This window comes from Lytechinus variegatus, chromosome 2, assembly GCF_018143015.1.
Source record: "Lytechinus variegatus isolate NC3 chromosome 2, Lvar_3.0, whole genome shotgun sequence".
Lineage (NCBI taxonomy): Eukaryota > Metazoa > Echinodermata > Echinoidea > Temnopleuroida > Toxopneustidae > Lytechinus > Lytechinus variegatus.
The window spans coordinates 34406948-34551126 of NC_054741.1; the positions used below are offsets into that span (position 1 = coordinate 34406948).

At 36.5% G+C, this 144179-nt stretch overlaps 7 protein-coding genes across 11 annotated transcripts in view; 4 read left to right on the forward strand and 3 right to left on the reverse strand.

Annotated features, from left to right (window-relative positions):
- LOC121407928 (uncharacterized aarF domain-containing protein kinase 5-like) overlaps positions 1-4493 on the forward strand; it is a 15870-nt gene extending 11377 nt beyond the window's left edge. The window contains exons 11-15 of one of the 2 annotated variants that reach the window (XM_041599179.1): positions 260-351; positions 873-1092; positions 2013-2087; positions 2294-2389; positions 3576-4493. In XM_041599179.1, the coding sequence (XP_041455113.1) occupies positions 260-351; positions 873-1092; positions 2013-2087; positions 2294-2389; positions 3576-3729 (637 nt within the window). In that variant the 3' untranslated portion in view covers positions 3730-4493. The remainder of the gene's footprint in view (positions 1-259; positions 352-872; positions 1093-2012; positions 2088-2293; positions 2390-3575) is intronic. The other variant, XM_041599177.1, reaches the window with a different exon arrangement.
- Positions 4494-11723: 7230 nt separating this feature from the next.
- On the reverse strand, positions 11724-63659 carry LOC121407929 (Fanconi anemia group A protein homolog). The gene is made up of 37 exons (XM_041599180.1): positions 63540-63659; positions 50506-50639; positions 50172-50298; positions 49236-49405; positions 48547-48639; positions 47114-47318; positions 46080-46153; positions 45131-45164; positions 43755-43913; positions 42738-42880; positions 41441-41516; positions 40256-40389; positions 38821-38925; positions 37245-37340; positions 36287-36352; positions 35901-35989; positions 35244-35304; positions 33254-33303; positions 32425-32501; positions 32073-32200; positions 30982-31122; positions 29988-30179; positions 28438-28551; positions 27070-27146; positions 25977-26067; positions 25201-25359; positions 23963-24036; positions 22085-22331; positions 21381-21568; positions 18935-19040; positions 18090-18152; positions 16997-17083; positions 15659-16021; positions 14654-14786; positions 13938-14007; positions 12640-12808; positions 11724-12288 (listed from the first exon to the last, which is right to left on the reverse strand). The coding sequence occupies exons 1-37, from the start codon at positions 63592-63594 to the stop codon at positions 12121-12123; spliced, it is 4518 nt and encodes a 1505-aa protein (XP_041455114.1). The 5' UTR covers positions 63595-63659; the 3' UTR covers positions 11724-12120.
- Positions 63660-67060: 3401 nt separating this feature from the next.
- On the forward strand, positions 67061-72379 carry LOC121409757. Its single transcript, XM_041601662.1, has one exon. The coding sequence runs from the start codon at positions 67061-67063 to the stop codon at positions 72377-72379; it is 5319 nt and encodes a 1772-aa protein (XP_041457596.1).
- A 2109-nt stretch (positions 72380-74488) lies between these two features.
- Positions 74489-81943, forward strand: LOC121407930. The gene is made up of 2 exons (XM_041599181.1): positions 74489-80898; positions 81793-81943. Exon 1 carries the CDS (start codon positions 74607-74609, stop codon positions 79923-79925), a length of 5319 nt encoding a protein of 1772 aa, XP_041455115.1. The 5' UTR covers positions 74489-74606; the 3' UTR covers positions 79926-80898; positions 81793-81943.
- A 2543-nt stretch (positions 81944-84486) lies between these two features.
- On the reverse strand, positions 84487-89086 carry LOC121409758 (uncharacterized protein K02A2.6-like). Its single transcript, XM_041601663.1, has one exon. It carries the CDS (start codon positions 88399-88401, stop codon positions 84487-84489), a length of 3915 nt encoding a protein of 1304 aa, XP_041457597.1. The 5' UTR covers positions 88402-89086.
- A 21070-nt stretch (positions 89087-110156) lies between these two features.
- Positions 110157-136947, forward strand: LOC121407931 (centrosomal protein of 72 kDa-like). Of its 3 annotated transcripts, XM_041599183.1 has the most exons (15): positions 110159-110291; positions 117016-117181; positions 118539-118693; positions 118988-119049; positions 119767-119866; positions 120262-120387; positions 121105-121206; positions 122264-123004; positions 124481-124666; positions 125620-125720; positions 126710-126827; positions 128044-128261; positions 128846-128960; positions 132336-132435; positions 132924-136947. In XM_041599183.1, the coding sequence occupies exons 1-15, from the start codon at positions 110228-110230 to the stop codon at positions 133225-133227; spliced, it is 2658 nt and encodes an 885-aa protein (XP_041455117.1). In that variant the 5' UTR covers positions 110159-110227; the 3' UTR covers positions 133228-136947. The 3 variants fall into 3 exon arrangements, with proteins under 3 accessions (XP_041455116.1, XP_041455117.1, XP_041455118.1); XM_041599182.1 differs by having other exon boundaries at positions 110157-110291; positions 122264-124666; XM_041599184.1 differs by lacking the exon at positions 122264-123004 and having other exon boundaries at positions 110161-110291.
- A 2679-nt stretch (positions 136948-139626) lies between these two features.
- Positions 139627-144179, reverse strand: part of LOC121407932 (tubulin polymerization-promoting protein family member 2-like) — a 7155-nt gene continuing 2602 nt past the window's right edge. Inside the window, exons 2-4 of one of the 2 annotated variants that reach the window (XM_041599186.1) lie at positions 141526-141726; positions 141130-141292; positions 139627-140678 (exon numbers count right to left, since the gene is read on the reverse strand). In XM_041599186.1, the coding sequence (XP_041455120.1) occupies positions 140496-140678; positions 141130-141292; positions 141526-141710 (531 nt within the window). In that variant the 5' untranslated portion in view covers positions 141711-141726 and the 3' untranslated portion in view covers positions 139627-140495. The remainder of the gene's footprint in view (positions 140679-141129; positions 141293-141525; positions 141727-144179) is intronic. The other variant, XM_041599185.1, reaches the window with a different exon arrangement.

Genomic DNA, 144179 nt, shown 5'->3' on the forward strand with positions numbered 1-144179 from the left:
AGAGCTTCTGCTTTCCGTTGAATGCAGTCAATTTGGAATTTGCCACTGTGCTGCACTGAGAATGAGCAGGCACTGGAGTAAGAAATCCCCCCCCCTAAAATAGAGGGTCTTTGAAATGTGGACAAAAATAGGAATTTCTTTGGCTTTCTAAATTGGTGATACTCTGGATCAGATATATAGATTGAAAGTGAATGCCCTCCCGGATATCGGTATGGCATGAAGGTAAAATTGTCATTCTCTTTCTTTTCATTTAATCTAGGATCCGTATTGCCTTCGGCCAGTATTGGAGAGCCATCATTTTGAAGAATGAACAAGCCATGATTCAACATGCTAATGAGTTAGGCATTGAAGGTAGGAAATATCAAGAGTCCAGTCAGTGACACAAAGATTTGAGATGGATTGCAAATATGAAAGAAGAGTTCTAATTGGTTCCTGGGCAGTATTTGAACAAAAATGCGCATGCAACAATGTTCTTGATTGGCCATTGTCATGCAGCGATTGATTGCAAATCTCTATGTTACATGAGACCTACATCAAGGAGATTATTCTTCATTCTTTCTTTGATATGAGTTGGCAGTGACCATGAATTTCCATGTCTCACTTCCATCCTACACAACCCCACTGCAATTACAAACGTCATTTGTAGTATCAATCTATTAATCTAAACAGGAGTTTGAGCAGAGTCCAATAGAATGACCTGTCATGTGTTTATGTGTGTGCCAAATGATTCTGAGAGAAATATGTGATTTCTGAGAAAAGGACAAAATAAGCATGGCGCCTGCATGATGCCTAACACACTGAAATTCTGCACTGAGCTGGATGTATCACATGTCATGTTAATATGCAGAATGTACCTGTATATTTTCTCATAGAATACCTGTTATTTGCCATGATGCTGATTCAACGACCCCTCAACATGAAAGCCAAGCGAGGTAGTCACCTGACCTTCAATCTGTCCAATGAGGAGCTCCGTAAGCTTCAGCGTGAGATCAGGAATGAGATGCACAATCTTGAAGATAAGATGGAAGAGTTTCAGGAGAGAATGAATGAATTCATGGAAAGCTTCCCTAATTGTCTCTATCTCATATTTAGGTATTACTCCATTATTACTGCTACATCTTACTAAAATGATAATGAAAGATATTATATGCATGTATAGAATTTTGCAAGGAAATGTAGTTAATTTCAAAGTCACTTTTGTCTCGCCTGCATAGCAGAGCGAGACTATTAATAGGCGCCGCTTTTCTGGCGGTGGCATCTTCAACATGAAAGGTTAAGTTTTTGAAATGTCATATTATATTAGAAAGTATATGGACATAGTTCATGAAACTTAGAAGGGTAATCAAGTACATGTATTACTGAGCATCCTGCCTGAGTTTCAGGTAACATAACCAAGGTCAAAGGTCATTTGGGGTCAAAGGACTTAGATCATGTTGGGGGAATCGACATCAAAATCTTAACCCAGGTTAAGTTTTTGAAATTTCTTCATGATGTTATTAAAGTTTTTGGATCTAATTCATGAAACAAGGGAAAAAGGTAATCAAGTATCATTTATTTTTTTTGCACAAGTCTTATGTCACAATATCAAAGTCTAAGGTCATTTATAGTAAATGAATATAGTGCTTTATAATCGTTATGAGTGGTGTTTTTTGTGAATAATTATTCGATATTTGTTTTCAAAGTCAGCACTGCTGCTATATTGAATCGTGTAATGCAGGCGAGACTGCCAGAGGCATTCCACTTTTTATAGATAATGATTGTAAGAATTGAGGGTGAGGGGTAGGAGAAAGAGTAGTAGGAGGAAGGATAATAAGAGAACGCTGGGGCAAAAAATAAAGTCTTAAGAGAAAGGAGGGGAAGAGAAGAAGACAAAGAGAAAAAGAAAGGGAAGAAAAAGAATGAGGAAGGGCTAAAAGCTAATCTACCATGCTTATTCTGATAAAGTGGTATACATCCAATATTTGCTATAAGATGTTAATGCTTTGAATATACTCTTTCTACGTTTCTTGTAGGAATATGAACACAGTGAGATACATTGACAGAGCTTTGGGCACTCCTGTGGACTATCTACTCACTATGGGAAGATGGTAGGTTAATAGAGTTGGAACATTGGGATTTTGTCACAAATATTCTTGTTGTTGGGTCACGTCCTGTTTATTATGCATTTATAGTCGTCTTGATGAAAGTGTATTTACTTTCATACATTGACATTTCATTTATGAGAAATTGTCTTTCCTCCATACTTTATTTCATTATTATTTCTTTTATACCTCTTTTATTATCTTCCTACCAGTGCTGCAGGCGGCTCTGTATTCCTACCTCAGGACAGATCTTTAAAGGGTCGTCTACATGCTTTCTGGCAGCGTTTTGTCTATGACTTCACTCTCAGGTATGTTAACCATGAACTTGTGTCTAAATGAGCTGACAAGTTATATTTACTTCCCTTCTCCTCCTCTTTATAAGCCAGTCCGTAGTTCCTTTCTGCGCATGATCAAAAGATTCTACGCATGATCAGAAGAAGGTCATTTGTACTAAAGTGACATGGTGCTTTAAAATCTAATGAGATAAGCACCAACTTTGATGTCTTGATTATTCATATATTCTTTTGATTTGTCGTTTTCATTTACATCCACAAAAACAACAATGCTTCCACGAACGACTGGTATTTCACAGTTTGTCAAGTACATTGTGCAACATGCTAAGATATGCATTCAAAGTAGGAATGCAACAAATACCTTCATTAAGTGTTCATTGGTGTGCTATTCTAGTCACCTGGTCTATTCAATTTCTTCATCCTGCTATGTAAGGCAAGCTTGCATAATATCTTGCTTTGAAATCTGCCTATCATGATGAAAGAAATGAAAGGTCATTTGACCAAAATTGCCCATGAAGTAATTACGAACTGGTCTATTCCTTCTTTGTCATTTCACCCCTTTCTCCTCTTGTTCTTCCTTTTTGTGTCTTCTCCTCCTCCCCCTTCTTCATCTTCTGTTCCTTATTCTGCTCCTTTTCTAACTCTTTTTGCTCAGTACTACATAATTGCCTCACCTTTTCCCTAGTTTATCATATTTTTATCGCCTGCATAGCAGAGCGAAACTATAGGCGCCGCTTTTCCGGCGACGAAGGCGTCATCAACATTGAAATCTTAAACAAGGTTAAGTTTTGGAAATGTCATAACTTAGAATATGGTCAGAATTTTATTATCATATGAATGTTTTCTTTTGTGAATAATTATTCAATAGCTGTTTTCAAGGTCAGCACTGCTGCTATATCGAATCGCGTAATGCAAGCGAGACTGCCAGAGGCATTCCACTTGTTTGTTCTTGTTATCATTCAAACTATTAATAGCCCAGGTTGACTTCCTCTAATTTAACTATCCTGTAGTGACTATTCCATCAGTGTTCATCTGAACTGTTACTTGTACATCCGTCCATTGGGGTCAAATTATCAATTTTGAGAGCTGTGCAGAAAATAAAAATACAAGTTCTGTTCTAAATGCGAAAATATGATATTGTATAAATACAAGTAGTCCTTGTCATCACCATCACCAATTCTGCGTTCCTTTGCTTTTACAGGTCGGATCAACTAATCCATAGGGTTAGCATGGCTTTCTTCTCCCTCATGGTCAGATTAGGATGGGTGTCTTTCAAACCCCCTGGTAAAAGTACAAATGCTGGTGATATCTTTGGCAGTCTGATGCCACCTAGGGCCAAACCATCGACTTCATAATAAATCAACACCAATCTGACCGACTGTTCAACTCAACTGGCATTTGCTCAAGGATGTTGGCTACCTTCCTGTGAATGTGTTTGATTAAGGTTGGACAGATAAAAAGTGAAGTCTTCCAGAGTTGACATTCCATTAAGCCTTGCTCGCACCTTTGCATTTTGGGCTTGCATTCAGCTGTGCATTGCCTGAACACAAACAAATGCAAACGCAATAAAACGAACAAATATGAGGTCAATACGCATTCTTACGCAGCGGCCTTGCATTCTAGCTTGGTAGTTTGAAATTTTTCGAAGAGCCACTACCATACGCAGCCAAAACTTATTTTAGCAAATATATGAGTGGCAACGAGCAAATGCAATCAAGGATGCACAAGAATGAACTACAGAAAGCGGCTCACGTAGACATTAATGCAATGTTAGTGTTCGATTTACTTGAAATATCCTTGCTTTTACTCTGTGTGCAACTTTGCATGAGATCCGACAAGTTCATAAGCAAAAGTGTGATTGCAACCAAATATTTTGCTGGGAATATGCTGCGTTAGGTTGCATATTGCTTTTTCAGGCTAACGCAGCGATATGCAGCTTCAAGCACAGAGGTGTGAGTCAGACTTCAGTCGAATGAGCGACCATTAGAGTTTTTCATACAAATTTCTCTATTCCCAACAGGTTGGGATTCACCAGGGGCTTGATGCGTAAAACTTATTATAAACCTCCCTTGAAGATGCCAAAGAACCCTTTTCTTTGATTTGTCAAATGTGGGGTCATGTGTTTGACCATGCCTGCAAAACAAGAAACTATAAATGTGGTCACTAAGGGCAATGACCTTCATTTATTCTGCCCGTTATTCCTGATCGCCCCATAGCAACGGGCATAATTAAATTTAAATCTTGACCTTGCCTTACAGATTTCTGCCATTCAAGCTTTTCCCCTGAAGGAGACACCGTACACCATTATGGTTTATTGGTGACTGTCACCCAGGCTTATATCAAACTGAAATATTGATATAAGGTTATGATTTTTCAGGATCTTTCCTCATATCTATCTGTTATACATCAACTCTACTTTCATCTGTAATTATGTAGATGTTAAGAAAAGTAACAGTGTAAATTCATGGTATTTTCATAGTATGCATTTTCATGATCTACCATGAAAACTATTTTCTTGTGGTTTTACTACCATTATACCTCAAAAATTGTACTTTTTTGCAAGGGGGTTTTCTTTATTTTATTTTTCGTTTATCTCTCTCTAACTTTGGGCCTTGGATGGAAATTGCATTACATGTATTTCTTTTTTAATTCATGTACAGTATATGTTTATTGAAATCAATACAATAGAGATCAAGAAGCTTTTTGAAACATGATGCAATATGAAGTGAGACAGCCATGTCCTATATTCTTTCATTGTGTCTTCGTATGGTCTCTTTTATCAAAGTGTGTGATTTTTTTAAAATCTTAAATTATTGTATTTCATAAAATGCTAATACCAATAACGTTTTGAATATCTTCCAATCAGTGATCATTAGCTATGAATATGTTGAGAGAGAAATGTATCAATTGTGAAATGTTTAATAATGTAAAATGATCATTAGAATTACAGTAATCATTTGTCAGTGTATATTTACATGAAGTCATTATTTCATGTATTTATTTTGTATTTTCTGAGTGGCATTAATGAGTCTTCAGGTTTTTAGAAAGCTGCAAACAGTATGTACTGTATTATTTCATCATTATTATATTTAAGTGGTAGAAGCCACTGAAATCACGCCCTTGATTGGCTTTTAAAAATATGCATTGGTTATTTATCACAAATGTTATGAAAAGGTTCTAGAATCCTTCTAATTTTACATTTCAGCAAGTTGATATAGACTCAATGTCGGTTTCCAAATTTAAATGGCAACATGGATCATGATCGAAAAAGTGATTACAAACGCAGATATGTTGAGAAACAAAGGGTGTGTTCAATGTCCACTATTCCCGGTCATAAAAGAAAACGTCTTTCAAATCACGAATTCAGAGGAAAATTTAAACGTTGAAAAAGATGCGTTTGGAAACGCGATCAGCTCAAATTTAGGACCTTGAGCATCGCGAATGCGACATTAAACACAATTGTGTTTTGAAATCCCTTTAAATTTGCTCTCGCAGTGGAAGCCTATACACAAACAGGTGCCAGAACTGACCTTTCTTGTGATGGGTCAAGCTGAGCACTTAAAGCTGCGCTAACGAAAGCAGGAAATTTAAAGACGATCAACATATAAACAGCTTTATGTTTTTGACACTGAATGGTGCACCACTTACCATATTTGTGTTGGGTGTTTTGGAATTGAGTTTTCAATCACGATTCATGTTGCTGTTTAAGTTTGAAAATCGACTTTGAACACACCCTAATACACCTACATGTAGTCACGTTAGCCATATTTCAATTATTTGACCATTCAACCAACCTGCATGATTGATACTGAATCTAGAGAGCAAGTTTTTGTGGAGCTGCAGGTTATCATTTTTGCGGTTATGGTTATCATAAGAAATACTCTGATGCAGAAGACTACACACCGTGGCTGGCAAAGCAGCCACTGCCTAGACACTCTGGTCTTGCATTAGTTCTTTTTGTACTTTGATGAATGTCCGTTGGCATTTTTTTTTGGGTAATGAAAAATATGCTGCGATTAAAAAAAAAAGGAACTTACGCAAGACTGGAGTGTATAGGCGAAGCAGCCACTGTACGTAGATTTCTGCATCACAATGTTGTTTACGTTTAGCGTAATAGCATCAGACTCGTAGAGGAGAAGACCAAAGCTGCAGCCTCCACCTGCATGTAGATAATAGACTACTGTGGAGCCTGAAATGACCTTTATGGGTAGTTTGCCAAAGAGACAAACTCGATCACTTTGTAGAGAGGACTTGTTGCAGAAACTCCTAAAAGGGTTCGCGCCCTTTTTTCCAATTCCATCGCTTGTAGTTTGCAAATTGGGTGATGTACAATCAGTCGATTTGAAATGCATTAATAGGCATATCTTGGACCTGTATGTGGTTCTACCTTGTATACCTCACATGTATTCATAAAGAAAATTGGGGGGTTGTCAGATTTGTAGAAATGTTTCTCAAAAGTATATATGTATTAATCATGGCAAGAGGAGATTTTTTTTAATGTTCAATTTGTCGAATCAACGCTTAGAGGCTTTTAATCCAAGCTATGCATTAGATGTATGTAAATTGAGATATATATGAAATCAAAATATGTGATTCATGCACACAAATTAAAACAATATATTTGCAATATGTGGAATAAAAGAAAACAATTAGATTTTATGAAATAATTCCTGTCCAGTCTGTGCTTCTTTTAGTGCCATTTTCTTTCTTCATCATACAATTCGGTTTGGTTCTATTTACCATATAAAAATCAAAACAATGTAGTGTAGAAAATGGAAAATAAATGTAAATACTGATGTAATAAAAGACTTAAAAAATATAGATTGATTACTCTAATCAGAGCCATTGATATAATGGCTCTGTTCTTCCTAGAGGTCCAAATAATGGTCCCTAGATTAAGAAAAGTGAATATGTGGAATTCAAGAAGATCATTGAATTCATGGATGACATTTTCAGGCTCCCCTCCCCCCCCATCCCCCGAGAGAAAAATACAGTGTAGATCAAAATCAAAGCAAAATGCAATGGAACAAAACTGTGCCAATGAAAAATAAATTCAAACCTATTTAGTGTTTTGCATGTGTTGGTTTAGGTGACCAAGATTATTCTGCATGGAAACTTGGGTTTTTCCAAGGTTTTCACTATTTGCAATTTTTTATCATGTTTCGTATTACATGTCATCGAAGAACTTGAAATGTAATGTCACTTTATGTGGAAAAAATAAAAGAACGCGGAATTGCACTTTTAGAAAACTGGGTTCCCTAATGCAGTTAATGGCGAGTTTTTGCGATAGCAACAGGGACGGGTTCTACCACATGATAAATCTATGAAAATACCTGTAAAATCACAATCAACAGATACAAGAGCTCTTTGTCGAATATTGGTGAACCGGTACGGTTGCTCTGATGAAAAATTACAAATGTGTCATTTAATACTAAATAGGTTCATTATTGCGGATTGAAATAATCGCTAGAGGGTATTCATTTGTCTCGCAATCTACTATGGTCAACAAGGAAATTCGTGATCACTCTCGCAAAAAGTGTTCACTGGCTTTCTAGGAAATTCGTGATCACTCTCGCAAAAAGTGTTCACTAGCTTACAAGTTCACGAGCTTTCGAGTGCCGCTGCAACTCTTTATCAAATGTGTCATTTGTCGAGAGTCCAGTACTGACAGAACAGAAACGTCGTTGGCGCTAGTAACAGAGGACCTGTTACAACTGGTAATGTGACAGCGATGCCTAATGTTACAACAATGCATTACTTACACATTGAAACAACTGTTATGACTTCACAATCCGACAGATGTGACTGGGCTTACTGTTAGCGCTCTGTTAGGCTAATGACGTTTCTGTGCGGCTGGCACAGGACTATACTGCTGTTTCGATTGATCCATTTTCAACAAAGGCTGCTTTGTCGTGTGATGCTTTTGACAATACGGTATATTCTTAATGTTCCGAGAAGTGTCTGTGTAGTGGTTGAAATAACTCCCTTTTATCTAGCATTAATCATCATCATCATCACCATCACCACCATCATCGCCATCATCACCATCGCCATCATCATCACCACAATAACCATAATGACCATCATCATCATCACCACAATAACCATAATGACCATCATCATCAGTATCATTATCATCATTATCAACAACAAGAACCATCATCAGTATCATCATCACCACAATAACCATAATGACCATCATCATCAGTATCATTATCATCATTATCAACAACAAGAACCATCATCAGTATCATCATCACCACAATAACCATAATGACCATCATCATCAGTATCATTATCATCATTATCAACAACAAGAACCATCATCAGTATCATCATCACCACAATAACCATAATGACCATCATCATCAGTATCATTATCATCATTATCAACAACAAGAACCATCATCAGTATCATCATCACCACAATAACCATAATGACCATCATCATCACCATCATCATTATCACAATAACCACAATGACCATCATCATCATCACCACAATAACCATAATGACCATCATCAGTATCATCATTATTAATGGAACATCACTTTCTTCCCCTCCTTCTCACCATCACTATCAAAATTATCACTTCATCTTGAATAATTACCAGTATAACACTATAAGAGCAGATAAAAACACTCAAAAGGTAACCCATTACTGTTGACAACTGAAATTTTTACTGTACCAAATTTTGAGGGCAGAAAATATCAAAGATATTTCAATTACCATAATCAACTACTATGATGAACATGTGTACTGAAAGATTATAGCACACACTCTGCAAAAATGTGATTAAATAGCAAGTACACTTTTTCTCAAAAGTTTGTAAACCCTACCGCAGAATGCACCTTTGCATGCTAAGTGTAGGATGTAGACAACAACACTACAATGTTCAGCTAGCTCACAGAAACAAGTTTTATTAAATGTAATATTTCATCACCAGATTTCACAATTAAATATGTAACACATGGCAGAACTTTTTTTCTGGTTCACTTTTGAGCACCACTGTACATAGGGCTTAACACATGGAAAAAAAGACTCCAAGATGAAAAACAAGAAACATGATGGCTCCTGCTACTAATCTATTCGCCGACTCAAGCCAGTCTTCTCTCACCTACTCAAGTTTTTTACTACTCAGCTTTCCACTCCTGGTTTACAGTCCTTTTAAGGACTACACTCACTTACAAAAGAATACTCTATACTTTCTAATCTGCACTTTCTCGTCTTTCCAATTCACCTCCATTTCTATCCACTTTTCTTATCTCAGTCTATGCAGGACTTTTCACATTGTGTACCACAAACCTCTTCCGCTATTGTTCATACCACCATGCAAACCTTCAAACATCATTAACGGGAGCGTTTCATGAAAGGATTTTATCCGACAAGTCCTGTTTTATCCGACAATTACCATAGTAAGAGTACCTGTTAGCCAATCAGAATCAGGGAAAGTTGTCAGATCTGACAACTTGTCGGACAAAAATGTTGAAGAAACGCTCCCCAGGTGTGTTCTGATTGTCCAAAATATTTGATTTAATATAATCATCTTTTAGGCACAGGGATAGGGACTTCTTCATCTTTCAAAGAAATTTGCTAGGAAATCCCTATCCATTACTCATTTAAAGTTTATCCATGAAACAAGTGAACTGCCTAATTTTTGCTTCGAATTCATCATTCCACATATCATGAAATGTACCTTTAGTCTCTTTAGAATATCTGACTTTCAGCATTTTAGAGTGTTCACTTCATGTCTATGGTGGTCACAATGTAGGGGATATCAACTGGTGTGTTGGCTCAGTTGGTAGAGTGTCCGTCTCACAACCGGGAGGTCGGGGGTTCAAACCCCGGATGCGTCAGACCAAAAGATGTTAAAAGATGGGAATTGCTGTTACCCTGTTTGACGTTCAAAGAATAAAGGGATAGAGCCTCGTCGATCTGGCGCTGCACAGCGGCTGCCAGGCCCACGATCAACTGAGCAAAGCAAATTTCTGGAGTATTTCATTTTTATTTCGAACAATAAAATACGGATTTTAATCTTTTTCATTTTCATCATCTACATGTAAGCATTACTTTCTTGATAGTACCATGAAGACTTGCCCTAACAGGGCCCTGGGAATGATATTTAAATAGGGGGTGCTAGGGGTTTTGTTCAGAAAACAAAATGACAAGCAAAAAAAAAAGGATTTCACTTCATATGGGGATTTTGGTAAGGAACTAAAAAATTGAAAGATTTGGGAACAATAAGATTTCCATGGGGTGCTGCCTATGTTATATAACATATGCAGAAATATATTCATAAATATCAACATAGTCCAAATCATTCACAATCAAAGGATCTTCTCTCTGAAATACAAGTAAAATCACATGTTAGACTTTTGGTGATAGAGCTTTTGGGAAAATGGCACCAAAATCGTGGAACAACCTACCTCATAGTATTAGATCAATAACAGATTTCAACAGATTCAAATCTGTGTACAAAACATACCTTTTTAAGAAGCACATGTATTAGGCCTATTCAAAACAATATTTCTTCCATTCGCATAGAGACTATTTACATGGTATCATGCATCTCTAAGAACTGCTTATTATTATCATTATGCAGCACCCCTGAAAAACAAATCTTGGATGCTTTAGCACCCCTGCTTCCCAGGGCCATGTGACCGAATTATTTCCCCCCAGGATGCTAGAGAACATCATCACCAGAGCATTGTCTCATTTTGTCCTGGTACATCATTTAAAGGACAAGTCCACCCCAACAAAAACTTGATTTGAATAAAAGAGAAAAATTCAACAAGCATAACACTGAAAATTTCATCAAAATCGGATGTAAAATAAGAAAGTTATGACATTTCAAAGTTTCGCTTCATTTCACAAAAACAGTTATATGAACGAGCCAGCTACATCCAAATGAGAGAGTCGATGATGTCATTCACTCACTATTTCTTTTGTTTTTATTGTTTGAAATATGAAATATTTTGATTTTCTGTCATTGTCATGTGAAATGAAGTTTCATTCCTCCCTGAACACGTGGAATTCCATTATTTTAACATTTTGTGCTTCAGGCAAGGAGGTCCTAATCGTCAAATTCGTAAAATTTGAAATATTGTATAATTCAAACAATAAAAAACAAAAGAAATAGTGAGTGAGTGACATCATCGACTCTCTCATTTGGATGTAACTGGCTCGTTCATATAACTATTTTGTTGAAAATAAGCGAAACTTTGAAATGTCATAACTTTCTTATTTTACATCCGATTTTGATGAAATTTTCAGCATTGTGCTTGTCTGATTTTTCTCTACTGATTCAAATCAACATTTTTCTGATGTGGACTTGACCTTTAACTTTGCTTCAATGCATACTGGCACTATCACATCACATCCCTGATTCATCTTGGGGTTTCCTGCGGGACATGCTGAGGTCCAAATTTGCTGAAAACTGTCCTCGATAATCGGCATCCATGCTCATCACCACTCGCATGAAGCCATAACCTCAGCCCCAATTCTTCCCAGGTTTACTACGGAGCATCCCGAGGTCCAAGAGTGAAGGAACTTGGGAAGATCTTCACAGAATCACTTGACAATCTTCACCTCCTGCTCAAGGTATAACCTCTAACAGGTGCCTAAAGTTTATCATCGCACGAAGCCTTAACCTTGGCTCTTATTCTTCTCATGCTCACTACGGAACATCCCGAGGTCCAAGAATGAAAGAACTTAAGATGATCTTGACAGAATCACTTGATAACCTTCACCTCCTGTCCAGGGTATATCGTCTTACAGCTGCCTGGAGTTCATCATCGCATGAAGCCATAACCTCGGCCCTGATGCTTCTCAGGTTTGTCACGGGACATACTGAGATGCAAGACTGCAGAAATCTAGAGCATGCCAACATCAGATCGCTGGACAAAACCTCATCCTGTATGCAAACAAACAATCAAATAGACAAACTTACAGTTAAATAGTTTCTATTCATTAAATAACATTTTGGGGAAAATATTTCGAATTTGAATTACCTCTAAGGATCTTACAATTTCGGTAACTTTTCCAACATGGTAAGTACCATAGTACAGGTCTCGACAGCTATTATAATAGTGACTATCAACTAACCAACTTGCCAAAGGCAAATATTAATCGAAAATTTGCCCAACAAAATTAGGCAAGTGTTCATTTTTCAAATAAAATATAAAAATGACATTACCCTTAATAAACATAAATGTTTAAAAACATGTAAATTTATTAAGAATCAAGTTTTATTCATCTGACATACCTTGTCTGGTTTGAAGCTTCTTCTGAGACCCCTGGTTGGTTGAAGGGGCTCCCCTCCAGATCGGCAGTATAGCTCACTCAGTGCATTATGGGTCTCAAGCAAGACTTCTATTAACCGAGGATGCTGGGATAGCAATGACTGCATCTCACTTCGAATTGGAAGGAAACTCCTGTGTCGAAAGAACCAAGCAGGATTCAGCATGAAGATATTAACCCCAACTTTCCTCTTACAACTTCTAGCCCACATTCCTTCCACCAAAGCCACTGTGCTCAGGCTATCTACATCCGTTAGTCTTTGCGATTGGGAGCGTTAATAAGAGTTGTGATTGATCCGATCAATCACAACGATGGACGGCCAGAAATGTCAACATCTAAAATGCAAATTTGTTAAAAATATTCTATAGATATGTTTATTCATATACTCATCATTCTATAGAAGATTGAGTGTGATTCTCTTTGTTTACAATGGAGATTGTGCAAATTACCTGTAGAAAAAAAATTATGGTAAAGATGGATTTCCATACAGTTGAGATTGATTTGATCAATCGTAACTCTTGGTAAGACGGGGCCCAGAAATAATTTTTTGTTGATTCCAAAAATATCAGTCTTATTGACCATCCTCAAAACAGTTTAAAGGACAAGTCCACCCCAACAAAAACTTGATTTGAATAAAAAGAGAAAAATTCAACAAGCATAATGTAAAATAAGGAAGTTATGGCATTTTAAAGTTTCGCTTATTTTCAAAATAGTTATATGAACGAGCCAGTTACATCCAAATGAGAGAGTTGATGACATCACTCACTCACTATTTCTTTTGTATTTTATTATATGAAATATGAAATATTTTTATTTTCTCGTCATTGTCATGTGAAATGAAGTTTCATTCCTCCCTGAATACGTGGAATTCCATTATTTTAACATTTTGTGCTTCAGGCAAGAAGGTCCTAATCGTCAAATTCGTAAAAATTGAAATATTGTATAATTCAAACAATAAAAAACAAAAGAAATAGTGAGTGAGTGATGTCATCGACTCTCTCATTTGGATGTAACTGGCTCGTTCATATAACTATTTTGTTGGAAATAAGCGAAACTTTGAAATGTCATAACTTTCTTATTTTACATCCGATTTTGATGAAATTTTCAGCATTGTGCTTGTCTGATTTTTCTCTATTGATTCAAATCAACATTTTTCTGAGGTGGACTTGACCTTTAAGGAATTTGGCATATTTTTCAGCCTGACCATTTTATCCAACTGTTTCTCAACTCTGCATCTGATAACAATTTCAATGTATTTCTCACCTCATTATAATGAGAGGATAGAGTTGGACTACCGAACTTGAGACTAAACTGTGCTGCAAAACTGACGAACCTGTGTTTTAAAAATTAAAAACAGACACGTTAGAGATAAGAATAGTTTTGCTTTCATATATAGTATGATTAATACTGTGGCAGGAATTTCGTACACAATTTACAGAGAAACTGGATTTGAACTAATACCAGATATCATGAGAACATTTTTTTTTCTTTCTCAAAACTATATTAAAATATAAGTAGATTAAACAATAACTTCAACACATGCTTGCAAATATACACTTCAAGTTCCTGTTTTTATTTATAAATATGATTAGCCTATTATAGACTGACTGGCTGATTAACTATAATATGTATTTCCCATGACCCCAGCCAAAACACAATTTATATGCAGGTTCAGTATTCACCTGTTTGACAAAACCTTAGGAAGTTAAGAATATATGAAAATTCAGAGTAATTTTTTTCATATTTACATCGTCACTGTACATTGAATCAAAGAACAGCATAATATACAATAAAATTTAACATAAATAATTGACATTATAATATGAGAAAGAATATTAGATACATATTCAATAGTAATCAAACATAAGGCCTAATTTAACTTTTCAATCTTCTTTTTGCAATTTTTCCAAAAAATACACATGTATTATTTGCTCTCCATTTTATTTCTTCTAAGAATATTTGAGAGTAATCTTACTTACTGTGTACAAGTTGGATCAAACGAGGTACATGTTGGGTAATGAGCACAGAGCACCCTTTTTGTTGACTTTTCCTCCCACTCATTATGTTAAAAGCCTCCTCTGCAATCGCACATTCTAACAAACCCACACAAACCTACCAAGAAAACATATTAACACAAATAAAGTACATAATTAACATTTCTTCTTTTCCCAAGAATGATTAATATCAATATTCCAGAATAATGATCAAGAATTACTTACATTTATCATGTAAATGGGCTACTTTACAGTTGATACACATATGTGATTTTTTTAAATAAGAAAATGGGCATATTTGCCACTTCTGTCTGAATTACTATGAATTATAGATGGCAGAAATGTCATACACAAAGGATAATTCCATTATAGAACCATTAACTTCGTTAGTGAAGAAAAGGAAGATACCTTGTCAAAATGTAACAAATTTTCTTGAATTAGAATGCAGACAAAAATAAATAAGGGTTGTAAAGATAACAATTTTGCTTTCCAAATTTGATTAGCATTTTTGGTGATAAGAGAAAAGTTCTCAACTTTGTTCTGTACAGTCTTATGTAAAAAAAAATCTGCTACACAATTGATTTTTTGTGAAAAATTATTACGTCATTCCTACGTTATGGAATTGCCTACATGTAAAAACCTTATTGATCACCACCACCATCATTAATATCTTATCAGTTTGTCTATTAAATCGATAGTCCACACATTTTTGCTGTAACAAACAGAAAGCTTACTGAGAAGCAATGCAGAGTTTGAATGCAGCCCCATCTACATTCCATAAAACAATCATTTCATACATCTGACCCACCTTTTTTCCATTCTTTATTTTTATGAACTCAGTGCTAAAGCAATAATAATTTGACAGCATTATAATCTTTCACTTGATCTTGAAAACAGAGATAAATCACTTCAGGAATTCCCACATAGGTGTTGGATGTACACATAGTACTTCATGAAATTGCCCAAATGTAAAACACCACATCATCTCACCTGTTGGTCATGCTGATTATCTCTACTCATCGTCTGTATTACAGCGGTCAAGGCTCTACTATCATCCAAACTGCACCTTCTTCTCACTGCCTCATATAAAACTAGAGAAAACAGCCATGGAGGGGTCTCCGTGGAAACACTGCATCCTGAACTAGCTGCATTGCCCACAGACAATGACCTCCATGACGATGTTGATGCTGTCTTTGATGATGCTGATATTGCTGCCGATGAGGGAGAGCCAGAGGTATGGCCTGTGAGGTTGTCTGCAGCTGTATATAGATCCTGGATGTTCCGGAAGATGGAGGGAATAGGTCCCTGTCTGTAGGCTTGCAAGATGAAGGGCCTGATTCTTCTCCAATGAACCTACATGTAAAAATAGAATATTCATTCAATATGATTTTTTAAATCAAAATCAGTATTTTATACTTTCACGATTTGTATTTATTTCCTTCGCATTGTTTCTAACTAAGTATTGCTGTATTTATGCCTTTCATTTTTATCTGTAAAAAAATTCATATAAATACGAACATGGTGAATCTTGAAATATAATAAAATTATTATTATCATATTATCATCAATGGAATGCCTCTGGCAGTCTCATTTGCATTAGGGATTGAATATAACAGCAGTATTGACTTTAAAAACAGATGAAATTACTACTTTATCACAAAAGCACCATTCATTTGATAAAAAATACCAAGTTCACTGACCATTAAAGACCTTTGACCACATCATGGGATTACTCATGAAATGAGTTCTTAATCTCCATTGCATTATGTGGCATCTTACCAAAGGTCAGAGGCTCTGGAGACCAAACTTAACTTGGATGCACGTTAAGAGGAGGGAAGGGTATTTTCAAAGTGGTTTCGCAGGAGATTTTAGAAGCTGTCAAGAGAAACTGCATTTGCTATTTGATTAGGAAGTTTCCATTCAGGGACAGAACGTTGGACAAAGCCAAATTTGTCAATATTAATTACCTCTTGGTCTGAAAGCACTATTTTTTTTTCTAGTGACAGAGGTGCTTGAGGTAAAGAAATTGCCTTGGGGTATTATTGAAACAGGGGCGGATCCAGGATTTCCCAAAGGGGGGGGCATATTTCTGTGAGGAAAAATTTGACAAGTAAAAAAAAAAAAGTCTTCACTTTCAAAAAGAGGGGGGGGCACACTTCTGTTTTAATGGCATTTACAAATTTTAATTTTGCTTCTCAAAGGGAGGGGAGAGGGGAGCACGGACCGGCTGTGCCCCCCCCCCCTGGATCCACCACTGTATGGAAATATAGCATAGCATAAAGGTAAGGTGCATAAGACATGGGTACACAGTTGTTTTCTATCACTTACTGCAGTAGATCCCAAGAGGAGAGGTGTGGATAGGAGAAAAGGCTGCAGGAAGGAATTCCCGCTACTCTGGCAACACGTCACTAGTCCCTGAAACCAATGATAATATCAGACTTACAAAGTGAAAATGTCCATCATAGGTATGGGATTAGAAAACTCACCATTAAGGATTAAATAAATAATTTTGTGGAAGTGACATTTTTATGGGATTTCAGGATTGAAGGCCAGTATGATTCAACCAATTTAAACAGTATCAGCTAGAGACCTAAACTACTCACATACAGCCTGAATTTCTACCCAGGATGCAACATAGATATCTGGTAGTCTTATCATCATCATCATCATCACCATCATCATCATTATCATCATCATTATCATAATCATCATTGTTATTATTTGTTTGGCTTCACCTATGCCTGGGAGGAGAAAAGTGAACTGAATCTTTAATGACCCACAGGTCTCTCCTCCTGATGTAACTGATGGAGGGGTTAGGAGAGATGCAGGTGGACTACTACACCAGGGTTTTTCCCTGCTCTTATACAAATAGTGCAGTTTGCTCTTAAAATACAAAGGTGGGGACTCTGTATAGTTTGTGATTATATATTTACCTGTTAGATTGATTAATTATTTTCTGCCCATGTTCACAACATTCATATACCGAAATATTTGCAAAGACACAAAATACTTATATACTGATTTAAAGCACCCTGGCTTGTTTTTCAATTAAGATTGACTAGCAATCATGGTTTTTAAACCAGTTTTCACAATATACTTCCAATTCTTTTTAAGAAGTATATGCACTGAGACTATGAATAATATGCATGGGTCTTTGGCAGAATATTCACAATGCCCGAAAGTGCCTTGTTCAGTTACCCTTTCACAGATTTGTGAAAAATCCTCTTGCAATTTCACATTGTAAAGTCTCACCAAAAAAAAAAAATGACCAGCAAAATATGGTGTATGCAGTACATGTAACTTTTTTGTATAGAAAACTGAATTCATAATCTACCCCTAAATGATGAAATACTTTAAAATTATACATGGTTTGCAACAGAATTCAAGACACAATTGTATGATTTAGTTTTCAGCATGTTACCTTGACAAGATGAGCAGATAGAAGATAGGACAAGCTGCCCCATGTTTCCATACAATGATTTCTCTGCAAAGATAGACAAAGACAATCACGTTATCCAACATAAGACACGTGCAGTTATTGAAGATAGAAGAGAAACAAAGTGGAGATAAGATGAACATTGATGTAAGAAGCTATTTTATAACTCACTCTTTTCAAGTTTTGATTCATGCATTCCTTTAAATGAGATCTTTCTTCAGCACCAGAACAGTTGCAAGTTTCTATTTTGCAATACTTACAACAACATCCTGGAGAATTTTTGTCATCATGTATGATAAATGTATTTTATGTATGTAGATTTACTTTCTTTTTTTTCTTCTTTTAGATTGTTCTTTGGGCCTGATGTTACCATCATAAAATGATGAAAAGTGGCCCATGACTGCCACGTAATAAACCATAATTAAATTAAAAGTACAAGGTTTTACATCAAGCTAATTAAATATGTGTTAACACTATTTTTTTATCTGTCCATGTTGGGAGCTATTAAAGGGAATGATGAATTCCACACCCGAGCCGTCCATGGTATATATGAAGATTGATGAAAAGAAGTGTTTCGTTTTAGGACAGTGACTCTGTAAGGGTGGGCAGCTGCAGTAGAGCGCATCAAACGGACATTTAGGGCCATGGGGGGGGGGGAGAATTCCAGACAACTCAAAGAGATGGTTTATCTGACAATGAGAAATGTGATTGCATAAAAATACCAGTGAAAAGATTTTAAATGTGGACAAAAATTGAATTGAATTATGACAATATATATTCCATGCACTTCAGAAACATCATCGGAGAAAAAGAGACCACTTTACACTTACCAGTTTTGTCCCAATAAAATGAGAGAGCGCCTCAAGGTCCTTCTGCCTGGGACTTGACTCAGGGTGAGAGGTAAAGAGAAGGTATGGTGGCAAGCAGCAAGTAATCCTGGAGGAAAAAAAGAAACAATTAAAAAGCAAAGAATACGACAGAAAAATTCAATAGTTAACTGTCTCTTGATCTAATCTTGCTTGCCAACACATGACTTGTTACCAGTAACAGTAAAGAAGACACCTTGGGTTTTTCATAAAGCTGTTTGTAAGTTGAGTGACTTTATGAAGGACTGATGTTTTTTCTTTTTGTTATGGTAAATCAGCGCGCGTTACTGGCACTGGTCCAACGGTCCAAGACCAGTAACTCTTAAGAAATAGCCAGATTTACTGGTCTGACATGACCAGTAACAAATATATCAAACTATAGATGATATTTTCTCTTCAGTAAATAATACAAATGGCTTTGGCATCTTAAAAAATGACTTTCCAAAATTGAGAAATGGTTCTCATGAATTATACTGTGCTTGTGTATGCGTGTACTCTTTGTTAGTATGCTTTTTTTTGGGGGGGAGGGCATTAAAAGACAGCAAAATAAACAAGTCTTTTTTATGTTTTTCTTAATTTTGGGGACCAGTAATTTTAGGTTCGGACCAGTAAAAAATTGAAAAACTGGGTATCTACTGGTCCAACATTAACAGGTTGGACCAGTAGAAAAAAGGGTTAGTGTAGATCACTGGACACACCAGATTTTCATCAGTAAAAGATTGTACAATTTAGCTTATGCTGCTATCATTCTTGAATTAAAAAAAAAAATACCATTATCATTATAATAATTCATAGGTGTTGATTTAATTCTGAAGAGAAGTCACCAGTCGTTGTAAAATCGTTTGTAACTTATGTACAGCTTATGAAACACCCTCCCAAGTCCTGTCACACAAAGTTAGCGATGAATTGTATGCTTGATTTTCACCTACATTGTAGCCAATGCAATTAATTATGATAAAAAAAATGTTTTACGAAGACTGCTAAGATTTGTATTACGGGCCCCTGATCTGTCAAAAAAAACTAAGTGGTCTCAATGTACCTCTCATCTCATTGAAGTTCATTGGCTGCTTGTTTGTGACAGATAGCATTATCGACAGTGGCATAATGAGCCAAATTTTTTTAAAAGGCTAGATATCGTGTATCACGTAAATATTATATTAAAAGTTGCGAGCAAGCGAAAGATAAAGCAAACAAGTGGAATGCCTCTGGCCGTCTCACCTGCATCACGTGGTTCAATATAGCAGCAGTGCTGACTTTGAATACTACTCTAACTCGCACAAGATGTTCAGTGATACATGGTTACTCTTATGTCCACTTTTTATGAACTAGACCAATAAACTTACAGAGATATGATGGTTATTCAACAAAAAACCCCAACATGGCCAAAGTTCATTGACCTTACATGACCTTTGACCTTGATCATGTGACCTGAAACTCGAACAGGATGTTCAGTGATACTTGATTACTCTTATGTACAAGTTTCATGAATCAGATCCATAAACTTTCAAAGTTATGATGGTAATTCAACAGATATCCCCAATTTGGCCAAAGTTCATTGACCCTAAATGACCTTTGACCTTGGTCATGTGACATGAACCTCATGTAGGATGTTCAGTGATACTTGATTAACCTTATGTCCAAGTTTCATGAACTAGGTCCATATATTTTCTAAGTTATGATGACATTTCAACAACTTAACCTCGGGTTAAGATTTCGATGTTGATTCCTCCAACATGGTCTAAGTTTATTGACCCTAAATGACCTTTGACCTTGGTCATGTGACATGAAACTCTAATAGGATGTTCAGTAATACTTGATTAACCTTATGGCCAAGTTTTATTAACCAGGTCCATATACTTTCTAAGTTATGACGTCATTTCAAAACTTTAACCTCAGGTTAAGATTTGATGTTGACGCCGCCGCCGCCGTCGGAAAAGCGGCGCCTATAGTCTCACTTTGCTTCGCAGGTGAGACAAAAATCCATATTTTTATTTTTAAAATGCAATTTTGTGATAGATTTGGACATATTATTAAGAAACATTTGAACACACGACCCTCTGATTACAAGGTGAGAGTCAGAACCACTACACCACGGCACTTCCACAATAAAAACATTCTAATATAATGCAAGATTAATGGAATGATAGTATGACTAATTAGGTAGCCATGCAACAGTCGGGATGATATACAGCACATAGAAACGTATTCATTTGATGTGCCACAGTAATGTTGCTTTTAATACTATTAGTAACATTACAACAGCAACTGACACCTAATTGTTTAACCATCGTTTCATTTCCTGTAAAAAAGACATATTTTCATTCTCATACCCATTTCATAAATTCTACATTGCTTATGCACTTTAACAACTGGTAATGGGCCAAATGTTATTATCCAAATCAATATTAACCTCATAAATGCTTGAATTTCAATTGCTTCTGTTGGAAAACAAGAGTGAGAAGGTGCTTCATCAGGATTCGTCTTCATCTTGGCTTCACGTTGATAAAACTTTCTCAGCAACCACGGATCATGTGACTTCTCTACATCACCTGACATCTGACTGTCCACCTGACCGACATCAACCAATGAAATAAGCTCCTGGGAAGTGAATAATAAAAATAATAATGATAATAATAACAATAATAATGATATTGATATTAATAATAATAGAAAAGTTTTTTGTAAACAATGAGAGTATTACCATATTGATTAATGTCCATACTTCACTCCCTGGCTTTCTAACGTCTTTAAAAAAATATAACACTTCTCCCCTTACCCCCTGGAAAAGTTCTTTGTGTGACCCTGGGTGCTGCCAAAATTTTGTGACATGAGCCCCCCCTTTACACTAAAAGGTGAGCCCCCTGGGATGTTTGCCCCCCCCCCCCACCCTCATGAAGTGCATCTGGGGAGTGTTTCATCAACAATTTTGTCTGACGAGTTGTTAGATCTGACAGCCTTCTTTAGTTTTGACTAGCCGAGAAGCACAGTTACCACGGTAACTGTCTGATAAAATGAAACTTGTCGGATAAAACATCCGACGATTCTCTTCATGAGACACTCCCAAGATGCACCTGACGACATTGCAACATATTTCCAATTTCTAGACAGTTTTACCTGTAATGACTGTAGCAGTTCTCTCCAAGTCGAATGTCCACCATGACATCTATGATGATGATGACCATCCACGTCCTTGCTGTCATCCACTCCATCAGTCACTCTCTGGTGGTCACTGTGGGTCTCATAGTCCATCAGTCCATTGATGAGGGTCTGGACGGCTGGATCGTGACCCCCTTCACAACCCCCCTGGGCCTCGGGGAGGGGTAAGAAGTAACAGAGGATGGCCCACTGGTGGTAGTCATGTCTGTGTAAAACATATCACAATACAGGTGAATCTGCCTAAGTCTTGGGCTAACCAAATTCTTTGTCAATCAGTTTATTTCACAAATTCAATTGCATACATGGCAACTAAATGGCTGAAATTCTAGCATGCTTACAATAATTGTCCAGCAAATTGCAATTCAAATTAGAAGACGGTAGACTACAGAAGCATGATACCATTATACATGTACACATACAAACATTATCAGGGAAATAATTACAAGGCAAAAGCAATTTTGTGTCTCGCCCACTTATAAGAAAATAACCAGAAATATCGTGATTTGCGAGGGCACGCAAGAAAATTATATCGAAACTTCATTGTGAAATGACTGGGATGGAATAACACTTGTCATAAGAGCCTTGCACATAAACTTTAATGTTGACTTGAAAATGACCTTTGACCTTACCATGTGACCTCCGACTGCAGCATAACATGCAGGTCCCCCAAGTCCATCTACCATCCAAGTTTGGTTGAAAAGTGACTTACGGTTGCAGAGTTAGGTGTCATAAGAGAGTCTTGCATGTAAACTTTAACGTTGACCTGAAGTGACCTTTGACCATACCATGTGACCTCTGACTGCAGCATAACATGCATGTCCCCAAGTCTATCCAACATTCAAGTTTGGTTGAAGTGCAACTTACGGTTGCGGAGTTAGGTGTCATAAGAGAGTCTTGCATGTAAACTTTAACGTTGACCTCAAAATGACCTTTGACCTTACCATGTGACCTCCGACTGCAGCATAACATGCAGGTCCCCCAAGTCCATCTACCATCCAAGTTTGGTTGAAAAGCGACATACGGTTGCGGAGTTAGGTGTCATAAGAGAGTCTTGCATGTAAACTTTAACGTTGACCTGAAAATGACCTTTGACCTTACCATATGACCTCAGACTGCAGCATAACATGCAGGTCCCCCAAGTCCATCTACCATCCAAGTTTGGTTGAAAAGCGACATACGGTTGCAGAGTTAGGTGTCATAAGAGAGTCTTGCATGTAAACTTTAACGTTGACCTGAAAATGACCTTTGACCTTACCATGTGAACTCAGACTGCAGCATAACATGCAGGTCCCCAAGTCCATATACCATCCAAGTTTGGTTGAAAAGCGATTTACGGTTGTGGAGTTTATGTCATTGCAAGTTTGTGATGGACGGACGACAGACGACGGACGACAATTGGATCCCTAAGTCTCGCCTTCACCTCTGGTGGCGAGACAAAAATTGCATATAATATTTGTTAAACATTACCAACCTTTAAAGTTAACACATTAATAAAAAACATCATAATGGAAAACGCATAAATTACATTTAAATAATTAGGTAAAGAGTAAAGGTGAAAGACTAGTAAAAAGTATTGCATGGACAGACATAATGAGAATGAAATTAATACAAAAAATTAGATTAATAAAACTTTTTCTTTTAAATCAAATGTAATTCTTTTATATCTGTCAATCTTTCTGTTGTTTCATCCCCTCTCTCTCTCTTCTATGTGTTTTCAAATACTTCATTCTCTTTTCCCCTCTCTAGTTGAATACATAAATAAATAAATTTGATAAATTTTAATTTAGTGGATATGTATAATACCTATCATGTCTTTTTGAGAAGGGGAATGTTTACCTCTCTAAATCCATCAACATATCTTCATGTGGGCTAATCTCCAGCTCGTAAGAAATCCACTGAGAAAAAGAAAGCTGTATTTGAAAAAAGGTTGAAATATGTTTAAAATCATTGGTATTAGTTTTTCTCTTAAGTCAATCAAAAAAATAAATATCATGAATATGAACAAAAGGAATATTATATTTCAAACAACTTACTCATCTGTGAAGATCAGTTGTCTTTTTATTGTGAGAAAAAGTGAAGAGACTTGCATCTCACAGGATCAATAAATTAAATATTTTAGATAAACAATATAGACAAGTTCAAGTGAAAAGTGCAAATAACAATGTTACAAATTGTTCTTTGCATGTGTGCAATAATTATGGAAAGGTTTCTGGATTACTCACTTCAATTCAACATTCAAGGGCAAAAAAAAATGGGTTTGTATATCATATATATAAAGGTTACCATATAACACTAGCTTTGGTTTAGTTTAAAATGTTCCTTAACAATGCCAAGTATACAATGTAATCATAGGGAGAGAGATGCCTAATTTAAAATCAATTCCTGATGAATTTGTACATAGGTCCTTTTTCCATGTTCATTTACCTTCAATTATGATTCATACATAAAAAATAAGAAAGACATAACAGACATCCTACTGCAGCATTTGAACATTATAACACAAATTAATGAACAAATAAGACAAGGAAACAATCTAACGCCAAATGTATTGTTAAGAATTTATGAGTAAATAAAAATGATTTGATGGTTGTAACAGATTCAAAGTACTCGCAAGAATTCACCAAGTGTGATGTTTTTTTCTATTCAATACCAGATATTTGAAATAGCCAGAATCCTCTATAAAAATCTAAATGGATTTTATTTATTTTTTGTTCATACCAAATAAACTGAGGTAATTTATCAAAGTAAGCAACATTTATAACATCACTGGGGCATAGTGGTCTAGTGGTTATGACTTTTGCCTTTCAATCTGAGGGACGTGGGTTTGATTCCCAGCCATGGCGTGTTTTCCTTCAGCAGGAAATTTACCACCATTATGCTACAATCAACCCAGGTGAGGTGACTGGGTACTCAATAGGAAGATATTCCTTGAATGCTTCAGCACCTTTATGGCAGCACAGCCAAATCTGGGGGTAATGATACCAGCGCTTTGTATCCTCAGGCAAAAAGTGCTTTATAAATCCAGATATTATTATTATTATTATTAAACATACTTATTTATACCTCAAGCATACCTTGGATTCTGGAAGCATCTTACTGAACGCAGGCGATGACATTATTGTTCTTCCGACGGCAAGTAACGTATCATCCTGCAATGCATCATGGGAGTTATCTTGCATGTTGCAATCCTCTGTTCTCGTCTCTGGACACAGTCTTGGGATGAGGAAACAAAACTGAAAGAAAAAAGACAACGTACATTGAGTCAATTTTCAAATTTCAATCTGTTCTCAAGACCTACCACATGTAGCTATTTAAAAAAATAATGAAAATCTTTTGCAGTTGAACATAGGTACCCTTTGGTAAGGCATTAATCCTCATTACCAGGTCTCTCGGAGAAGACCATGAGTTGTTGGTCCTCTGGTTGCTTGCATAAAAGCATTCATGCTTTCTTAGCAATCAGGTAAAAAACTCACCACCACCATAATTGCTGTAATTTAAATGTTTCGGTCATTTCCATGAAACAGTCCACCATTTTGCAAATCCAAACCCTGTTTATCAAAATATTTATGACACTTCATGAACAGCTCAAGCTATGATGATTTGATTAGCATTACAACTTTACATTTTAACTACGGAAGATTCTAATTCGTCATGAGGACCAATTAGGAGGTCTGTCATCATTTTTTTCAAGCAATATAGAGTTACATAGTCATGTAATATGAAACAAATATTATCATCATTACACTATTTTACTATTCTGTGCATTATCAATCATGAAATATTTTGAGAATATTGAAATAATAAAACTACTCTTACAATCCCCTGAATAAAATCAAATTGATGAGCATACCTTTTCTATAACGAGGAGAGGTAGTTTGGTTTCAACCTTCGTCTCTTTGGCAGACATACAGAGCGAGAGGTGGAGTAGCGATGATGTCAATCTGGAAGGGATGAAATTAAACATGGTCCATGTTGTTTTAGTGAGTAGGCGAAAAATAACGAATTCGCCACCAAAAAGCCCTGAAAAATAATGGCCAGAATTCTCAAAGGTGGTTTTTAAAACCATCGGTTGAACCCATGGTTAATGCAGATTTCCTGTATAAATTATGCTTATCTACCACGTCTATTGAAAAATGTCCAATGTTGATGCGCGCTTTTGTCACAGTGCGCCAAATTGACACCAGTAGCCGTGATTATCCATGCTATTTTATTCGTGAGTCCACCGTTTTGAATTAATGAGTCCCACTCTTCAAATAGTGGACTCATGAATAAAATACCGTACTTAACCATGGCAACAGGCATCAATTTCGGGCACTGTGACAAAAGCGTGCATCAGCATTAGACATTTGTTTTATACATGCGGTAAATAAGCATAATTTATACAGGAAATCTGCATAAACCATGGGTTCAACCGATGGTTTTATAAACCACCTTCGTGAATTCGGGCCAAAGAGTCCCTGAATTCCCAGAGTTTAATATAAACTGTATTCCCGAAAAGTTTTCCAGTGAGTCTCACTGACTAATTAAGCCTCAACCAATCAGACGCAAGGTTCTCCAGTGGCTTGTTACCCGTGTCTGTGAAAACCGCTGCTCCTCTGAACCCTGGTTTAACCTGACAAGGGGGATATTCCCTTGTCATTCCCAAGGGATGGATATCTCCCATGTCGCTATAATGTTGTAGTCCTTAAAATCTATCTGTTCTACATGCATAGAAATATACATTCAAAAATAGGTCAAAATACAATGATTGAAATTCTTTTGCAATCAGAGAAAAAGGCATGTGTTTTACAAAATGTTACATCAATAGAGAACTTTTAATAATTATATTATGTGCAATACATATTTCATATGCTAATACGATATGATATATCAAATGCGGATTTAATAAAAAAATACCCCTTTACAGCATTTAATGAATATAGATATATCCTTTATTAACTGACCTTGCAGCTGATAACATTTGTTGTGATGTACTGAGAGATAATTCAGAGCTGAGGGCTTCTAAAAGACTACAAGGCTTCTGCAAAAAAAAGTATAACATAAGAACCAGGAAAAAGCTTGAGTTTAGAAATTAGAACTATTGAGTCAATTTTCAACTTTAATTCTGTTCTAAAGACCTACTACAAGTACCTTTTTTCAAAATGATGATAATATTCTTCAGTTGAACATAATTGCTGAAATTTGTAGGCCTGGGAGTAAAACTCAAACAATCGATGCATTTGATCAGTTTAATGACAATCAGCAACTGAATACTACCTTTTACATTAATCAAATGATCACCAAATGTTGTCACTGTTTCCAGACATTTGATTAACAAAAATACATGGTTATAATCTTTGGCAAAAAAAGGTGAAAGATGACAATTTAAATTTATGCTAAAATTTAATAAATTCCAAAAATTGTAACTCTTTCAAGACATGAGAATGAATGCCGCCCTAGTATCCATGCTTCATTCAGCTGTGTTAATGTCCATGTCATAGACGCTATAGAAGGACACTCGACTGAGTCAGCCAGCTCATTATGTGTGACCACTGGTAGGTCATGTAAATAGGTCAAGTTTTTGTGATTTCTGATAATCCAGGAATCCGGATTGTCCAAACAATTTGATTGTTTAATTACCCTGGTGAACAATTGTATAGCAAAAAAAGAGCATTCATCCCAGTCCCAACTTCTAATTTGTATACCGGCATAAAACATATCGCAAGTCTACCCTGCTTTTTATGCACTAATTATGTACCTCATCAAAAGTCACAGCCACATCTTTCCCACATTAAACCACCGACCAGCTTTCAAAATCTACATTTCACAGACAAATTAACGGGAAATACGGGAAAACAGCTATGATTAAAGACACAACACCTCCTTGCGGGATTTCTGTTAATAGACAGGACACATGGGTGACGCATGGGTGTTTCATAAAGCTGTTCGTAAGTTATGAGTGACTTAACAAAACACTGGTGATCCTTTCATATGCGCTACATTAACATCAAGGAAAAATTGGTGTACATCATTTACCACAAGAAAGGATCACCAGTCGGTTGTAAAGTCGCTCGTGACTTACAAACAACTTTATGAAACACCCACCGTGGAGCTGTTTCATAAAGCTGTTGATAAGTTACGAGTCACTTTAAGAATGACTGGTGATCCTTTATTACGCGCTAAACTGTCGCCAATGAATATACCATTTACCACAAGGATCACTCTTAAAGTCGCTCTTAACTTACAAATGCTTTATGAAACACCCACGAGGTACCTCATAATTATCATCACCGTAATAGAAGGAAATGTCAAGTTAATATGAAAGTACCTACTTTGGTATTGGATGAAGCGATTGCCCTGACAGATGGGAACTTAGATCTCATTGTATGTGTGTATAACAGGAAACAAGCAGCACCAACGATGACATCATCAGGCTTGTACTGCATCTAAACACAGATCAAGAATCAATGGTTGTTTTACTTCATATTAGATAGCCAAGACAGATAGCCGAGCGCGATTGGTCCATTACGCGTCACGTGATATGATCAAAATCAATGTATTTTCCCAGCCGGTCCACCTTCGATGAATATATTGACCAACCGGTCCATGAATATATTTTTCTACGTGTATGGCGCCCTCTTGTGGATTAGATGTTACCATGCATTATCGGCCTGCCTTGGGTCCTGGACCTGGTCTGGGCTCGAACTTGGATTTAGATCTAGGGCTAGGCCTAAACAAAGTTGATTTGAATAGAAAAGGATTAGAATAACGTTACTTATAGATCAAGATCTAACGTTAGATCTATACCAGTTCAATCAATCACTGTGAATATCTGCACGCATCGTTAGGCCTAACTTTATCTTCATCATTAGAGGCTATCTAATATAACAGATATTGACTGATGGGATGTGTAAAAAAAGCATTCTTTGGACCACCTAAAGGATTAATATTTTCCCTCGTGATCATATTTTCCCTCAGCGCTGCGCACTTCGGGAAAATATAACCCCTCGGGAAAATACAAATCCGGCGGTCCAAAGAATGTTTGTATTACACACCCCATCAGTCAATATCTGTATAATATTTTATAAAATATTTCTTGTTTGTTAAAACATAGAATTCAAAACATGTTATGAAAGAGCACATCACGTGTTACCATCCATCATTTTTGTATCATTACTACATCACAAAGTCATTCATTCCTACGAATACAGCATATGACATTACTGACATGATATATGAATAAATCATACTACCATAAGTTCACATTTAGAAGGAAAAGGGTCGATATAAAAAGTATGCTAATAAAATAAAAAACAAAACAACCAAACTAACAGATGTGAAAGAAGTAGTAAAAAAATGACTTATTGAGGATAACAGCTTTTTAACATAAACATAACATTAATAATTGCAGTAGGCAATAATTTCAAGAAAAATTCTTGAAAATCACTTTTTTATGTTAATATATCATGATAGACAAATTTATTAGCTTCTGAGAAAATGTAAAGCAAACCCTGTAGGCCTATAAAACAATGGAATCTACACTGAAATCAAGGCATAAAGAAATCACTGACACATATAAGCACATATGGGCACATGTCTTATCTCCCCCCCCCCCCGAGGGTCCTTTTTATCGGGTACAATGCCATGCATATTTTTTTTTATTATGTGGCAATTACACATTTTCTACCAGAATAACTAGGCATATATTTAAAATTCATAATTACAAATACTTGCGAGGTCAAAATGTTGGATTCTGTTTGAATTTAATTGATGATCACACCACAGCTGAAATTCAGGTTTTAAATGTATTAGCGCTACTCTCATAATTCATCATATAAAACAACATTGGGGTATCAAAAAAAAGGTAAAATACAGTACTCACTTGCTGACAGAACATCATCCAGATACGTTGATACAGGGCACTACACAATTCTGTGAATCTACTTAGCATGGTGATCAATTGATGAGCCCATGTCATCTGAATGGTTCCAATGGCAACTCCTTCATGTTTAAGCCTTATCAACCCTGCTTCCTTGCAGATGTTGCTTAAGGCATCAAATACTATTCCTGCAACCTAAAGACAGTGACAAAACAATTTACTTATTTGAGCATTAACTCAATATATTCCGTAATTCCGTAATGCAGTGTAATCAAAGCATGAAATCTGCATAAACAGCAGATTTAAAACCAAATCAATGCAGGCCTAAGATGTCTTCAGAAAAGGGCATTCAGGAACAATGAACATTTAGGGCACCAATGGCTTTTCACAGTAAAGACTACTTAAAGGTAAAAGACAGTAGTTGCAGCAAACAATTATTTCATGAGAAAATCTTTAAAATCAAGGTTAAATGCCACCATGATATCATAGATCTAGTTCTGTATGGTAGATTGAAATAAATCTTTGCGAAGTCATGAAATCTTCGCTGAAACCCGATAAGTCTGATAATCACTTACATAAAAAGACATATTTGGGACAGTGTATTAATTTGGAAAAATATCCCAACACTTAATGGAATTCTGTGCTTATTTCGCTTATTTCTCAGCAATTACACATTTTCTTCCAGAGTCATTTGGCACATATTTTTCATTCATTCATACAAACACCAGGGGCCCGTTGCAGAAAGAGTTGCAATCGATCGCAACTCTAAAAATCATGCGCAACTTGATTTTCAACCAATCAACAGCGCGCATTTGGGACTTGCGTTTGATTTTTTGACTTGCGTTTAAACGCAACTCTTTCTGCAACAGGCCCCTGGGTGGTCACTTTATTGGATTCTATTTGAACTCACTTTGAGATCGTTATCACAACTGATATTTATCTTTGAAATCAATCACAACTCTTTACTGAAAGCTTTGAAGGATGTGTGACATCTTACCTCCTTGTGCAGAGCGGTTGGTTTGACGTCATTGATATTGACGGTCGATACCTCACAGAGTTCATGTGCGGGTGGACCGTCTAGACCCAGAGATGTAGCTATCTTGTCCGACAGGAGGCTCACTTCAGCAGTCAACTCACCTACACACAACAATAGAATCACAGAGAACGAAGCAACCTCACTAGGCCTGTTTTTAAAAGTCACCCATGGGTTACTAAGCATACATATGAATGGCATACGACGAGCCAAAATGGCGGCCCCAAAATAGTAACTAATGAACTGTACTTTCTAATGGAAATACAAGTATGTTCACAGTAAATAAAACAATTAACATTTCTACATATTTCACACTTCACTTATGCAATGGTTGAAACTCCATTTGGCTTGCCATGGTCTAATGTATTATGAAACAATCACAAGGGTTTTTTTTTCAAATAATTGAGAAAACATACAAATAGAGGACCAGTAACACAAAGCTTGACAATTGATTGTGGGGCTGATTTCTATGATTGATTCATTGATTAATGTATATGATCAATGGTAAAAATCAGTTGCAAGATCAATCACTCAGCTTTATGTTACAGGACCCAGGTCAAGTACAGATATTTTTTTTTCAGAGACTGTCTAGATGGGGACACAACATTTACTCCAGCAACAATTACTCTGAGCTTATTTTGTCCAAGATATAGGGTTAGGTTTGCAATAGGGTTTTATGTTAGGTTTAGGATAGAGTATAGTGTTAAATCCAGAGGTTTGTCATCCCATTAGTGTGTGGAATTTACAGCGGAGCAATATTCGCCAGAGCAAATGTCATGGAATTGTGGATGGCATGTTTCCTTCAGCAAGAAATTTAATCACACTGTGCTGCACTCAACACAGGTGAGGTGAATGGGTACCCAATAGGACGAAATTCCTTGAATGCTTGAGTGCCTATAGGCAGCACAGCTAAAGCTGGGATATAATAACATTACCATGTTGACCAGGGCCTGCCAGTAGAACAGTCTTCAACACTGAAGTGGCTAGCCTGGATAAATATGATGTTATCGCCTGGTCCTCCGGCGATTTGAAACGGGGTGTGAGATCAGACTTACCTGAAGTGTTGCATCGTTCCTCTGAGACGTTTGAAGCTTGACTACGATTCCTTTGAGTTTATCAAGACCAGTTTTAAGGGCTTCTAGAGGTTCAAGGCAATCCTCCATCACGTCTTCAGAGAAAGCACCTGAGGAAAGAGGAAGATGGAATGAAATAGACAGTAAAACCAGGGGACGGTTTCATGAAAGTGAAAATTCACTTTCTGAAGAATTAAAACGAAACCAGTTGGAGTGAAATTTATGAGCATTCTTTGACTTTTTTATTTTGTGTGTGTGTGTGTGTGTTGTTTGGGAAGTCCTTTTTCCTTTTTCAAAAATTCATCAAGTTAGAAAAAGCCAATTTTGTACTCACCATCAAGTAATTCATTGAGTTCCTTGGCACAGGCCTCTTCATACTGCTGGTACAAGGCAATGGGAAGCTTGTTGGCACTAGGTAAACAATAGAAAACTGAGATGAAGCACTGGAAGGTATTATACTTCCCAACACCAGGGGGGTGTTTCACAAAGATTTAAGTATGACTTAGAGTCGCACTTAAATACCGGGTTGCGTACGGTATGAAAGGTTTGACCGCATTGGTCAGATCGTCTCAAGAGGACGCGCACAAATGCGTATCCATCAATAAGATCGCGCGTTGCATATCTTGTACGCGTCGGCATTTAAGTGCGACTTAATTCATACTTAAATCTTTGTGAAACACCCCCAGCAGTACATTCCACTAACTCATCCATACTTTTCTTATATACTCAAAGCTCTGCCTCTTTAAGATGGTGATGATAATGATGATGAGGATGAGGATAACAATAATAATAATGATGATCACAATGACAACAATAATAATGATAATACTAATCATCATCATCATCATCATGGTATTCTGATATTATATGGCACTTATTTCAACACAATGAGGTCTTTAAGCACCATACATATATATTATCACTCCAAGCAATGGGATTTGCATTGCCTGCATATGAGGTATTGCAGTATCATCGAAACAATACATCCATATCTAAAAAACAACACCTTGATAACAGCCCCAAAACTTGTAAAATAAAAAGGAATCACGAAGTGTTATGTATCAAAAATTTATTGAAAAATCTAAATTTAACTCTATTATCAGTTTAACTACTTTTTTCAAACTATCTTAGTTAACATTTGTCGTAATCTATTTTGTACTTACTTTTTAAGAGATTCTATCAATTTCATCTTTGCATCTGCAATGTCTGGCAACTATGTAGAGAAGCAATGAGATGGATATACAAATTATCATCACAAAGTTTAGATTCAAAGTCTGATGAAATTTACAATCTGGGGTACTTTAACATAAATACTTGAAACAATTCAATTACATAATAATATAGGATATTTATATTGCGCACATATCCACCTTGTTAGGTGCTCAAGGCGCTCCTATATTACCTGGCTAAGCTAGGCGTTCATAGCGCACACAGCTTCTTAAGGAATTACTTCCTACCGGTACCCATTTACCTCACCTGGGTTGAGTGCAGCACATCGTGGATCAGTTTCTTGCTGAAGGAAATTACACTATGGCTGGGATTTGAACCCACGACCCTCTGTTTCAAAGTCCAAAGACTAATCCACTGGGCCACAACGCTCCACACATAAGGTATCTCAACAAAAGTCTTATTATCACCATTTTATTTAACCATAGCTTTATCCTACTATGAGCAATCCCATCCTCTCCATGTTATTATCAACTTGTCTATCTCTGTTTTATAGTTCATATGAAAATTTGTAAAGCTCTTGAATTCTTGATGGGTTGTGCGCTTCATGAAGTGGGGTAGAAATTCATGAAATGGGGGTCAGACTTTACAAAATGGTTGATTAATTTTATGGAATTAATTATAGGCATATTTTCTCTCCCAATATACTCATGTATCCCATCAACAAACAATGGGGTTTGGGGGAAAGCCATCAAGGAATCCTGTTATGGGAATGCCAATAGATACAATTCTTGTTACTAAAGGTACTAAAAGCTGCATCCGGGAGTGCTGAACAAATAATAATATCTGACTTAAATTCAAAATTAAAGGTACTCCGGCTGAAAATATTTATATCTCAATAAATATACTAAAATTCCCAAAGCAAAATGCTGAAAATTTCTTCAAAATCTGATAATAACAAAGTTATTGACTTTGAAAGTTTAGCGACATATTGTGAAAACAGTTATATGCACATCGTCATGAATGTTCAAAGGGTGGGCTGATGATTGATGTCACATCCCCACTTTCCTTTTTCTTATGTTATTACATGAAATCATAAATGTTTCATTTTTCATACATGTGTGAATGATATGTCCCCCATGTAGTGAAATAAGTTGCAGCAATGAATATCTAATGCACTTATAAGTTGTCATTCCAGTATTTTGGGTTCTTGAAGGAAAAAAAAAACGAATAAACCTAATTTCATATAATAAAATACAAAAGCTTGAGTGGGGATAGAACTCATCAGTTTGCTCATCGAATATTCATGAAGACATGCCTAGAACTGTTTCACTGGAATAATGCAAATTTTTAAAATGCTATAACTTTCTTATTCCTTGTGTGATTTTGATAAAATTTTCAGTGGTTTGTCTGATTTTTCTTACCCCTTTAAGCATCAATGCGCAGACGTTATCTAACTAGTAATCTAATGATCATTGTGTGGTAGTACATATCCCGTGAGCATGATTAGACCAAGACAGAGATCACACAAAACAGGGATCTAAGCGTTACTTTTGGGGAGGGGGGTCTAAGTCCCGGGGGGGGGGGGGGCAGTCACATGTATTGCTGTACACATACGTGACCAAATAATGAGTTTTTCTCTTTGCGCAAAATAACCCTCTAAATGAGTTTTTCGGGTGCTTTACACATTTTGGCCCCCTAAACAAGTTGTCGCCAGAATATGACCCTGGGGAAAAACTTGGGGATAAACATACCCTAAACACGTTTGGCTAGTCTTAAGAAAAAAAGCTTTGAAAAAAAGACATGCCTTAAATTCGATTAACCCCACGATTGACCAATGACCAGTCTTTCAAAACCACCCCCTTTTATTGAAAATCAGTGTTTTTGATAACGAGTGCACGCATCCATCCCCCCCCCCCCCCCCCCCCCCGTCTAACTTGAATACTTTTTTAAACACACTGGATTCCCTGTAAGTTCAATACTCACCATCCTTGGGGTAAGCAGAGCCGGAAGGAAGTGAGTCACGTAGTAAGGTCTGCGGAAAATACTGCCATGTAGACAAAACAGAGAAATGATATGCTTGGACCAACACACATACAAACACACACAGCAACAACAAAACTCTTTACACTGTTCATACATTAATAATCAACTGCCACAAACATTGGATAAGAATACTCCATACTTAAATGCTTTGAATTTGCAAACTATGTATAAATACCAGAACATTCAAGTCAATCATAAATTACTTTTACACAACAATTAAGCAACTGGTATTTGCTTGTGCCTCCATCAAAACATCTTTTGTAATATTTCAAATGTCATCTTTCGATCAAAATTATCTGGGCAATTCCATAAAATATGTATGTCTGACCCCCTATATGTGAGACCTACAAGACTGTCTGATTTCTGGTTCTCATGGCAGTTTGTAATGCTGTCAAATGACCATGACTTGGTCAGTTAATGAAGTGAAGTCAAACTTGAGAAAAAAAAGGGACCGGATGTACAAAAAGGTTGCTTATTTTATGGAATTGCCCATCTTACAAAATTATCTACAACTTATATAAATCAACTACAAGGAACAAAATGGAATTACAAACTATAAAAATTTTGTTCCTGAAGTATTAAGTAGAGTAACTTTACCTTGCTTCTAAGACATTTGTAGGGATTCTGTTGTTCTTCTCATAGGACTCTACGGCTATCTCTACATCATACTTGGCTTGGTCTTGTGGCTGACATTAATAGATGAATAAAATAGAATAATAAAAGTACTACTAATAACAACAACAACAATAATAATAAATATATATGCTCCAGTCTTGCATAAAGTCAGGCGTATCTTTACAAACAGCTTTATTAAAGAATGCCCTGATTGCGAAACACATTTGTCAGTTATTTCTTTTGTCAAGCTACAATAGCATTTTTATTCTTATATATTATTGGGCGGTGGCATAATGCAAATCAATTTGATGTTAATACCATCTCCATAATCAAAACCATTTCTATTTTGTTTTCTTAGAATGACCTACCCTTGCGCTTCTCGAAGCTGTGGGTTGTTTGTTTGCTCCAGGAAATACACTATCCTGCCAAGATTCCTGAACAAAAAAAAAATTCATAAAAAACATCTTCCATAAACAAATCCACACAGTTTGTAGATATACTATATATTCATTCTTACAGTACACTGCACTGAAAAGCAAAATTTAATTTGTTGTGTCTGAAATCTACTGAACATGAAAACAATATAGCTGCATAGTTCCTTGAGACATTTTGGCCTGTCCGCTGCAACCAATAGATAAAGCATCATATTGTGAATCCACTGCATTGCTTGTTCCCTTAAAAAGAAGCCCTTAAAATGAAAGGAACAGTCCTCAGCACTCTGCAATCGCCCCAATGCAGACAAACAAGAGGGCCCATAAAAAAATACAAATCATTTCCTACCCTGGATCAGCTTGATGATACGGTAAATTGCAGATTCTCCTATTGCCAACTCGTCAACTCATCACATGGTCTACTTTTGTTTAGTCTAATGCCATTCCATCTATCAACATTTTACATAGCAACCATTTGGTCCAATGACCACTTTGTCCAATCACCAGTTCGCCTATTACCATTCTTTCTTATAACCAGTTGGTCTAACATCCATTTCATTTTCATTCATTTCGCCCACCTAACACTTAGTCCAATTAGACCAAATGGGACATGGACTAAATGGCTATAGGACCAGCTGGTTATAAGACGAAACAATGAAAAGATGAAATAGCATAGACCATGTGGATAGTGGACGACCTGATGTTAGACCAAATGATAGTAAACAATTTGGTAATTGGACGAAATGGCTTCAGACCAATTGATCATAAACCGATGATACAGTCACACCGGCGAGACCGATCAAAGCTATTATACATGTATTACGTTATTACCAATGGCATAATATTGGTCAGTTTGGAGTCAGACTGGCTGGTGTGACTGGGGTCTTATACTCACATTGAGATCAGAGAGCCTAGTCTTTGCCAGGAGCATGTAATCCCTAAGAACCTCTTGGCATTTGGAAGGAACGGCAGGTGGGTTCTGCACGTGAGCCTAAAAGGACACGACATGAAAAATAGTTTCTTTTTCAATTTATGCATTCCATAATACTTGCACCCTTGTGGTGACAGGACATTTAAGCCTTTGACAATTGCTCCGGGATTTTTTATGTAGATGTAGATGTAGGGTTAAGGCTAGGGTTAAAATTAGGTTTCATGTTTGGTTAAGGGTTACATTTACATGTAGGTTCAGTAGTATAGGGTATAGTGTTAAATCGAGGGCTGAAGTTAGTCATTCAATTAGTGTTGAATTCATAGCAGAGAAATTATCGCCAGAGCAAATGTCATAGAACCGCCCGAGTTGCATCGTAATCATGACGTCCCTCATTCGCTTTATTCTTGAGAGATTGGTTGTATTTTGTAAGTGATTACAAATTTCATTCAAAACCCTTCAGTTTTTCTGGAATGTCACTTCATCCCCATTCTTAGCTGTGCTTTATAGGTGTCATCATTCAATGAGATATTACTTTAATTTTTCAATTCTTGCTCACAATGCGTGCTATAAAAGAAACATCTCATTATGATAATGAAAACTGGTTGTGCATGTATTTTCCAGCACATTGAATAATGAGAGAAATAATGGGAAAATATGAGACAATTCTCAATGGGGCTGTACGAATTATAACTATTGCATTTATTGCTGGGTATACACGAAATTAGTCCCACAGTAGGTCACAATCAAATATTGTAAAGGCACATATTTATACCAAAACAGTGTAAATGCAGGTTATGCATGCAAAATTATAGAAGAAGTTATGATGAGTTGGGCATTAGGCCCCCTTGAAATCTCTCCTGTGGGAAGGAAGAAAATGATGAATGCTAAATTTTGTTAAATTTTCCCTAATCCATTTCTTTTCCATAAATGTTACAAATTCATGTGTGAATTAACAGTTGGCTGTAAATCTTTAAGCAAAATCCCTGAACCATTATTTTGGGGTTAAAAACTTTATGCGGGATTTTTATCAAATGATCATTAAAAAAAAATCTGAATCAATCTCTTTCTTATACTTTATCACTTCTTAAATTTCTTATAATATAAACACACACTTCTGTTTTTCAACCTCTTGTTTTTCTTCAATGTTTTTGTATGGAAAATATTGGAGACACTTTTCCAACTGTAAACATCATCAATTATTAATTGATTGATTGCAACCATTAAAAGACAACATAATACTTTCAAAATTTGACCAATTTTAGTTTTAACACGCAATTTCGAAATATTGCGTAATTTCATAACAGCATATCCTTGTATCATGAATTCCGTCTAAAAAAAGTTTTCATGGATAAAATCAAGAAACATTAAGTCAATTGTTATTGCAATGCAAAAAATTTCATGAAAACCCGAGGGGTCATAACATCAGTTCAGCTATCAGTCCTATGTTTGCTGACTAAAAAGCAGTCATCCGTTTTTAGTTGCAAACTAACATAATAACATAGAAACAAGCCAACTTAAAGAGAACCAAGGTATATCTTACCCTAAGACATACAGCAGATTCATAAGGCACAAGCTTGGTAAGAAACTCTGTGAGAAACAAGAAAGACTTCCTGTGAACCAAGGTAGAGGAAGAAGAAAAGGTCTCCTGGAAGAAAAAGATTAAAAGCATGATGATTACGATTTCAGAGTGTCCTAAAGATTCCATTACATTTGCTCCGATGGAAAATCTGCATGTTAAAGGGGAATGAAACCTTTGGATCAAATAGGATTGTGTAGAAACAGAAAAATCAAATAAGAATAAAGAAAGTTTGAGAAAAATCGGACAAATAATGAGAAAGTTATGAGCATTTGAATATTGCAATCACTAATGCTATGGAGATCCTCACATTGGCAATGCGACAAGGATGTGTGATGTCACTGATGAACAACTTTCCCTTTGGTGGACTATAAAATACCCTCAAAATGTCTCTTTTTGCTTTTTCTCATGATGATACAAACTCTTTATCCATGATGTATTCTTAAAAAATATGCATTACATGCCCTCATGTAGACAAAACACATGATTTATGGATAGATGTGAAGAGGCAATTCTAGTGAAATATATACTAGAGTAATGGGGAGAGTTGTTCACAAGTGACATCACACATCTTTGTCGCATTGCCAATTTGCTATCTCCATAGCATTAGTGATCGCAATATTCAAATGCTCATAACTTTCTCATTATTTGTCAGATTTTTCTCAAACTTTTGTTGATCTGTTTCTTTGATTTTTCTGTTTTCACACAAGCTATCTTGTTCCAATGGTTTCATTCTCCTTTAAATAAAAAATTAAACAGAATCTCGGAAACTAAATAAACCCTACTCCTGATATTATTCTGAACCAAAAACTCTATCAAAAAATCCTAACTCTAACCCTGTGTCCTCTGAAATATCAAGACCAGAGCAAATATCTCAGGGGCATATGTCACGTCACCATCCTTAATGGGCCCCAAAACAACTTCTTCTTTTTTCTCCACCCTCTTATTGTCATGTCTCATAATATTCAAAATTTCATACTAATATTAAAAAAAAAAATTTTTAATGTATGTGTGCAGACTGCCTGAAAACTGAAAAACAACCCCTATTTATGATTTTGTGTAGAAGCATGGTGAACATCACGTAATGGCAGTCATCATCATCACTACCATCATTGTTATTCTCATGATCATGATCACTATCATCATCGTCATCATCATCACCATCATCATCATTATCAATATCATCATCATCATCATCACCACTACCATCATAACCATCCTTATTATTATCATCATCATCATAAAAATCATTATCATTATCAACATCATCATTATCATAATCATCATCATCATCATAAAAATCATTATCAACATCATCATCATCACCATCGATATCATCATTATATCCATCATCACCATAGCGATGTGTTTGCTAAATAGAGTATTAACAGTTGTTTACCTTGAACCATGAGGCATATGAAGGGAAGACATGAGGGCCCTCATTGGCTGCCTGTCTGACCAATAGGAAGGCGCATATGAGGAGATCTTCCTCATAGCTCTCGAAAGCTTGCTCAATAAAGTCAGATATGCACTCTGTGTTATAGAAATATCAAGAAAAATCATCAAGCTTCATTGACTGTAAAGAGAAAGCAAGGGAGAGACAATAGGGAATTTTCGCTATCACTACGCTGACACTTTCTATAACACAGAGAATCTTTTGTCAAAAACCCTTTAATGACAAAAGAGCCTCTATTGGAAACCAGTGCATCAAAACAGCAGTGTCGTCCTGGGGAGCGTTTCATCAAAATTTTTGTCTTGACAAGTTGTCAGATATGACAACTTTCCTAGACTTTGATTGGCTGAGAGGCACTGTTACTATGGTAAATCTCGGATAAAATGTGACTTGTCAGATAAAACGTCCAACAAGTCCTTTCATGAAACACTCTCCTGGACTCTGGACAAACGACATATTTGCAATTTTATGTTGGGTCCAAATCTTTGGCTGATCTGCTGTCCCAGTCCACCAACTTTCACAATGGATTGATACACCAAATTCATTTGACAGAGTACAAAAATAAGAAGTAGACAAAGTGAAAAATAGAACCATATGGGCATCAGACTAATTGAAAGTTGGACCAAGAGATTATTAGACTAAGAGATGGTTGGACCAAATAGTACATATAATTAGACCAACTCTGAAAAAGTGGGCTTAGCCATGATTGGGGTAGGAGATCTAAGAATTAGACTAAGAATCTGCTGGTAGACCAAATGGATACCTGGGGCCCATAACACAAAGCTTAGCAATGATCATAGAAGAATTTTCTACGATTGATTGCACCCACTACAATGTACAATCAATCGTGAAAATCAAGCGTACAATCAATCGCTAACCTTTGTGTTACGGAACCCTGGTGCGTATTTCATGAAGCTGTTCGTAAGTTACAAGCGACTTTACAAACAACTGGTGACCCTTTCTTAGGAATGATATGAACACCAATGAAAATCTGGTGTGTATCATTCACCACAAGAAAGGATCACCAGTCATTTTTAAATTCGCTCTTAACTTATGGACAGCTTTATGAAACACCCACCAGCTGCTTTTTACTCTCCAATATCACTGTATCTGAAAGAAGAGAGTACCTACCTTTGACTAACTGCTGAGCCAATGGGTAATAGATTACAATCATTGAAGTGTAGATTAAAGTTGACTGCCAATTTACCTATTAAAGAATGTGTGATCATATAAATGTGTAAGACTAAACATCTCTTGAGCAAATAAAATGTGGTGCATGAACTCATCACAAGCCTGGATCTAGGAAAGATTAAACCAACTTTAATATTTGAGCAATGATGTAATATGGATAAAGGTTACACACCAGGAATGATTTTTGTTCATGTACAAATGGCTTTTGAGTTCTGACCTGGGACCCTGTTGCATAAAAGTAACCATTATTGTAACTTTGCCATCCAATGGTAACTTGCAGGTAATCCTTGATTTGGATTGGCTGTTGATCAATATTACCATGGCAGTTACCAATGGATAGCGAAGTTACCATAATAGCTACTTTTTGCAACGGGGCTCATATTCTGACCAGGGTCCAATCTTGCAACAAAAGTGTGATTGGTCCCATCAATCAACTATGGAAAACCAGAGGTCACTGCATTTTGAATGCATGGAATCATTGAGTTGACATACTAATCTGATCCTCTTTGTTTCTTGAGGGACATTTCCTACATCAATAATTATGACATTGATGGTATGCTAAATTTTAGTTTGATTTGCGTTAGTTAAATCTTTATAAGAATTATAGACCTCTATGGGTTACGAAAATTTAAATAAGAGAGTCAAAAGGGGCCTAAGCTTTCGATCCTAGCAGAATCTTCTTCAGAGGCAAAATGACAAACATATAAGGTGGAACAACCATAATATAGACCACAGACATTCAACAGCAACACTGGAACACAAGGAGACAAAAGGGGCATTAGTGAGAAGAGATGACCAATCAGGTTAATGAAGGGGATGAAAGAAAAGGAGTAGGCAGACACAAAGGGAAGTTAGTGTGAGTAAGGCCAAAGAAAGACCTCAAGCCAAGAGGGATTAAGAAAATGAGGCAGGCAACATCAAACAGGATCTGGAACAAAACAGTGATAGAGGGTATGAGGAAGATATGAATAACAAGAGAATTAGTGAGAGGTGGGTCAAACAGGTAACAAAGAAAGGCATAATAAACTTGTGCATAAGAGTGGGGGAAAAAGGGAAAGAGAAGGGAACAACTGATAATGTGCAAAAGACATAAGTATGTATGATAGAGCAATAAACAAACTAAGAGAAGAAAGTAAGTGTAAAAATAAATCTGTAAGTATATAAATATATCTTTATAACTTTATCACATTACATCACCATCGCACTATCCAAAAACAGTTTCTTATACTGTACATACTTCCTCTTGATCCAAGACTCTTCTAAGTAGTCCCACAGCATCAGTTTCTTGTAGTGGTATTAATAACTGTCTGAACAAACCCAGAATACACGGGGATGCCTTGGCAAAACTCCACTCATGCTGCTTACTAATGGCATCTGTAACTGTTAGCAAAAAAAATAAAGCAAAATAATTTATAATTAAAGCATTGAACTTGGATGTATGGAAATGAATCAGATCAATGGTGCAGTCGAAAACGGCCGTTTTTATAATTTGTACAAGATTCTTGGTGTGGTTCATATAGGAAACCGTAAACAGCCATTTTCAACTCACCATGCAGACACTGTAGGGGAAATGTCACTGCAGCATAAGTAATATCTTCATGTATTTTTGTACAAGATTCTTGGTGTGGTTCATATAGGAAACCGTAAACAGCCATTTTCAACTCACCATGCGGACACTGTAGGGGAAATGTCACTGCAGCATAAGTAATATCTTCATGTATTTAAAAAGGATCAGATATTCACTGACTTTTCTTTTTAGCTTGATTTGTGTGGATTGTCACATATTCATCATTTTCCTATTCTGTAAGTTCAAAATTCGTAAAGATAATCTTTAGTTCAATGTAACAATAAATATACTGATATCAATATTTTTTTCAAAAAGTCTGACTATTTCTTATTCTATTTTCAACATGGAGTGGATCTCGATGTATTAAAACTGAAAAACTGTGTGATAATGATGCAATTTGCAAACACTGTTAAAAGTAGCATATGCCAGGGATTGAGTCTACTTATCAACATAAATTTCCTTCTCGACAGAACAATACATAACCCAAATCAAGCTTACCATACAAAGATTCCCTCACTTTCATTTAACCACTACAACATTTTCTGCATCTACATCTTCATGTATAACCAATCAATCTAGGTATCTATTTAGTATCCTAATCTACTGTTATTTGATATATTTCAACACATACTTCCTTCAAATTACCAGAGAATAACACGTACAGACTTGAGATTAAGACAAAATCACCTGAAAAGGCTGGATTGTGGCACAAAAGTTGGGTGATATGACGGAGAGAAAACTGTTGGCAGGATTCTTTCGTGACACGCCTCTGTATCTTTTCCATCGGCAGCAAGCAATCATGACTGTCGATCCCTGCATCCCTGTCATGGCCTGCTTCAATCAATTCTGAATTGAAAATGACAAAAAACAAATTAACACAATCACTGGCAGGCAGAGATATCATGCTCAAAGTAGAAATGGCACTAATCACATCTGTAGCCTTTCAAAGCATAGAGCTGTTTCAAAGAAATAATGCAATGATTCAAAGTGCCATAACTTTGTTATTCCTTGTCTGATTTGATGAAAGTTTCAGTGTTTTGTTGTCTGATTTTTCTGTATCTGTATCTGTTCAACTCATACTATTTTCAGCCTGGAGTAACCCTTCAAACTCATACATAAATGTCCGTTGCATAAAGAGTTGCATTTAAACGCAAGTAAAAAAAAATCAATCACAAGTCCCAAATGCGTGCTGTTAATTGGTAGAAAATCAAGTTGAGCTGATTTTTAGTTGCGATTGATTGCAACTCTTTCTGCAACAGGCCGCAGAGCTGCCAACCTTATAAAAGCTGAAAATCAGTATTTCGGTGAGATCAGTATTTTCAAAGAAATGCCATAGGACAACACATAAAACTGGAACTTTAGAAATCATTTTTTTGCATGAAATAATCCGTATTCTCATATTTCAGTAGTAAATACAGAGAATTTGTACTACTTGGCAGCTCTGTATGTCCTACATTCATTAGTGTATGATTTAAAATAAATGAAATGTATGGAAGAAGTATTGATAAGAATTGCAAGTACAAGTACTCACAACATGTTCATGCACCTTCATATTTAATAGAGGTTTATGTGCTGCAATAGTAGATCCAATGCAATGTATATCAAGATTCAGGGCTCTGTACACTGTAAAAGCTAATGGGTAAAATTTTAACCAGCACAAGGGTTATTATGTGTCCAACCAATTTGGGGCAGTATTTCACCTTATGTGGGAAACGTATTGTCCAGTAAGGTTAAAAAAATAAGCAGCAATTACTTTACAATGGGCAAAATTTTCATCACACTGGATAAATAAAAGTGCCCAAAAGAAATGCCCAATGTCAGTTGGACACATAATTACCCTCATGGAGCATTTTTAACCCTGTATTTTTTAGAGTGTATTGCAATCAATCACTATATAGCAACAGCCAATCAAATTCACTGTTGTATGTGTCTTTGGTTGACAGCACTGACCAGGCACCAATCAGCAGTGTTCTTTCATATTTGCAATCCATTTTAAACCTTTTTGTTTATGGGGCCCACACCACAGTCGACAACATTGTGGGAGACAATCTTAACATACTTACTTGCAAGCACTGTGTCCAACATTCCTTTCACAGACTATACAAAACAAGAAAAACAAAATATACTATATCATAGGATGATCCAAATGACAATCAAGAATTAAGTCATGCTTAAAGTACTGACAGGCATGCAATGTGATCTCAGTAGCACCTTCCCCCTGTGCTTGATCTGACCAATGCAGTTATGAATTTGATGCTAGCTGCAAATGAGAATTTGAGAGTGATTTCTTAATCAGATTAATTTATTTGTGAAACATCTCCCCCGGTAATTTCAAAACATTGAAAATAAATGACCATTCTAACACAAAGGATGAGGTTGTTTTTTCAGAAATGAATAATAGAACTCTAAGCACATTATATATTTTAATCATTGCATTTGGAGAAGGTAAAAATAGAAACATATAGCAAAGCTTCTAGAAACACACGTATCAAAATAACATCAACAATTTTTTTTCTCAAGGCGTTCCTTCTTAAAAATAAAAGAGTATAAGATAAAATATAAATTATCGTCAGGAGACTGAAATTGCCCCTTAGTCAAAGTGATTTGTAAATTGATTGTAAATAAATATCAACAAGGTATAAAATAGCTATACTAAGTCAATCATTTGACACAATAACTAAAGGGACATATGATGAAAAATCAGTCAGTGAATGAATATCAACGCTAATACAAGAAAATGAATTAACAGGTGAAATATTGGCTTTGACTTTGAATGAGACCAAAAAAAAAAATGAAATTGAAGCCCACTTCATAAAGATCTAACTGAATTTATGAAACTAAAATATATGTGTATATGGTGAATTACATATGTGTGTGTTCTTGAATAGACAACATTTTCTAACAGGTTTTACTTTGCTGCTGGGGAATCTGGCAAAATATTTCTGCAAGTGATTAAATTTGCATCTCACCCCAACTTGAAAATACTAACATACTATAGTATGTACTTATTACCTTAGAAGTAGAGTCCCCTGCAAATGAAGTATCTTTGCCTGGATATGCAATGTGGATCAAGTGTATGAGAGTGTCTATAAGAGATCACAGAGAGAAGGAAAAAAACATGGGGTTAAAAACTGCATACATGAACCTGGTGGATGTCTCCTACAGCTGTTCATAAGTCAAGAGTGACTTTAAGAACGACTGGTGACCCTTTCTCAGGAACTAAATCAATGTCTAAGGTGGGAATCTGGGGAGCGTTTCATCAACATTTTTGTCCAACAGGTTGTCAGATCCGACATCTTTCCTTGAATCTGATTGGCTAAGAAGTACTTTTACTATGGTAACTGTCGGATGAAATGGGACTTGTCGGATAAAACGTCCGACAAGTCCTTTCATGAAACACTACCCAGGTGTGTATCCCTCACCCCCCAAAAAAGGTTCACCAGATCAAAATCACTTGCAATACAAGCAGCTTTATGAAATGCCCACCAGGTTTGAAGTTGATCTGTAACATGGTTCTTCTTCTTCAGTTCTCACAAGAACAAGACATTTGAACGTATACAATACATACTGTTGCCTCCAGCTTTGACCTTTGACCTACTGACCCCTAAGTCTAATTAGATCATCATCACTCCCATACACATACTTGGTTTTGGACCAAGTTTGTAACTGATTGGTCACACATGTATCAAATTATTGCCAGAACGTTTACAGGCAGGACGAATGGATGAACCTACAGATTTGTCGAAACCATAGTGCCTTCAGCAAACATCTACGCTCAGCGAGGCATTTAAAGAAGGAACCAAAATAAACGAGGTTTCATTATTAAAAACTAGCAGAATGGCCTCGGTTTTCTAGCCTGCATATAAATCCAATTCAATACAGCAGCAATATTGACCATGTGACATTTAAATGTCAAACATTTGTTTTCAGTGATTTTTTTTAAGCAGAAAATTCTTGACTCTATTTTAGGCATTAAATTTCCATATTTAACTGAAACATTATCTAAATTTGTCTATGAATGTTATGACCATAACTATTATCCTTACCAATAAAGACTTGTCGTGACACCTCACGGGTGTCCCCTTCTCTTTGCCGAGTTCCTGTCATCAAATTGGCAAGGTCTACTGCCACATGATGCAGGATTGTTGGATGGTCTAGGTTAGCGGTCACAAAAAGGTCAAAGGTCATGATAGATTCCCTATCGAGATGCCACAATAGCCACGGTGGAAACTTAGCGTTACTGCTCTGAATCTGGATATATAATTGATATATGAAGGTAGTCAACATCTTTAACGAATAAAAAATCGGTGTGGTTAAATTTAATAAAGTAATGTTTCAAAGACACGTAATGGATCAAGGTAAAATGCCATGTACCGCTCAACAACTCCAATTACAAATGAAATCTTTTCGAAAATATTTTCAATGAATTCCAAATAGCTTCAGTATTCATTGATTTATGATACTCTTCTGTATTATAACAATAAATAATAATAGGCATTTATATAGCACCATCTATCTAGAAATATTCTATTCCGAGGCGCACAAGAAAAGAAAGATTGGATGAGTGTCAAAGTGCCAATATGTATATAACTTCCTGTTATCTTTTCAATCATTCACCTTTTCCATGTTCACCAACTCCCCCCGATGACATCTACATTAGGAATATCAGATACCCCTATACCACTGACTATGAGAGACCAACCCCTCAGTGTGTCAGCTGGCTTCATGGAACAAGGTTTCCAAGTACTATGACTCATACTACCAACTTCAGTCATGAATTTACAGTTTTTGCATAATTTTTTTTTTTTGGGGGGGGGCGCAAATCAAAATAAAATATCTGTATAATTCAGTGTTCTTTACAAATGGCTCCTTTTCAAACATGGAATGGGTTCATCTGTCTGTAGCTTGTTAATAATTACTATCAATAAAAGAAAGTGCTTACAGGGCTTGTGTAAATATCACTAAAAAATCATTACCGAGAGAGGGGCACAAGATGCCAAATTCAAATTTTAACAGCTGAAAATCTGCTAAATTTGAATTCTGACGTCTGAAGAAAGCATCCAATGATCATTCCACTGATGTAATATTGTAATGCTGGATGGTGCTGGTGTATAATTGACATTCTAAGTTTCTGATCCTTTCCTGATACATTTTATATCGCATTCAAATGGGAATTTCAATATGACTTTAGTAGCACTTCAATCTTTTTGGAACAGGGACGCAACATTTGCCTCTGCAACATTTACTCCGGTCTTAATATCTCCAAAGACATAGGGTTAGATTTATAGGATTGTAATAGAGTGTTGGTTCAGAATAATGTAAAGATAAGAATAAGGGGTGATTTAACTATGGAGGTTAGGTTTTAAGTCTGGCTTAATGTACAGATTTTCCATTTGAGCAATTGTTGCCGGAGCAAATGTCTTGGAACCTTTTGGAACACTCATCCCCCTCATGTTATTTGTAAATATTTCTGTCTCACCTGTACACTCAGTGCTTCAATGAACTGCCCTCTGTGAAAGCTATGTGCGGTGTCCAATCTTTTCATCAGACTTACTACAAGGTCAACCTTTCTCTGAAATACACAGCAAAGATATTTCAATCATGCAAAAAAAATAGAATATGCATTGAAATAGCAAAATACACTTTACAAAATTATTCAACTGATCCAAAAGACACAAAAACATCTATTTTAATATCAATAAAACATGTAATGAGAGGGAATCAAATTCATACTTATGATTTAACACTTTATGATAAAACATGACTGCAAGAAGACCTGACAAATTAAATAAAGAAAATCTATTACAAAATTTAAGGATTCCTATATTACAAGCTTATATTTTTCAAGATTCCAGACCAGTCATGCTATTATTCTTGTAAAATGATTGCCTATCGTTTTACTTTAAAATACAAATGTCATATTAGGTTATTTTATTTATTGAATTGTGTTCCTTAAGTCTACGATTATGTTATATATATTTTATTATGTTTTGCAGTATTTTCAACCTTGTTATGCTATAATTGTCATACTTATGTTGTGAAACCGAAATCAATTAAAATCTGTATTTTTTCTAATGGATTGATTGGAAATTTGAAACTTTATATTGGTTTCAAGGAAATCGTATTATCACACATTTAAAAGCAACCATGTTATAACTTAAAACTAACCTTATAATCTGAGTTGAGATATGGCAAGACTAGTTCCTGATCTTCTAACCGTTTCTGGTTCATGATGGTGTTCTCAGTGAGTAGTGTGGCACATTTCTTAGAAGCTAGTCGAGAGATGGGAACACCAGTCAAGCTAGCTTGATGCTCCAGGCATGATGTAATTGAATCGACTGTATTGCAGGAAGAGTCAATGGTAGTACCATATGTGAGATAATATTGACTGGCTTTGAGGGAGATATACCCCAAAGTAGTCTTATACTGCCTGTGTCTTGATGAGGCTATACATTTTTTTCTTCAGAAAATGCATTAAGTTTATTTTTCAAGTACCACATCTGCTTTCACTTCCATCCCTCAAAACCTTCATTAAAGGTGATTAATACCTCTACCCAACCTGTAATATACCTCAAATACCTCTAAATATATAAGTAAAAATAGTATTTTCCCCTGATTTATTGCCTTATGTCAATACAATGGCAGCAGAGTACCTGACACAATGAAAATGGGTCTCGCACATATTTACTCCAAGAACAAAGTGTGTACTACATGCAGGTCTTGTGAGCACAGGGCAAAAAGTGAGAAAGTATAGTTCGGTCTCAAATATGTTTTCACCTGATTTTAATTGCCATAGTATGCCTTTTAACTATGGCAACACAGTACACAACACATTTTTACAAATGTGTCTTGCACGTCTTCACTCCTAGAGCAAATGTTTACCAAGTCTTGTGAGCACTGGGCAAAAACTGAGGAAGTACTTCAATCTGCACATATGGACCAACATATGAACCACCGAACTGACCTACTAAATGCTGATTGCTGTACATCACCTTGTTATGAGTTAAGATTTATTTGTTGTAAGTTTGTATCAAACTGCTGAAAATTGAGTAGCACATTGATATGAAAAGAAATTGAGCCTAATACCAATAATAGTATCATTACCTTCCAAAGTGAAATTCTTGATATCTGTGCATTCCACATTGTTGATCTGGTTCATAGAACTGATAGACGAAGCTGATGAGATGGTGTCAAGGTGCTGTTTCTTACCACTGGAAACCCCATCTGATCTCTAGATAGGAAGTACATGCATAAATGGCATAAGTAAGGTGAGTATATTTCTTTATTTTAGCAGTCCACCGGTCTGGAGGTGATTGCTTCGGTGACCAGCAGCAATGGTTGGTCACAAGTGGACCACCCTCGTTGACTCGGCCCTAGTATTATAGCAAAACAAGAAACATTATATGGACGAAAAACTGTATGCTCAGTACTGAAATACCTTTGTCTGGAAGCCCTGGACCTCTTGAAGAAGTTCCCCGAAATTGTGATGATCGTCAAGCAGATTCCGAACGGACTCTTTTAATTCTTTCCTTCGCGACTTCCTGCTTTCTCTCGGTTTATCTCGCCATGCCTCTGCAATTCAAAACAAAACAATTTAACGATAAAGTTAGATCTTAGTATTATTGTCATACTTTCCCTCAAATCATTGCACTGAAATGTATCTATTAGACGGGTCAATATATGGTTTGACCCAGAACAAATTGCAACATAAGGTTTTTCAACTGTTTCTGGCAGTATTTGACCTCAGGAATAACATACTACAAATCTACCAAAATCCGCATCCGTGAAAGTGATTATTTTCAAGATGGTGTCCAAGATGGCCGCCATTCACTGAAAATGGATATAACTCGCTCATTATCCACCCTAGAATCCTATTTTCTTCTTCTTCTGATAAAGTACAGTCCACCGACTGGTGTATTGTCATACTATATTTGGCAGGTCTGGTGTGGAGTATGTACAGTGCCATTTTAAAATATACTAAAAAGTTTCTACTTGTAAGTGCAGCTAAAAAACCATGCTCCTCTCTTAGCGAAGCAGGATGCTCTGTACCTCTTGTTTGAAGAGGCTAACAGAGGTGACATTGGGTAGTTCATCTAGTTTGGTTCATATTCCATGGTCCAGTGGGTAAAATAATTTGTTGATACTAGTTAGAGTGAATATAAGCACTCCGGTGTACTGAAATGTTTGGTGCTCTATGTTAAAAGAGAGAGTCTGCCTTTGCAAACTGATATTTTTGTAGATGAACATGAAGCAGCAGCTGCACATTTTGGTCTTTAGTTTGTTTGGATTTGTTTAGTTTTGTGTGCCTTCCATAGATCCTTGTTATCTCAGCCTGAAGGGCCTTTAAAGAACATTCAGAGTCATATTTGTTTTGAACTATTGTGCAAAATTGTGACCAGGTAATTCCCTGTCCTCTCGTGAGTTTCAGCAGTAGATCAATGACAACTCCATTAGTAATCTTATCAGCTGGTAGCTGGAGCAGATGATCCACCTCTTCTGACATTTTGGCCATGATCTAAGATACCGGCACTTGTTCACTGCTACCATCCTGCCTGTGGAGAATCTACAGGTAGGACTATGGTATGCCAATGCTGTATTGAGCACACACTTTAAAAAATCATTAAAATATCACTTTTGTGACCAAAATTACTAATTTCCATACAGTTGCAATTTATTTTTCATTAGTAACTTGGGAATAATTTTTGTATTCACCAGAGTGCTCAAAAACTTGAATTTTGGGCATATTTTTGTGTACGCCCTCTATAGGTGGAAAGTAATATGGCAAGAAAATTTTCATTTTTCAATCTCTATTTTTAATTAAGAAAAAAATAATTCAAAAAATTAAATTTACATAAGAGCCAAGTTATATGATGAATAGCTGTAATGAAAACTGACAGTGTAAGAAAATCAAGCACTTGTCCCATAGAAAAGGAGAAAATAAGCCAAACATTGCCACTCTTATTTTGCCACACATGGAGATGTAACTGAGAACAAGGTTATATCATAACCTTGTTTATATTGAATGAGTGGATACCGGTACTAAAAACCAAATAATAACTACCTGGAAGGCAAAATAATGATGCAACCTTGCTGCAAAAAACCCTCTAAACAATCGAATTATAATTATTACAATTCCATAATTATTTAGATTTTAGACCACAGTTAAGTTCATATGAAGAAAAATACCTGAGAGCATAAGTGCCATTAAGATAAAAATCATGACACCTCATGATAAATTACTGGAAGAAAAATTACCCCCCCTCCCTTTCCCAGAGCAGTGCAGAAAAAAAAATATGTGCAGATATGCAGATGATGAGTTGATAATGGGCTTGATTTTGCATTTTCAGGAATATATACTACTAATTATTTATAATCACGTTTAAATTTTAGTATTTGTGAAATAATAATTTTTATTTATAAATTGTTCTTCAAAACGGCATTGCTAACCGGATGTACGTCGTAACGAAGCGGTTCAAGGGTCAGGCCTATTATCTTTGCTTTGTTGACAAATGGATCAAGGGATCTACAGGAGATTGGTCTGGTAAGAAACTTCTTCTTCTTATATTGGTTTGAGTGGCGATTAATCATATTTGACTATTGTCGCCATTTACTCTATTAATAAAAAATCTCTCTTCTCACATAATGATATTATTACCAATAATGATGTATACACATATGTGAAATATTTTTCATGTGCATCCTTCTAATATGAAAAGGGATAATTATGGTATGTACAAATGTTTGCCGTAACTCTAGTCAAAATGGCATTATAAACAAATCTTCACCAAAAACAAACCGCTAGCTTCAGCTCAGTTCCAACTAGTTGCGCTTGCCCTGCCCTTTCAAGATGCAATCATACCGGTCAGCACAGTACATTGTGCCGATTTTTCGGACGTAAATGCCTAGGTCACCCATGCATAGACGAGGGGGCGCTAGTGTACCTGTGCTTACAGATGGGTTAAACATTAAAATAATTTGTTTCTTTTTTTTTTTAACAACAACAACTAGGCAAAAACACTTGTGGGCTTTGTTAGTTATATGTGCAGAACATATTGTATACATTATATCACACATTATTATGTATATATATATATACAGTGCGTCCCAGAATAAACGAAACCGAGATTTAGCGATCATTTATCATAACTTAATCATAAAAAGAATAGACAAATGACCTACCAATTTAAAGCTGAGAATCTCCTCTTTCATCTGATATTACTTAGGTTATTTCTTATTCACGCATGAGTGAGCAAAAACAATTTGAAGAAAGGATACCAAAAACTCATTTGGCGGGGGGTATCTGGGTTTCAAAAGGAAAACCACATTTCTGAAAAGTTCAATATCTGCTCTTCAATTTGGTGCCTAAATTACAGAAAATGGTCAAGAAATAAAAAAGTTCTGGTCATTTGAAATAAGGCTTGTATTTCCATAATTTCATGAGATAAACGTGTTTTCACCGGTTTCCCACAGAAGCTTTCGCATGGTGAACAAAAGATTTAATGCATGACTGATCGTCAACAAAACAGAGTGTCGAGTGAGTTTGAAAGCCAGCCTGGAGAACTTCTTCATTTTATGAAATTATTGAAATTCAAGCCTTATTTTAAATGACCAGAACTTTGTTATTTCTCGACCATTTTCTGTAATTTAGGTATCAAATTAAAGAGCAGATATTGAACTTTTCAAAAATGTGGTTTTCTTTTTGAAACCCAGATACCCCCTGCCAAATGAGTTTTTGGTATCCTTTTTTTCAAATTGTTTTTGCTCACTCATGCGTGATTGAGAAATAATCTAAGTAATATCAGATGAAAGAGGAGATTCTAAGCTTTAAATTGGTAGGTCATTTGTCTATTTTATTTATGATTAAGTAATGATAAATGATCGCTAAATCTCGGTTTCGTTTTTTCTGGGACGCACTGTATATATATATATATATTTTTTTTTTCTTTTCACATTAGATTTGTACAAGCATACCCTTTCATATTTCTTATAAACAATACAATATTAAAAATAGTACATCACTCCTTACTAAAACGTTTCGTTCTTGAAACGAAACGTAAAAGTGCTTTCTGTATCCCTGGATCATCATTTTTTAAATACTCCATTATTTGTCCAGGCTGTGATTCATTCAAATCTACAAGGAGCATTGATCTTTCAATTATATATTTTGGACAATGTAACAGATGTCTGATAGTTTCTACCTCACGACATGTATCACAAAACCCTGTTTGATGGATCCCTAATCTAAGTAGATCTTGGTTAAGACCAGCGACTCCAAAACGGAGACAATGGAGTACAGTTTCCTGTCTCCCTAGATTACATTTATATGTGGGTAACACTGATGGTTGCAACTCTTTCAGTGCTGAGTTAGTTTATTCCACCTTTCTTGATAAACTATCTTACAACTTTTTGAAATAAGTTGCATAATCTCTGATGTTATTTGCTTATGAATTTCTATTTTGTTTGATAAAGCTTTTTTTGCGCAGGAGTCTGCTTTTTTCATTTCCTTTTATTCCACAGTGACCAGGGATCCACTAGGTATATATCTAAACCTTTATATTTGAGTCTTGTAGTAATAGTCAGAATTTCTGTGATAATAGGATCGTCTTTCCGATTCTGTAAAGATAAAAATGCACTTAATGAATCACTGAAAATAACAACACCTATATAGGCCTAGGCCTATCTAAATATTCTATCCATTCCAGTGCAAGAATAATCGCAATCAATTTCGCCCAATAGGAGGAGGTGAAATTAGATAACCTTTTGCCTTGGTAAAAAGAAAAATAAGGTACATAGAATAAGAAGAAACATCTCATTTGTACCATTTACGGTATAGTGAAATAATTTTTATCCCTTTATACGCATTCATAGTCTTAGAAAAATAAATTCCCCCCCCTACAATTTACAAACCGATTTCACCCTAACTATGGATTTCTTAGTTAGGGAAATCCATTTTGTGTACATGGGTCTCTTATACATATATGACAGGTGGTTCAAGACTCCATGGTGATGAAGTATATGTCAAGATATTTAAAAAAAACATCATCATTGAGTCCTCAACTTCAGTTCAGACTAGGTTCAGCCACTTGTTCACTGCTACCACCCTGCCTGTGGGGAATCTACAGGTAGGACTATGGTATGCCAATGTTCTACAGGGCACACACTTTAAAAAATCATTAAAATATCTCTTTTGTGACCAAAATTACTAATTTCCATAGTACAGTTGCAATTCATTTTTCATTAGTAACTTGGGAATAATTTTTGTATTCACCAGAGCGCTCAAAAACTTGAATTTTGGGCAGATTTTTGGGTACGCCCTCTATTGGTGGAAAGTAAGGCAAAATCGTGATATAGGCCCCGCTCGAGAAACACTTGTAATCGATTATACTACCTCAATATCTAGGTTGCTAACTTCAGCTCACTATATATACTCGTGATATAGGCCCCGCTGCTGTGTTGAATGGCTCATAACGTCCGTTCGCGGGGCCTGTTTCACGAGTATAGTACTATAACCGTTATATAGGCCCCGCACTACGGCACTTCAGTCACTCCAACACAAGAGCGGGGCCTATATCACGAGTATATATTAAGCTTGCATTCTAAGATAGTCGCGAAACAGGCCCCGTCCAATGCGCTTGTCCCAGCATTCGCACGTGTGTGGGGCTCGGATGACGGCTATATTAGTATACTCGTTATCGAGGCCCCTTACACTGTTATATCATGGAAAATAACGTGGTCATGGGGCTTGTTTCCCCGCGGCCGGTGAGAATTATCATGGGCGGCACTGTAGGGTGCCGGGGGGGGGGGGGGGGGGCTTGGCAACAATTTATGTTCTAAATAAACAAGGAGAGAATATCATGGGCGGCGCTGTAGGAGGGGGCGGGGGGGGTCTCCAATTTATTTTCCAAATAAACAAGGAGAGAGGACATTAGTTTACTTCTTCAGAAATTTATTTGTCGATTTATTCGTATTAATATAGTTATTAACTTGTTCATTTATTTATCAATCGATTGTTTTTATTAATCAATGTATTAATTAAAATTCATTTGTATTCAGTGTTATGTTTTTTTTTCTTTTGTGATATAGAGTGTCAGAAGTATCATTCGTTCTAAATTATTTTTATGTGCGGAAGTTCATTTATTTCAATCTATTGTACTAGTAATTGATTAGTTAATGTATTTCTATTGATTAATAAATGTATATTCATTAATCATCTAATTTATTTGTTTTCATTTTTTTTGTGATGTAGAGAGTCAGTGGTATCATTCATTTTTAATTATTTTTATGTGTGAAATTTCATTTATTTATTCATCAATCTGTTTTAATTGATTAATTAATGAATTTTATATTTATTAATTAATCCAGGTTAATCATTTAATTTATTTCTTTTCATTTTTTTTTTCTTTAGTGAAGTAAAGAGTCAGAATCTTCATTTGCTTTTAATTATTTTTATGTGTAAAATTTCATTCATTTATAAATATATTATAATTGATTATTGTGTTTATTCATTAATCATTTAATTTATTTGTTCTCAGTTTTTTTCTTTTGTGATATAGAGAGTAAGAGTTATCATTCGTTTTTAATTCTTTTGATGTGTGGAAGTTCATTTAATTTATTTGTCAATCTATTTTAATTGATTAATTAATGTATTTATATCATTTTATTCATTAATCATTTAATATATTTCTTTTCAATATTTTTTCTTCTTTTGTGATATAGAGTGTCAGAGGTATTATTCGTTTTAAATTCTTTGTATTTTTGGAAAATAATTAATTGATTAATTCATTCATTTATTTATTATCTATATATTTATTCATTATTTTTCATCTTTTTCATCTGAGTTCTTTTGGTGATACAGGGTCATACATTTAATTTATTTTTCATTTATTTTTATTCATTCGGTTAGTTATAATGGCTATACAAAATGATGACGGCAATCATTGTAAAGCTTAGCCTATCTTCTCTTTCACCTGGTATTCTCAGAGGATTCATCGATCATTCAAGCATGAATGACTTTGACAGTTTAAAAGCATTAAAATATAATCTGAATTAAAAATAATCGTTTACCTTTTTTGAATTAGTCGTAGTTGAAGGTGTTATAGTAACCTTATTTTTCGTTACATAACAGGAATTTATATTTTGTTTAAAGGTCAAGTTCACCCCCAGAGAAATGTTGATTTAAATAAATAGAGAAATATATCAAGCTAGTATAACGCTGGATATTTCAAGTTATGATATTTTAAAGTTTCGCTTATAAGTGATATATATTATGCACAACTCATTTGCATGCAAATGATACAGTTGATGTCCCTCGCTATTTCTTTTCTTTTTTTTTTTTTAATTATGCAATATTTCATTTTCACATATTATACAATACGGGCCAACGTGAATGAACCATATGTTCAGGAGGGAATTGTTTCACTTGACAATGAGAAGAAAATTGGAAAATATAATATTTCATACAATACAATACTAAAGAAATAGTGAGTTGCGTCATCAGTTTCCTCATTTGCATACCGACCTGGATGTGCATATACTTCTATTATTTTAAATTAAACTAAACTTCAAAATGTTATAACTCTCTTAATTTACTTCCGATTTTGGTGAAATTTTCAGCGTTATGATCGTTCGATTTTCCTCTTTTTATTCAAAACAATTTTTCTTTTGGGGTGGACTTGTCCTTTAAATGTTGATGTATTTGTTTGTATTAAACTTTTTGTTTTATTTGATGTTAGACCAACCATTATCGTTAATTTCTCTTTTTTGCTTATGGATCTGATCTCTCTGTATTCCGTATTATATATATAACAAAATATATTCTGTTATCTTACTAAAGCCAATACGTGAAACTGTAGAGAGAGAGGGGGGGGGGGGGGGGCTAATGCATTACTTATTTCACGTTCTCCTTCGTATTGTTTCACTTACTTATTCATTTCCTGGTTTATTCATATACATGTATTCATTTATTCGTTCATGTTTGCAGTGTTTTGGGGAAAAAAATGTTGTCTATTAAGTGACACGATAAGGAGGCATTTTACCCTGACGCAAAGTTGATGATAAAACAGAAACATAGAAAAAAAATATTCTTAAACTAAATGTTTGAAGAAAATATTTGTTTTATTGTCTCGCATTTTGGTTAAGAACTTCGATATTCTCTAATGAAATTATCATACTTTAATTAGTGTTTATTATATGAAATTGTATTCTACCCATTTATGTAATGGATGTCTTGCTAAGATCAATTGTAATTGTCACTTTCACTTGCCCAGTAACCTGCACAATCAAGGTACTAATGGATTGATTTGTTTTCTGTTCCAATCATGAAGAAGCGAAAACGGAAATCAGCCACTTAGTTTGGTTTTTGAAAACACAAAAACGAAATCATAACGAGAAAAACGTGTTGTGATGTGGCTTTTGTATATAAAAAAAAACAGAAAAATGAAATTAGAAATACTTTTGTGCTTTATCTGATTTCTCATTCTAAATTTGTGCATTTATATAATTATTAAAAACATCAGAACATGCCACGATTTGTGACCTCATTGAATATGTATGATGCAACTGCATGACAAACAGCGCCTATAGAATTGTTGGATGTCGCCTGGAAACAGGATACTATGTTAGTATGAAACTATGTACATGTAAATCAATGTCAAATAATGATATTTGCAGATGAATCCAACATGATGCAAGCAATATCATTTTGGATATATATCGTAAATATAATGCTAAAAATAAAGTTAATTTCTTACCCTCCAGAAACTATTAAACGGACGAAACTGACAAGGTAACAAATGTCACTGAAACACAACAGTCATATCATTTCGTCTTCAAGAAATACAATTATATAAACGAAAAATAAAGCATGATCTGATTATCAAACCAAGAATTATGTAAATCTCAAATATAGAGAAATAAACAAAAAATATCCACGCCAAATGTTCGATAAACGATTAAGCAGGGCACTGGGAACGATTTTTAAGTAGGGGGTGCTGTGGGTTTTTTTATTAAGTGGCAAAAAAAAAAAAAAAATATATTATACGCCAAGATGATGGGGATTTTGGTAAAAAAAATATTGCTCCCAAATAAAAAAATAATTATAAACCTATAATTTTATGCTCCCATCTATTCAAAGAAGACAACGGTTCAAGGAAAACGCCAATACGGAAATCATTCAAAATACACTATTTTTTATTTGATTGATTTGATTTATTGTTTTCTTCTGCATCCATAACATTTGTATAATACATTTTTCATAACATAATAAACATAATATGTTAGCATTTTTGGCATAAATTGTAAATAAAGATTACTAAAAAGATAATTCCAGACAAAAATGATTAACTATATCACAATTTGCAGGAGAAGGATTGTCATCATAAGCAGATTGCTTGAAAAAAATGACAATCCCAAACTTATACTAATTGAATTAATACATTTATAACATTGATAAAGCAGAATGGGCATATTCTTTCAAATAGCTGAGGGTGATGGTGATATGATGATGTTGATGATGATGAGTTTGTTTTGCAATGGATCAAATTCTACAAGAAAAGTTAAGTGTTGAACAAGATGCCCCCCTCTCACTCCTACTTGTCAGCAGTGCTTAAAAACATACTCTTTTCGTGTCGATATATATCAACAAAATTCAACTCGAACTTCGATAGCATTCGCATCCTATTTTCAAGTGTGAAAAAAATCAGCTCGCGCCCCTTTCATATCCTGTTAATTTAATGCGTCACTGTAAAGTCCTTTTCCCTTTTTTAGTTTAGTAATTAAATATTAAATAAATGTTTGTTGTTTAGGGTTAAAGAGAGCTTAGTGTGCTCTAGTCATAGCGCTTAATACATGGATTATAATACACAAAATGTTCGCAGTTAGCGTTCTCGTTTATTTCGGCCGTATGGTAGGCCTACCTTGTAGGTAAAAATTAAAGTAAAATGTACATAAACTACCATATCACCCCCCCCAAAAAAAAAAATTGTACCTCTTCCTCTTTGAGTGGCCGACCATGGATTTCATGAATGGCAATGTGTCCAACCAGCCTGTATCCCCGCCCCTTTAAAATTACTGGACCCGTACCTGTGTACGACGCATTCAATCATGCAGACAGACCTATGCACCACCAACTTTCTTCTCAAATTTGCACCCCCTCCCCGCCCCGAAATCTCGGATCTGGGGGACACATTAAATTCCTTAAAATGAAAAATCACAGAAAAGGAAATAGAATAATTCGTGCATAAAAATAAATTATAAGAACACATTGAGACACTTTTTCCGAAATTATTAAATCTTTTAATAAAAACGGGAAATCGGGGGGGGGGAGGGTATTAGTAAGTAAATGAATACCGTGTAGGCGAAGAAAAAAATGCAATATTTGGATAGTGAATTATTAATGAAATGACGATCGATCAAATTTTTTTTTTTATTTGTTGATGCGGAATGCCGTTATTTCCAGCAAACAAAAATCCATTATCATTAAAACCATACAATCAAATACAGTTACAAACAATCTTCAAGTGGCTTAATCAGTATTAAAGGGATGGTCCGGGCTGAAAATATTTATATCTCAGTACATAGAGTAGAATTCACTGAGCAAAATGCCGAAAATTTCATCAAAATCGGATAACAAATAATAAAGTTATTGAATTTTAAAGTTTAGCAATATTTTACGAAAACAGTCGTCATGAATATTCACTAGGTGGGTTGATGATGTCACATCCCCACTTTCCGTTTTCTTATCTTACTACATAAAATCATGTTTTTTTTAATTATTTCATACTTGTGTGAATAATGTCTCCCTTATAATGAAATAAATTGCAGCTATGAATATCTAATGCACTAAATCAATTGACATTCCAATTTTCTAGTTCTTGGAGGGAAAAAATTGAATGAACCTAATTTCACATAATAAAATACAAAAGAACAAGTGGCGATGTGACATCATCAGCCCACCTAATGAATATTCATGGCGACTGTTTTCACAAAATATTGCTAAACTTTAAAATTCAATAACTCTATTTGTTATCTGATTTTGATGAAATTTTCGGCATTATGCTCAGTTAATTCTACTCTATTTATAAAGCTATAAATACTTTCATATCATACTGGCATACTGGCATATACGATATTGTAAGCTTTTTAAAAGACAAAAGATTAATAAATGGATATTTAGGTAAAAACAGAAATTGTACTTTGAAAGTAGGACCTACTTTATACGTAAAATAGATAATATGCATAATGATAGGCCTATCCCCAATTGTTGGGGCGGGGGGGGGGGGGGATAAGTCTCAGATTAAGTTGATTATATAGTGTAGATACAGCTGTATCCTCAAGCAATAATGAAATTGACCAAAAGAAAATTATTAAATCTTTCCCGAATAAATATGCCTATTCGTTTTCTTTTCTGAATGGATGAAAAGTGGGGAAGCGGGGGGGGGGGGGGGGGGCATTTATGAAAGGAAAGAAAAAAATATAATAAATTGATAATACACAGGAAGCCAGATGAATGCTACAATATTGAATTTTGAATATATACATTTGTATATAAATATATATTGACTACTTACATCCAGGTGATTATAGATATATGATACATGAATGAATAAATGGATTCTTTCGCAGCATTACGTCAAGTGAAAGATTCGGAGGAAATTATACAAGAACTATATAATTTGATTATTGATGACACCTCCCTCCCCACAAAAAATAATTACAATGAAATGCTGGGGGGGGGGCTCCAATTTATTTTCCAAAAACAAGGGGAATGATAATGAACTTCCACATATAAAAAGAATTAAAGACGAATGATGCCTCTGACTCTCTATATCACAAAAGAAAAAAATGAAGAAAAAATAAATCAAATGATTAATAGATGAATATAAATACAATAATTAATCAGTTAAAATGAATTGAATGAAATTTCACACATAAAAATAATCAAAAACGAATACCTCTGACTCTCTACATCAAATGATTAATGAATAATTATAAATACAATAACTAATTAATCAAAATAGATAGATTAAATGAACTTCCATACATAAAAAGAATTAAAAACGAATATAATACCTCTGACTCTCTATATCACAAAAGAAAACAAAACTGAAAATGAATAAATTAAATGATTAACCTGGATTAATTAATAAATCAAAAATACATTAATCATTAAAATAGATTGATGAATAAATAAATGAAATTTCACACATAAAAATAATTAAAAAACGAATGATACCTCTGACTCTACATCACAAAAGAAAAAAAATGAAAACAAATAAATGAAAATGATTAATGAATAAATATATATATACATTTATTAATCAACATAAATACATTAACTAATCAATTACAATAGATTGAAATAAATGAACTTCCGCACATAAAACTAATTTAAAACGAGTGATACTTCTGACTCTTTATATCACAAAAGAAAAAACATAAATACATTAATAAATACAATCGACTGGTAAATAAAGTCAATAACTATATTAATACATGAATAAATCGACAAATAAATTTCTGAAGAAGTAAACTAATGTCCTCTCTCCTTGTTTATTTAGAACATAAATTGTTGCCAAGCCCCCCCCCGGCACCCTACAGTGCCGACCATGATAATTCTCACCGGCCGCGGGGAAACAAGCCCATGACCACGTTATTTTCCATGATATAACAGTGTAAGGGGCCTCGATAACGAGTATACTAATATAGCCGTCATCCGAGCCCCACACACGTGCGAATGCTGGGACAAGCGCATTGGACGGGGCCTGTTTCGCGACTATCTTAGAATGCAAGCTTAATATATACTCGTGATATAGGCCCCGCTCTTGTGTTGGAGTGACTGAAGTGCCGTAGTGCGGGGCCTATATAACGGTTATAGTACTATACTCGTGAAACAGGCCCCGCGAACGGGCATTCTAAGCCATTCAACACAGCAGCGGGGCCTATATCACGAGTATATATAGTGAGCTGAAGTTAGCAACCTAGATATTGAGGTATGATCGATTACAATTTTTTTCTCTAGCGGGGCCTATATCATGAGTATGCCGAAAGTAATATGGAAAGAAAATTTTCATTTTTTATCTCTATAGTATTTTTGATTAAGAAAACAATGATTTAAAGAATCAAATTTAAATAAGACCCAAGTTCTATGAAATAGGTGTACGCTAATGGAAACTGTCAGTGTAAAAAAATCAAGCATTTGCCTCAAAGAAAAAGAGAAATTAGCCAAACATTGCCACCCTTCTTTTGCCACACATGGAGATATAACTGAGAACAAGGTTATATTATATTTATAACCTTGGTCATTGAATGAGTGGGCTCAGCGGCTGCGCTACGCCAACCGGCTAGGGTCGGGGCTCCGGCTCGACTCTGCACGGAAGCCCAGGCCATGGCACTTCGGCTGGACCGTAGGTGTGTGGCTGATCCTGGGCTGGAAAGAGATCTCTTTAAATTATTAAAGAAAAGAAAAACTCTTACTTAATATCTCATGAAGAGTGTTTGATGACTTGGGCTTAAAATGCACTCGATGCATGGTTTCCAACAATTTGCAGTACCGGTACGGTATGTTGATCCGTAACTTTCTTGCCCATCGCGCTGCAAATCTGATTATGGTAGCTTTTAGTACAAAATAAAAGGGCAAAAAGTAATAAAAAAAATGAAGAAGAATAATATAGGAAGAGGAAGAGGTAAAGAATACGAAGAAGAAAAATACGAATACGAAGAATAAGAAGAAGATAAATATACAATGATTTTTTTTCTCCTTGGTCCTTTTCTCCTTTATTCCTTCTCTTTTCTTTTTTCCGCCGCCAATATTGAAGCCGCAGCCCCTTCGCCCCCCCCCCCCTGGACGGGCCACTGACTGTAGGAGGAAGGAGAGAAGACGTAGACCTAAGGAGGAGGATGGGAAGAAGAAAAGAAATGCATCATTGTGAATACGAGTAAACTTTTTCCTTTTTTTCACTTTCTCCCTCCTGTTCTTCCAAGTTTTTTTTAATGTTTTTTTTTTATTTTACTTTTGGCGCCACCAATATGGGGCCGCGGCACCCTTCGCAGCCCCCGCCCCCCTGGATTCACTCATATTGAGAAGGGGGAAGAGAAGTAGAAGGGGAAGGAGGAGGAGGAGGAGGGGAAGCAGAAAAATTAAGACTAAGAAGAAGATGAACTTGAAGAAAAAAATACAAATCATAACATATTTGATAATTTCATGCATTTATGTGTGTATTACATATTTCTCTTTTAACCAAACAAGTTGCAGCAAGTGAATATCTTATGCATTAAATCAGTTGTCTATTCATTTTATTTTTTTCATTCTTGGTAGACAAAGCTTGAATACATGCCCGTACACATGCAGGCAGCAAGGGGGGCAGTTCTCCCCCCCCCAGAAATTTTGAAAACTTACATTTGTTTTACTGACAATTTTCACAAAATTCACCAAAAGGATATGGAAAGAATTTTTTTCAATTCCACTTTTAAAAAAGGCAAAAGCACCTCAAGAACAAGCGCGGTCGTTTTGCTCCCTCGCTTATTTGAGTTTTTTTCAAAAAAGTTTATGCATGCTGTTCCCCCTCCCCCACCCCTGGTGAAAAATTTATGCGTACAGCCATTCTTGAATAAAATATTAATTAAAGAATGATTGTGGATATGACATCATTAGCTTGCCACTACATATCCAACTGATTTACCGAAATAACAGAAAAGCTTTTAATAGGCCTCCTAAATATCCCAACTTTCTGGTTCTGATGAAATTGTCAATGTTGTGATTTTGGCCCATCTCTATCATATTGCAGTCTCTTTTATCATGCAGATTGGATTCTAATCATTTACGTCTGCTTATGACATGACACGATCTACTTTACTAATTTTTCAGCGAGTTACAGGACTATATATACCCCCTTCACACAAAGTTTGATGGACATTATGAAAAAGCTTGTTATGATGTAAAGAAATTATTACTGTGAATATGAAACTACTTTCTGCTGCATGCTTTTTGAATGAAATCTGCATGAATTATAAATTTTCAGATGCCATCGCCGAATTTATATCACCCTCTCTCTATTTCATGTTTAAACTATTCTTGTATCAATGGAAATGTGGAAGACCTTCATCTTAAGCTTATAGAGCATGAAAATAAGGGCTTCAAAAGGAAAGAGGAAGGAAAATCATACAAACAGTGATTGATCAAATCAACCCAACTATATGGAAAGCCGGCATTGTTGTTGCGGCAGATTCCATTAAGTTATCAAATTTATGATGAAATGTAGATTGTTGGTTTATACTTCATGTAGCCAGTTATAAATTCTGTCGTAGTCAATGTTTTTATCTATAATTGAATGTTTCATTATATATTTTTTGCTTTATATAGTTATGCATCCCTCACCCTATCTTTCTCTCTCTCTCTATCTCTCTCTGTATACTTCCTGTCCACTTATACTTTACTGTAATGTAATATAATGTTTATGGTTAGTATGTGCAGTGGTATACCTGCTTGACCAACCCAAGCGCACTAAGTCCATGAAAATCACTTTGGTCAATAGAGAGTCCTTTGTTTCTTGTCTTTGACCATCCACCTTGGGGGATAAGCTTGGGCGTGGAGTGGGGTATGTAAAAGAAAGCCTCAATTGAATAGAAGTCAAGATCAAAGACACACATGCTGTACTGGTGTGCCTGCTTTTAAGATCTCAACATTTTTAGGAAGATTTTCAAGTCTATGTCCTGAGGAAAGTTGTCAAAATCCCAGATAGCCAAAAGTTGGTAAGTTACAAAACTTGTATAACTTTGTAGAATGCATTATTGCTGTTATGACCATATAAAGATTGTGTTGTTTAAGTATTCAAAGTTTATGTAATTTCTGTCTAAAATTCATGCCTGAAATTTGGCACGGTTAATAGCCTTCATGATACTCTAACAGTACTGAACTATATGCATATTGTATTATACTGTCTGTAGCAAGCACAGTGAAGTGAGAGATACTGACAAATCTATGAACCTAATTTGAGTTATACAGATGTATTCCATGTTTATTGAAAGGTTAACTATAACCGAGTAATTTATATACTTATTCATTTATTATTTCTTTTATACGCATATATTTGATGTATTGCACACGGGATTCGAATACAGTTTATAATTATTCCTTATCATATGCATTCATATTAAGTTTAGACCTGAGTTAATATCATTATCATTATTTCATTCAAGATAATTAATCATATTTGAATTGTTCACTAAATATTTATATCTGTATATAATATATATATCAACTGCAAACAAATTACAATTAATTACATTCAATAAGAGTTTGAGTCAAATTCGATCAATAATTTGTGATAACTAGCTGTTCTAACAATATGAACGAAACCTAGAACGTTTTTATTTCCTCTATTTATGATCTCATAAAGTATACAAAAAATAACAGATTTCTGAGGTTTACATTGTCAAAACTTTAAAGAGCTAAGATACATTCTATTGAGAATCCCTGACGATAGAAGCACAGTTAGTCTTAGTTTTAGACTTTATAATGTAGATTTATTTATATATCATTTTGCACTATGTATTTTATTGATGTACTATGTTTTCGTTGCACCCTAAGCTTCATGTCATGATGTTATTGTAAATATGTATATTTTCTTGTCTGTCTCTTGCAGTAAACCACACACGCACGTAAACACCCATACGTGAACACACACATGTTCTCACACGATTGACCACACCCATACACCCGCTTATGATACGTCGCACACAAGGTGCATGTATATATTGAGAATAAACATTCATTCAACTGTACAAGGCGTTGCTTGGATTTATTCTTTGTCGTCGGGTGTCGTTGCTGATGTGCGTTTGAACTTTGTCGATTCTGGGGTTTGATTCTGCAGCTACACCTCAAAGTTTACAACTATTGGACGACCTCAATGTTTACAACTCTTGGACGCCCTCAGAGTTTATAACTTCGGACGTCTTTGACTGTGTGTATCAAGGTGTGAAGAAACGCAGATCTTAAAATGGAAGTTGCTGCCGAGAAGGACGACACAAGGTCGACATCATCGAAGGCAACATCAAGGGCCAGTACAACCGCCAGCACAAGGCTGCGGGAAGCGAGAATAAAGGAGGAGCTTGCAAGGAAAAGACAAGAACAATTGCTCAAAGAACAAGAACTTAGGAAAAAAGAATTCGAACTGAAAGAGGAAATGGATAAAATGAAAGCGGAAAACGAACTGGAAAACGCCAGGGCTGAAGCGGCGTTGTGGCAAGAGGCTGAAAATGAACAATATGTATTAGGAGGTAACAGTAATTTGCCTCTTTCAGGAATGCCTGAGCCTGACATTACTGACATAGATCACAGAACGCAGGCATGGTGCAACCAACAGGCACAAACTCCTGAAGGGGGCAAGGATAATGTAATGAATGTACATGCAAATGATTTTATCCCCAATACAGACAAGGTCGTGGCAGGTGCTCACAAGGAGCAGGCAGGCCATGATGGGGACAAGAAAGGTCCAGCAAATAAGGTGAGTGATCTAGGAATTGCAAATATGCTTGCTATGGCTATGAGTTTGCCCAAACCAGATATTCAACCCTTTTCTGGCAATCCAGTCGATTACTGGAAATTCATGAATACGTTTGAGGTGAACATAGGGGATAAAGTGAATGATGATAGGATGCGCTTAAATTATCTCATACAGTTCTGCACAGGTAAGGCGCGCGATGCCATAGAAAACTGCATCCTTCTGGAACCGAGTGCAGGATATGCGCGTGCAAAGTTAATTCTTCAAGATCAATTCGGTCGCAACTACATTGTCGCCCGCGCTCATGTTGAAAGAGTATTGAAACGGTCACATATACGGTCTAGTGACAGCCAAGCCTTGTGGGATCTGGCAAGGGACATGAGAAGGTGCCAGATCACAACATCTCAGTTAGGGTACACTGCTGACATGAGTACGACAGAAACCTTACTCAAGATACAGGAGCTCTTACCTGTACACCTACAAGGGCAGTGGGCATCAAAGGCTCACTCACTTATGGAACAGGCGGTCATTCCAAATTTCAGTCATATGACTGATTTTGTGGAACAGGCTGCGAAGGTGGCCAGCAATGTCTTTGGTAAGCACATTGGTAGGAGTCAGTCTGGTAAACAGCAGCCAGCAAAATCCTCAACCAAACCAAAAGGTGGTGCAGTTTTTAGCACTGCAAAGGAAGCCCAAACTGCTAAGTGCCCTTGCTGCAGTATGAATGGGCATGGACTAGGTAACTGCGATGACTTCAAAAGGAAATCATCAAATGAGAGGCACTCTCTTGTGAAACAAAAGAAGCTGTGCTTCAACTGCTTGAAACCGTCCCATGCAGCAAAGGAGTGTAAAAACAAGGGCGTTTGCAGAAAAGAAGGATGCGGGAAGAAGCATCACACCTTAATCCATCTGGACTTCCAGCCAAAGGAGGATAAGAATCCTGAACAAGGAGAGCTGCAACTTGGGGCCGGGAAATCGAATGAAGGTAGCTCCCATGCCGTTGGTGGCAGAAGGGCAGTCTCCTTAAGAGTAGTTCCTGTCAGAGTTGTTAATGGAGATAAGGATGTTACGACATGGGCACTCCTTGACAACGGGAGTGACGTATCGCTTTGTGAGCATGGTCTCATACATGAGCTTGGGGTGGTCGGAAGGAACACCTCCTTCAAGCTGACAACTGTGAACACTGCTTCATCTCAAAAGGGGATGGAGGTGTCCTTGTCCATCCAGAGCCTCAATGGCGATGTAGAGTTCGAAATACCTTCGCTATGGACCATCGATAGGTTACCAACTTCACGTCAGAGTATCCCAGTTCAAGAAGACGTGGACAAATGGCCACATCTTCGGGGAATAGAACTCCCAAATGTAGCTGAGAGTGACATAAGGTTACTTATTGGCTCTGATGTCCCTGAAGCATTCTGGGTAGAGGAAGAGCGAAGAGGTAGGAGGAAGGAGCCCTATGCAATTCGGTCTCCACTTGGATGGACAGTCATGGGACCAACAAGTTCCAGGTTCACATCCAGAAAAGGCTCGGTCAATAATGTGACCATTGACAGCCACCTACAGTTTCAGCTGGAAAGGTTCTGGCAGATGGATAAGATGCCAGGAGATGAAGCAGATCAACCTGCTGAGTCCACTGAGGATCGAAGGGCAAAACAGATGATGGAAGACTCTGTTACATTGACTGATGGGCACTATCAGTTGGGGCTGCCATGGCGACGCCAACCTCCCAATCTTCCAAACAACAAATGGCTGGCAGAGTCTCGTCTCAAGTCTCTAAAGAGAAGACTTCAGCGAGACGAGAATCTCCATATGAAGTACTCAAAGACAATGAAGGAGTATTTGTCTAAAGGCCATGCTCAGGAGGTGACAAAGAACTCTGAGCAAAATTTCCCCTTATGGTATCTGCCACACCATCCTGTGACACACCCTATGAAGCCCGAAAAGGTGAGGGTTGTGTTTGATTGCGCAGCAAAGTTTCAAGGAATCTCCTGGAATAACCAGTTGCTAAGTGGTCCTGACCTAACAAACAAGCTTATAGGTGTGCTTATGAGATTCCGCCAGGAGAAGATAGCACTAGTCGCTGACATTGAGGGCATGTTCCATCAGGTCAAGGTGACACCCTCTGATGTTGATGCTCTTAGATTTCTTTGGTGGCCAGATGGTGATTTATCCAAGGAACCAAAGGAATATCAAATGCTGGTGCATTTGTTTGGTGCCACGTCCTCTCCTAGCTGTGCAACATTTGCCCTTAGGAGGACAGTTGAGGACAACAAGGAAGCCTTCAATCCCGATGCTTGTCAGACAGTCAGAGACAACTTTTACGTTGATGACTGTCTCAAGTCTGTTTCTTCCAAAGAAGATGGAAGAAGATTGGTATCTCAGTTGAGAGAGTTATTGCAGCTTGGCGGCTTCAGGCTGACTAAATGGGTCAGCAACGACATGGACGTCTTGTCAGACTTGCCTCAATCTGAACGTGCTGCATCCATTGTAGATTTAGACTTAGATAAAGGCCACATGCCTACAGAGAGGACACTGGGAGTTCTGTGGGATATGGAGACCGATGCTTTCCAATTTAGGGTCTCGACCAAGGATGTACCTCACACAAGACGAGGTATCCTTTCTGCCACAAGTTCCCTTTATGACCCTCTTGGGTTTGTGGCCCCCTTCACTGTCAATGCCAAGATCCTTCTACAGGATCTGTGTGCAAGGGGACTTGGATGGGATGAGCAGGTTGGAGATGAACAATCCAAGGAATGGAACTCGTGGCAGGTTCAATTGTCAGATTTGTCTTCAGTGAAGATTGCTAGATGCTACAAGCTAGACAACTTCGAAAGTCCAGAGTACCACTTACATGTGTTCTCTGATGCCTCAGAGAGGGCATACGCAGCATGTGCCTACTTGCGTGTCACAGATGGCAGCAAGGTTCATGTCACATTTGTCATGGGTAAAACAAGATTAAGCCCAATCAAGAAAATGACAATTCCAAGGCTTGAGTTATCTGCTGCTGTCCTTGCAGTCAAACTTGCCAAGACCATTGAAAGAGAGATTGGGATCCCTCTGAACAGTTTCACCTTCTGGACTGATTCCACTGCTGTTCTTCGTTATATTTCAAACGAGAGCAGACGATTTCAAACCTTTGTTGCTAACAGGGTGGCCAAGATCCAAGAATGCACCAGCAGGGATCAGTGGAGGTATGTTGATACAAGGAATAACCCGGCTGATGATGGTTCCAGAGGAGTTCCAGCAACAATGCTGTCTCGATGGGTGGATGGCCCAGCCTTCTTGAAGAAAGGTGAATCTGAGTGGCCGAGGTGCCCCATTACTCATGAATCAAGGAAGAATTCACTTGATGACGAACTATCAGGAGAAGATCCTGAAGTCAAGAAGAATGTCTTCACAATTACTGCTGAGGACAAAGTCATTGAGCCACTGATTAACAAGTACTCCACATGGGACCGCCTGAAAAGGGCAGTTGCATGGATTTTGCGAGTCAAGGTTCATCTCTATTCCCGTGTCAAGAAAGATGACTCGCACTCATCGACTGGTGATTTGACAGTCCATGAGTTGAAGAAGGCTGAACGAGCACTCATTCAGCATGTACAACGGCAGGCCTTTCCATCTGCCTTTAATGGATCGTCGTCATCAAAGACTTCTCTCAGGAAGTTGAATCCCATTATCAAGGATGGGATGTTAAGAGTAGGAGGGAGACTTGACAGAGCTCCGATTGGAGACGAGGCCAAACACCCTCTCATCTTGCCGAATCATCACCATGTGACACGGTTGCTGATAGAGCACCACCACAAGCAAGTGGGTCATTCTGGTGCAGGGATGACATGGGCATCCCTTAGGTCCAAATATTGGGTCTTAAAGGGAGGCGCAGAAGTCCGAAGGATTCTGGGTCATTGCCTTCAGTGCAAGAGGAGGAATGTGTCTCGCGGAACCCAGTTTATGGCAGATCTACCGAAGGAAAGGGTAACACCAGGGACACCTGTATTCCATAATACAGGTGTAGACTTCTTTGGTCCCTTCTTCATCAAGCAAGGTAGATCCCAGGTGAAGAGGTATGGCTGTATCTTCACATGCATGGCTACAAGGGCTGTGCATCTTGAAGTAGCCAATTCACTTGAGACAGACACATTTATCAATGCTCTCAGGAGGTTTATTAATCGAAGAGGCCAGCCGGCAAAAATATGGAGTGACAACGGATCAAACTTCCGAGGTGCTCAACGCGAGCTAAAGGAAAACTTGGCCCAAGTCAACTCCAAGAAGGTAAACAGATACCTGGCCCAACGAGGAATTGACTGGGAATTTAACCCTCCAGGTGCCAGCCACATGGGTGGCATCTGGGAGCGAGTCATTCGATCCGTCAGAAGGATCTTAGGAATTCTTCTGAAGAATCAAATATTGACGGATGAGGGTTTTATCACTATGATGTCTGAAGTGGAGGCAATCTTGAATTCAAGACCTCTAACTCCTCTGACTTCAGATTCAAACGATCTGGAGCCCCTCACTCCCAACCATCTCCTGTTATACCACAGGAACATGACTGTGCCTCCAGGCATCTTCACAAAAGAAGACTGCCTTCTACGACGAAGATGGAGGCAGGTCCAGTACTTGGCGGACCAATTCTGGAGGAGATGGGTCAGGGAATACCTCCCCATTCCCAACAACGCCAAAAATGGACAAAAGAAGAAATTAACTTCAAGACTGATGATCTGGTCCTCATGGTTGATGACAGTCTCCCACGAGGTCAGTGGCCACTTGGTCGGATATGTGACACCTACCCTGACAAACATGGACGCGTGCGACAAGTAGAGGTGCGCATCGGGCCTAATCAATACAAGAGGCCAATCTCAAAATTATGCTTGCTAGAAGCTGCGAAATAAATTACCATCATCTGAGCTGCAAACTTAAATGTCTCATTCAACCATCATTCAATATATCCTTTGTGTTTTTCCTATTCAAGAACTTGATATTTCAGCAATAATTTATGTTGATGTGGCGGCTCATTGGCAATAGTAAGCAATACTTCACAAGTCCTAAATCAATCACTTTACGTGCACGCAGAATTGTTGAAAAGAAGATTTATTCAATAGGAATCTTATTTCTTTCTTCAGAGTCAAGTTTATATGATAATTCAATAAGGAATTTTTTGTAGTTTATTAAGCTTGATCTTCATTAAAATAACTGCCGCATTTATAAGAATATTCGAAATGAGTCTTTGGTATAGAGCCTCATTTGGGGCCGGGTATGTTGCGGCAGATTCCATTAAGTTATCAAATTTATGATGAAATGTAGATTGTTGGTTTATACTTCATGTAGCCAGTTATAAATTCTGTCGTAGTCAATGTTTTTATCTATAATTGAATGTTTCATTATATATTTTTGCTTTATATAGTTATGCACCCCTCACCCTATCTTTCTCTCTCTCTCTCTATCTCTCTCTGTATACTTCCTGTCCACTTATACTTTACTGTAATGTAATATAATGTTTATGGTTAGTATGTGCAGTGGTATACCTGCTTGACCAACCCAAGCGCACTAAGTCCATGAAAATCACTTTGGTCAATAGAGAGTCCTTTGTTTCTTGTCTTTGACCATCCACCTTGGGGGATAAGCTTGGGCGTGGAGTGGGGTATGTAAAAGAAAGCCTCAATTGAATAGAAGTCAAGATCAAAGACACACATGCTGTACTGGTGTGCCTGCTTTTAAGATCTCAACATTTTTAGGAAGATTTTCAAGTCTATGTCCTGAGGAAAGTTGTCAAAATCCCAGATAGCCAAAAGTTGGTAAGTTACAAAACTTGTATAACTTTGTAGAATGCATTATTGCTGTTATGACCATATAAAGATTGTGTTGTTTAAGTATTCAAAGTTTATGTAATTTCTGTCTAAAATTCATGCCTGAAATTTGGCACGGTTAATAGCCTTCATGATACTCTAACAGTACTGAACTATATGCATATTGTATTATACTGTCTGTAGCAAGCACAGTGAAGTGAGAGATACTGACAAATCTATGAACCTAATTTGAGTTATACAGATGTATTCCATGTTTATTGAAAGGTTAACTATAACCGAGTAATTTATATACTTATTCATTTATTATTTCTTTTATACGCATATATTTGATGTATTGCACACGGGATTCGAATACAGTTTATAATTATTCCTTATCATATGCATTCATATTAAGTTTAGACCTGAGTTAATATCATTATCATTATTTCATTCAAGATAATTAATCATATTTGAATTGTTCACTAAATATTTATATCTGTATATAATATATATATCAACTGCAAACAAATTACAATTAATTACATTCAATAAGAGTTTGAGTCAAATTCGATCAATAATTTGTGATAACTAGCTGTTCTAACAATATGAACGAAACCTAGAACGTTTTTATTTCCTCTATTTATGATCTCATAAAGTATACAAAAAATAACAGATTTCTGAGGTTTACATTGTCAAAACTTTAAAGAGCTAAGATACATTCTATTGAGAATCCCTGACGATAGAAGCACAGTTAGTCTTAGTTTTAGACTTTATAATGTAGATTTATTTATATATCATTTTGCACTATGTATTTTATTGATGTACTATGTTTTCGTTGCACCCTAAGCTTCATGTCATGATGTTATTGTAAATATGTATATTTTCTTGTCTGTCTCTTGCAGTAAACCACACACACACACGCACGTACACACCCATACGTGAACACACACATGTTCTCACACGATTGACCACACCCATACACCCGCTTATGATACGTCGCACACAAGGTGCATGTATATATTGAGAATAAACATTCATTCAACTGTACAAGGCGTTGCTTGGATTTATTCTTTGTCGTCGGGTGTCGTTGCTGATGTGCGTTTGAACTTTGTCGATTCTGGGGTTTGATTCTGCAGCTACACCTCAAAGTTTACAACTATTGGACGACCCCAATGTTTACAACTCTTGGACGCCCTCAGAGTTTATAACTTCGGACGTCTTTGACTGTGTGTATCAAGGTGTGAAGAAACGCAGATCTTAAAATGGAAGTTGCTGCCGAGAAGGACGACACAAGGTCGACATCATCGAAGGCAACATCAAGGGCCAGTACAACCGCCAGCACAAGGCTGCGGGAAGCGAGAATAAAGGAGGAGCTTGCAAGGAAAAGACAAGAACAATTGCTCAAAGAACAAGAACTTAGGAAAAAAGAATTCGAACTGAAAGAGGAAATGGATAAAATGAAAGCGGAAAACGAACTGGAAAACGCCAGGGCTGAAGCGGCGTTGTGGCAAGAGGCTGAAAATGAACAATATGTATTAGGAGGTAACAGTAATTTGCCTCTTTCAGGAATGCCTGAGCCTGACATTACTGACATAGATCACAGAACGCAGGCATGGTGCAACCAACAGGCACAAACTCCTGAAGGGGGCAAGGATAATGTAATGAATGTACATGCAAATGATTTTATCCCCAATACAGACAAGGTCGTGGCAGGTGCTCACAAGGAGCAGGCAGGCCATGATGGGGACAAGAAAGGTCCAGCAAATAAGGTGAGTGATCTAGGAATTGCAAATATGCTTGCTATGGCTATGAGTTTGCCCAAACCAGATATACAACCCTTTTCTGGCAATCCAGTCGATTACTGGAAATTCATGAATACGTTTGAGGTGAACATAGGGGATAAAGTGAATGATGATAGGATGCGCTTAAATTATCTCATACAGTTCTGCACAGGTAAGGCGCGCGATGCCATAGAAAACTGCATCCTTCTGGAACCGAGTGCAGGATATGCGCGTGCAAAGTTAATTCTTCAAGATCAATTCGGTCGCAACTACATTGTCGCCCGCGCTCATGTTGAAAGAGTATTGAAACGGTCACATATACGGTCTAGTGACAGCCAAGCCTTGTGGGATCTGGCAAGGGACATGAGAAGGTGCCAGATCACAACATCTCAGTTAGGGTACACTGCTGACATGAGTACGACAGAAACCTTACTCAAGATACAGGAGCTCTTACCTGTACACCTACAAGGGCAGTGGGCATCAAAGGCTCACTCACTTATGGAACAGGCGGTCATTCCAAATTTCAGTCATATGACTGATTTTGTGGAACAGGCTGCGAAGGTGGCCAGCAATGTCTTTGGTAAGCACATTGGTAGGAGTCAGTCTGGTAAACAGCAGCCAGCAAAATCCTCAACCAAACCAAAAGGTGGTGCAGTTTTTAGCACTGCAAAGGAAGCCCAAACTGCTAAGTGCCCTTGCTGCAGTATGAATGGGCATGGACTAGGTAACTGCGATGACTTCAAAAGGAAATCATCAAATGAGAGGCACTCTCTTGTGAAACAAAAGAAGCTGTGCTTCAACTGCTTGAAACCGTCCCATGCAGCAAAGGAGTGTAAAAACAAGGGCGTTTGCAGAAAAGAAGGATGCGGGAAGAAGCATCACACCTTAATCCATCTGGACTTCCAGCCAAAGGAGGATAAGAATCCTGAACAAGGAGAGCTGCAACTTGGGGCCGGGAAATCGAATGAAGGTAGCTCCCATGCCGTTGGTGGCAGAAGGGCAGTCTCCTTAAGAGTAGTTCCTGTCAGAGTTGTTAATGGAGATAAGGATGTTACGACATGGGCACTCCTTGACAACGGGAGTGACGTATCGCTTTGTGAGCATGGTCTCATACATGAGCTTGGGGTGGTCGGAAGGAACACCTCCTTCAAGCTGACAACTGTGAACACTGCTTCATCTCAAAAGGGGATGGAGGTGTCCTTGTCCATCCAGAGCCTCAATGGCGATGTAGAGTTCGAAATACCTTCGCTATGGACCATCGATAGGTTACCAACTTCACGTCAGAGTATCCCAGTTCAAGAAGACGTGGACAAATGGCCACATCTTCGGGGAATAGAACTCCCAAATGTAGCTGAGAGTGACATAAGGTTACTTATTGGCTCTGATGTCCCTGAAGCATTCTGGGTAGAGGAAGAGCGAAGAGGTAGGAGGAAGGAGCCCTATGCAATTCGGTCTCCACTTGGATGGACAGTCATGGGACCAACAAGTTCCAGGTTCACATCCAGAAAAGGCTCGGTCAATAATGTGACCATTGACAGCCACCTACAGTTTCAGCTGGAAAGGTTCTGGCAGATGGATAAGATGCCAGGAGATGAAGCAGATCAACCTGCTGAGTCCACTGAGGATCGAAGGGCAAAACAGATGATGGAAGACTCTGTTACATTGACTGATGGGCACTATCAGTTGGGGCTGCCATGGCGACGCCAACCTCCCAATCTTCCAAACAACAAATGGCTGGCAGAGTCTCGTCTCAAGTCTCTAAAGAGAAGACTTCAGCGAGACGAGAATCTCCATATGAAGTACTCAAAGACAATGAAGGAGTATTTGTCTAAAGGCCATGCTCAGGAGGTGACAAAGAACTCTGAGCAAAATTTCCCCTTATGGTATCTGCCACACCATCCTGTGACACACCCTATGAAGCCCGAAAAGGTGAGGGTTGTGTTTGATTGCGCAGCAAAGTTTCAAGGAATCTCCTTGAATAACCAGTTGCTAAGTGGTCCTGACCTAACAAACAAGCTTATAGGTGTGCTTATGAGATTCCGCCAGGAGAAGATAGCACTAGTCGCTGACATTGAGGGCATGTTCCATCAGGTCAAGGTGACACCCTCTGATGTTGATGCTCTTAGATTTCTTTGGTGGCCAGATGGTGATTTATCCAAGGAACCAAAGGAATATCAAATGCTGGTGCATTTGTTTGGTGCCACGTCCTCTCCTAGCTGTGCAACATTTGCCCTTAGGAGGACAGTTGAGGACAACAAGGAAGCCTTCAATCCCGATGCTTGTCAGACAGTCAGAGACAACTTTTACGTTGATGACTGTCTCAAGTCTGTTTCTTCCAAAGAAGATGGAAGAAGATTGGTATCTCAGTTGAGAGAGTTATTGCAGCTTGGCGGCTTCAGGCTGACTAAATGGGTCAGCAACGACATGGACGTCTTGTCAGACTTGCCTCAATCTGAACGTGCTGCATCCATTGTAGATTTAGACTTAGATAAAGGCCACATGCCTACAGAGAGGACACTGGGAGTTCTGTGGGATATGGAGACCGATGCTTTCCAATTTAGGGTCTCGACCAAGGATGTACCTCACACAAGACGAGGTATCCTTTCTGCCACAAGTTCCCTTTATGACCCTCTTGGGTTTGTGGCCCCCTTCACTGTCAATGCCAAGATCCTTCTACAGGATCTGTGTGCAAGGGGACTTGGATGGGATGAGCAGGTTGGAGATGAACAATCCAAGGAATGGAACTCGTGGCAGGTTCAATTGTCAGATTTGTCTTCAGTGAAGATTGCTAGATGCTACAAGCTAGACAACTTCGAAAGTCCAGAGTACCACTTACATGTGTTCTCTGATGCCTCAGAGAGGGCATACGCAGCATGTGCCTACTTGCGTGTCACAGATGGCAGCAAGGTTCATGTCACATTTGTCATGGGTAAAACAAGATTAAGCCCAATCAAGAAAATGACAATTCCAAGGCTTGAGTTATCTGCTGCTGTCCTTGCAGTCAAACTTGCCAAGACCATTGAAAGAGAGATTGGGATCCCTCTGAACAGTTTCACCTTCTGGACTGATTCCACTGCTGTTCTTCGTTATATTTCAAACGAGAGCAGACGATTTCAAACCTTTGTTGCTAACAGGGTGGCCAAGATCCAAGAATGCACCAGCAGGGATCAGTGGAGGTATGTTGATACAAGGAATAACCCGGCTGATGATGGTTCCAGAGGAGTTCCAGCAACAATGCTGTCTCGATGGGTGGATGGCCCAGCCTTCTTGAAGAAAGGTGAATCTGAGTGGCCGAGGTGCCCCATTACTCATGAATCAAGGAAGAATTCACTTGATGACGAACTATCAGGAGAAGACCCCGAAGTCAAGAAGAATGTCTTCACAATTACTGCTGAGGACAAAGTCATTGAGCCACTGATTAACAAGTACTCCACATGGGACCGCCTGAAAAGGGCAGTTGCATGGATTTTGCGAGTCAAGGTTCATCTCTATTCCCGTGTCAAGAAAGATGACTCGCACTCATCGACTGGTGATTTGACAGTCCATGAGTTGAAGAAGGCTGAACGAGCACTCATTCAGCATGTACAACGGCAGGCCTTTCCATCTGCCTTTAATGGATCGTCGTCATCAAAGACTTCTCTCAGGAAGTTGAATCCCATTATCAAGGATGGGATGTTAAGAGTAGGAGGGAGACTTGACAGAGCTCCGATTGGAGACGAGGCCAAACACCCTCTCATCTTGCCAAATCATCACCATGTGACACGGTTGCTGATAGAGCACCACCACAAGCAAGTGGGTCATTCTGGTGCAGGGATGACATGGGCATCCCTTAGGTCCAAATATTGGGTCTTAAAGGGAGGCGCAGAAGTCCGAAGGATTCTGGGTCATTGCCTTCAGTGCAAGAGGAGGAATGTGTCTCGCGGAACCCAGTTTATGGCAGATCTACCGAAGGAAAGGGTAACACCAGGGACACCTGTATTCCATAATACAGGTGTAGACTTCTTTGGTCCCTTCTTCATCAAGCAAGGTAGATCCCAGGTGAAGAGGTATGGCTGTATCTTCACATGCATGGCTACAAGAGCTGTGCATCTTGAAGTAGCCAATTCACTTGAGACAGACACATTTATCAATGCTCTCAGGAGGTTTATTAATCGAAGAGGCCAGCCGGCAAAAATATGGAGTGACAACGGATCAAACTTCCGAGGTGCTCAACGCGAGCTAAAGGAAAACTTGGCCCAAGTCAACTCCAAGAAGGTAAACAGATACCTGGCCCAACGAGGAATTGACTGGGAATTTAACCCTCCAGGTGCCAGCCACATGGGTGGCATCTGGGAGCGAGTCATTCGATCCGTCAGAAGGATCTTAGGAATTCTTCTGAAGAATCAAATATTGACGGATGAGGGTTTTATCACTATGATGTCTGAAGTGGAGGCAATCTTGAATTCAAGACCTCTAACTCCTCTGACTTCAGATTCAAACGATCTGGAGCCCCTCACTCCCAACCATCTCCTGTTATACCACAGGAACATGACTGTGCCTCCAGGCATCTTCACAAAAGAAGACTGCCTTCTACGACGAAGATGGAGGCAGGTCCAGTACTTGGCGGACCAATTCTGGAGGAGATGGGTCAGGGAATACCTCCCCATTCCCAACAACGCCAAAAATGGACAAAAGAAGAAATTAACTTCAAGACTGATGATCTGGTCCTCATGGTTGATGACAGTCTCCCACGAGGTCAGTGGCCACTTGGTCGGATATGTGACACCTACCCTGACAAACATGGACGCGTGCGACAAGTAGAGGTGCGCATCGGGCCTAATCAATACAAGAGGCCAATCTCAAAATTATGCTTGCTAGAAGCTGCGAAATAAATTACCATCATCTGAGCTGCAAACTTAAATGTCTCATTCAACCATCATTCAATATATCCTTTGTGTTTTTCCTATTCAAGAACTTGATATTTCAGCAATAATTTATGTTGATGTGGCGGCTCATTGGCAATAGTAAGCAATACTTCACAAGTCCTAAATCAATCACTTTATGTGCACGCAGAATTGTTGAAAAGAAGATTTATTCAATAGGAATCTTATTTCTTTCTTCAGAGTCAAGTTTATATGATAATTCAATAAGGAGTTTTTTGTAGTTTATTAAGCTTGATCTTCATTAAAATAACTGCCGCATTTATAAGAATATCCGAAATGAGTCTTTGGTATAGAGCCTCATTTGGGGCCGGGTATGTTGCGGCAGATTCCATTAAGTTATCAAATTTATGATGAAATGTAGATTGTTGGTTTATACTTCATGTAGCCAGTTATAAATTCTGTCGTAGTCAATGTTTTTATCTATAATTGAATGTTTCATTATATATTTTTTGCTTTATATAGTTATGCATCCCTCACCCTATCTTTCTCTCTCTCTCTATCTCTCTCTGTATACTTCCTGTCCACTTATACTTTACTGTAATGTAATATAATGTTTATGGTTAGTATGTGCAGTGGTATACCTGCTTGACCAACCCAAGCGCACTAAGTCCATGAAAATCACTTTGGTCAATAGAGAGTCCTTTGTTTCTTGTCTTTGACCATCCACCTTGGGGGATAAGCTTGGGCGTGGAGTGGGGTATGTAAAAGAAAGCCTCAATTGAATAGAAGTCAAGATCAAAGACACACATGCTGTACTGGTGTGCCTGCTTTTAAGATCTCAACATTTTTAGGAAGATTTTCAAGTCTATGTCCTGAGGAAAGTTGTCAAAATCCCAGATAGCCAAAAGTTGGTAAGTTACAAAACTTGTATAACTTTGTAGAATGCATTATTGCTGTTATGACCATATAAAGATTGTGTTGTTTAAGTATTCAAAGTTTATGTAATTTCTGTCTAAAATTCATGCCTGAAATTTGGCACGGTTAATAGCCTTCATGATACTCTAACAGTACTGAACTATATGCATATTGTATTATACTGTCTGTAGCAAGCACAGTGAAGTGAGAGATACTGACAAATCTATGAACCTAATTTGAGTTATACAGATGTATTCCATGTTTATTGAAAGGTTAACTATAACCGAGTAATTTATATACTTATTCATTTATTATTTCTTTTATACGCATATATTTGATGTATTGCACACGGGATTCGAATACAGTTTATAATTATTCCTTATCATATGCATTCATATTAAGTTTAGACCTGAGTTAATATCATTATCATTATTTCATTCAAGATAATTAATCATATTTGAATTGTTCACTAAATATTTATATCTGTATATAGTATATATATCAACTGCAAACAAATTACAATTAATTACATTCAATAAGAGTTTGAGTCAAATTCGATCAATAATTTGTGATAACTAGCTGTTCTAACAATATGAACGAAACCTAATAACGTTTTTATTTCCTCTATTTATGATCTCATAAAGTATACAAAAAATAACAGATTTCTGAGGTTTACATTGTCAAAACTTTAAAGAGCTAAGATACATTCTATTGAGAATCCCTGACGATAGAAGCACAGTTAGTCTTAGTTTTAGACTTTATAATGTAGATTTATTTATATATCATTTTGCACTATGTATTTTATTGATGTACTATGTTTTCGTTGCACCCTAAGCTTCATGTCATGATGTTATTGTAAATATGTATATTTTCTTGTCTGTCTCTTGCAGTAAACCACACACACACACACACACGCACGTACACACCCATACGTGAACACACACATGTTCTCACACGATTGACCACACCCATACACCCGCTTATGATACGTCGCACACAAGGTGCATGTATATATTGAGAATAAACATTCATTCAACTGTACAAGGCGTTGCTTGGATTTATTCTTTGTCGTCGGGTGTCGTTGCTGATGTGCGTTTGAACTTTGTCGATTCTGGGGTTTGATTCTGCAGCTACAATTGTTAACATCTAAATTGCATGTTTTATTCAAAATATTTTCTAGATATGGTATAATCACATTTTTTTCTTTAAATTTCAGCGTGCTTCTCTTTTTTGACAAAAGACATTGTGCAAATTCCGTGAAGAAAAATAGTTAAATTGATGGGTTTCCTGGGGGATTATACTTGGCTTGATTGGATCAATCGTAACTCTTTCTTAGACGGAGCCCAGTACTGGTATCTTCCTAAATGACTCCAGGGGCGGATCCAGCTTTCGCCAATAGGGGGGGGGGGGGGCCGAAAAATATTTTCAACATTTTTCTCGATTGGCCGCTATAATCTGATTTTTTTTGGGGGGGGGTTCAGGGGGTAGTTCTAACTAAAGACTGAAGTCTTATAAACAAGATGAGGTATCTCATGTGGTCTTAATATATAATGCGAGCGCGAAGGGCGAGCTAAAATTCTTTGAAATTTTATGTCCTTAGAACTGAAGATTCTGAGCAGTTTTTATAATCATGAACAAAGATAAGTATCCAATTAAACAATGCGAGCGCGAAGCGCGAGCCGAAATTTTATTAAAGTAACGTGAAAAGGGACTCAATTAGGACTGTTTTTTGTGATTAATGAAGAGGATACAAATATCACCCATTACATAATGAGAGTGCAAAGCGCAAGCTCAAAATTTTTTGATATTCCGACCTGAAAGCTGGACAGTCTAAGCGCGTTTTTATTTCAATAAACAACAAGCTGTGTGTCTCAAACAATTAAATGCGAGCGCGAAGTACGAGCTTAATTCTTTTATATACTGACATAATAAAGAAGCATTTTGACAAATTTTGGAAAGAATATCCAAACAGGATAGGTATCTCACAAATCAAACAATGCGAGCGCGCAGCGTGAGCTGAAAATTTTGACATAACAATTTGTGTAAATCAAACAAAATAATGAAAGCTTGATGTGCGGGCTAAAATATTGTGTGCAAATTGATTTCAGAACTGGATATATGAAGTGTCATTTAATCCTCTTAAATGGGATTCATTAAACAGGCAATGCGAGCGCGAAGCGCGAGCGATTTTTTTTTAATACAAAGTCTATTTTTTCATTTCTTTCCCTCATCTTTTTCTTGTTTCCTTTCGGGGTCGGGCCGGCCGTTCCACTGACGCTGTAAATTGCACATCATGGGTATAAAACCTCTTTCTTACATTTCTTTCTGTTTTTCGTAGTTACTATTAAGATAAAGAGTACACTTTTTTCTGCAGGTTGTCAAAAAATAGGGGGGCCGGCTCGGCCCCCTCCTGGATCCGCGCCTGGACTCATGCGAGCGAGAAGCCCGATCTTGTTTTTTTAATATTCCGACTTGAAACTTTGGACTGTACTATTTACCTCTTTTACCTCTTCCTAAACAAATTAATAATGCGAAAGTGGGAGCTGAAATCTTTGATTTAGGCCTACTGACCCGCATAAGAACATTTTGAGCACTGTTATGAGAAGGAAACCCCTTTTCGTAAAAAGAAAATCTAATTTAAAAAAGAGATATTTAGATTTCCAAAATTTCCTTTTATCTGGAGCTGAAATCTTTAATTTAGGCCTACTGACCCACAAAAGAACATTTTAAGCACTGTTGTCAGCCTTTTATCAGGGACTCAGTTTTATTATTATGAGGGGAGCAATCCCGGGGAGCATTGAAAAGCTCTCCTTAAATTGTTAAGGGGATCCATAGGGGAGCACTGCAAAAAGCCTTTCTTTGACATTAAAGGGGAGCTCTTTTTTTCGATTTCAAAATGGATGGTGGAACGTACACTAAGTTACATCCCACAACTGGTTAGAACTTAGGTTATATAAATCAAAAGTCCAGTAGGCAGTTCTTTAAACGTATATACAACAGACATTTATTAGTTGAGATGCAACAACCGAAATCACTACTGCGTCATCTTGACAGCAGCCATAACTTTCTCCATGCAAGTATAGTCACGTGTAATAACAAAGTATAGTCTACGCTTGCAGACCTTTATCAATTATCACCACACCTCCCTTTCTTTAAAGAGGTTTATATACACATATATAATACTTCTTAAACTACAGAGTGACAGGGTGGACTACCTGTACACTTACTGACAGTACTAGGGGATTATTCTGCCCCTTAAAGCTGGAGTACTGTCGCTGTCAAATATTTTAACATGCAACATTACAGTTCATATATATTTCATTTTTGCTGTTTGTATGATGCGACAATTCGTTGAACCGGTAGAGACATCTGTTGAGTTGAGTTTTGTGATAGCGATAAATTCAATCCCGTATTGCTGATTAACTTTAACATGCAAATTTATATCATGCACATGCAATCATGCAGTTATCATGGGGTTGTATTAGAGTTCAAACCATTTACAGTTTCAAAGTTATTTTTGAACTCATGTGGCTATTTACAAAACGAAACGCGAATGTTTTTCTGTTTAGTTCGCTTTCCTCTTTTTACAAGTTTAAACGATCTGGCGGTTTAACGACTCGTCCGCTTCTGGTTGTTCGGGATGGTGACGAAGATGCGCGAACATCAGATGCTGGTTCCGCTTCTGCGCTGTCATCTAGCTCGAAGTCATCCTGTGTTGGTAATGGAATAGACTCGGCTTGGTGTCTGGGATCTGGCCTGAGGTGACGTCTGTTTCTGCGACGTATCTCGCCTGTGGCTGTTTCAATTTGGTATGATCTGTTATGATTATTGACAGACTTTATGATACCATGTTGTGACCAGGTATTAGTTTTCATGTCTTGGAGTATCACATGATCTCCAGGTTTTAGCTTTGGCAAGTCTTGAGCATGTTTATCGAATCGCTCTTTTTGTTTCACCTTCTGCTCATCCTTTCTTCCCCTCACAGATTTAGTATCAATCTGTTGGTTATTGAGCAATGTATCAAGCATGGGAAGGTTTGACCTAATCTGACGATTGTACAGAAGTTCTGCTGGAGATTTTCCGCATGCTATTGGTGAACTTCGATAGACTTGTAAAGCTCTGTGGATATCTTGTCCACTGTGTTGTGACTTCAGTATGAGATTTTTGACAATCTTCACAGCATTTTCTGCGAGGCCATTTGATTGTGGATAATGTGGACTTGATGTGGTATGGTGAAAATCCCATTCTTTTGCAAAGCTTTTGAATTCTTGGCTTGCAAATTGAGGACCATTATCCGACATCAGTTCACATGGTGTACCATGACGAGCAAATATTGCTTTCATGTGATTAATCACGGCCTTGCTTGTAGTTGAAGTCAAAGTACATACTTCAATGAATTGTGAGTAGTAGTCAACGACGACCATATATTCTCTTTTGTTCAAAGTGAATAGATCTACTGCAATTTTTTCCCAAGGACGATTAGGCACGGCATGTGGATTTAGGCTTTCAGCCTGTTGTTTTGGTTTGTACATTAGGCATGAAGTACAATTTTGGACCATTTCAGTGATGTCTGCATTGATTCTTGGCCAATAGATTACTTCCCTAGCACGTTTCTTACATTTCTCAATACCTAAGTGACCTTCGTGTACTTGGTTTAGTATGTATTGTCTCATGGAAGTTGGAATTACTATTTTAGAACCTTTGAATATGATTCCATCTGCTTCAGAGAGTTCACTTCGAATGTTCCAGTACTGTTTTATTCTAGCTGGACATTGTTGCTTACTTTCTGGCCAACCATTTCTGATAGTGGCTAGCAACTCTTGAAGCTCTACATCTTTTTTGGTCTCTTCAACAATTTCTTGTCTTTTGTTTGATGTTACTGGCATTGCTTGTACTATCATATCTACATAGACTCTGATATCTTCTTCAGTTTCTACATTCAATTCTGCTTTTTGATCTACTGCTCGTGACAGTGTATCGGCAGTGAACATGTACTTTCCAGGTGTATATGACACTTTGAGATCATATCTCTGTACTCTGATTAGTAATCTTTGAATGCGTAAAGGACAATCTGCCAATGACTTAACAAACAATGGGATAAGTGGCTTGTGATCTGTTTCAACTTTTATCTTTTGACCATAGATATATTGATGAAATTTTTCACATCCGTAAGTGATAGCTAAGAGTTCTTTTTCTATCTGAGCGTAACGTGTTTCTGCATCAGTCATAGCTCTTGATGCGTAAGCTATTGGATGCCAATTTTGTTCATGTTGCTGTAGGAGAACTGCTCCTAGTCCATTTTTTGAAGCATCAGCTGATATCTTAGTGGGTTTTGTAGAGTCATAGAAATGAAGCACTGGTTGACTCATTAGAGTTTCTTTCAACTCGCACCATGCTTTTTCTTGTTCATTTTCCCACATCCACTCTACTTTCTTGTCAAGCAAAATACGTAGAGGTGCTGACCTTGTTGATAGGTTTGGAATGAATTTTGCTTGGTAGTTTATCATCCCCAAGAACCTTTGTATGTCCTGTTTACAGGTTGGTCTTGCCATGTTTCTGATGGCAGCCACCTTTTTAGGATCTGGTCTGACTCCATCTTGGCTGATTAAGTCACCAATGAAAGTCATCTGGTTCACATTGAACTCACACTTGTCTCGATTGAGTTTCAAGTTTGATTGTTGTGCGATGTCTAGAACTTTTCTCAGACGATCGTCATGCTCTTCTTGAGTGCTTCCCCATACCACTATGTCATCCATCATGGTATTGACACCAGGTATATCTACGAACAAGTTATGTATTATCTTGTGAAATACTTCAGGAGCACTGCAGATACCAAAAGGTAGTCTCAAGAATCTATATCTTCCATACGGAGTGATAAATGTACAAAGCTTGGAACTATCTTCATCTAGTTGAATTTGCCAAAAACCACTTGATGCATCTAATTTACTGAAATACTTGGCTCCAGCAAACTGAGAGGTTATTTCAGCTCTAGAAGGCAATTTATAGTGTTCTCGTTTGATTGCTCGATTAAGATCACGTGGATCTAGACAGACTCTGAGTTGACCATTCTTTTTCTTGACTACAACAAGAGAAGACACCCAATCTGTCGGTTCATCAACCTGTTTGATTACATTCATGTTTTCCATCTTATCTAGTTCCTCTTTTAGTTTCTTTTGAAGTGGAAATGGAACTTTGCGACATGCATGTTGAACTGGTTGTGCATTGTCTTTCAATGTAATGTGATGTTTGCCTGGAAGACATCCTAATCCTACAAATACATTGTCATAATCTTGCACTACAGTTTTGCCTGTTTTTATCTCTGTTTGTTTATCAACATGATAGACGCGTTTTACTAGATACAAGTCTTCACTCGTTCTGAGACCTAGCAATGGTTGACGATTTCCAGGAATGATGAAACATTGAACACTGTGTTTAATTCCTTTGTACTCCATTTGGACATAACAACGACCTTTTACTGGAATGTTAGTCTCATAGTAACCTGTTAACTTCACTTTGGCTTTTTGTAGTTTTGGTTTCGGTTTCAGTTTGTGATAGATTGTTTCAGGGAGAGTGTTAGCTTGAGCTCCAGTATCTATCTTGAACTCAACTAGCTCATTATTGACTCTCAAATTGACTTTCCACTCTTCCTTTGATTCATGTTCCTGTGAATCAACTGAACAAATCATGAAACCATCTGAATCTACCTTTAAGTGTTGCAATTCATTGACTTTTGCTACTGGGGTACGACAACACTTAGCAAAATGATTTTGCTTACCGCACTTTTTACATGTTTTACCTTGTGCAGGACATTTTTCTTTGGTATGTCTATTACCACATCTTGTACATGTTTTATTGTTAGTACGATCTTGAGGTTTTGTTTGTCTTGTTTGGTTTGACTTTTTACCAGAAGATTTCTTATTCTTGCTGAGAGAATCAACCGGAATTGAGGCATTTTCTCCGGAGGAACTCAACGCTTGGGCCTGCGTTCGAGTTTGTTCAGCCACCCGACAAACTTGCAACGTTTTATCCAATGTGAGATCATCTAGCCTCAACAAATGCTCTCTTAGACCATCATCTAAGATACCACAGATAATTCTGTCCCGTATAAGACTCTCTTTCAACGAAGAAAACTCACACGACTGTGCACGACTCCGTAATTCAGTTGCATACTGATCAACACTCTCATGCTCTAATTGTGATCTTGTGAAAAATCTATGTCTCTCATACGTTAGATTACGTTTTGGCATGCAATATTCCTCAAATTTGTCCAACACTTTCTCAAGCTTCATGCTCTCATCCTCGGCAAATACAAATGTATTATACAATTCCAAGGCAGCATCACCAATTACGTGTAGAAGCATTGATGTTTGTGACTTGTCATCTTTTTCTGACATTCCTGAGGCAACATTGTATAGAGTGAATTTTTGTTTGAATCTTTTCCAATTCTCGGAAATATTTCCCTTTAAGTCAAGTGGAGGAGGTTGACTTAGATTTGTCATTTTGTCTGTTGTTGTCTTTGTTTCTGTGTATCGTTAATGTTAGTAACTTTGTCTTACTTTTTTAGTTTAGTAACTTTAACATACCAATATCACTTGTGCATATACTCATGAACAGTATAATAATTAGCAAGTATTTGTATCTTTCCAACAATTATGTTTGCTCAATTATTACTACTCTCACTGAGATATAATGTTCATGTCCCATAAACGTCACGCTAACTGTCCGTCATACTGGAATTTGGCCAGGCACATTCATGCACTCCAAATCCATACAACGACATAGCCAACTTCTATGGACATAACATCACACATATAGCAATGGTCATTCACTGATACACATGAATACAATAAGCTCTTTGTCTTTCACCATCTCTCTCCTCACGGGGGTTAGGGAGAAAATGGAATGAACTGGCCTGATTTCAATGATTCCTCCATCTCAAAGCTCGGTGGGTTACTCAGCATAATAATGCAGGATCTGACACCATGGTTGGAACTTAGGTTATATAAATCAAAAGTCCAGTAGGCAGTTCTTTAAACGTATATACAACAGACATTTATTAGTTGAGATGCAACAACCGAAATCACTACTGCGTCATCTTGACAGCAGCCATAACTTTCTCCATGCAAGTATAGTCACGTGTAATAACAAAGTATAGTCTACGCTTGCAGACCTTTATCAATTATCACCACAACAACCAAAGGAGACAAACAATCAGATATACATGTAGATCTATATGCAATATTTATCTCATTGAACTTTTTAATGTCATTCTTGCAAGTGTGTTTTTGCTTATAATATAAATGTGTGTTATTTACAAAACCTTGACAAAGAATGAGGTTTTCAAGGTTGATACAGTTTGATCATATTAAAAATACATCAGATTTACTTTCATTTATACTTTTTGCTGACGACTCTAATATTTTCTTTTCCCATGATGATATTAACCAACTCGTTAGAATCGTAAATTCTGAACTAACAAATGTTACAGATTGGATCAAGGCCAACAAACTTTCAATCACCAGAAGACAAACTACATGCTTTTTAGTAATAAAATCAATACTCTACCAGACATAATTTTCTTTGATAATTTTGTTCTTAATAATGTTTCCACTACCAGATTCTTGGGTGTCCTTATTGACAACAAATTATCCTGGAAGCCTCATATTGATAGTATATGTAAAACAATTTCTAGAAACATTGGAATTATTAATAAACTCAAACTTTTTCTCCCTTCTCGAACTTTGTTAACATTATACTACACCCTTATTCTACCATATATTAATTACGGAATTGCCTGCATGGGGATGTGCAATACAAACACAACTAAACAGAATACTACTTCTCCAGAAAAAAAGCTCCAAGAATATTTTTTCAAACACACTTTAGATCACATACTGATATCTTATTTTTTGAAAATAACATTCTCAAAGTAAGTGACATATATTTGATCGAACCAATTTATGTTTAAATTAAGCAAGGACGATCTCCCCACTATATTTTCTCAAATATGTTTCATAAAAATGCATCAGTACACTGCTACCCAACAAGGCAACGACAATATTATCACCTTCCTTTACTTACTTACTTACGCCTATCGCCCCTCCTGGGACATAGGCCGTCAACCAAGTTCCTCCAGGCAGAGCGGTCCTGAGCCAGCGTCTCCAGATCTTTCCATGTGCGGCCCATCCTCTTAACATCTGCCTCCATGTCTCTGCGCCATGAGTTACGAGGCCTTCCCCTCTTCCTTTTTCCTTGAGGATTCCAAGTCAATGCCTGTCTAGTGATATTAGGCATTGGTTTCCGTAGGGTGTGGCCAATCCACCGCCATCGTCTCTGCAAGAGCTCTGCCTCAATGGGTTGCTGATGAGCAATCTCCCACAAGTCTTGGTTACTAATTACCTCAGGCCAGAAAATTCTGAGGATACGCTTAAGACAAGTATTGATGAAGGTCTGTATTTTCCTAATAATGGCAACAGTAGTTCTCCATGTTTCTGCACCATATAGGAGGACCGGCTTGACAATTAACTGTGTTGAAGATGCGTATTTTAATGTTCCTTGGAAGTTTTGTAGATCGCCATATGTTATTTAGCTGATGGAATGCTGTCCTTGCTTTCCCTATCCTTATTCTTACATCTGCATCTGTCCCATCTTGTTTATCCACGTTACTTCCCAGATATGTAAAGCTTTCAACCTCTTCCAGTGATTTATCTTCCAACCTGATGGCAGATTGATTTGATGAATTGATTCTTAAAATCATTCTCTTTGTTTGGTTAACATTTAGTCCAAGGCGACCTGACTTATCTCTAATGATGTCAGTTTTATCTTGCATCTGCTTGTGAGTGTGTGAGAGCAAGGCGATGTCATCTGCAAAATCAAGATCACCCAGTTGCTGCCATAGAGTCCACTGGATTCCATTCCTCTTGTGAGTGGTGGAGGACTTCATAATCCAGTCAATGGCCAATAAGAAGAGAAAGGGTGAGAGGAGACACCCTGTCTTCACATTGAATGCATTTGTTAGCTGCCCTCCATGAATTACCCTACATGACAATCCCTCGTATGAATTCCTTACAAGATTGGTAATTTTTTGTCTTCACATTGAATGCATCTGTTAGCTGCCCTCCATGAATTACCCTGCATGACAATCCCTCGTATGAATTCCTTACAAGATTGGTAATTTTTTGTGGTATCCCATAATGTCTCATAAGCTTCCACAGTGTTGGTCGTGTTAACGCCATCAAACGCCTTTTCATAATCAATGAAATTAACATAAAGGGAAGAGTTCCATTCCAGTGACTGCTCCAGGATTATGCGCAGAGTGGCAATTTGATCAGCACATGATTTACCTGATCGAAATCCTGCTTGTTCGTCTCTCAGGTGTGGGTCAACAGCGTCCTTCATCCTGTTGAGAAGTATTCTGTTGAAAACCTTCCCAGGCGTTGACAGTAAAGTTATTCCTCTGTAGTTTGAACACTGACTTAAGTCCCCCTTCTTAGGTAGCTTAACTAGATATCCCTCTTTCCAGTCTGACGGGATGCTTTCCTCCTTCCAAATACTCTCAAATAAAAGATATAGCATGTCCACACTGGCTACCAAGTTGGCCTTCAGTGCTTCTGCTGGAATGCCATCTGGTCCAGCAGATTTTCCATTTTTCAGCTGATTTATGGCCCTTCGAATCTCTCCTTTGGAAGGTACACTACAGTCAATGTCCAAATCATGGTTAGCTGGGTGTATGTCTGGTGGGTCATGTGGATCTGGCCTATTCAGTAGTTCCTCAAAATGTTCTGCCCATCTTTTCTTATGACCCTCTCCGTCAAGGATAGGTTGTCCGTCCTTGTCTTTAATTGGTCTCTCTGACTTATTAAATTTCCCCGACATTTTTCTGATTAATGAATAAAGTTCTCTTAAGTTTCCTCTTTTAGATGCAGTTTCAGCTTCATCTGCAAGACCTTCAATGAACCTTACTTTGTCTTGTTTTATCCTCTGTCGCACAGACTTGTTAGCCTCCCTATACTCTGTCTGCGCTTTGGATTTCTGAGCTCTTGTGCGGCTATTGTTGATTGCTGCTTTCTTTTCCCTCCTTTCCTCCACTTTCTTCAGGGTATCCTTTGTGATCCACTCCTTGTGGTTTTGTTTTACAGGACCTAATACTTCCTTACACGTCTTTATGTAGGTCTCCTTGATTCCTTTCCATGTCCCTTAATAATAATAATAATAATACCCAATTTTTATAAAGCGCTTTTCCCAGAATGACCCAAAGCGCGTTACAGCATATTATTACCCCGGTCATTGGATTCATTTCAATCCCGCACGAAAAGTGCACAATTTCCACTCCCTGGGGAGCATTCCTTGCATTCATCGCAGCCTCATTATGGCGCTGGCAAAATCAAACATACAATATCTTTCGCATCCTACCGGGTACCCATTTAGCACCTGGGTCGAGAGTGGCAAAGTGTGGATTAACGCCTTGCCAAAGGACGCTAGACCGCGGTGGGATTCGAACACACGACCCTCTGTTTACAAGGCGAGAGTCAGAACCACTACACCACGGCTCTTCAACTGTTTTCTCCTCTAATGTATCCTGGAGTACTTCAAATCTATTGGAAAGGTTGATCTTGAATTCTTTGAGTTTCACTGCCTCCTTTAACAAAGTAGTATTGTATCTTTGGCGTTTTGCATTCTGTCCTGCATAGTCCCTCCTAAGTTTTAACCTTACTTGTGATACAAGGAGATGATGGTCTGAAGCCACATCTCCTCCCCTCCTTGTTCGAACATCTTGCAAAGAACTACGGAACTTCTTGATTACACATACGTGGTCTATTTGATTCTCAGTTGCCAAATCTGGTGAAACCCAAGTAGCTTTGTGTATGCGCTTGTGTTGGAAAAAGCTCCCTCCAATAACAAACTTGTTTGCAGCACAGAAATTTGCAAACCTTTCCCCATTGTCATTCATCTCTCCCAAACCTTGTTTGCCCATGACTTCTTCAAAACCGGTGTTGTCACATCCAATCTTGGCATTGAAATCCCCCATCAGAATTGTAATGTTTCTTCTCTTTCTATTCTGCACTATTTTGTGAAGTTGATTGTAGAAGCTTTCCTTGTCTTCATCTGTCCCATCATTCGTAGGAGCATAACATTGGATTACATCCATATTAATCCTCTGCTTATCCGTTCTGAAGGATGCCACAATGATCCTTGGACCATGGGCTTCCCAACCAATAAGTGCTCCTTGGGCTTATCGCGGCAACATTAGTGCAACTCCCTGCGTATGTGTGGCTCCCGGGGGGGGGGCCACTTACATTGACGAGTGGATACCATGCGCGACCAAAAAAACACGTAAAAAGGATGTCCTTTTCACGATAGGGCACGTTACGTACGTAACGTGAAAAGGGTGTCAAAAACACAAAAATAATGAAAAAAGGGTATCTATTTCGCTAGTAAAATTACGTGTTTAGGGTCGAATTTGCGGGGATGATAAAACAAAATTAAAATGTTTTATAAAGGATGTCCTTTTTGCCCCAACACTACGTGTTTAGAGTCCCATTTGCGCGAGGTGTAGAAGGTGGGGTCGTACTAAATCAAATAAGGTAAAGCCGACAACCAAAGGACCCGTAACAATGAAACATTCCTGTACTTGTTTAGGGGTTCATTTCAGGGAATATTTGCCAAGAGTATCGTTTTGTTTCCTGGGGCCTGTTGCAGAAAGAGTTGCAATCAATCGCAACTCTACAAATCATGCGCAACTTGATTTTCAACCAATCAACAGCGCGCATTTGGGACTTGCGATTGATTTTTTGACTTGCGTTTAAACGCAACTCTTTCTGCAATGGGCCCCAGTACTTGTTAAGGGTAGGGTTTCACACGCCAATACTTGTTAAGGGTTGCATTTTCAGAATATGGAAATTACGTGTTTAGGGTGCTTTTCGAGACCCCATGGTCGCGCATGGTATCCACTCGTGAATGGAAGTGGCCCCCCCCCGGTGTGTGGCTTCATCCTCTATGTGTCCCGAATACTTAAGTAGCTCTCCAGTAGATAATTTAAACTGACCAGCACCTAGCCATCTACATTCGCTTATCCCTAAGATAGACAGGTTGTATCTTCTCATTTCACTTGCAACTTGCAATGATTTCCCTGCTTCATACATGGTTCTTACATTCCATGTCCTACGTGGTCCTGGTTGATACAACGGTTATCGGCCTTGTAGCTTCCAGAGACTGGCTTTCACTACACGGCGCAATGAACTCTCCAGTCTGAGATCCGTCCTTCCCCAGGTCCATTCTGTTTAAGTTTCTTGTTGACGTTTCCGTAGCAATCACATTTTTTTACAGGGTAGGGTCGCTAACCCGACGCCCAACCCTCCTCCTTTTCCGGGCTTGGGACCGGCATGGTAGTGTATGCAAACCAAGGCGGAGTTACCTTTCTTTAACAAGAACTTTATTTACAAAGAATTCATTTGTCTTTTCCGGGCCTGCCTACTGGAACTCCCTGCCTCAAGATTTTAAAGAATCCCCCAATATACATATTTTTAAACGCAAACTGAAAATGTTAATTTTGCAATACTCGTTGCAAGCAGGTCATGCTGAATAACTTTTTTTCTTTTTATACTCGGCTTTTGTGTATATGTGTAATATATGCGCTCATATTATATACAATTTGTTATTACTTTTTTCTTTTTAAAATCCCAATTAGCCAAAGTATATACTTGCTCCTGTTGCCCGCTTTCTTTCTACGTCATGTACACTGCACTTCTCTGTCCCTCCCCTCTTCTTCCCCTATAACCTCCCTCCCTAATGCTATAAAACAAAATATTTCTTGCATGATCAACCTGTTACTTTTTTTTTCGTAAAGTGCACCAAAATTGTTTGTATTTATTTGTAAACAAAAGTTCTATATATCATACCACCCAGTGTTTTTTTTTGTGTTGTTGTGTGTAATGAAACTAAGTTTATTTAGGGGCTTGCCTTTTGTACAAGCTTTGCTTTTTTACGGCAAGACCCTCCGTCTTACTTTAAAATACGAAATATTAGGTTATTTTATTTATTGAAGTGTGCTCCTTAAGTCTAAGATTATGTTATATATATTTTATTATGTTTTGCAGTATTTTCGACCTTGTCATGTTATATTTATCATACTTATGTTGTGAAACGGAAATCAATCAAATCAAATCAAATCATAGACTGACACTCTTAAGCAATTGCTGAGGCGAGTGATAAATGGCTCTACCAAAAATGGATTAAGGAAAGCGGTAGCGAGTGATCACTCTCACTCCCCTGGCTTAAGTCCCTGTGTTATATGAAAAAAAATTGGAAGACATATCTCACAAAGAAATAATGCGAGCGCGAAACGCGACTTTAAATGTTTACGATCTATAAACTTTAAAAAGGACCTACTTTGAAATCATGAATGATTCGCATAATATATTAATTAATGCCAATTAATGCAAAGCGAGAGCTTGAAATGTTATACATGCTGACATTAAAAAAGGAACTATTTCAAGGTTCGATCATGAAGAGGATAATATCACAAAGGCAACGCGAGTTTAGCGCGAGTTGAAAATTTGGTTTTCAGTACCATGGACAGGATGTCTTGCTAAAATAATGAAGTTTGAATCACAAGTGGACAATTAGCACATTGACAAGCTGAAAAATTTCAGCCGAATGTTACTTTCTTGAGCAGATTATTATCTCACTCAGGGGCGTAGATAGCGGGGGGGATGGGGGGATGCACCCCCCAGAATTTTAGGTGGGGGATGGTGTGTACAATCATCCCCCCCCAGGTTTCTGTGGGGGAAGAAGCAAAACTATACAGTAATAAAGCAATGAATGCTAGTTAAAATCAATCAATAATAATAGCAGTAATAATCATAACGTACAGCAATGACAAACATGATCAAAATTGGACTTTTATTCAGAGTCAATCATCTTATATGCATTTACAACTTGCAAGTTTTAAGTAATAACAACTGTCTTGCGTCGTCATATACATTTAAGGATCGTTATTCAGAGTTTCACCAAGTACATTTCCTTATAATAATTATGTATTTGCAAAGGAGATAAGTTCAAAATATTTCATTACAGATTTAAGAGTCGCTTAATCACTCCCTTTCAGAGCAATTGCTTTCATAACACATTAACACTGTTCAAACGAATTAATAAGAAATTACCTATACACATACACTGACCCTTTTCCCTGCTGGCCATGTCCTCAACCCCTACTTTGCAAAGGAAAGGTGAAAATTTTCAGTCTCTAAGGAGCGAATTAGTAAATGAATGATTTTGGAATGAAAGTGCAAATTTTGGATGGCCTCAGTGATATCCGAGGTTTTTTTCACTCAATATTCACTCTTTCATATATTCACTCCTTAAAGAGTGAACTATTTCACTATTTTTTCAGAGTACTTTGCGCTTTTCAAAGAAGGTAGAATCATCCAATATATAGACATGCCTTAATTCACGATGGCAAATTGAATCAATCCATGGATAATAGTAGACCGGCCAAAACGATTTTTTATACTTTGGACGGCAAAATTTGTTAATGCTTGCTAATGCTTGGCATCCCAGCTAAAAGTTTTGCAAAGATACCCAGGAATAGCGTATGGCCGGATGCCAAGCGCAATTTTGCGTGAAAATGTCATTTTTAGCGTAAAATCTGAAAGACTGTCGAAAATCACGCATTTTGATATTTTGACGGATTATCATCATATTTTTGATTATCTTTGATATGAAACTATTTTTATTCAGAGTTTCAAATTATAAGTCTACTAAATATGCATTTCAAATTTGAATATTACACACACACATATGGCACAGGGAAACATAAAACCGCGATTTCCTCGAAATAAAAGTTTGTGAAAACTATCAATAGTTTGAAGTTTTTTTACGCAACATAAATTCTTCGATTTAAATGCGTTTATCCATCGAATGTATAGTAAATGTTCTAGTTCCACAAATATTAAAAGAATTTTCAAGTAAGATGGAAGATATCTCATTTTATTTTATCCGAAAGGAGACAATGTGCAGTTTACCAGGTGCGCATTTTGAAAGAAAAATTGAAAATACCGTACATTATGTACATAATTACATGTATAAGTACATACCAAAGCGAGTTTTTATTTAAATGTATAAGTCCATAATAAAGCGAGTTTTTAATTGGATAGCACAATTTGTCAATTTCTTGCATCCCAGCTAAAAGTCTTGCGGAAATACTGAGGAATAGCGTACGGGCGGATGCCAAGTGCACTTTTGCGTGAAAGTATCATTTTTAGCGTAAAATCTGAAAGACTGTCGAAAATCACGCATTTTGATATTTTGACGGATTATCATCATATTTTTTATTATCTTTGATATGAAATTGTTTTTATTCAGAGTTTCAAATTATAAGTCTACTAAATATGCATTTCAAATTTGAATATTACACACACATATATGGCAATATGAAATATAAAATCGTGATTTACTCAAAATAAAGGTTTGTAAAAACTATTAATGGTATAATGTTTGTGTTCCGCATCTCAATTTCGTCAAGATTTAGTGCTAACCGAATAAATACCTAATAATTGTTGTCATGACACATATAGTGAAAACAAATATTGAAATAAGATGCAAGATATATATCATTTTATGTTATATATGCGAAATACAACAATGCACATTATTTTATCAGATGCACATTTCTGATAAAAATAAACAGCGCACAATATTATATCGATATTGCACATAGCTTATATCAGTGCGATACTCGTCATGATATTATATAGGATTATGTTTGCTTTTGTAGAGTTTGATCTTCTTGCTATTTCCGCGAATGAATTGGTGCTGAACTTAAATCTACCTGTGGCGATATTCAGAAATAGGTCTGATATTTAATTTGCCGTTACCATGGTAGCATTAATTTTACAGAAATATCTATATCCAAAATCATAGAAAACATACATGTATGAATAAAGCGATAGAATTAGCATTTTTAAACCACTCTGTCAATCTACATTTTACTTCAGTTATTTGATTATCAAAGTATATTAAAAAATGGCCGTTGCACGGCAGTACCTATTTTTTGTCTCGCCGGCATGCTAGCAGAGCAGGACTAAAGGAGCCACTTCTCCGGTGGAGGTGACGGTAGTTTTGATATAACAGCGTCAACCTTGAAATCTTAAGCAAAGTTACATTTTTGAAAATTTCATTATAACTTTGAACGTATAGAAAAAAAAATTAATGACATCACTGAACTTATGCCATATGGGGGTATTTTTTTTAATGTCATCATAACTTATTATTTTCATTGATCCAGTTAAAGATTACACTTGAACATAAGGGTATTAAAGTATCATCGATTATTTTGCACAAATTTCAGTTCACATGATCAAGGTCATACGTTATTTAGGTTCGATGAGCTATGGATGGCGTTTTTGTGAATAATTATTAATTTCAGTTGTTTCCAATGTCCTGCTGCTATAATTATTATGTTAAAATATGAATAATAAATGTTATTTGGTCTTTTGCATTGCAAATTATAATTTTCATTCAATTAATTTTACTTCATCAAAGTTTTTGCATTTGCTATTATCAGGTCCATGTTGTTATACATCGTAGTCTAAGACGGGGGCCGGATAGCCCGACCCTGCAGCCCTTGACATTGGGAAATGCAGTTGTACGACCATACAATATATGCGCTGGACGCTGGTCATTAGCCTTTAGATTTGTTTGTCATAATGGTCTTGCGATGGCATTTCCCAAAATGGCAATACACTGTGATGAAATGATTTTAAGAATTGAAATGTGAACTTTAAAGGACAAGTCCACCCCAACATAAATTGATTTGATTGAAAAGAGAAAAAAAATCCAATAAGCATTACACTGACAATTTCATCAAAATCGGATGTAAAATAAGAAAGTTATGACATTTTTAAGTTTTGCTTAATTTCACAAAACAGATATATACACATCCTGGCTGGTAAGCAAATGAGGGGACTATGACGTCATCCACTCACTATTTTTTGTATTTTAATATATGAATTATTCTAAGTTTCTCCTCATTGTCAAGTGATACAACGATTAATTCCTCCCTGAGCTTGTGGAATTAGCATAGTTTTATAATATATGGTTCAGTCAGGTTGGTCCTAATTGCCATATAGATAAAAAAAAATGAAATATTGTATAATTCAAACAATACAAAAACAAAAGAAATAGTGAGTGATGGACATCATCGACTGACTCACCTAGTTGTGCATATCACTGTTTTGTTAAAAATATAAGCAAAACTTTAAAATGTCGTAACTTTCTTATACTATACATCCGATTTTGATGAAATTTTCAGCACTATGCTAGTTTGATTTTTCTCTATTTATTCAAGTCAGCATTTTCCTGGGGTGGACTTGACCTTTAAGAAACTACTCTTTTCGTATTTCAAACATCATTCCCCACAAATGAAAACTCTTAGCTCATGCAAATGGTTATTGGCCGATCTATTTTGATTTCTGGTCTTATGAATGTTCATTTAACTGATTAAAGAGACCTCAGTTGCATGAAATAATGCCTTCTACATTCTAAAATTGGGGAAATGAGCTACGGACTGACATAAGCCTTTTGATAGAGGATGCATGGAGGTGATGGGAGAAACTTGCCCCCCCCCCCAAAAAAAAAAAAATCAAGAAAAGGCATAAACAATTGAAGCAAAATAATCGAAAGCTTGTTGGGGAGGGGGTCATTTACTTATTCATTAATTTTTATCTGTTATTTATACATCAATATATATTTATTTATTCATTACTGCCTCAATTGAATGTAATTATTGTAATTTCAAACATTTTTTTTCTTAATAAACACAAATTCTTCCCTTGTTTAAAACGATTGGTCAGTCAGCTGCACTCACCAGCAGCGTAGCTAGGATTTTATCAACAGAGAAGTACGGGGGCGGGGCTTGGTATTTTGCAGGGGGTACCAAAATAGATTCTCACAAGCACAATTAAGTATCTGACAAGTCCTATTTGAATAATGCGAGCATTTTTTTAACATGCCATGAAATTAATAGCTGAAAGTTAGAAAGTTACACAATTCGTAAGTGTAATCATGAACATGATTCATATTTAATTGAAATGTTAATTTTTTTTATTCTGACATTAAAACGGAGCATTTAATACATTAAAAAAAATCTATAGGCTTTTGATGTGAGCGCGAAACGCAATCTGATATTTATATTCCAATTCGTGAACTGGACATTTTGATAAAGTTTTGAAATAAACAATATTATAATCTGTTTAAAAAGAACAAGCCGAGTCGTTTTTTTTTTTATTAGAAACGAAACATTCTAAGGCGCGATAGCTCAATCGGTAGTGAGGGGGTTTCGAATTCCGGTGGCCTGGGTTCGATTCCCACTTAGTGCGCTAGTGCCAAGTAAAGCATTTAAATGCCTTATACTAGTAATGGTAGTAAGGCATTTCAATCCTCATTATAGATCCCTCGGAGAGTACCTTAAGCTATTGCTCCTCTAGTTGCTAGCTTAGAAGCATTCACGCTTTCTTAGCAAATGAGGTAAAATAAAAATCGTCAAATCATGAACAGTGATCAGTATTAAATTATAGCATTTGATGCGAGCGCGAAGCGTGAACTGAAAATTTCGAATTGAATGAATGATTTTGAACATGTTTTCAATGTGGAAAAAGATGAATATCTTACTAAACAAAACCGTTAGCGCAAAAGCGGGATACTTTCAGCTCCATGTAATCCTTTCGGACACTATACATGACCTTAGACAGCGGGGGAGGGAGGGGCAGAGGCAGTTGCGGCCAGAAATTTTGTAATTCGTTTTTAAGTACTTATTCATGTAATTATGTTTATAATTTACAGTATCTTCAAATTTACACTCAAACCCCCCCCCCTCCCGGATAAATTTTGCATGTCCCATTTCGGAAATTATCTCTTCCACCTTACTTAAAAATTATTTTGATATTTGTCACATTAGAAACGATCGATATTCAATCATGTCAATAGATGAACCAATTTAAATCGAAGAATTTGAGTTGTAAACAACTAAGAGCTATTGATAGTGTTCACAAACTTTTATTTTTAGTAAATCACGATTTTTTGTGTCATATTGCCATATATGTGTGTGTAATATTCCAAATTGAAATCCATATTTAGTAGACTTATAATTTGAAACTCTAAATAAAAACAATTCCATATCAAAGATAATCAAAAATATGATGATAATCCGTCAAAATATCAAAATGCGTGATTTTCGACAGTCTTTCAGATTTTACGCTAAAAATGATACTTTCACGCAAAAGTGCACTTGGCATCCGCCCGTACGCTATTCCTCAGTATTTCCGCAAGACTTTTAGCTGGGATGCAAGGAATTGACAAATTGTGCTATCCAATTAAAAACTCGCTTTATTATGGACTTATACATTTAAATAAAAACTCGCTTTAGTATGTACATGTAATTACGTACATAATGTACGGTATTTTCAATTTTTCTTTCAAAATGCGCACCTGGTAAAATGCACATTGTCTCCTTTCGGATAACATAAAATGAGATATCTACCATCTTACTTGAAAATTCTTTTAATATTTGTGGCACTAGAACATTTACTATACATTCGATGGATAAACGCATTTAAATCGAAGAATTTATGTTACGTAAAAAAACTTCAAACTATTGATAGTTTTCACAAACTTTTATTTCGAGGAAATCGCGGTTTTATGTTTCCCTGTGCCATATGAGTGTGTGTAATATTCAAATTTGAAATGCATATTTAGTAGACCTATAATTTGAAACTCTGAATAAAAATAGTTTCATATCAAAGATAATCAAAAATATGATGATAATCCGTCAAAATATCAAAATGCGTGATTTTCGACAGTCTTTCAGATTTTACGCTAAAAATGATATTTTCACGCAAAATTGCGCTTGGCATCCGGCCGTACGCTATTCCTGGGTATTTTTGCAAGACTATTAGCTGGGATGCCAAGCATTAACAAATTTTGCCGTCGAATTCTTATCTAGAGCACTTTTTGAGGTTTGGCCGGTCTACTATAAGATTAATCCATGGTCTAAGATCACAGAACAAGCCTAACTCGACCCTCAGCGTGTTCATTGTCGGACCTTTGACAAAAAACATAATCATCTCGCGCATTTACGCGATAAAAATTATCTATACAGTTTACTTCCGACAACCCGGTGAGGTTTATTTCATTTCCATACTTAGTTCAATCAAGCCTTTGTAATCATGGTAATTTTAAACAGAGTGTGCTTATCATTTTAGTGTCCGCATATCTGCACGTGGATAAGAAATATAATGTTGAGCTTTTTTATTTTACCCCTATTACTATAATTGTAATTGATATTTTTTTAGTTATTTGGCTGTTTATTTGTTTATTCCTTTAGTTGTTGATTCATTCGTTTGATAATTAACAATATCGCTACTTTTAAAAGAGTATACTACTATACTAGTAAAATAAGGAATACTCATTTTTATTCTAGATCATGTTAAGCAGGACTGTCATGACCAAGATGATAACTAGACATCCGACAAATGACATTTCTCTTATGATCATCTTTACTCATTGTCATTAATCAAACAAAAGATTACTGTCATGAAAAATGTGCAAGGAAGTTTGTTTATTACTGGATGCCCTGTTTATTGCTGAAAGCAAAGTGATTAAAAGACACACGAGATAATCCATGAGGCAGATCGTGTTATTTTGTTATCTTTAACTCGTCTGCTTTGGCCCATGATATTTTGTTTTTATCGAGTACGTTATCTCCTTCATTCTTTATATTTATATATTAATTATATATATATATATATATATATATATATATATATATATATATATATATATATATATATATATATATATATGTATGTATATGTATATATATATATGTATATATAAATATATATATATATATATTATATATACATATATATATATATATATATATATATATATATATATATATATATATATATATATATATATGTGACCAAGCTAGGGATCATCCCCCCAGGTCTAAGGACCTGTCTACGCCACTGATCTCACTCATTAATAATGAGTCATTATGAGCAATGCGATCGTGATTATAATCAACATGAACATTTTCATATTTTCTAATTATAGGTTTTCCCCGCTCAATTTCGCACTTAATGCATGCAAGAGTATAAATAATTCTTTCAATTTCGCTAAAGAGCAACCAAGAATTCAAACTAGTCATTCAAAATCGCCATAGGGCCGCCAAAAATTCATAATGGGCATTCAGTTTGGCTATATAGAGAAATCAAAAGTGTAAAAACATCAATCAGATTCGCCATAGTGCACTCAAGTTAACACCGGAGGTCACGTGACTGAAGACAGGGCGTTCAATTTCGCTATTGGGTATCCATGTTCATAACTAGTGCATTCAATTTAACACTGTATTTACATGACTTGTAATACATATTCAAACATTCTTCGCTTGTTTTCCAACCTGCAGTATGTGTGCCACCAGTGACCATTCATAAAACTGCACTGGACAATTTACATTATTCTTTACAGATGCTTGTAAAAAATAATGTAAATTACATAGAAGCAGTGGCCTGCTTATTTATGAAGTTATTTTGTCATTTTGTAAAAGGTTAAAAAACAATTATATAAGAGAAGAATACCGTAGTCAATGTCTTAAGTTTTGATGAAAAGATCATTGTTTTAAATGATTAAAGTCATATGTAAGCATAATGCTAGATAAAAAGAACATTATACGAAAATATGAAAGAAGAAAATCATGATATTGTATACATAATATGATTATGTCTCTAGTCAATGCATATATCGAAGAGATGGTGCAAATGACAAGAAAATATACACTAAGAACAAAAAAAAAACTACAAAGATAAAAAAGACGTATCACAGGGACATGTCAGGAAATTTTCCCTCTGGTAATTCATATGCCTTGAGCCATCAGATATTTATTTTTTGCTGACTTAATTTGGACATAATAAGCTCATAAATGGAAGATAATAGAAACATGCGAAAGTTATGAAACAAATATAAAAAGTATGTGTGCTAAATTGCATGCACAAATTGTATAATTAGATGCACAATGGCGAAATTGAATGCCCTAACCTAGCCGCTAGCCCGAGGGGGTTTCACGGGCGAACTAAGCTTTGTTGCACTATGTACAAAGTCGGTAGTGCCAATTGGCAGATTTGGTTGCTCTGAAGCGATCATAAATGCCAAATGGCCACTTTGGTTGCATGATAGCGAATTTGAATGCCGACTGGTGATTTTGGCTGCCCTATCTAATAAATTGAGATGATCTATTTATACTTTCTCATGCACTATGTGCGAAATTCAATGACCCATCATTACTTTTGCATGCACTAAGTGCGAAATTGGACGTGAAAACCGTATACCCCTCCAGTGTTTTATTTTACTTTTCTTCCGGTCTTATTTTATTTGTACTTATCTTATTATTTTAACTTAATTATCTTATCTTTTTCTTTTTCACCCCCCCCCCCTCCCCCTGCCATATTTGCATCTCTTCGGCATCGCCCCTAGCTGGATCAGTCCGCCTATTCTTCTACTGGCCTATAGTCTATGAAATCCCCTAAAAATGTTTTAGGACCGATTTCGTGTCTTGATTACTACAATTATCGTCATTTTAAAATCTTTTGTGTTATATCATTGACAAGGGATTTGACAACCATTGTTTTCGTTACTTTTTTTAATATTGGTTGGAGCTGTGGCGGCTTTTGGCGATTTTGGCGATACAGTTACGGTACCGGTACTTGTGGTACCGTACGCTGCCCAATCGTCGCTCAGTTTACGTATTTTCCTTTATATTTCATTCAAATAGCTACGATATCCCTACTTCTATATGTCATCTGAAAGAAAAATGCTGGAAAATTGTTTCATATGATAATAATTATATGTCTTCACAGCACCGCTGTGTAATTCGCCGTTTTCGGCACCCTTGCGCCTGCCCCATTGCCGCTCACCACTGCCCTAACCCCGCTCACTTAGCGCGCGCATTCATACATGTATATTAGGCCTGACTTATTCTTTTTTCTACCTTTTTTACTTGCACTTCTGAGTGAAAAAGTGTGTAATTTTGTTGTGATTGAATATATTGTTGATAAGTTTTATAGTACAATACACTATATAAAATGTTCCTTTCACCAAGTGCAATTATTTTTAGGGTTTTTGTTGCTTTTGTTACTGATCTACGCCTATATCATTTTTTTATCCTTCAAACTATATTCCGTATTTTTTTATAAAATATATTTAAAAAAAACGTTTCCCGACAACTTTCTCACCTATTTTTATTGTCTAATTATATGAATATGATTCTTACCGTCATGAATTTTATGAGTGTATAATTATTATCTATCTATTTATTTCGGAAATGAAAAGTATATGAAATTCAGTGGAAAATAATTGTAGGCTACAGCATATCAGAGTATAGATTGAGCACCCACTGGACTGATAGGATCAAATAAATTACTGTAGTCATTAAAGACCATTTGACCCTGTCCAGTTCTTACATAAAATCGGAAGCGGATAAAAAGAGTCAGCATAAACAAAAAACTTTAAAGAACAATATATATAATAGAATATAGTCAAGTTAACTTAACTTAAAATATCATTATTGATAATTTACATCTTATAAATAAAACGCTATAAAGTTCTTTTAGCACATTCACCATTCAAAGAAATCAACTTGAGTCCCCCTCCCCATTTCGTCCCTTCCGTTCATTGCCCCTGATGCTATTTACCATTGATTTCCATTATTATATTTTACTATTAGAAATAATTATTATTTGCATTCTCCTTCGGTTTCTGATTCCAATTTGTTGCTTTTACACTGTCTATTGACTCATCATGATTATTTACAAGTATGTATTCGTGTATCCCCCTTTTTTGTTTACTTTTCGTTTACTCTTTTTTATAATTATTTCCCTACTTTTTCTTGTGGCATTGATATTTTATGGGACTCTCACTGCATATTCTCAATTTGGAGCCTTCAACCAACAAGCTTTGCTTTTACGTTTATCTCCCTCATATCCACAACTCTCATTTTCTTTCCTTTTCATTATTTTAGAACCAATTACAAGAATACATTTAGTACTTTTTTATATTGTTGTATTATATATTTTTTACGATATTTTGCTTATCTATGAAAACTTTTATTGTATAATATTATTGTTTGTAGTGAATTGTTGATTTTTTTGAAAATGTGAAATGTTTATGTGAATAAACCTTGAACACTGAAGACTGAAGTCCGATAATAAATAAATATATATATATATATATATATATATATATATATATATATATATATATATATATATATATATATATATATGTGATATATATATTTTTTTTTTTGGGGGGGAATTCCCTAATACTGACTTTCATTAAAAAAAGCTCATCTGGAAAAACAACAATAAATATTTAATCAACTCGCTGGTTTAAGTTCACATTCGAACTCCCGTCAATGTAGATAATCGGAGAGAGAAAAAGACACTCTAGAAAATTCGATTTGTTCAAAATATATTGGTCAATTTAAATTTAAATATGACAGTTTCATCTATTCAAATCAATCAGGAAACTACCAACCGAGTTGGCTTCTATAGGCCTATTAGCGGGAAACGTTTTCTTATATTCATTTAAATTCTTTATTTCATTTATATGAATCAAATAGGCCTACAGATAATGGGCATATAACATGAAATATACGTATCAATGGGCTCATAAGCTATCACAAAGGCCTAATTGCACATCTATTTGATGTCACCTGTATCAAATCTTTGTTTAATTCCAATTAAATTATCCCTAAATTTCATACTCAGTGTAAGTAATCATAATCATCGAAATATGAATAGGCCACATAAAAACAGCATAACGATCGATGATATAGCCTTTATAGACTTGCAGGGGCCGCGGAACCAGGGAGGGGCTTCATCCCGAACAAAACAAAACTATCCCTATCAATGTCTCTAACTTTCTCTAACTTGTTTGTACGTCGGTATGCAGTCTTAAATAAGAGTTGAAATTGATATACATCGAAGTCTCATTTTTTGTCTCACCTGCTATAGGCGCCGCTTTTCCGACGGCGGCGGCGACGGCGGCGGTGGCGGCGGCGGCGGCGGCGGCGTCAACATCAAATCTTAACCTGAGGTTAAGTTTTTGAAATGACGTCATAACTTAGAAAGTATATGGACCTAGTTAATAAAACTTGGCCATAAGGTTAATCAAGTATTACTGAACATCCTATCAGAGTTTCATGTCACATGACCAAGGTCAAAGGTCATTTAGGGTCAATGAACTTAGACCATGTTGGAGGAATCAACATCGAAATCTTAACCTGAGGTTAAGTTTTTGAAATGTCATCATAACTTAGAAAATATATGGACCTAGTTCATGAAACTTGGACATAAGGTTAATCAAGTATCACTGAACATCCTGCATGAGTTTCACGTCACATGACCAAGGTCAAAGGTCATTTAGGGTCAATGAACTTTGGCCGAATTGTGGATATCTGTTGAATTCCCATCATAACTTTGAAAGTTTATGGATCTGATTCATGAAACTTGGACATAATAGTAATCAATCATCACTGAAAATTTTGTGCAAGTTTCAGGTCTCATGATTAAGGTCAAAGGTCATTTCGGGTCAATGAACTTTGGCCGAATCGGGGGTATCTGTTGAATTACCATCATAACTTTGAAAGTTTATTGGTCTAGTTCATTAAACTTGGACATTAGAGTAATCAAGTATCACTGAACATCCTGTGCGCGTTTCAGGTCACATGACCAAGGTCAAAGGTCAATGAACTTTGGCCGAATTGGGTGTATCTGTTGAATTACCATCATAACTTTGAAAGTTTATGGATCTGATTCATGATACTTGTACATAAGAGTAATCAAGTATCACTGAACATCCTGTTCGAGTTTCAGGTCACATGATCAAGGTCAAAGGTATGTAAGGTCAATGAACTTTGGCCATGTTGGGTTTTTTTGTTGAATAACCATCATATCTCTGTAAGTTTATTGGTCTAGTTCATAAAAAAGGGAAATAAGAGTAACCATGTATCACTGAACATCTTGTGCGAGTTAGAGTAGTATTCAAAGTGAGCACTGCTGCTATATTGAACCGCGTGATGCAGGTGAGACGGCCAGAGGCATTCCACTTGTTTAGCATTGATGACCCTACGATGATTCGTTATAGAGCAAGATTTTTGTAAAACCTTTCCAAAACACTTTGGGCCCGGGCAATGATTACAATTAATATACCTCTGGTGAACAGTGTTGAAATAATTGACAAATTCTTTTGATTATCTTTCAAAATTTCTGTAAACGTCAGCTTATCTGCATGCTCCATGATAAAACTTTGACGACCGAGGGGCTTTTATTTGCCGTCACCCTCAGCTAAAGGAAAAGCGGAAGAGAGAGGGGGAGAAAAAAATTGAAGGAGAAGTGAGAGAGGAAAATGTAAGAGTATTAAAAATGGCCGCGTGGCAAAAAATACAACAACGGAAGGGATATCAATCGAGGCCGGAATAGGAAAATAATAAAATGAAAAAAAAAATAATAGGAAGGAAAATAAAAGGAAGAAGACAAGACGAAAATGAAAGTTGGGGGACCGACAAATACATTTCATTTAGAACAAAATAACTATTCAGCTCGCGCTTCGCGCCTGCATTGCCCATTTGTTTCATTATTCATGTCTTGTTTTCAAGTCATTCTCGGTTTGCAAGTTAAAACATCATTACAAAAGTGCTTATAAAATGTCTCGTTTTTTCTCTGAATACAATACTCTCGTGAATTTTGTTCATGATTGAATTTATATAAAACTCGATCTCTTTTTTTTAAGACTTACTTTATTATTCACGTATATGCAGTTATAATCTGCCCTAGCTAGGCCTATACTGAATTATGACCTGAAATAAATTCAGACATTCCTACATTCATCTCATAATAGATTCACGAGTTGAATTAGTAGAGTAGTCAGGTGTTACCATGGTAACTTACCATTACCATGCATTCAAATGAACTTATCCATGCAGAACACTCTGTTGTGTTCGAAATTTAATTTAAATGAGTTGGTCGAATGTAGATTTTGGCATTTTCCACCATTCATCTTTTCCCACTATAACGTTCATTTATGATGACAATAATCAATAAATGCCCCCAACGTACAGGGCCAAAGTTCATTGACCTTAAATTACCTTTGACCGTGGCATGACCGGAACTCGATCACTATAGGATTTTCACTGACTCCCTTATTTCTAAGTTTCATGATAGCTATAGAAATCAATAGGCCTACTACAAACTTATGAATTTGAAAACCTTATCCTGTTTTGAGATTTCAATGTTTACGACGCCGCCCTCGCGTCGACGTCGGAAAAAGCGGCGCCCTGTCTCTGCAGACAATTGCATTTTTCTGCGAGAAAGATAAGCCGTTACCATGGCAATGGATCTTTTGCAACTAATACTTTGATGACTTGATAGGCATATATCTAGAAATTGATTTTGGAAGGCTAAGAATGATGATTGGACCAGTTAAATATTAATATACCATATAGGCTCAATATGTTATTTTTTTAAAACATATTAATCCGTTGCCATGGCAACGTTGGAAGGAGGAATGTATATAACTGGCAACAAGCGGATTGGTTCAACACCCTCAAAGTAAAGGAAATGACACAAAAATATCAGATTCTAAAGAAATGTCTACTTGAAAAATATGACGATTCCGTTTATATAGGCCCTATACTCTAATCATGATTATCATATACAATCAGGGTGAGCGGAGTTAGGGCAGGCTTTTACCTCAAAGTATGCCCTCGCTAATTCATTCACACTCACACAGCAAATATTCAGTCCTTAGAATTTGTCATGTTGACATATCTAGGACCTCTCTCACCTGCGACCCACACATTTTCATTCATCATATAAAAATATAACAATTTTCACGTGTTTTTAGGAGTTTTTAAAGTGATTGAAAAAAAAACTTAATCTGGTGCAGTTTCGGTGCAATTGATCGAAGTTCAAATAGTTATCGGGTTACTTTACACTTTAAAGCAGTATTTCGCGATGATTTATGAAGGGATTAATTTTATTTTTCCACGCCTTGTTTTTTCATGTAATGGTCTCCTCTTGGGTGCTTAATTATGCGAGTATACAAAACAAAAAGGAATTTGGGACGAATTTAAAATGATAATCAAAATAAGCAGTGTGCGCATCGCGCTTGTGAGGGTGAGCGAGAATTGGGCAGAGTACGGTACGCTAGTTTCGTGTACTACTGTTGCTGCAGATTTTGGTGAAGGGGAAGCGGTAAAATTCGAAGATGACGCTCACGATAACCGAGGCTTGGATTCGAGATAGAGTTCAATTAACTCATGATAATTTAGGTAAGATTCCCATTATTTATTCATTTATATGCTGTCGTATTAGATATTATCAGTTACACTCATTTAATTTGCCTGGGAGTTATTTGCTCCGTGTAACGGCTAAGTATTATGGAATCGTTCGTGAATCAGGAGGCCATCCACATGGGTTTGTGTGCAATTTCTTATGCACACAATAGAACGATCATTATCATGATTCCGTGATTCAGATGCTCAAATGGTACGTAAGCGAAATCGCCGGATATTCGAGCACAGTGTACAAGAATATGGTAGGCTTATAACATTTTCCTAAGTAACCCGGCTGTCCATCGGGCTGTGACTTGAATTTTTGCAATGGTAGGCTTATGTTTAGACAGCTGGCAGCCGTCTGTTTCGAGGAGTTTTTTAACATTTTTTAATTTTTTAATTTCTCCTCGTCGACAGACGGCTCGCTAGCGTGTCCCCGCCATTAGGGGAGGTACAACGCAAAATCCCCCCGGCGGGGCTCATCGAATATTTTCTTAAATATATTACAATATATAAAAAGAAGCTTACCAAAATGCAGCTTGTTATTTCCTCTAGGCTTTGATTGGCATTTAAGTGGTGAAAATTCAATTGAAAAGGAACAAAATCAGTGACTTTCCTCGGCTGTCGTGTAGCTCCCAATTCTTCACTCGTTCCTCCGAAGTCGATAATGTACACAAACATAATGAGGTGGGATGAACTTCCGGGTCAACTGCTTATCGAAACCGTTGGCCAATCAGATCATCTCTTTTACGTCAGGCTTATGAATATTAATTTTCTTTTCCTTTTCAACGTTTGCTCGCCCGGGCACTGTATATGTGTGACGTAAAGGTCATGGGGCGGAGTCTAACTTTCGCCGGCCACTTTTCATGAATAATTCATTACCAAGATGGCTGCCCACTCTCCGAGTCGCAAGTGTCAACTTTTAGAGACAATCCTCTGAATGCCAGTTTCAAAGCGGGAATTTAGGGTAAGAAACTGTCGTCACTTAAACATTATCACCTAAAGGTGCATATGAATGCACTGTTTGTGTAAAATATCACGGTATTGAGGAGAAAAACAAGAAATTAGCCGTGGCCATTGAGCCCCCATACAAACGACGGTTTAACTTCGGTCTATGTATTTGGTGAGTGAAGCCAACGAAGTTCAGCTGAACAACCAACATAACAGAGACCGAAGCTTTTGGTCTAGCTTATGTTAGGCCCTAGTCAGTGGATCATATTTACCGTACACTTTTCATATTCATACATAAAAAATTAATCAAACTTCCAACTTATTTAAAAAAAGATGTAAAATTTTGCCAAATCAATTATGATGGTCACCGTCAGTAGAGGTGCACGGCCAATATTAACCCAGGGAGCCCAGGACCTTACGTGTAATTGACCATACTCACCTGATTAGCGTGAAGTATGGTCAAAATAATTCTCCGAATGAATAGTTAAAACTGAAATCAAGCACTTAGGGTAGCGCACCCAGTATTCGGTCATTTAAGGGGAGATCGCTCATATTTTTAATACATACCTTTGTTATCAAGCAATCCACCCAGCAAAAGAAAGAAAAAATGATCCCCTAACAAGTTTATTAAGTCTTTTTAAGTATAGAATGAGGATAAGCAAAATATGCGTGAGAGAAATAGGAGATGTTTTCAGCCCACTTTTCGGTCGCGCGATCCAGAATTCGGTCACGCGATAGTGCGTGGTATTTCCGGTTTTAAATACAGGTGTATTACCCGTTTATATTGTACTTATGCTTTCTAATTTGTGTATTACCTGTTTATATTGTACTGATACTTTTTAATTTCGTTGTCCAATCTTTTTTTTTTCTGGAAATCACTGATATAAAATGTTTATGTAACAAAGAAACGAAACGATGATTGATGTGAAAAATTTTACAATTTGAAAGTTTATCGTGTGATGGCGTCGTTTATGAAAATAAGTGAACATATAAATTTTCATCCTATAAAGATGAAGACATGACGTATTAGTTTCACTTTTCTGTTATTTTTTTTCTTTCTTCCCTAAACAGATGCAGTATGATTCACTTTTGTTCTTTTGGATTTCAGCCTTAAATTGAATTGTTCTTCTTGATTTAGACCTTAAATTGAATTTCACAATTTTTATTTATTGATACATGATGAAAATATTTTCTGAGTGAGTTCTATAAAGTTTTGTCAGTTTTCTCCCTTTGATTTTTTTTCTTCCAAAATTTGTATTTTGCATGTTTATGACTTTGTCTGCTTTGTTTCGGTTTAGATCCATTATTTTATGCTCGTTAATAATACCTTTTTGCATGTATTTTTAGTTCCTCATTTTTAAGAGTTTTCAATTGGAATACTTTCAGATTATTTGTTTCTAAGACATGGAGAGCGAGATATAATTCTTGTATGATGTTTTCCCTGTTATTCCCCTTCTTTCCTATTTCCATTTTGCATGTTAGCATGTTTGACTCCCTCCAAAATAACCTTACTATTTTAGAATAATCTTTTCAATTAATTATTGAAGCATGATCGTAATGAAAATTGCCGAATATGTCAATTATAACATCCATAAAATTCAACATTTGATCCAAATGCAATTGAAAATAGAAAATATATCTATATATTCACCTCTATTTTCAATTGCATTTGGGCCAAATGTTGAATTTTGTGAATATATTACCCATACAGTTTAATTTTCATTCGATATTCAATTAACATATCAAATAGTTCTGAAGGGTAATTAATCAAACTCACAATCAGCCACTCGGACAATCAATTCATCAAACCCATCCAGTCAGTCATAAGAGTCTTATTAAATAATTAAAGTATATGTCTAATCGGCAAACTGCCCTATGCCCACTAACAACTTGAAGAGAATTTTTCAAACAGCCCCAGCAAACTCAGAAAATCAATCACTCAGTCATTAATCAGTCAAATCAGAAATACTATCAATCGGCCAATTGATACATAAATATGTCAATCAGAAACCATTCACTCAAGATATCCGTCATGCAATCATTGAATAGATTATAAATCACCAAACTTATAATAAAACAGATAAATTGAAACTATGAAACTTTGTTTGTAAAATTCAAGTAGATATTCTTTTTTTTTTTGCTGTTGTTTAATTGAAATCAATGGCAAGATAATTGTAATTAATCGTCATAAAAATGAATTTGGTATATTTCATTGATTTAAAGAAAGAATAGTTATACATAGGAAAATTAAATTTCGTTCCGTTTCACAAATATATAAAATGGATAAGAAATGACAAAAATACAATAAATTATACAAAAGAATATTGCACTGTAAATTAATGATTAGAATAAATCAATATCAGCTGAAAAAAACACAAAATTGTTTTGGATAAGACAAATTATACTATAAAATATTTTAATGTAATATGGAATCCTTGTACATTAAAAGGGGTTATCCGGGCTGAAAATATTTATAGCTAAATAAAGAGTAAGATTGTCCGATTTTGATCAAATTTTCAGTTTTTCATTTGTCTGATTTTACTTCATCTGTTCGAACCATATTATTTTCAGGCCGGAGAACCCCTTTAAGAAGTAGTTCATATGGTACATGTATAAACAAAAATGTTTCAATGTCGTTTTTATCTTTGATAAGATTTATTCAGGCAACGTTCTCGCTACCACGCGTCACGGTTGTCGGGCGCCGACAACCCTGAAAATTTTCAGGGGAAATCCGACAACCGTGAACTTCCCCGACAACCGTGGCCGACAACTGTAAAACAGGCCTAGATCTACAAAAAAAACTGAATGTATTTAATAACAAAATCTGCTTTTCAGATCCTAAAATAAACTTGACGATTATTTCGTCCTAGATTTCTTCCCGGGATTTCTTTGACTCACTCACTACGCTATACGATACGACCTCGACTCGAGGCCCAATCTCTTTTGTGGGAAGCGCGAAGATGTTTACCTCGCATTTGCGTATCGCATTGCTCACATTATTTACAGGTACGTCTTTAAAATGGTAGTAAATACGCTCAAAAATAAAGTGAGTTGAGAGGGGTACCGTAGGTTACTGGGTTGGGCAATGTAATTATCAGATTATTAGGAATTTCATTTGATATTATCCGCGGATGTAATCACTTATTTTGTCAAAAATAAAGTGTCAAAAATAATATCAAAATTCGATCGGATTTTAATTTCATCTCGTCCCAGCCTTTGCTACATCGGGGCTACATCGACTACGGTACATGAATTCATTGAATGCTTTTCTGATGACACTCCCTAGATCGAGCGAATTGAGAAAATTAATCAAAGATCACGTTGATAATGACAAAGCCAAAGGAATGGATTGACATAATGTCCAACTCATTTACTTACAGCATAATGATTTATTCACATTTATATTCCGATTTTACTCCATAATTTCCAAAGTCTTGATCTCTACATCGATTTTTTCAAAGTGTTGATTAATTTCGCGACGGTGTGTACCAAGTTTTGTATCACTGCACTAGCGCTCGCAACGACTACATTCAGGAAAAAAAAATCGCACATGGCATCAAAATCCTTGATCTGGGGATCCGAGTCTTCCAGAATTAGATGGGATCCAAAACTAATTCAGTTTGAATGTTTTTTTTTCAGATATTCATTGAATCTGTTACAATTTTCATAAGTAATGTTCTTTATTAATATCATTCACATCATTACAACTCATCTTTTTAATGTGACTTATACGTACATACAGTGTATTTTCATTTGTATTGTTCTTTATTGCTCATGGCCTGCCAATTGAATAATGAGCGCACCTGTCACGGTCCTGAGAAATGTTTTTAATCATCACAGTGAATGCTTTATGAATTTTGCTTAACAACTACGTTTTAAAATAAAATATTATTTGAAATTGATTTGTGTGAAGGAGAAAGAAAAAAATAAAGGGGGGGGGGTGGTCGTGGGCAAATGATGGGATGTTTGTGACTTTATGGAGGAGGGGATTGGCGAAAAGAAGTCAATGTTCGGAGCGAATGAAATTAATATTCATTTATGGATGTGTCTACTGTGATTGATCATTGTGGCTGCATAATCTTTATGGCGATTGAAAAATCCACCTTGGGTCGGGAGGGGTACGTGATTCAATAGATTTCGATAGAAGTACACAGGGGGATTGACAATTCATTCACGAATTGTGTGAACGTTTTAGAGGATATGTATTTCGTTGTTTACGCCCACAATGAGTTGCTGGTATAATTTGAATATCGTTGGATGAATTTTTCAATTTCACTGATGTTATATTTTCTATCGGAATTGTGCTTTTATAAAGTTAGCTTTACAACGTCGTTAGCCTGATTACTGCGAGTGGATGATATTCATGAAATGAGTTAACGAGACGCGCCAAAGCCGATGGCACGTGATCTGATTAGTATTCATTATCTTGGGCTTGAGCCAATCATTGTGCTTGAACGGACTTTCCCGATTTCCCACCCTGGAATGTGTGCCACGTGTGTGACCTTTTAACCTGTTGTTTGAGTGCGAATCAGCTGATTTCGTGACCTCAAATATTCTTCATGTTGTTTACGCTGGATGAGTGCTATACTACGATTAAGAAAATATTTTCACTTTTAATAAACTGTTAAAACGTGAATTTTTGTAAATTTAAAACTACTCACCTAAAGTGATATTTTGATGCAATTTATTGAATCACGTACCTCGATCTTCCCACTCCTGATGCAAGAAAATATTTTTTTAATTTAAATGTACAGAAAGATTATTCAGCCATCATCATCAGTAGAATTCTAAAAAATATATTCGCTTCGAATATTGACTTCTTCACCAATCCCACACACACGATCTCCATATCCCCTTGTCATTGTCCACGCCACGACCCCTCCCCTATCGGTCTTTCCCGTCTACAACCCCCCCCCCCCCCCCCTCTTCCTCTCTCTTTTATTTGTACGCTGTATTTGTAGGCCTACATAGTGTATTACCTAAAAATATTTTTCCTATCAATTAACCTATACTTCCAAAACATTATAAATCGCAATTAATAACAAAATCGTAATATTAAAGATTTATGAATGACTAAAATAATTCTCACGCTCGTGATGAGCACATTCATTATTTTATAGGTGAGTAACGAACAAACACAGCAATAATTGACAGTGATAAAAGAATCTTGATAACAGAGTATAAGTGTAAACATCATCAACAGAAATCTTATGAGAGTTAGTTTCAGAGAGTATCTGAATAAACAAAACAAAAATTCATGCAAATTATATAAGTTAATTGGGGACCCCTTCTCATGAATACCGATGTCCATTACTTGGACTTCCGAGGCTTCCAAACAAAGTCGGAACAATCCTTGGATTTCGTAAGGGCGTGACACGGCGCAAGCTCAAAGGGCTACGCATGCGGTCCGTAGATGTAGTCGGTCATTGACATAAGCAACACGCATTCACAAAATTAATCGCACTTTTACAAGGATGTAGCGGTCTAAACATTGAAATAATGGACTTAATTTATCGATGCCATCAATGTGCATAAATCAATGAACTGTAAGTATAAAATGAGATCGACATTTCCTTTCACCTTTTTAAGTTATATATCTAAGTAATTGCCTTTCTTCTTCAATCGCAATTCGCGCAACCGTTACGGCTGTGTGGCCGGAAAAGCATTAAACAGACATAAAATGTAATAAAAAGATATTATTAAAATGTTAAAAGTCATTTCAAAATTCTGCTTAAAACTAAATGCTTTATCTACATTCTTCATCTTGCAGAGGATGTGCGATCACTGTCGTTACCCGGTACGTATCAAGAGAAGATAGGCGGCCTTGGCAATGCACTCTCCAGCTTTACTCGACTCAAGCACATCGATCTCTCTCGTAATGCACTGCAGAGTCTTCAAGGCCTACACCACCTTAAAGCTCTTGAGAAGCTAAATCTGTATCCTTTCCTCATGGAGATTACTTTGTAGTTTAACTATCACTGAACAGATACTTGGAAATAGTTAAAAATAAAAATAGAGTATGAGCCAGTTCGTAGTTCCTTTCTGCGCATGATCAAAAGATTCTACGCATGATCAGAGGAAGGTCGTTTGTACTAGATTGACAAGGTGGTTTAAAATCTAATGAGATAAGCACCAACTTTGATGTCTTGATTATTCATATATTCATTTGAATTGTGGTTTTCATTTACATCCACAAAATACAACAATGCGTCCACGAACGACTGGTATTTCACAGTTTGCCAAGTACATTGTGCAACATGCTGTGATATGCATTCAAAATAGGAATGCAACAAACACCTTCATAAAGTGTTCATTGGTGTGCTATTCTAGTCACTTGGTCTATTCAATTTCTTCATCCTGCTATGTTAGGCAAGCTTACGTAATATCTTGCTTTGAAATCTGCCTATCATAATGAAAGAAATGAAAGGTCATTTGACCTAAATTGTCAATGAAGTAACTATGAACTTGTCTATTACATCAAGTTTTTCACATCAGTGGAGATACATGTGGCCATTTTATGAAAAATTATAAAATGAAGAGATATTTCTAAATTTCCTTTATAAACGTTTTGTTGGTTGATTGAAACTGATTCATTCGTCCTTTGGTGAACAGGGGCAATAGTAGTGCAAAACTGTCCGGTATCAAAATGATATCTATAAAGATACTTCTAAGTCTCATCTTTCTTTGTTCCCTCCTTTTAATTTCTACAATGTATCTCTATCATTCCACCAACAGTTCTTTTGAGAATTAACCACTTGGTGAACCATTTATAATGTATAGGTTAATTGTATATCAGTAAATGTGCAGTGTTTGATAATTTGCACTTATTTTTACATGAATATGTTGCTCAATAAGTTGTGATGCTGACATTTTCTGGAGGAAAAAAAATGCATTATAAAGAAAAAACTTGCATAAGAAACTTGGTAGTCAGTAGTCAATACAATTCCTTTATTTGTAATACATGTATACCTTTTTTTCATACTGAATTTGAACAGGATTTTGCAAAGAATGAAACCATGGAGAACTAGTAGTACTGTACCTAATGGAGGGTAACTATTCAATGGAAATTGACTACTTTAATGCAGAATGCAATCCCACTGAGATGATGCACTCATATGGGAGACAGTCCCCATTATTTTATTGTTTTCCTGTTTTGAGGTGTTCACTTTTTTTGGGGCAACAAACCCCATTATTGTTTTTTTCCTTCCTTGACTATTTAATGTTATTAAGATATTAATTCATTTTGGGGTAGTCCTTCCTACTATTTTCTTCCTTGACTTTAGTTTATTAAAGCTATTACAATAACATCAGCAGTATTCAAGAGCTGAAGAGATTGAGACACAACACTAGTCTCCAGGAAATAGACCTCCGGTTGAACCCTGTAACGAAGAATGAACCCGATTACAGACTTTATCTGGTTCATATGCTACCCAATCTCAGGAAATTAGGTAAGTGTATGCCGATTTGTATTCATAATAGTATACAAATAAGACTTATAAAGAAGTACATGATGTATCTATGGAACAGTTTTAACGCTATGCCTCCATTGTTCGAACTGGGTGCAGGTAATATTGGAAGGGAAAAATGACACTGAGAGGAAGGGGGGGGGGGGTTCCTGGCTCAATTTCATGTTTTTGAATGATTTTATAAAAAGTATGGAATAATCTCTAATGAATTTGTCAAGAATTGTACAAATACTAGGCTACATGAACTATACAATATTCATTATCATTTGACTTTAGATGATAGATCAGTGCGAGAATCTGAAAGGAAGACGGCGCTACTTCACTTTGATACAGATCAGGTAATTAATTTGTTTCGCCCAGCGAAAAGATTGTCTGAATGTAATACCAATATTGGAAACATTTAATCACTTATTTGAATTTATTTCCAATCATTTGATTTAGGATACCGTATAAGATGAAACGTGTTTATTTGTTATGCAAATTAAGTCCGCTAAGCAGGGTTCTCTGTACAACGTTGACGTGTCGCACTCCATTTTGAAAGGTTTAGGAATCAGACGCTTATCGGCCTCCGCAGTTTGGGGGAAATTTTGAGTTGTTTAACTCACAATACGTTTCACAAAACGAACTAGTATATTGGTATGGTGGGATATAACGGCTAGTGTTCCATTTTTCGACTATCCATTGCATCCGATTCTTTTCTGGCGGGACATAAAACCCACATTTATTTATTCATCATTGATGATCAAAATAATGAGAATCAGATTTTAAAATAAGATGATGATGATGATGAAAATGAGAATGTTGGAGATGATGAGGAGGAGGGGACGATATAATGATTATATTTTGCTGTGGTTTTACACACGTATTCAATGTATCAATAATTCTTTAACCCCCCCCCCCCCTCTTCTCAAGTCCAAAATTCATTCATTCTGATGTGTAATTTGACTTGAAATTTTGACTGACTGACTTACTGAATGGTACAATTGAATATTGATTTTTGTGGATCACCGTTTGGTAAATACACTTCTCTTCCTTTGTTTATGACTTGACACCAGGCGATGAGTATGACAGAGCATACCGCACCACAAGGGTTAGAGCCTCTGAGAGGAGAGCTACCCAGAACAAAGCATGTCAGAGGACTTGGAGGAAGAACAGGTTAGAAAATGATCGTATTATTTTAAATCATTCTTTTATCACTTTGTTAAGTTATTCATTTGTTTTGTTTTTTTTATTTATGTATGTATTTATTTGTATGTTTATTAATTATTGATTAATTAATTGATTTATTTAATAATTCTTTCATTTATTATTTTCTCTAAAAATTATTTTTAGTTTTTTTTTTCATTCATTAATTTATTTATGTATTCATTCATTCCTTCCTTTCTACATTTCTTTTATTTATTCTTTTTCTTCTTTCTTTCTTTCTTTCTTTCTTTTCTTCTTTAATTCATTTAACCATTCATCCATTGAATTTGAGGAAGAAGTGGAGACATATATTTTGATTGAGTTCAAGAATTGATCTAGATTTGGTTTCTGTTTCTTTCTATCAGCCATAGAGGAAGATGACAGTGACCTTCTTGACCTGTTGTCCAGAACTAATGGTGACCTTTCGCGACCTCGTCCTGTCACAGGCTCCAATGTGACCAACCCTTCTGTGGATGTGCAGCTTACACAAGGTTAGATCAAATCATACTCTTACCAATTTTAAAGCCAATTTCACCCCCACAATACATGTTGTTTTCAAAGGAGAGAAGTCATACAGGCATAACACCTGGAATTTCATCAAAATGGTTGTGATCTTAGAAAGATATGACATTAAACAGTTTAAACAGATTAAACTCTTGTGCAGATTCCCAAAAGTCAATAAATGAAACTGGGGTTTTGAAATTTTAATTATAGACAATTCAAACGAAGAGTATATCAACTTATGCATGCTACCCTCATCTATTCTTCAGTGCATGCACCTACTTCTCTGTCCATGACTGTAGGAAGCAGTTGTATAGTGCCAATAATGATCAGGCTCTAACTTTAGAATAAAACAGTTGAGTGTTTGCTTCCTTGACTGCGTATTAAATTTAGATCCCTTCCTTGACCTTTCCTTACTGGGCTGGAACTACTATATCTATCAGATCCTTAATGCCTCTCCACGTTTGAAGTCTGTTCTGTACATTATTTTAAATTGTCATTTTACGTTTTATTGTCATTCCATTTTGCCAATATTTGATTTCTCCATATCTTGTATGTAAGTTGTTTTATATCGAGTGAAATAAAATGAAATGAATTGAAATAGGTGAGCCTTCCAACATGTCCTTTCTCCATGAAGATGCAGCCTCATATAATGCCAAGAATATGACTGAGCATATGTGTAATATGAAATTTGGTGACCTGTTTAGATTACCAGAGAGGGTACAGTCAGAGAACACCTCCCCGAAGGAAAGCAGAATCCAGCCCATCTAGTCGTGGTGTTGAGAGGGATAGAAGCTTGTATCAGTCTGGTGAGTTATCATCTTTCCACAAAGAGTTAAGATTGATGTAATGTGTAGCTAAGAGATAAGAATTTGCGATCAATCAAAATATTACAATTCTTTGTTAGACAGGTGCCTGGATCAAGATCTTGTTCCTATCTTACAAAATGTCTTATGAATCGAAAGGCCCGTTCGCAGGCCTTACATGTGTGTCAGGCGATCAATGCATGTTCATTGTATATTGCCTTGACGAGTGTAGATTACTGGTATAGAATATTGTAAATATGTATATGTTACAAATTTCCCTGCATCCTTTAAAGGATAACTTTAGAAAATGCAGATGAGAGAAATGTAACAGGAATATTAGATATTCATTTCTTTTCTTAAGCTTTTGTTCTCTAGTTACAAAATTTAAAAGAAGTTTTAATTCTTTTTTATTACAATTTATTTCATAGTTTTGTTAATTCATTTACTGCTATTTATTAGTATTATGAATTGCATGAAGTAGAGTGTGGATTTGTTGCTGTTGGCATGGTTTTATTGTGTCATCTTGTGAGTTTGGTTTTTCAGTTTGATAATAATGACAATCTAACCCCTGACCTTTGACCTTCCCTATCTACAATTTCATGATCAGTTTATATTACCATTATATCCCTCTTGGAAACAAATATATATAGAAATATCACACCACCCAACATTTTCACTGCATTATCCTTTTCTTTTGTCCACTTCTAAAAACTAAATCCCATTTTTTTCAAACAAACCTTGTCCTTTGATCCTTTGAACCCTGCTAATTGATTTTTTTTTTACTGACATGGAATACCAATACCGCTATATTTCCTTCCTCATCCATGGGTCTTTTGTGCCTAACACTTGGAACATTCTTTTGTACATGTTGGCAATAATGATTATATCTTCTACTATTCATAAAATTAACACTTCTACTTGATTTCCTACATGATATTCTGAATATTGTAACTGTTAAAAAAAAAATCATGACATGATGCTTGATCCTTCATTCATGACTGTACAATGTTTTGGGGACCAACTTGATCTGCTGTACGATTATTTGTTTGTTTATGCACAGACACTGAAACAGTTTTACCGGAATTAACCGTAGACTCCTTGTTACCATTGAACACTTCCGCTGCAAGCGATTCCACCGGTAGTCTCTTAGGGGCAGACCCTCTTGATCAGCTTAATGATTCTAATCTCAGTACGGGACTGTCTCCTCTTAGACTACCCGATGCACCTCTTTCGCACGCAGACCCACTAACCTTGCATGATGACCTGTCATCCCAAACTGATACTAATTCCGTTATGGATGATCTCACAAAATATTCTGACCTATGGCAGCCATCACATTCACTTCTGGAAGAGAGGAAAGCATTTGAGCAAGAACACAAGGACCTGTTGTCACCAACAGACACCAATAGCTTAATAAATGGAGATGTTGCTAAATTAGGCAAAGGCAGACTTTCTTTCTCACCAGTGGAAGAAAGGAGAAAGTTGGATTTTGACACTTTTTCAGAAGATAGTTCCTTCATAGGACCTGACAAGGAAACGACAAGTTCCTCAAGTTCATTTAGTCGGTCCACGGTATCTCAGAGTCAGAAGGAACATGTTAGTCAAAACTCTCTCTCATCAGCAACTCCCAGGGGAAGTAGCTTGATCAAAGCAGGAGACATTTATACTTCCATTATGTCCCAGACTCGGATTAGCAGGGCTAGGACGAGGGGTAGGTCAAGGTCTGCATCACCTGACAATAGTCCATTGAGTGTTGCGGCAAGCACAGGATCTCGACTAACATCACCGTCTCGAAGTCCAGGTACTCATTCAAAGTCTTTTCAAAGAAGTCCAAGTCCAAAAACAATTTTATCTGGCGTAAGCCCAGGTCCTAGGCAAACATCACCCATTAGGAATCAACAGATAAGTCCTAATAGATCACAATCTCCTCACATACGTCCACAAGAAATGTCCTCTCATAATAGACCAAGTAGTCCATCAAGAACTCTGTCTCCTCCTCGGAGTCCTGTAAATGCTAAACCTAGAGATCTGTACAGAGCAACATCTCCCTCTACCATTGCATCAAGGCTGACTCGCGATCCTAGACCTAGAACTCTTGATACACTATTATCCCCTCCCAGAAGCCCAAATAGAATATCATCCTTTAAAAGGCCCGGCAGTCCAACAAGACCAGTTTCACCTCCTAAGAGTCCAGTAAGAACACCAATGAATGATAGACGTCCACATTCACCCAGAGCCCTGTCTCCTTCTATTGTTCCAAAAGAGATGGTCCAGTCCATAACTAGAATTACATCAAGAACTCTATCTCCTCCTTTAGATGTAGGGCTTCCACTTGATCAATCCTTGAACACAAGGCCTGTTTCACCAGATAGAAGTACAAGATCTCATTTAATGCCAGTCCTAAAGAGTCCTGGTTCTAGTATAGGATCTTCTCAATTGTCAAAGGAGTCAAAGAAATCTGTTACTTTCATGTTAGGGAGTATTGATGGTCACAAAATCGATGAAGAAAACAATAAAGAGGAATTAAAGAGAGATCTCTTTGTAAATCCAAGTAGGAGGCCTGAAAGTCATTTGTCGGGATCTGTCCATTTTGCCAACCATGGTAAAGATCTATCAACCACAAAGATGTGGAATACTTCATTGAATAGAAATAATTCTAATGCAAATGAGGACAGCTACATTAATACATCTGACCTGGTGCTCACTCCCCAAGAAAATAGGTACTCTAATTTGGTTGTTGGGAGGGAAAGGGATAATTCGTTGTCTCATTCTGAAAGCAATAATAAAGATAGGTCAAAGACAAAAATGGTGCTGTTCAAAGATGGAGATTGCAAATCAGAAAATTCAAAGTCTGAATCGAAGACGAGACACTCCAAAAGCTCGAATGATAGAATCCAAGAAATTTCGTACAGTTTCTCATTGCATGATGATGGGTATGTAGGTCCGAATAAAGTATCTCAAAGTTCACACTCCCTGCACAGTTCTTTCCTCTCTTCTTCAATTTCATCCAATAAACCACCACCTAACATGGTAAATCTAACCCATGCTAATCCTTGTCAGCATGCATCCCTTCCAGTTTCCCTTCCAGACTCACCTAACCCTACCCCAAGCACCACCTCTCCTCCTGCTACTAACAAACCCCAGGGGTCTGTCCTGGATCCTCCCCAGTCATCGGACTCCAATATTTCCACGGAGTCCCAACCAAATCAACGTCAGAGTGGAGTATTGCCTGTCATTTCACCTCATCACGTTCACCACCTATTAACCCCTGCCCCAGAACCATCCCAACATTTATCAGATCGGGAGAGATCACAGCAGCAGCAGCAGAGGTCAAAGGTTGAGGTCAGTCACCCAGAGCAAGAGGTCAGAGGTCGTGTGGACTCTAATCTCAAGTTTACCGATGAAAGCGATGCATACGCAGCTTATTCTTCCAAAGTCAACTTCACACCAAACCCTAAAGCTGGTGAGTAAAATGGTTTCTATTTACTTGGTCTACAACAGTTGGTCTATTTCTCAGATAGTCTTATACAACATGGGCTAATTCCATTTGTTCTATTATCAATTTGTTCTAATTTTCATTTGGTCTATACTACACATGGTCTAATGCCCTTTTAGTGTAATTTTCCTTTTGTTAAAGTGCAGTTGGTCTAATTTTCACTTGGTCTTCTTCATATTTTTTGCTTTGTTATATGAAGATTTGGTTCATAAAAATACCAAATGGATATTAGGCAAAATGGGTAAAGCCTAATTGGAAGTCAGACAAAGTGGTAAAAGGGTGAGTGGTGATTAGACCTGGGTCCTGTAACACAAAGATAAGCGATACAATCGCTAAATTGAATAGCCTATCAAGATCAGCGTTGCATGCGCATTTTGCTCAGCAGACTGACTAGGAATCAATTAGAATTGCTCTTACAAATAAGCGATGAATCGCTAACCTTTGTAGACAAAGTAGGATGAGACCAAATGAAAAATAGACGAAGAAGGTCTACACTAATCAGTAATTCAGCAGTAAAACGATACCAATTAGCTTTACTGTAGGAAATGTAGATATATCAATGAAATTGATGTATTGTTTCATTACCATTAATGACATGTGTAGTTTTTGTTATCTTTAAATTGGCGGCATTATTTTTTATCCATGTACTTAATCTGTGTGCTTGAACAGTTAAAGCAGAGTAGGTGAAAGGAATGAATAAACTCATTTTATATTTTTATGATCGAATGAAGGGAATATTAATTCCAACATTCTCTAACCGAATGTGCATATATGTTTTCATTGAATGAACAAGTCAATGGTAATGGCTTCTGATCAGACTTTTTTCTGTGTATTTATTTCCATTTCATGTATTACATTCACATTAGCAATTTTTAAACGACTTCAAATTAAGTTGATGATATATTTATTGTTTTTTTTAGGTACTAGAACAGACTCTTCATCTTCATATGATCTACACCCAGTGTCGGGCGTAGGGGAGACCTTTGATGACCCACCACCAGTCCAAAGAAATGTAAAACAGGTATCAATAATTTCAACTCTTGCTCTCAACAAACTAGAAATTTACCTCAATTTTTTGGGGGGCTATGAACTACAACCTTTTTTTACCTTACTTACGTCTTGAGTGTGTATAGTCAATCTGCTAACTCTGTAGATAGTAAACCCGGGGGGGGGGGGGGGGGGGGGGATAACAAAGTGCCAAAGTATGAGTTTAAACTCATCCTTAAGCTCCATTGGGTGATTTCAAATTCAGTGTTGACTTATTGGTGTTGGTGTTAGGTCAATTTTTACACGAGTATAAAACACCAAACATAAAAATGAAGATGGTCCTGAAAAGTCACTCACTAGTTTTTGAGATGTTAATAATGTGATCTGGATCAGTTTTACAAACTCAGAATAGATTTGGAGCTATGGGAAGCAATCCAAATTCCAACGCAATCACCAATGCCAACACCGAACTTGAAATCAACCAATCAACCAATGATATTTAATACAGTAAAAAATGTCTTTTAAGGCCAGTTGGCCACCCTAAGGAAAACAGAAAAATGGCCTTTATAGACAGGTTGTATAACACATGCCACTCTCAAATGGGAGACAATTAGGGTGGCTACTAAAGACAGGTTTTCACTATAGCCATGTGGCCACTATAACCTGCCTGACTTTACTTCATTTCATTGATGAATATATGACTGCGCTTCCCCTGAGCATGGCCTAACCAATACAGTAATGCGTAATATGTCACGTACAGGTAGGAAAAGCATTTAAGAGCGATTTTAATTCGTATTTGAATCTTTGTGAAATATCTCCCTTGTCTTCATGTATGAGTGATCTCAACCTCTAATATGTATTATTCTTTAATTCAAGTCCGGCCTCCTCACATTCTCAGCTTTTTGCAGCTCCAAAACAGTATAAAATCAGCAATATTTTTCCTATTGACTCGTTGCTTGGCTTTGTGATGCTATGAATCTGAATGAGAATAATACCAATACTTGTATGGCTTCTCACATACAGAATGGGACAACCTCAGCTCCAGCAATGAGTACGAGTACATTCTTAGACAGTCTCCTCAACCTTGTCGACAGATACTGGAATGGCACCAAGTCTCTTCATGCACATTCCAAATTCCAAGGTAAGGAGGTTGTTGGACATTTGGGGATATTTTCATTTATTTACCTACAGATATTTTCATGTATTTGATATATGAGCACATTCATGTGGAGCAGTGTGGCCCGGTGGATTAATCTCTGATCTTTGAAACAGAAGGTCATGGGCTTGAACCCCAGCCATGTTGTAATTTCCGGGAGGGGGGGGGGGCAGTCAAATGTTTTGCTGTACACACGCTTGGTCCAACACTCCCTAAACGAGATTTTCTTTGCTCTGTGTGCAAAATAATCCCCTAAACAAGTTTTGTGCAGGCTTTACACTTTTTGGCCCCTGAACAAGTCGTCGTCACAATATGACCTCGGGGGAAAAAAGCTTGGGGAAGAAAAAACATACCCTAAATATGTTTGACCCTGCGATTGACCATTGACCAGTCTTTTAAAACTACCCCTTTTGATACCCGTAACGAGTGCACGCATGGCCCTTGTCTAAAACTGAAAAGACACCCCTTTAAACATGTTTTTTTGGTCACGTGTGTGTGCATCAATAAATTTGACTGGTCCCCCTGGGGTAATTTCCTTTGCCAAAATATTTATCCATCCACATTGTGCTACATTCAACCCAGGTGAGGTACATGAATACATGACAGGAATTTAATCCTTGAAACGCAATGCGCATCATAGCTGCTCTGCGAAAGCCAGGGTAATTATGCTGCATTTAAGATTCAAGATAATGTGTTGCCATGTATAAAAAAATACACAAAATTTGTTATCGGGCATATAAAAGTGAGTACACATTACGCATTGACATTCATATGATCAGTTTAACAAACAATCATAAATTGTAATATACAGTGTATAGAGACTCCTGATAAAGTATTAAGTGCTATATAAGCAATTATGATTATCAGATACTGGGTACTATTATTCAGATATTAATCAATTGCAAGAAGAAAAAAAATGAATTGTATGGTGAAAAATATTGGATAAGTAGATGAAAAGGACAAAACTTTATGCATAGAAAATTCAAGTGTCTGTTCTTCCTTGAATAAATTAGTTTAGCTAAAAAATTGTTCTTTATAGATTTTTGTTATTTTTGTTGTTCATTACCCTTTGCATTGAGCAATCCAACCACAGGCTTTTGTAAACTTAATAGAGAATACATTGTATTATTGTTATCTCTTTTTTGGGGAAATAATGTGAACTTTCGCTTGAACTTGTTACTTTAACATTGATTTTTTTTAGGTCAAGCCCTGCCACTTGTAGAGAAACTTCTAGCAGACCATTCAGCGACTAGCCAGGAACACATGGATAGACTTCAGCTTGATGTAGCACGCTATGCACAGGAGAATGTATCACTACGCAACAAACTAGGCTCTACTGCAGGGGCAAAGACCCAACAGGATACACAAATGGCAGGATCAGAACTGCAGAGGGCGCTAGATAAATCACAAAGAGATGTGGTGAGTTATTATCAGTATAATTCTAATCCTGTTTATGCCGCAGTCACATTTCGCCTACGATGGCCATATGGCGAGTCAAAAACGGTTGTTGATATAACTCTTATGGGGTGTTGCAAGAAACCTGTGATCAATTGCAAGTCTATTTTTGGTCCCTAACTCAATCACATGTCTTGTAGTTGATTACAAATTACTGATTGATTGCTAATGTGCTCCTTGAAACAAGAAGTTTAATTTGATTTGCTACAGCCAACGTTGATTTATCAGTTGTAAAATTGCAACAGAATATTTGCAAATGATCGCAAATATTTTCTTGCAAAACCCCCTTAGACCAGCCTCTTGTATATGGTTTGTGTAGAAACCTGTAAAATAGCTGTTTTCGACTCACCTTGCAGACCCTGCAGGAAGACATTCCTTGAATGCCAGAGCGCCTGTAGGCAGCACGGCTATAGCCGGGGTAAATATAATAATATCTCTATTGTAATGCACAGTTGAGCATATACATATAGAAACTGCACAAAATGAATGTACAACTATTGTTAATAATTATCATAAATTCTTGTTTTTATATTTTGTTTGGCTATCAGGATCGTCTGTGTCTTGAGCTACGGGAGGTTTCTGATGAGAACAGAGAGCTCCAGGTTCAGCTCCAGAATGCTAGAAGACACACCGATGATGGTCCATCTCAGAGAGACGTCAAAGGTAAACAATCAAACCTCCATCATGTCTTCATTTTCCTGTCAGAAAACCTGGCTTTAAACACCCCAATCAAAGTGAAGAATCGATGTTACAATCGTGTACCAATAAGAAGCTTGGATGCTACAAAAAACAACAATGCAAGTTATTCCATTATTTATTTCTAGCCAGCCAAGTATGGAGTACCGGAGTGATGACATCACAAAAAACTTTTTTTGCATTTCAGCATTTTTGATACCATATTGTGGTTGAACAAGATGCAAAGTACTACCAAAATTTGGTGGGAATTGGTCCATGAATATGACCTGGCAGAGCTGCCAAGTAGTACGATTTTTCCGTATTTCATACGGAAATCAATTTAAAATGCGGCAGTACGCTTTTTCATGATAAAATATGGGAAAAAACAAATTAGAGAAGAAAAGGTATTGTTCGCCCCACTATAGCATCTGGGGGCTTTCGGGCGGAGATAAAAAAAAAATGGCAGCCGTGTGTTGCTGCGCTCTTCGTTCAATGAGTTATGCTTTCATCAAGGCTTTCCGATTAGAATTTTCGATATCCTGGCGAATCAATGCGGATGACAAGTTCTGAGCGCACGCACGTAGTTTACAAGCGCAAAGCAGTGGCTCAAATCGCGATATTTTGCGACTGGTAAATACGTCTGTAAGGATGATGACGTCATCCAAGATGACAACTTACGTTGACCGACGGAAGGATCGAAGATGACGATGTTTCGATCATAATTTGAAAACGAATTAGCGGTAACTGTCTAAGGTACGGTATTTCTGAATTTTATACATTTTTCCATAAATATGGATGCAATTTCTTTTTCATAATGTGACATTTAATGATTTTATGTGCAAAAAATGATCGGAAAAAAAATCAGGTTTCCGTCGAATGTTGGATCTAACGTTACTGCTAATACGTTGTTTGTACGTACGGGCCTCCAAATTCTTCAGTCTATGTATTGGTGAGTGAGCCAACGCAGTTCAGCAGAACAACCAAAATATCTAGACTGAAGCTTTTGGTCTCGTGTGCGACGGTGTGGGGCACAAAATAATGTAAGAAGTGATCGAACTTTGCCATTATGCATGCATATTTATCTCATGGTAAAAATACAGATTTTTGGTCAAAATACTGATTTTGGGGGATAAGAATACTGAAAATGCAAATTACAACTTGGCAGCTCTGACCTGGTGAATACATAATGAGCCCCATTGTACTCAATGTATTAATTGTCTTGGTTCTAAACCAGGCCAGTAATACATTGACTTCCATGGGGCTAATTATGTATTCATGAGGTCATATCTTGGGGCCTCATGGACCGATTCCCACCAAATGTGGATTGTGGTGTTTTTCATCATGCTCTACCAAAATCTGGTATCAAAAATCCTGACATGCAAAAATTGAACCTTGATGACATCATGCTTCGGTACTCTATTTAGTAGGGAAAAATCAAAATTAGCAGGTTCTGGATGTTTTTGGTCTGAATTCTTTGATGTCACACAGTGTCAGTAGGGTTGTGATGAACTAGATTTGCATGTAAAAATGTTCAATTATTTTCCTGATTTCCAGATGAAGAATTCATTTTTTTTTTACAATTTGAAGAGGGGTAATGAAACTCACAAATATATGATGCTTAAGTGAATTAAGATTTACAGCTCTGGAATATATTTGGCCAAGATTTATTTCCACTCCTTTTTTCTACGTTCTATCTCTAGTGATTGGGTGTAAACCCTTTTCTTGACAAAGCAATCTTGGCCAAATAAGAGCCCCAAAAATGAATTGTTAAAAAATCCTAGTCAAGATAAAGTTATTCATAGGAAATTTGAAAAAATATATATTTATTGAACTGTATCCTTTTTGGGGGGGGGGGGGGGTGGAGGTCACACTATCAATTAAATTCAATTCAATTTCAATTCAATTCAATTCATTTATTTTTTCTTTCAATCTTTTTACATTTACAATGATAGTTCAATAGACATATTTACAAAATATAATATATAAATCATTTCTATAATACAATAATGCTATGAAATCGAAAGAGAAGGAGACCAACTAAAAAGCAGAGCTTGTAGGGTGAAGGCCCCCTTTCATAAGTACATTTTATGAATAAAAATATGATAAAATAAAGAAATAAACAATACATAATACAATGAATAAAAATAAACAAAAATAAAAATAAATAAAAATGAAAATTAATGAATCAGTATACACTGTATACAGAAATCATAAAACGATTAAACATATATACAAAGAGAAATTAACAAACACATTTACATATTAAGTTCTGAATTACATAACTTTGTGAAAAAAAAAAAACGATAATCTAATATGAATCCAGAAGATATTTTTTCAGTTTTCCTTTGAAATTTTGTATTGAATTACATTGTATAATATCCTTTGAAAAAGAATTCCATAATTTTGGACCAGTAAAAACAAATGTCTTCTGTGCAAACGATGTTCTATTCAGAGGTAAATGAAAGGAACTCGCCTGGCGAGTAAAGTGCTTATGAATTGTATCATTTTTAACAAACATATTATTAAAAGGTAACGGTAATTGTTTATTAATAAACTTGTACATTAACTGTCCGAGTCGAAAAGAAAATAAATCTTTAACCTTCAAGACTTTATTTTTCAAAAACAGAATATTTGTATGTGCCCTGAATTCTGCATGACTAATAATACGAATCGCTCTTTTTTGTAATATAAAAAGTCTATTAATTTGAGAATTCGCTGCGTTACCCCATGCAACTACTCTGTAATTCTGATAAGGTAAAATTAACGTTGAATATAATGATAACAAAATATAATGGGGTAAGAAGTGACTTAATTTTCTAATGACACCAATATTGCGAGCAATGATTTTACAAATATTATCAATATGTGTTTTCCAAGAAAGTTTATCGTCAATGAACAGTCCCAAAAATTTAGTAGATCGCACTCTTTGAATAACAGTCTCATTTAAAATTACATCTTTTGGTACAGTCGTAATCTTGTTGCTAAATAGCATGTAGCTAGTTTTTGCTAGGTTAAGAGAGAGTTTGTTAGCTGTTATCCAATTAGAAACATTTTTTTTTTAGTTCGTCATTGAATATTTGCGTCAATTGATCTAGGTCGGGGTAATATTACTCTTGCTCTTGGTAATATTACTCTTGCTATTTATAATCTCATGTTTTACTTTCTCATTTTGATCCCTTTGACATCCCTTTGCTACCTCTTGTGTCTAGCATTGACCATATAATAATTCAATATTAAAATGAAAACAGACTGGTAAAAGAAGCATACAGTGTTCACTTATATTGCAGGCAGTCTTAAACTTTTTTTTCAAATGATGGTAGTTATATACATTATTACTAATGTATGTGTGTTTGTGTTTTACAGGACAGGAAAAGCTTGAGCAAGAGAATGAAAAGTTAAAGGTCCAGCTCAAACATGTCTCCCAACTCCAAGAGCTTGCTACCATGCTGCAGGAAAGCCACAAGTAAGCACATTATACCTACCTACGTCCAAGAAAGGCTGGAGGTCACCCCCATAATTTTTTATGTATTTGAAAAAAAGGAGAATAGAATATGAAAAGGATGAATAGGGAAGAAAGATGAAAGAAAAGTATTTAAAAAAAAATAGAGTTCTGGGTCATTTTACACCATATTACCCCTGTTATTTAATTACAACAAAAAAATGTCACATTGTTCATCTTGCCCCCCTCCAAAAAAAAAAAATATATATATTGGTGCTGCCCCCGACTGATTTTTCAGCTTTTCAGCTAACTGGAGTTTGAAAATTGGTATTTCAAAGATCATTGTACAGTCGGTTAGTTTGGCGATTGCATTCTCTGTGAGTTGAATCACCTACTGGTCCTATGGTGAAGAATTCCAAAAGATGTTTTTTTTTTTATTTTTGCGTGAAATGCATTGCCATGGTTACAGCTCATTTTACTATTCTTAATGGCAATTCTGTTGTCTTCGCCAGATCCTTAGTGACGACCAACGACCACCTCCTGAAAGAGTTAGAGGAGACCAAGCAGAGGCACATGGAAGAAGTGAAGCAGCTCCACTGGTCTTACAACCAGCTCAAGCAGACCATGGACATTACAATGCCATCATCCCACGCCCCACCCCAGTCAACCACCACTGCCACCACCCAGGGCGGGGCAGTCAACGGGTACGACAAGAAGGAGGATGGGAGCCTGTCGATGCAACCAGGGTATGGTAGCTACTCTCCGGGCAAGAAGGTGAAGGGGTTTAGCTACAGCAATGGAAGTATGTATGATTAGCTGAGGAGCTGTGGAAGTAATGTTGCTGAACATGTGATCTACCGTTGGTAAGATACAGATATACGCACTTTAAGTCCTCTTGTCGTTATCAAAACCATTGAAAGAGTTGATGATATTGGGCATTGCTCAGTATGAAAGTTCAACATTTACTCATCCTGATTGATATTTGAGAATGATTGAACTGAAAATAAATTGCAGCAAAAATTTGATGGAAACATAGTGACAAAATATAACCAGTCAAAGAGAAGTTATGTCACTGTGAAATCATATTCAAACAAGACACAGCTGAAGCATTCTGATTTCTTGAAAGAAAAAAAAAAACATTGATGACATAATTGAGGAGGCATTGTTGTTTAGTGGTTGCGACCCATCTTTCAGTCAGAGGGGCTTGGTTTTGAATCCTACCCCAGGCAGTAATTTCCTTCAGCAAGAAATTTATCCGTACTGTGCCGCACTCAACCCAGGTGAGGTAATAAATGAGGACTTGGCAGGAATGTATGTCTTAAATGCAGACTGCTTAACAGCTGCCAGGGTTGTTATGCTGCTTTATAGTAGAGTTCTTCGAGACTTCTGATTCTTACACCTAAGTTTAATTATCATTCAAATACATAACAGAAGCAAATTTCCAAAACGGAAAAAATCCACCAAACCTGAGGAACTTGTATGGTAGTCAAATCGTGTATCTTAGCTGTATAAATAGTAAGAAAACACTGACTATGTTAAGAATACGGAACCAGATAGAATACAAAGATTTTTTCAGTTGTGATTTTCTTATCCTGTCAAATACCCATTCATTAAAAGTAAATATTACTATTCCTTTTTTTCTATGATGATGATAAATTTGTTAAGTGCATAATACTTTATCCATGATATTTGATGTAGAGTTGGGTGTTTTTTTTTTAGTTGCATAATGTAACTACACGTATACCTTACATGTTCGTGTTGTGTACAAAAATATATTTGTAGATGCAAAGATATACCCTATCAATTAAGGCTGATAATAAATTATGTAATGCATGAAAATCATGACAAGTTTGGAAATCGAAAATATCACATTTTGTATAGAAACTCGATTTAGTCTGTGAGACACTGTTGTGATGTTATATAAACACTTTTGCTGTGAACTTAGCACTAAGGCTGAATGTATCACAAAGTAAAAGATTTGTAGTCATTTAATTCCAAGATATATCATACGCAAGTTTTGATTTGTAGTTGAAAATTGCACCACTTTGAAAGAATTTGTAATTTGTCCATTTGCAAAGCATTATTGAAAGGCTATTGCTATTGGATTGTATATGTATGTAGATTTATTCAATGCAGATCTCATCCTCTTGATATTGCGAAACACTGCCATATGTCTGTTTTTTGTATATTTTGAATTTGAAGAATGCAGGAAAAAGTGAAAGATATTTGTAAAAATAAGGGAAGTTTTATCTTATAATACCTTTATAAGTGGTTATCATGTGGAATCAGTGATTTTAACCAGTATTAATATATATCATAGAGTGGGTAACCATTTCCTGCAATCTGATTGGACAGTCGCTGTGCATTTGAATTTCGCTTGGCAGATGATCAATATCATATAATTTTTGCAACAGCCTCTGTATAAAGCATCTATTGTGCTAGTAGGTCATTGTGACATCATCACACATGGAAACTGATGAGCAGGAGTATGGCATTCTTGGTTGAAATCATAATACTCATAATCCATTCTTCAATACCCTGTAAGTTGCCTGCTTTTTGGTTTGCTATTTTATGAGAATGCCCTTTGAATATAATGGTAAAGCTACTTGTAAGTGCCAATGAAATTTTGGAGGCATCTGGTGCCAAGGTCCTAGGTTTGGTCCTGGGCCCTGTTGCATAAAAGCTACCAATATGGTAACTTTGCCATCCATTGGTGACTTCTCTGAAATCCTAGATTCTGATTGGCTGTTGATCATCGTTACCATGGTTGTTACCATTGGATGGCAAAGTTTCCATAATGGTAACTTTTATGCAACATGGCCCAGGCTTGCAGCCATAGTATAGCCAACATTGGCATTAGCATCGCACAGGCTTTCGGAGCGAGGAGGCTTGCAGTCACGGGTAGGCTCTAGCCTAAGCCCCTAGTCCTAGCAAGGATGTATCCGGTATTTTTTAAGCATAATGAATGTACTAGGCTAACATATTAATAAGTGTAATATATAGATAGTGATATAGGCCATGGTCAACATTTTTTCAAGCTAGCCATGTATTTTTCAGCAAAAAAAATATCAACTTTTCTATAAAAATAATGGTGCACAGGTTTGTGTGTTGGTAGAGCTAGTGAACATTTGGTATTTTGGTTACTATGGAAACTAGTCTAAACCCACAAGGCACATAACAATTCCAGGGTCCGTTTCATAAAGACTTGTTATGATAACAAATGCCTAATTTCTATAACAAGTTTCCTATCAGCCAATCAAATCAAAGGATTTCAGTAGCTTTGAACTGTTATTGCAGATTTGTAACAAGTTTTAAGAAACGGGGCCCCAGTTTTGCAGAGGTGGTTTACCGTACACCCATGTGTAAAGTCCTGGAAGGACCAAGATAAAAGTTGATAGAGATAGAAGTGAAATGGAAAGGCAAAAAAAAATGGAGGTTTGGAGGTAGATTATTCTTTTTGGAATGAGTGTATTCTTTAAAAGGACTGTAATTCCAGTTTTTCCTTACTCTAAAAAACCTACCAATTTTGTTAAGCCTGTGTATCATTTGTAAATACCGGTAGTAGTTTGTATATCAGCACTAACAGAATAGATATATGGATGAAGATTATCAGTACTGTAGCAAGGCTTTTGTGATGTGGCTTACTTGCATGCGAGGATTGTGAGATGCATAAATTGTAGTTTACTGTCATGTTGTAAGCATGCAGGATATTAATTTAAGATTTAATATGAGTTTTAATAGAATAAATGTATTTAAATTCAATTCATCATTATCTGCAACCATCCGAGCCAAAAATATGCCCGTTAGTATAGTATTTTTCATAGTTTGTTGGGTCTTTTAAATGTAAAGAACATAAAATTATCTTGCCTTGTTTCTATTCATGGAATGACAGCTTATTTTATATCATTGCAGATGATTGATTTTTATTTTTTTTTGAGGGGGGGAGGGTTAAAAGCCTCTGATCTGATTTCACTGTTGGTAAAACCTTTTAGTTTCATAGAACTCATTGATTATATGTATACCTTTGAAAAGTAACATGACTATTGAATAGTAATTACTAATATATCTATATACATATATACACATGTTTGTGTGTATGCTGATTATTTTATTCATTAGTCTATTTTAAGGTACACCTGTATATGAAACCTTGTGTGGTATATATTTCACTTTGCTCTAATTTCATGTAAAGCATGAGAAAAAATTGCCAGTCTCACATATAGTAAGCTTTTTTAACATTTAACAGCCTTAGATAATTCAAGGTCACTCACCATGTCCTTTGTTATTTCATGAATATATATTTTTTGCACGTGATCAAATTATGCAATATTTTTTCCGACAAATTTCAAGAATGTTTGTTTTGTGAATCACGATTCTCTTTACAGTATTTTTTTTTCTGCTGTGCCGTCCATTTATTGAATTCAGGTTAACATTAATGACATTCCTAACTGGTCAGTATGATTTTTTTGCTACTATATTACCATGGAAATTAAGTTTGTGCCGAGAGTGTAAAATAAACATGATGTATCACATGTATACTTGCCATGGATCAAAACCTTTTGTCATTTGGATGCCGTGTTGTTGAATTATGCCACAAGATGGGAACATAGATGAAATGAATGATAGATGAAAGAGAAAGAAATAGAGAGGGGAGAGATGGGATGAAGAGAAGGCTGATGGATGGACAGAGAGAGATAGATGAATATGTATCAGACAGAATATGTATCAGACATGATACGTGATTGTACAGGTAGATGATATAGAAGATATAGGAATAAGATAAAAAGAAAAAGTTATGAAAGTTGAAAAAATCCTTAACTGTGAATGTCATTGTTTGTCAAGTTGAAGGACTTGGAAATTAGCACACACACACAAAAAAAAATCATCCCCAAACCTATATATTTATTCAGTTTGCCTGAGTAATGTGCATGTCTTCAGAGTTATATTTAATGACTTTGAGACACCAAAACACATTGCAAATTTCAAACATTGATTCTGATTGGTTGGAGTGGAAATGTTTATCAAAATACATATGCGATGGCAAATTTGATTGGTCATTGCAAGTTTGCTATTTCTCTGTTCAGGTTAGGGAACCGATGCCCTTTCATAATCTTAAACAGACGGTTGTGGGTTCAAATCCTAGCCATGGCGTAATTTCCTTCAGCAAGAAATTGATTTAAATTGTGCTGCACTCAACCCAGGGGAAGTAAATGGGAATGTGGCAGAAATGTATTCCTTGAGATTCTTGTGTGCTGCAAAAGGCTTGCTGGGCTAAAGTCAGGGTAATGATGTCCAAGTCAAAGATGGTATGTGATATGCACTTCATGCATATAAGACCTGAACATTATACTGGTAATTAGTAGTATCTTATCACTGTGTAGACCATGCAACAATAATAGACCAAAGACAGACTTAAAGTTCAATGTAGAAAGGTTACATGCATTTATTTCATATATATATACATGGCAAATTGGCAAGGTCTATTATAATGCTCTCCTTACAATACTACCCACTTAGCAACTCAAACAAAATTGTCAAGTATATCAATAACCTCTTCTGACAAATTACTGGTATCTATTAATACGATATAGGGCCTACAAATGCATACAAAGTTGCATTATGAGATTCTAACGGTATGATAGACATGTTATGAGGCCTATATTCTATAAACAAACATGCACATTTTCTTGTTCATTGCAGGGTCGGGGTTGGTTCACCCTGCCAGCGACAGGTTATTTTGAATCAGGGGTGGCACCACAGGGGCCGGGGGGGGGGACTGCCTCTGTGATTTTTCAAAGTAGTGGAAAGTAGATAAAGAAATAAGAGAAGTAGGAATAACAAAAGAAGAAGAAAAGGAGCGTGATTAGACATTTAGGGGTCATTTGGTGATTTTAAAACTATAATTATAATACCCCTATGGAGAAAAAACAGGTCAGCTTTAGGTCAATTGCACCTCCCACCATCGAATAACCCTGGTGCTGCCCTTGTTTAAAAAAAAAACGACTAGAAATACTCTACACTCCTGTATACTGTACACTGAAAATCTTATCAGATATGAGAAAACTTTAGTTTTGGATCTGTTAAGATGTGATATGCATTGAAAGGGCGGCTTACAAAATTACAGAGCTGACGATGTCACACTCTCCATTCGTTATGTATTTTTTGTGCATGAAAGTTCATATAATACAATTTGACTTCAAAAATGTGAAATATGGTTTGAGCTCCCTCTTGAGAATGTAACATCTATATGATTGTAATTCAATGTCATTCAGTGAAGAGCTTCATTATTGACAGATCAATAAATTATGTTCATATTATTATTACTATTATTTTGATTCATACAATGTAATACAGATTGAATTTGGAGTGTGTGATTTGGTCGGTTTCCAAATAATTTGTGTAACTAAGCAAACAATAAAAATGCAATCACTTTCTCATTATGCATGATTACATGTACTTAATTAAATTCACCCCGTTCTTATACAAACTTGTTGTTGGAATAAAAGCATTAAATTTATCTTCATCAAAGAAAATAGAAATTCAAACAACGGTACAAATCGCAGTTTCGTGGTTGCAGTTTGTCAAATTTGATGCTTTTCTGTAGAATAGGAGTTTTAATACTTTATTTTCATATCATAAATCTGGTTCTAGCATATGATCATATGAAAAATATATATTCAGTAGAAATAATTGATTTGCATATGTTATATAAAAGTTATATGAAAATACACATTTGTAGTTTCCTTTTTTACTGAATATGAGGTATCTAAGACACAATTTTTGTGATAAAACAAAGAAAAAATAATTTATTTCAGAGTTCTCGTCAAATATGATCGTATATTTTGTTAGGGTATGTTTCTAAAAGTTTGTTTACGTTTAAGAACAAAAAAGGGGGAATTAATTTGCATAACATGTAAAATGAGGAAAACATAAACCTCTGGGCATTATGATAAAATTTACCTGTCATGATTTTTTTTTCATATACATTTAATTGACGTTGGTTATTTCAACAATCATTGGGCAATCATCTAAAACTTACTGCAGTGTCAAGAGAAATGCATCACATTTGAAAGACAGATTTGATGTATTTTAGTCCATGAAATAGCACCCAAAAATTCTGTACACTTTCTAGAACCTTATGTCATTACATTTATAAAACAGTTCAGTCTCTTCAGATGTAGACCTAAAAATATATTAGCCTCAGATAAAATGATTCCCTATATGTTATCATGAATCTAGAAGAGAACATATGCATAGTCTTTACAATCTCATATATCAAATTGCAATCTTTCTTTTAGTTTTCACACTGACGTAATGAAACAAAATAGGGATGTGTTTCTATCCGTGAATTGCTCGGGATGGAATATAAACGATCTCGGAGAGAGGCTCAGAGAGCGATGCCATTTTCAGAATTACAAGGTTCAATCTCGATCAAGCTAGCCTGTCGAAAATATTTCGGGCAATATCGGTTTAGCTCGGACCCTGATCGATGTCGATCTAATTGATTGACACAAAGCTCATCTCCCTACTCACGTGCATTGGACACGTTCTAAATCTTCGGGTGATGGAGCTATGTTTTTTTTCAAACAAGTGCACACCTATTTACCAATAATGTGTCTGGAATTTCCATTTATTTGAATGAAAAGAGCATTGTCGATTAAATGCCTTGCTCATGGGCCTAAGTGCCGCGGCCAGGGATCGAACCCCAGACTTTCCATGTATAGCCAGGCGCCTTAGACCACCCGGCTGTGGCACCTCCTACCTTGTCGGTAGGAGATAAGGTTGCCTTGTCTGTCGAGCTAAACCGATCAGGCCGAAGATAATCTTGATCGTGAATGATCAGGGTTGATCGGGATTGATCGAGTTGATCATCAAGGCAGCGGGAATCTCATCACCTGGCCCTCGACATTATAGATCATGCAACCTGTTGTTTGATCAAACTTTCCAAATCTCCATCGAACCGCGTCTATGATTAAATTAAACCGATTAACTCTTTTAAAGCTTCCCATCGGTTCGAAAGCAGAAAACAAGGTGAATTCCTACAAATATACTATGTATGGTAGGGGAGCGGGACTTGGAAAACATTACTCTTTCCCGTCATACGTGTTTTTCCCTTTGTAGCCTGTGACGTAACCTGAGTCGTCGACCAAATATTCCCGACCAGCTTTTCCTTTCCCGGTACCGTCTTTCTCAAAGCGTTCCCGATGAAGTCCCGTGTACTTTGAGACGTCGGTGAAGTGTTCAACTTTTCCGGTTGTTGATGTACTCTGTGAACGAAATAAATTACAAAAATTGTAAATGAAGGTAAAGGATAAAATAAACGGTTATTATTTCATGAAACGAGAGGAGGCAGGGTCGGAAACTGTTTCCTTCAGCACGCGTCGAAATCAACTAAGGACGTACATTACGGTCCATAACTTTTTGTTGATTTCAGGGCGGTAATTGAAGACTATACACGAATGTTTCAAAAGAAGGAGACAAAAATTAGAGAACTTTGTTAGTTCATTTCCATCACATTCATCTTTTGGACCGGTGGGCAAATTCAAAATCTCCAGAAATTGTTTAGAAAAAAGAATAATGATAAAGCTTTAAAAAAACGGGAGGGGTGCGATCCGGTCCCCAGAAAAAAAGAAATCGAGGATGTCACGCCCCCCCCCCCCCCGCATCACCGCTTATTGCTACTTGTGTTCATCATAAAATGAATGCTGATATATATACCGTTGTTCCGGCTGTACTTGGTCCTGCTGACGATCTGATTTGGTTTTTGATCTTTTCGAAGTGTTCTTCATCGTCCGATCCGTACTTGGACTTGGCGATCATTTTCAGACTCGTCAGAAACTTGTCGTACGTCAGCACTTTCAATCCAGGACTAGCCTTGGCTCTAAAAACAAAAAAAAAAAAAATGAATATTAATGATTATACAACAGTCATCACACCCCAAAAGGCGATCTTAATTAATGAAAATGAAATTAGCATAATGATGAAAATTTTGGAGGGGTCTGCTAAAAAAAAATTGAGCCATGTCCGGGTTATAGGGTTATTGCTCTTTAATTTATTTTGCTTTTAATGTTAATTATTAATTGCCTAAAAGAATAATTTAATGTGACGTCAAACCTTGTAAATATGATATCGATCTCTGTCTGGTTGACTTTCTTGTCCATGATGTCACATTCTTTCATCATCTTGGAGAAGTTCTTACTGGTGATATCTTTACTCTGTCCAGGACGCCCAAAGGCAGCATACTTCTGGAAGACCCCTTTCAAGGTCATCTTCTCCTTTCCACTCACCTCGGCAGACATGAAAATGGTAGACTGATTTTTTAAACGAGAGAGAGAGAGAGTAGAATGATATTGAGTTTTACTGAATTAGAGAGATTTTCAAATGAATAGTTTCGTCAGTAAGTTAATGTTTCCTGTATGTTTTCATATTTAAAGTTTTATATGTTTTCATAAGTAGGCTATCGTGATAAAATGTAAAAAATAAACTTAAAAAGTCAAGTACCACGCGACAGTTATTTTCGGCAGTCTTATCTTAGCAGTACTCACACGAGTGTGTTTTTAATTTTTTGAAGAAAATAAGATTTAAACTTAAATATTCTCCCACAAATTTGCAAATTTACAACATATGCGTTCATTCGTGAATTCTATTTGAACAGTGTAGGCCTATAAGCTTCTAAGTCATTGATTGTCATGAAATAGTCAAAATTTGTATAGTTTGTGCTGACTGACAAAAAATCTTGCTAAGTAGGTCCATGATCAAAACAAGGTCTTTATATTTCCTGCTTCTCAGTTATGAAATATAGTACATTTATCAAAGTATTTAGGGGGGCGTACGTCTACATGACGTGGAAATCTAACGCTGTGGAGGAAATGAAAAAGGGAAATCGGTGAAATGTGATATTTCCAGAGCAAGATCAAGATAATTATGATTATTATGACTTATCCATGTGAGAATCTCCCCGAGCCGTAGAGCATGTAGAGCAATCCATGCCAACATAAAAGGGATCACTAACTATTTCTTAAAGGACAAGTCCACCCCAACGAAAAGTTGATTTGAATAAAAGAGAAAAATCCAACAAGCATAACACTGAAGATTTCATCAAAATCAGATGTAAAATAAGAAAGTTATGACATTTTCAAGTTTCGCTTAATTTCACGAAACAGTTATATGCACATACTGGTCGGTAATTCGGTATGCAAATGAGAGGAGTGATGACATCACTCACTGACTTTTTTTCGTATTTTATTACATGGAATATGAAATATTCTAATTTACTCCTCATTGTCCTGTAAAGCAAAGTTGTATTCCGCCCTGAACATGTGGCATTACCATCGTTACAAAATGTTATGGTTCAGTTAAGTTGGTCCTTGGTGTCAAATTGGTAAAAATTGAAATATTGTATAATTCAAACAATAAAAAAAAGAAATAGTGAGTGATGGACACCATCGACTCTCTTATTTGCATGTCACTGAATTATGGATGTAACTGTTTTGTGAAAAATAAGCGAAATTTTAAAATATAACATTCTTATTTTACATCCGATTTTGATCAAATTTTCAGCATTATGCTCCTTTGATTTTTCTCTGTTATTCGAATCAACATTTTTCTGGGATGGACTTGACCTTTGAATATACGATCCATGTCTATACTCCTACGTTTAGTCATCATGGCAATGTATATTAAATATTTGCAAGGGAGCGAAGCGATCGAGCTGACATCTACGGCGTTTCAGCACATTGAAAAGCAAGCTATATAGGGCTCAGTGGATTTTTGTGAATATGAACAATAAAATGTATGTTTTTACTTTTTGTTTGAAGGGGTTTGGAGGCAATATGTACAATCCTTCTGCCCTTCCCGCTGCAAACGGCAACATTCGTGATGTCATTCATGTGGCTATTATTATCATGCAGTAATGCGCATACACCGCCACATAACACGTGTAGATATACGATATGGGTATTCTTAAAGGCCGTGCAGAAGTGCATTGGTGAGGAAGATTACATTTTATTCATAGAGATTATAATACGGATAAGTCTAGTCAGAAATATAATAAGAGACATAAAGGATCAGTTCACAAATATACAACCACACCCAAAACGTGATTTTCTTCTCTCTTTTTTATTAGGGGGGGGGGGCGGAGAATGGTGGGCCAATGTACAAGTGTACTCATGAGCAACAGAGAAGGTGTTCTTGTCCGTTTTTTCTTTTTTTTTAAATAATAGTCAGCCATTAAAATAACTTCGCAGCCCATTGCTATATTTCCTAATTTTCTTGCAAAAAGTTTACTCTAATATTAGCCATGTATCTTTTTGGCACTGATGAAAAGAATTTCTAATAACGAAAATTACAAAGGATTTCTTTTAATTATCATCAGGCATATATGAAGGTATATTTTACTCCAATCATTTTATCATTGCCATTATTACCATCAACATTACCACCGTCAATTTTGTGTGTTTGTTTGCATTTTTCACCGTGCATAACAAGAAATAAATGGTCAGAATATAATGTTACATTGACAATAATAATACACAGTTGGAACTAAGCATAAACAAAACATGTTTGAAGAACTACATCTCAATAAATGATATGAAGATCAACATTGAAATGATGGAATTTTTTCAATTCAAAATTTAGTCTAACTGCTGTAAGCATGCATGGTAAGCTTGAAACAAGGTAATGAATTCAGATCCAGTTTGACTAAAGTAAAAGCACACACCCCTAATAAATTTCCTCATATCAGTCAGGTTTGTGCTATACCCAGTTGG

Bases quoted from the DNA above. Each gene is read 5' to 3' on its own strand.
- LOC121407929 (XM_041599180.1), bottom strand. From the start codon at position 63,594: ATGCATCGAGTGCATTTTAAGCCCAAGTCATCAAACACTCTTCATGAG. The intron at 30,180-30,981 runs GTAAGATGTCAC...CACTGTCTTTAG, and splicing joins CAACCGCTCTGCACAAGGAG to GTTGCAGGAATAGTATTTGA. The intron at 18,153-18,934 runs GTAAGTGTAAAG...CTATCTTTGCAG, and splicing joins ATTTTATTGGGACAAAACTG to AGAAATCATTGTATGGAAAC.
- LOC121409757 (XM_041601662.1), top strand. From the start codon at position 67,061: ATGGAAGTTGCTGCCGAGAAGGACGACACAAGGTCGACATCATCGAAG.
- LOC121407930 (XM_041599181.1), top strand. From the start codon at position 74,607: ATGGAAGTTGCTGCCGAGAAGGACGACACAAGGTCGACATCATCGAAG.
- LOC121409758 (XM_041601663.1), bottom strand. From the start codon at position 88,401: ATGACAAATCTAAGTCAACCTCCTCCACTTGACTTAAAGGGAAATATT.
- LOC121407931 (XM_041599182.1), top strand. From the start codon at position 110,228: ATGACGCTCACGATAACCGAGGCTTGGATTCGAGATAGAGTTCAATTA. The intron at 118,694-118,987 runs GTAAGTGTATGC...ATTTGACTTTAG, and splicing joins ACCCAATCTCAGGAAATTAG to ATGATAGATCAGTGCGAGAA. The intron at 125,721-126,709 runs GTATCAATAATT...TCTCACATACAG, and splicing joins TCCAAAGAAATGTAAAACAG to AATGGGACAACCTCAGCTCC.